This window comes from Dermacentor albipictus, chromosome 2, assembly GCF_038994185.2.
Source record: "Dermacentor albipictus isolate Rhodes 1998 colony chromosome 2, USDA_Dalb.pri_finalv2, whole genome shotgun sequence".
Classification (NCBI taxonomy): Eukaryota; Metazoa; Arthropoda; class Arachnida; order Ixodida; family Ixodidae; genus Dermacentor; species Dermacentor albipictus.
In genome coordinates this window covers 62,718,212-62,862,390 of record NC_091822.1, presented here as the reverse complement: position 1 = coordinate 62,862,390, position 144,179 = coordinate 62,718,212, and the positions used below count along the sequence as shown (strand labels likewise).

Here is a 144,179-nt window from a genome sequence, read left to right as displayed (position 1 = left end):
GTCGCCGCAAACGTCGTTCCCGACACCGACGCCCAGAGTCACACGTCACTAGTCTGTCTCAGCCGACGTCACAGCAACTCTCAGCTCCGTTGCCTCTACGTATTGAGCTGCAGAATGATAAGACGCCGCCTGCTGCAGCGCCACATATTACCACGGTGGTTCAGAAAGATGCGGGTACATTATCCACCTCCTCTGATGTGGAATGGCCTGCTCTGCCATCCAAAGTCGTCGAACCAACGCGTCCATCAATCCGTGCCGGTCCAGTGGAGATTAAGGACAAGCCAGAAGACCAGCAGGTGAACGTTCTTCTGAAACAACTTTTACATTCCATGCGAACGCTGCTTTCAGGCCTCAATACGCCAACAGCAAGGGTTGTTGTTCAGTTTTTGGATGCAATTGAGCCGCTCTTGGCGGCATTGCAGTGATTCACTATGGCGCTACCACACAACCCCTCCTCTGTGTCGATGCACATACGTCGTAGTGTAGTGATGCAGTGGAATGCCCGAGGCCTGCGTGGTCGCCTAAGTGACTTCCGACAGCGCGTCCAGAAATACCGCTTCCCCGTGATTGTTATATGTGAGCCCAACATGCCTTCTGCTTTCCGCCTTTCTGGATATGTATTGCTGTGGTCTCGAGAAGCTGATGAAACCAGCAAGGTATTAGTGTGCATACGCCGAGATATTCCACACTACCGCTTTGTCCTCCAGCACCATAACACGAACCACTACATTTGCTTGACGTTAACGCTTAAAGGGCGGGTCTTCTCTATACTCGGCGGCTACATTCCACCCAGAGATCACATTGATTTCTCGTATCTGTCCTGAGCAATCCAGAGTTGCACAGCTCCCCATATTATTGTGGGCGACTTCAATGCTCATCACCCCCAATGGGGAAGTACAGTAATGAATAACCGAGGCAAAGCCTTGTCCGATTTTATGCACTCACATGATTTCGTCAATATTAATGATGGCTCTCCTACGTTTCTGCGTGGCACGTCCTACAGTAGCTGCTTGGACCTGACGTTTGTTTCCTCACGACTACAGTCTTCTATTAGCTGGTTCAGTGATGTGGAAACACATGGCAGTGATCACATACCAACGTATATCTGCGTCAAGTGGTTCGCACCTACCACTTCGTCTCATGTGTGGTGCACGGACTGGCCCACTTTTAAGACATTCGTGGAGAATTCCTGTGCGAATCTCGAGTCACCAACGCAAATAGAAGACTTGATTACGTCCGCCCTCGGTGAGGCCACGCGGACCATATCTGCACCTTCATCGGGGTCTCCTATCGACGTGGAATTCGAGAGGTTGCGCGCAGTCCGACGGCGCGCTGAAAGGAAATATAGAAGGACGAAATCCACGTACGATCTCGCCCTTTGTCGCCGAGCTCAACGACAAATAAAGCGCCATCTCGAGAAATTAGGAAGGAAGCGCTGGAGAAAGTTCTGCTCATCACTGGATCCTCGCAAGCCGCTGTCACGTATTTGGCATGTAGTCAGGAGCCTACGTTTTCCCCCACAAGAAAGGTACCCTTTCAGTGCTCTGGCCCTTTACCAACGCCGCAATGATGTGGAGGTAGCGGACGACTTCTGCAAAATGATTGTGGGCACAACTCAACAAGCCTCTATCCAATTCGAAGTTTTTGCGCCACCTTCCTCAAGTGACCACTACGACTTGCTCTTTACGATGCCCGAATTAGAGGCTGCTCTTGCGTCGTGTCGGCATTCATCTGCTCCTGGCCCTGACGGGATCTCGTACTCGTCTCTATCTCACCTTGGCAGGGCTGGTCGCACTGCACTGCTCAATTATTACAACGACACATGGGTCTCCGGTATTGTTCCGCAGCAGTGGAAGATAACCCGCCTGGTTGCTCTCTTGAAGCCTGGAAAGACTCCTTATGAGCTTACCTCATACCGCCCAGTTGCATTAGCCAGCTGTGTTGGCAAGGTTATGGAACGAATGGTCCTGGCGAGGCTCGAATGGTTTCTGGAAAGCAATGATCTCTATCCGAACATGATGACCGGTTTTCGGCGGGGTCGTTCTTCAATTGACAGCGTCATTGACCTCGTTACGACACTGGAACATGAAAAACGTCAACGCCGACTCGTCGCCGCTGTTTTCTTAGATATCAAAGGGGCCTACGACAACATCCTTCATGAAGCCATTCTCGATGCCCTAGATGACTTGGGTATTGGCGGCCGGCTCTACCTGTGGATTGTGAGCTACCTCAGCGGCCGTTTCGTTTACATGTCCACGCCTGACGGAGACACTAACCGTCATCAGGTATGCCGTGGAGTTCCTCAGGGAGGAGTTCTCAGCCCAACATTATTTAATGTGGCACTGATTGGCCTGGTGAGCGAGCTTCCACCTCACATCCACATCAGTGCATATGCAGATGACATCTGCATCTGGGCTTCTGGTACAACACGCCCACAACTACGTGCGAAATTACAACGGGCTGTGTCATCTACTTCACGATACATACGGCGTCAGGGTTTGCGCTTAGCTGCCGAAAAATGTGCTGTGGTTGCATTCACGCGCAAATCCGTCTGCCGCTACCCGATCTCCATTAATGGTGTCATAATACCTTATGTCTCCCACCACAGATTCTTGGGCATTATCATCGACCGCGATTTGTCATGGACGAGGCATGTTAATATGTTGAAGCAAAAACTTAATCTGTTTTGCCATGTTCTTCGCTTCGCAACAGGCATGAAATGGGGCCCCACGGAAGGCTCATTACTAAGACTCTATCAGTCTCTTTTCGTGGGCTACATTCGATACAGCCTTCCGATACTCTCAAACTTGAGCATTTCCTGCTTACGGACATTAGAGAGCGTCCAAGCGCAGGCACTCAAAATATGCCTCGGGTTGCCACGGCGTGCATCCAACAAAGGCGCAATTGAGGAAGCCCACGTATGCCCATTACCGATATACCTGTCCCACGAACCACTTCGCGTGTATTTACGCTTACTGACGCGACACCATTGTCATCCATTGACGTCGGTTCTACATGAGCGACCGGACAGCAGTTTCACAAGTGCACTCCGTTGCCATCTACCCCACATAACATCAGGCTATGCCCTTCCATACCACCCCGTCAAACCACCATGGGTGATGGTTCAACCTTCCGTATGCGTACATGTCCCCGGCATACTAAAGAAATCATTGGTTCCCGTAAGTGGACTACAACAACTTGCTCTCGCGTACATCTGGTCAGAATACCAGACATATGTTCATGTGTACACAGACGGCTCCGTTTCACCTAAGGCATCGACAGCAGCTGTGGTGATACCAGCCCAACAGATGACTCGAGGTTTCATACTAGACCATAATTCAACATCAACCGCTGCAGAGCTTGTGGCTATTCGAGAAGCGATTCGCCACTTCTGCGGGGAAAGACCTCAAGAGTGGTGCATTTTCACGGACTCAAAACCCGCGCTGCAAATTTGGGGATGCTTCCTGCGCCACACCGCATATCAGGTTCTGGCCCTGCAGATCACCGAGCTACTTTCATACGCTCAAGAAAAACACCACCGCATAGTGTTCCAATGGATCCCGGGACACTGTGGGCTCAACGGTAATGAGATGGCCGATGCTGCAGCAAGGCGCGCCCTCAGCAATGGCATGCGAACTGTAGTGCCATTCTCTAGACCGGACATCACATGCCTCCTGTCGGAATTAATGAGGAGTGCGGCGAGAACATACTGGGCCCAGCCAGACGCTCGTCACGTCCGCCTTAAAAGCCTGGATCCCGATAGGAAATTTCCTATTCTGCATGGAATTCCACGCCCTCATACATGCCTGATACACAGACTGCGATTAGGCGTCGCCTTCACGCGCAAATATTTGCACATTATTGGACGGATAGACTCCCCGGACTGTTCAGTGTGTGGCGCTGTAGAGACTATAGAACATGTGCTCGTGGTGTGCCCTGAGTATGCGCGAGAAAGACTGACATTGGCAGATACATTGAGACATTTCCACAATGGACCACTGTCGGAGGACCTCTTGCTAGGCGCGTGGCCACAGAGTTGGCAGACGACAGAGACAATGCGTGCACTTTCACGTTTCCTAGGTGACACTGGCCTGGACTCATGCCTGTGATACCAGTTGTGTAATGTGTCATTCACCTCGTTCCTCCCATTATCATCCATCATTGTGACCCCTTTTCTTCCCCTCTTCCCCCTCCCTTACGTAGAGTAGCAGGCCAGATGCTCCATTATCCGGCCGACCTCTCTACATTTTCCAATCATTAAAATACTTCCTACTTCCAGAGTGTGGCGACGCACAACGTTTAGTAAAGAATATCAGCTCAGTTCCCGCAGTACCGATGAAATTGGTGCACTGCCCCTGACAGTACTACGCTTCCCGAAAATGCGGCCAGCGCGCGCCGCCGTAGCAGAAGACGCAGATCACGACACAGCCCCTCAAGCGTGTGCGCCTGCTCGAGCTGCTGCCGCCGCACGACTCCATTGCTTGCCGCATCGCGACGCAATACGTTCCGAGTTTTCCCCTTAGTGTGAAACAAACTGCACACGCTATATTGGCCTTTAAGAAGATCGGTACGCTTGACGATTATTTTTATGGCTGCAATGCGGCGAAAGGGCAGCGTCTGCTTAACCATGTAAGGGACGCTGAGCAGGTAATTGGAAACGACATCGTATGTGCCGCCGGAAAAATCGTCAGCACATACGATGCGGCACATACATACGGCACCTACGAGCTAAAGTCATTTTTGCAGTTTCTCACATTATGTTTGCTACAAATCCGTGTTGTCTCTGATGGCGACAACGGACTTCTATCAACACTGTGCGGAAATAAACAAGATATATCGCTGCATAGCACAAGTACGACATGCGCACACAACTTTAACTAGTACATCCCCTACAATATGGAATAGAGGCAGCAATGTAGACAGCTTGGTCATTTTTTAACAGTACTCAAGAGACGGAAGTTGAAAGTATTATTAATCATTCCTGCTTCAGCAATGCCGACGCGACCAAGACGCGGGTGTGTATCGTCCAGTAACCCGATCGATCGGTGCGGTGGTGAAGCGGGAATGAACTCCGGTCATGTTCAATGCATAATGCACATATTCAATTTCTCGGCACGCGTGAACTTCGGCCACTGCTAGCGCATACAACAGACGTGGTTTCCATTATAAGACAGCGCACACACAAACGAAACACGAGAAAGAAGACAGGACAAGCACTCGTTGAACTTAAAGTTTTTGTATGAATAAAAGGATTATGTACCGAGTAATTATTAATTTCACGTGGGTTAGATATAGAAACCGTCATACACTAAGGAGTGATCAATAAACGATCTCGCTTCGTTTGCCAGATGTTTACTTCGCTCGGCGCACCGCAGTATTCCATGTCTGTCGTCTGCTTCTTTCGTACCATTTTCTTGTGAATCAGCAGAATTTCCCTGGTTGCATCAACCCTTTCGTGTTTACTTTGCTGTCGTGACAGTTAACAACACAATAATAATTTCCGGTCATCCGAAGAGGCGCCGTCGCAAACAAGGGACGTTTCGCGCGCAGCGCGAACTGAACGCGAGCGCGACCGCGAAGGGAAGCGGCGACCGAAACCCACACCCGTTGGAGATGAAATCGCTCCGCCAGGGGAGAAACGAGCGCTGACGTCTAGGATGAAACTTGGCGTGCGGTCGTCTATATAAGCAGCTGCGCTTGCCTCTGCTAGACACTCACGAGGTGAGATGCCTCCTGGAGACAGAGCTGCTCGTTGGAATGAGAAGCGAAGGTTGCGGCGTGCTACAGAGACTGATATTCTAGGTGGCTTTGGCTCAACTCTTGCAAGATGGGCTGGGTGAGAACCGAACCAGGGTCTCCGGAGTGTGAGACGGAGACGCTACCACTGAGCCACGAGTACGATGCTTCAAAGCTTTACAAAAGCGCCTCTAGTGAATGCGGTGTTGCCTCAGAAACGAGCTGTTTCTAAGGCTCAGGCGTGCATCGCTTGCTCAGGCGCACATTTCGTTGCCACGCCGAACGCTGCGTTGCTCGACGCTCACCGCGTCCAATGCGGGGCGCGTAGTCGCTGCGCCGTAGCCCGTTGTCTTACACCCATTGGCGGGTCGACAGGAACGCTATCGCGTTCCACTCTTGAAGGCGAAGCAGAGTAACGCATGAGTTGTTTCTTCGTCTAGCCGAACCAAATATAGCCAAGCAACAGCACTTCACCAGGCTAAACAGTGGTTCAACAACTAAAATAAAGGCTAGTATGCTTCGCATCCAGGGCTTAACCTTAGCTAAGCCACAGCCATTTTTTTCAACACGCCGACACGATAGCGGGTAAAGGAGCGCTTAACAGCTTCGTTGTAAAAGTTAATTATTTCACGTCCGCAAAAGTTCCAGGAAAACTCCTCCGTTGGGCTTCTTTTTCGCGATTTTGCTTCCCCCATCTTATAAATTGTCGGTAAGCTTATCCCCCAAATCTAGCTGCTGGCGGTAAGTACCTTTACAAAGGCTGTCACCACCCTAAAACAGAGCTTGCATGTAGGCTCCCTAGGCATGCGCGGAGGCTAGTGCCATCTGGTAGCGTTGCATGAAACCCATCGGCAAGCACGGCAATACAATCACAGCAGCAGCGCCCGAAACGTCGTGAGAAGAGGCAGGAAAAAGCTTCGCTTTGAAAAATACAGTCCAGGATTCGCAACTCAGCGACTCCCATGACATTGCAACGCACATTGCAACAACTATATGTCACAGCTTTTCGATTGCCTTAGGTCGCACACTGACAGCTGAGCCTGTGCACTACATCGTGAACCCGGAAAAGAAACAGCTCGCTCACATATTCCGAGTCCCAGATCGAAGACTTGCTTCCTCGTCGCCTGGCCCTCTGCTCTGCAATGCGTTCTCTGGTCAACGTCTTGAGACCTCTAATGAAGGACGAGAAGGAAGGCTCGCGCCGGGACCCCGAGTCTTGCGTCGACGACTTTCCTGATTGTCCGCTTCTCGAGGCCGCGTCGATGGGCACCGCCAGAGTGACGGTAGAGCCGGAGCGTGTCCTCGCCTTAACCGTACCAGGCGGTAGCTTTGCACTGCGGACTTCGGCCGTCAGGGTTGCCTCGGCTGCTTCGTTGTTCGATGTGGAAGATGTCGCAGCGGCTGTGATCGACCGAGCGCCGGCAACCGACTCTAGTGCCTGTGTCGGCTGCGAGGTGTGGCGTTCTCCTGGAGGAGGCTGGACTTTGCCGTCGGCGACTGCTCGAGCTTGTGTTGGACGCCCGTCGGTTGTTCCTGGTTCTACCGAAAAAGGTGATTCAGTCGTAGAAAAGATACCCCGTTTGCGCATGCCATGTTCGGTGCTACCGGCCTGTTGTTCCTGAGGTGTGGTGATGTCGGATGGAGTGGGGTGGACGCCATCGTAAAACGACAGACTTCGCTTACTTTTAGGAGGTTCGTTCACAGGAATTTCGGCGACTGATCCGGTGGCGGCGGTCGCGCCTCTTGCTTGAGCTGAATCGAACGGGGCTTCCGCGGTAGCTCTTTGACTGGGATCGCTCGGACGCTGGCGCGTCCCTTCAGGCTCGCCAGAGGAATTGGAGCTCCGAGAAAATTCGCGTCCACTAGAGCTTGCGGAGTTTCTTCGAGGGCGACGCCGCCTCTTGCTCTTATCGGCTTGATGCTCAGAGCTCGGAAGCATCGCTTATTTGCTTGCTGATGTCGCAAATCGCAGAGCCCAGGATGTGCAATCCGAAATGCCGTTACGATACTTCTTCTTCTGGTTTTGTTTGGTTTGGTTTTCCTTGTGCGATGGCGCACACCCACTGTGGGGGATTGGCCAAGATTTGGATGAAATTAGGCTATCTTTATTAAAGAACTGAAAATGGTAAAGCTAACTGGAGGAAATGAACAAAAATAAAATGTTTAAGAGTTCAAGACAATCTCTTTGTAGCAATTATAAAATCCTCCACGGTTGAGCAAATATCCCTGTGGCACTGTCCAAGAGAGGAGGCTCCTAGAGAAAGGATATTTATAATTGAAAAGCTCAAACCAAGCTGTGTAAATCGTGACTCTAGATTTTTTCTTAAAGAAGTGAAACGGCGGCAGAATATGAAAAAATGATCGATTGTTTCATCTTCTCCACAGACTGGGTACAGAGGGGAGGGCACCAGACCAGCCCTGTGACGATAAAAGTTTAATTTTGGTATTCGACAACGTAATTGGGTAAAGATGACTTCAATTTTTCTGGTGTGAAAGGAATTTTTAGGCCAAGGGAATAGGAGGTGTCGATACTCGGAAAAATTTGCTACAGCTAGGTTCAAAAAGTCTTGAGTAATTGTATATCTCCTGAATCTAGTAGTCGTCAGGTAAGCTATTGTAGGAAGTAATGGTAATACAGGGCCACTGAGGGCCGCTCTCGCGAGACTGTCAGCCATTTCGTTCATGACTAATCGTTTATGTCCAGGCACCCAAAGCAATCTAATTAAATTTATGTGGGCAGGTACTAGAAAATGAAATGTACGTAAAAGGTTAGTGACACCATTTGCTGTTAGCGAGGAACATAAGGATAAAGAATCTGTTATAATTACTACCGCCGATGTTGACAAATTTAGTTTGCGTAAGGCTAGGACTACAGCTAGAAATTCAGCCAAAAATACGGAATAAAAGTCCGGAATCCTGATTGCAAATGACCAGTTTAGAGCGGGAGAGAAAATGCCAATTCCAGATTTTTCTTCACACTGTGAGGCGTCTGTCGCGATGACCGTACTTATAGATAAACTCAATAAATGGTCCTGTAATAAGCCGTTTAATATATTATAAGGAAGATGTTTTGCATTATTTGGGTAGATGTCATCATGGGGACTTCTTCTTCTGCTTTAGTTCGAAACAGGCTCGTGGCTCGTGAATTCAGGCGACACTATCGCCGCCTGGAGTCTAACTTTAACTCCACTGATAACCAGAAATGTTCACTTGCTAATATTACATGATCATTTCAATATTATTCACGTATTGTCTAAATTTAGAAACGCAAGGCGAAGTGTGAATATTTCTAGTTGTTTGAAAAGTGAAATGTGTGTTTCCATGGTGGCGCCACGCCAACGCTTCGACGCGAAACACCACATGCCACGGGCTTGCTCGTAGCATGAATGACGCATGGCCTCAAAAGAAATATTGTGATGATTATGTTCCGCTGTTGCGGCACATACCCGTATGTCCGAAGAATGGGGTGACGGAAATGCGCGTAAACTGCATAATTATTAAAAATTGCCAAAAAAATGTGCAACTGAAAAGAAGCAGGAACGAGGAAAATATTGCACAATTAACCCGTTAAAAAAGTCAGTGCTCCAGGTGTCGTAGTAGCAAAAAATGTCCAGGAATTCTGAACATTTCATTTCATTTCTGGAATTCTGGACATTTGTGCGTTCAAGCAGTGTTTTAGTCAGGGATGGGCGGTGAAGTCACAGGACCGGAGGAAATATTTTCGCACCCTCCCGGCAGAGGGCACATTCATTTGAAGAACCGCTAAATTTAAATCGTAGAGCGATTCTTTACAGATGCCGTTGGAACAGCAATGGTAGGGGGAGTGTATGCAGTCTGTCTGCACGCGCCGGTGTTTGAGAGGCAGCCAGGACAGATATATCTATATATATTACGCGTGCGCACGTCTGAAGCGTGTATGTGTATGGTTGTGTATATGTGTGTATATATGTTGTGTGTATGTGCGCACGCGCGAGTGCCTCGGTATTTTGTATTTCCATGTGTGCGAACCACGGTGTGCGTGTGTGCATGCGTGAATGCGCGTGTGCGTGTACACGCGCATTATTGCATGTGCCCGTGCTCTTGCGTGCTTGACGTGTATGCGTGGACGCGTGTCATTGTGTAAGTGTGCGAACGTGTGTGTTCATGCTTCAGCATGCATCATCATCATAATAATCGTCATCATCATCAGCCTAGTTACGCCCACTGCAGAGCAAAGGCCTCTCCCGTACTTCTCCAACTACCCCGGTCATGTACTAATTGTGGCCATGTTGTCCCTGCAAACGTCTTAATGTCATCCGCCCACCTAACTTTCTGCCGCCCCCTGCTATGCTTCCCTTCCATTGGAATCCACTCCGTAACCCTTAGTCACCATCGGTTATCTTCCCTCTTCATTACATGTCCGGCCCATGCCCATTTCTTTTTCTTGATTTCAACAAAGATGTCGTTTACCCGCGTTTGTTGCCTCACCCAATCTGCTCTTTTCTTATCCCTTAACGTTACACCCATCATTCTTCTTTCCATAGCTCGTTGCGTCGTCCTCAATTTCAGCAGAACCCTTTTCACAAGCCTCCAGGTTTTTGCCCCATATGTGAGTACTGGTAACACACAGCTGTTATACACTTTCCTTTTAAGGGATAGTGGCAACCTGCTGTTCATGATTTGAGAATGCCTACCAAACGCACCCCAGCCAATTCTTATTCTTCTGGTTATTTCAGTCTCATGATGCGGATCCGTGGTCACTACCTGCCCTAAGTAGATGTATTCCCTTACCACTTCCAGTACTTCGCTACCTATCGTAAACTGCTGTTTTCTTCCAAAACTGTTAAAGATTAGTTTTCTGCAGATTATTTTTAGAACCACCCTTCTGCTTTGCCTCTCCAGGTCAGTGAGCATGCATTGCAATTGGTCTCCTGAGTTACTAAGCAAGGCAATATCATCAGCGAATCGCAAGTTGCTAAGGTATTCTCCATCAACTTTTATCCCCAATTCTTCCCACTCCAGGCCTCTGAATACCTCCTGTAAACATGCTGTGAATAGCATTCGAGAGATCGTATCTCCCTGTCTGACGCCTTTCTTTATAGGGCTTTTGTTGCTTTCTTTGTGGAGGACTACGGTGGCTGTGGAGCCGCTATAGATATCTTCCAGTATTTTTACATATGGCTCATCTACACCGTGATTCCGTATTGCCTCCATGACTGCTGAGGTTCCGACTGAATCAAACGCTTTCTCGTAATCAATGTAAACTAATATAACGGTTGGTTATATTCCGCACATTTCTCTATCACTTGATTGATAGTGTGACTATGGTCTATTGTTGACTAGCCTTTACGGAATCCTGCCTGGTCCTTTGGTTGACAGAAGTCTAAGGTGTTCCTGATTCTATTTGCGATTACCTTAGTAAATACTTTGTAGGCAACAGATAGTAAGCTGATCGGTCTATAATTTTTCAAGTGTTTGGCGTCCCCTTTATTATGGATAAGGATTATGTTAGCGTTCTTCCAAGATTCCGGTACGCTCGAGGTTATGAGGTATTGCGTGTACAGGGTGGCCAGTTTCTCTAGAACAATCTCACCACCATCCTTCAACAAATCTGCTGTTACCTGGTCCTCCCCAGCTGCCTTCCCCCTTTGCATAGCTCCTAAGGCTTTCTTTACTTCTTCTGGCGTTACCTGTGGGATTTCGAATTCCTCTAGGCTATTCTCTCTTCCACTATCGTCGTGGGTGCCACTGGTACTGTATAAATCTCTATAGAACTCCTCAGCCACTTGAACTATCTCATCCATATTAGTAATGATATTGCCGGCTTTGTCTCTTAACCCATACATCTGATTCTTGCCAATTCCTAGTTTCTTCTTCACTGCTTTTAGGCTTCCTCCGTTCCTGAGAGCATGTTCAATTCTATCCATATTATAGTTCCTGATCTCCGCTGTCTTACGCTTGTTGATTAACTTAGAAAGTTCTGCCAGTTCTATCCTAGCTGTAGTGTTAGAGGCTTTCATACATTGCCGTTTCTTGATCAGATCTTTCGTCTCCTGTGATAGCTTACTGGTTTCCTGTCTAACGGCGTTACCACCGACTTCTATTGCGCACTCCTTAATAATGCCCATGAGATTGTCGTTCATTGCTTCAACACTAAGGTCCTCTTCCTGAGTTAAAGCCGAATACCTGTTCTGTAGCTTGATCCGGAATTCCTCTAGTTTCCCTCTTACCGCTAACTCATTGATTGGCTTCTTGTGTACCAGTTTCTTCCCTTCCCTCCTCAAGTCTAGGCTAATTCGAGTTCTTACAATCCTATGGTCACTGCAGCGTACCTTGCCGAGCACGTTTACATCTTGTATGATGTCAGGGTTCGCGCAGAGTATGAAGTCTATTTCATTCCTAGTCTCACCACTCGGGCTCCTCCACGTCCACTTTCGACTAACCCGCTTGCGGAAAAAGGTATTCATTTTCCGCATATTATTCTGTTCTGCAAACTCTACTAATAATTCTCCACTGCTATTCCTAGAGCCCATGCCATATTCCCCCACTGACTTGTCTCCAGCCTGCTTCTTGCCTACCCTGGCATTGAAGTCGCCCATCAGTATAGTGTATCTTGTTTTGACTTTACCCATCGCCGATTCCACGTCTTCATAAAAGCTTTCGACTTCCTGGTCATCATGACTGCATGTAGCGGCATAGACTTGTACCACCTTCAATTTGTACCTCTTATTAAGTTTCACAACAAGACCTGCCACCCTCTCGTTAATGCTATAGAATTCCTGTATGTTACCAGCTATTTCCTTATTAATCAGGAATCCGACTCCTAGTTCTCGTCTCTCCGCTAAGCCCCGGTAACACAGTACATGCCCGCTTTTTAGCACTGTATATGTTTCTTTTGTCCTCCTAACCTCACTGAGCCCTATTATATCCCATTTACTACCCTCTAATTCCTCCAATACCACTCTTAGACTCGCCTCACTAGATAGCGTTCTAACGTTAAACGTGCCAGATTCAGATTCCAATGGCGGCCTGTCCGGAGCCAGGTATTCTTACCACCCTCTGCAGCGTCACAGATATGACCGCCGCCGTGGTCAGTTGCTTCGCGGCTGTTGGGGACTGAGGGCCGGGGTTTGATTGTTGTATTCATATAGGAGTTTATGGCCAAGTACTACACCAGGGTGGCCAATCCTGCTCTGGTGAGAGTGCGTTACCGGTTCTGGTCACCGGGATCAGGCCGCACTCCAGGACTGTTTGTGCAATTTTCTCAACACACGGTTCTTTTTTTGTATTTTCCGGTGGAGAATTGCGCGGCACCGGGATTTGAATCACGGCCCTCTTGCACGGGAGACGGATACCCTACCGTCCCCGCAGGAGTTAAATTAAAAATTAAATGCGTGCGATCAAATCGGTGCTTGTTTGTGTACGCATGGATTTCTGTGCGTACGCACTGTATGTGTGTGCGTGCGAGGGAGCAAGATAGAGAAAGAGCCCGTGGGTATGTTTCGGCCAAGGTGTAACTCCTCGCCGCTACCGCCAGGTTTGAAACCTTCCGAAGGAAGTGATTTGTTTCTTTGATGTACGAGGAGAATGAACATGGAATTGTCCTTGATGAGAATATAAAAAAGTGGACATTTTCTCGGTCGCTGTTGCATTATTGGAAACGACAGCGCGGCCGCGATTGTTTGTTCTGGGTATTTTGGGGTAGTAAGGGCAAACGGCCGGGGCCAGAGTTTCGCGGTATCAAGGCTTTGAACATCACATCGGTTATCTTTTCTGCCTTGAGCAGAGTGGTGAGGGCGCCCTTTATGTCTCTTTCAAATTACTTTGTCGGGTTACTTGGGAGTTCTGTCAAAATTGGAGTTGGCCAACTGACGGAAACTTTCGTCAATGTAAAGACTCCGGTGAAGTAGCACCACTGCGGTACCTTTATCCGCTGGCTTAATGACAATTGTTTTATCCTCACTCAGAGTTCGCAGCGCCTCCTATTTCTCTCTTGAGTGGTTACTATGGACAGGACGGTGCCTCTGGCATTATTTTATAATTTCTTTTTGAACCATGCAAATATGTATATGGCCTAATACAAAGAGGCTACAAACCTCTTTGGCCTCTGCTTTACATAGATGGCACCTCCAGTCTTCGTGTCTGTCTCCCACTTTCTGGCCTTTCGTGTCTTCTCTCTTCTATTAACTTCCTTTCTCCTTGGCGGCAAGGCTTAACCTTGTTGGCAATCCTGCCTACGGTACACCTTATTTGGTTATAGCGACAGCGTACCTCTTGCGTTATGCAGACTTGCATGGAAGCTCTGCCACGTGGTGGGCGGTCGGCGCTGCTCCCAACTATATTTGTGTTTTCATGGAAACTTCTTTCTCCCCCACTTCCTGATCGCCGTCAGAAACGAGGGCGCACCAACGATGTCAAAGTTTTTTGGCAATCGTACACAGAACTTTCCCCGCTTTCATGCAACCCACTCTGATAAACCTGTGAGGACTGATCTCACCCTTCGTAGTCTTGAAATCTCCGACGGAAGTTGCCGGTCCCGGATACAAAGCATCAAAATTGCTAATGGTGATCTTCTCCTAAAGCTCCGCGTTCAGAAACATCATGAAAAACTGTCTAAACTTGTATCTTTTGGGGGTGTTCCACTAACAGTGACCCCCACCGCATAATGAATACTACCCACAGCTTTGCCTCCGATGCTGATCCGTTAGAATTGTCTGAAGGCGAACTTCTATACGCTTGGAATGATTAGAACATGATCAATGTCAAAATAATTAGGATAAGGCGTGACGGAAAAGAAATTGATACCAAACGCCTAATATTTACAATGGGCTCAATCAACCCACCCGACAGTATCGAGACAGGGTTTGTCAAAATCAGAGTGAGACTGTACATCCCAAATCCTTTTTGACGGTTCAAGTGCCAGTGATTCGGCCACAGTTCACAGAACTGCCGAGGGCGTCAGACTTGCGCGAAATGCAGCGCTAACGAGTACCTCTTTGAATCATGTGAAAGCTTTCTCTACTGTGATGGGGAGCACACTGCATACTCGCGGTCATGTCCGTCTTGGAAGAAAGTAACAATAAGAGTAAAAGAGAATGTCACTCAAGGAGGCACGGAAACGGGTTTGATACCTGCCAAAGGACAACTTTGCCGATGTGACGCGTGAGAGGGCAGCGACACAGCGGCTTCGGGCGGCTGCCTACCCACACGCAGTGAGTAGGCAAAGATGGGCTGGGTGGGAATCAAACCAGGGTCTCCGGAGTGTGGTACGGTGACGCTACCACTGAGCAACGAGTTTTATTTTTTCTTTATTCTACTGAGCCACGAGTTCGATGAATTAAGGAGGGATAAAAGCGCCTCTAGTGAATGCGGTGTTGCCTTAGACACGGTCCGTACAAACTTATGCTGCGGTGTATATAGGTACTTATGAGCATGTAAATTACAGACGTCGCAGTTACACGAGTAGCGAAGTACGTTACCGCTACATTTCTTCTGCCCTCTACGCACACGCAGAGCCATCTTGCGGAAAACACAGAACACGCCCTCCTCGTAATGTGCGGCGCTGCCCCGACACGTGGCGCGCCACTCGCCCGCTTCTCCCTTTCGGGCCGTGCGGAGACCGGTGCGAGGATTCCCCAATGGGGAACCAGCGCTGGAGTATTCACGACGCCTGCAGCGCTGCCCTGGCGGTAAGAACGTGCACAATGCAGCCGCTCCCGCGGACGAAAATTGCTACTGGTAGTGGCGCTGCGTGCCCCTAAAGTCGAAGGAAAAGAAAATGACGCCGACGATATTGTTGCGTATACAAGTGCCACAACTACGTCGGGATGCGGGAAGATATATCCTTCTGCGCCTTTCCATCTGAACCCTAAGAACAAGAACGGAGGCGGCATTGGATCCAAGCAGTCAGGTGAGCGGAGTAAGTTTCCGTTTTGTCACCCTGTCGAGCGGTGTCGGGCTGGTTTCTAAATCGAATTTTGCGTGTGTGCTTGGTTTACTCGATAGTGAAGACGGTTAGCCATGGCAGACAGCACCAAACAGCAGAATCTGCAGTCGGCATTTTGTCGGAAACAAAATGAGCAATAGCATGCACCATCCGGCATATGTACCAACTATTTTTCCTTCGCAATACCACCGCCAAGCCCCTTCCAACGCCACCGCACCAAGCGAACTATACGAAAGGTAAATATTATCCACTCATTGCCAAGAATTATGTGGTAGGGAACCTGCCTTGTGATACGAGTTGTGTGCGCATGCTGCCGGCGCACGCGCGACTAAGCCGCCTGTGTGTTTTTGAAATGCGCATGCAGATGAGGACTCGGCGCTGAGATGCATCCTGTAAATTTATGTAATTAGTGGTAAATGTAGCCAGCGTTGTTACGGATCCAGCAGCGGAGCACTCAAACCTTTGCTAGCGCGAGTCAGCTGATGCGATAAAGCCTTCTTCTCCATTGACTGCTGTGGAGAAGTAACAGCAGAATTTTTGTCTAACCAGAGAAATATGGAATGTCTTCAGGCCTACTAATGCTTCAGAAACCACAGCGCAGCACGACCGGAGGCATAGCTGCTAGATTTGCGAGGCAGGTTGCCATGCAAACATGGCAATGGACCACGGCACAACCGTTACAGAAACACACATGCTCGTCGCGACACACTGTGAAAAATAAATACAGCTTAAAAAGCTTCTTTCGTCATTTCTTCACTTGATGGCGCTAGCTTCTTTACGAAAACTGTCCACTTGAAGCGGCGCGAAAACGGAAACATACGAACTATCATACGGCCGCGCACGTGTGTGTCGTCTGGTCGAGAGGCTGGAATATGCCGCGTTTCGTCGCCAGGGTGGCGTGCAACGCACTCTTTTCGACGCGCCGCCTATCCAGCGGCACAACCACGGCACAACCGTTACAGAAACACACGTGCTCGTCGCGACACACTGTGAAAAATATATACAGCTTAAAAAGCCTCTTTCGTCATTTCTTAACTTGATGACGCTAGCTTCTTTACGAAAACTGTCCACTTGAAGCGGCGCGAAAACGGAAACATACGTACTATCATACGGCCGCGCACGTGTGTGTCGTCTGGTCGAGAGGCTGCAATATGCCGCGTTTCGTCGCCAGGGTGGCGTGCAACGCACTCTTTTCGACGCGCCGCCTATCCAGCGCTGGTTCCCCATACTCTTGGGTTTGATACGTTTTCTCGCTCTCTCTCCTTCTAACTTCCAGCATGCATCACTCGAGCCTCCTGTTTAGGCGACGCGGCTCCCCCTTCCGCTAGCAGCGCGATTCCTAGGTGCAGCGTCCGATGCGGGACGCCTCTGACGTGATCGCTGCGCCGTAGCGCGTCTGATGAGAAATGGTGCCCTGCAATGTGTGCCGAGCTGCTTCCGAGGAGTCATGCGTCTGCGTGGTGCTCCCAAGCGAGACAGAGGACAATCCCATCGATGCGTCAGCCCCATGATCGCGTCCGCCTTCATGGCGCGTCGCGGCCCAGCTCTCCGTGGCGATCACGACGTTTGGCTCGCGTAGATCGTTTCTCCCTCCGAGACACCGAGTTCTTTGGTACATTCCGCTTGCTCAGGCGCACGTTTGGTTTCCGCGCCGAACGCTGCGTGTGACTCAAGAGCATGCCGATTGAATGAGCGGGTGGTGCTAACGGGGCCATCGAAGCGACCTCCAAGTTTTTAATAAGTTGTTCAGGCTATGTATCATTTATATACGCCCGAGCCATCATCTCCAAAAGACAGTGTTTGATAATCTCATCGATCAGCCTCCCGAGCCTTATACTCGTGGGAGATTTTAACGCTCATAACACGTTGTGGGGAGACTCACGATACGACGCGAGAGGTCGACTCATTGAAAATGACCTTTTAACCTTGGGTGCGTGCCTCTTTAATAAGAAAGAACCAACGTATTATAATCCACATTATAACTCCTACTCGTCAATAGACCTGGCGATCGGCTCAGCTCCTAGCTTCCCTGATTTAAAATGGTGCGTAATTAAAAATCCATTCGCAAGTGGTCACTTAACAGTAACGCTGAACTTCGTAAACAGACATGACTTCCCTCCACACTTCCCTCATTGGAAAGTGGCCTCAGCTGACTGGGAACGCTTTTGGGAATCCACCCGCATATCACGGGATTTTATAGATAATCTTAGTATAGACCCTGCTGTTTCATACTTTGCTGCTTTTATCACTGACGCCGCTGAAAAGTTCGTTCCTCAAACAAGACGCACTTCATTCAAAACATGTGTCCCCTGGTCCCCTGGTGGAATGACGATTGTAGAAAGGCAGAGAAAAGAGAAAATAAACCTTGGGGCAAACTACATGAAAGAGGTACTGCGGAAAATCTAATAGAATTTAAACAGCTTAAATCACAGGGAAGAAGGACGCGACGACAGGCAAAAGAGGACAAGCTGGCAGAGGTTTCTCTCAGGTGTAGAGTCATATACTCAAGAAGCTAAAATATCGCACAGGCTGAAAAGTATAAACACACAAGAAATTCATCTGTTGCCCCTGGTTAACGATAAAGCGAACCGCTTGGAAAATAAAGCTGGCGCTCTTGGCGAACACTTTCAGTGCGTTTACAGTTTATCATTATACCAAGGCATTCCTTAAACACAAACAAGTCGCAGAACACAAGGCTTTCGACTGTAAATGGAGACAGAACTAACCCTTTAACGCGCATTTTAACATTGCCGAGTTGAGAGCCTCCCTGACTACATGTCAGAGCTCTGCACCTGGGCCTGATGCCATCATGCACGACATGACTAAACGCCTCCCCAGTGATACTCAAATTACTCAGCTAGCACTTTTAAATGCTATATAGGCGGCGGGGTACCTCCCTACCGCATGGAAAGAAGCCCTTGTCATTCCGATTCCGAAACATCGCAAAAACCCCACATTAGTAACAGGTTACCGCCCAAGTGCCCTCACAAGTTGTGTATGCAATCTTTTTGAAGAAATGATAAACCGTCGACTTTTACAGTTCCAAGAATTAAATAGATTCTTGATCCATATGAGTGCGGTTTTAGAGTAGGACGATCTAGAAGCGACCATCTAATTCACATCAACGCGAACATTTGCGAAGCCTTCGTGCATAAACAATCCTTCTTATCCGTGTTTCTAGACATGGAAAAGACGTACGATACAACTTCGTGCTTCAGAATCCTGCGCGACCTATCGTCGCTGGACATCCGCGGCACTGTGTTAAACATTATAGAGAGCTACCTACATGACCGTACATTCCGGGTGAAAATAGGTAATGCACAGTCGCTTGCATTTATACAGGAAACTGGGGTACCCCGTGGAGGTGTACTGAGTTGCACGCTCTTTGTCATTAAAACGAACAAGCTTTGTAAAGCTTCGCCAGCAGCTATTTTTTTTCTGTCTACATAGACGACATAGAAGTAGGTTTCAAATCCTGCAACATAACAGTCTGCGAGAGACAAGCGCAACAGTTCATGAACAAATTTCTAATAGGGCAGACGAAAACGGGTTCAAATGGAGCCCCAACAAAGGTTCTTGCGTTCATTACACCAGGTAGAAAGAGCGTGCTGCAGATCCCGCTGCCGCATTATATGGACAAAAAATACCTGTGAACAAAGAACACAAATTCCTAGGTGGTATACTTGACTGTAGGTTTACATTCATTCCGCACATAAAATATCTTGAAGAAAAATGTCTAAAAACAATTAACCTAAAATCCTATCCCACACAACATGGGGTAGCGACAGAAAGTGCTTATTGAATCTTTAGAGGAGCTTTATTTGATGAGGATTAGACTACGCTTCCATGGTATATCACACTGCCGATACGAGGGCGCTAAAGATGCTCGATTCAGCCCACCATCTGGGTATCCGTCTGGCCAGTGGCGCATTTACAACAAGATCTGTCAAAAGCCAATATGTAGAGTCAGATGTATGGTCAATCCATTTTCAGGAACATACATAAGCTTCGCCTATTTTCGCGAAGTGCGCTCGTATAAAGAACATCCGTGTTTCCCAATGGTTAATGATTTGACGTGTGGAACACTTTTTCGTAATAGACCCTCTATGAGACTAGCTTTGTCACTGCGTGTAAGAGACCTTAGCGAAGAAATGGATGTCGCAATTCTCGAACATCGCCTAATGCATCCAGCTAAGCTACTATCGCCCTGAGAGTGGCAGGTGATAGAATGTGATGCATTCTTTGTAGAAGCCACAAAGCACGTTCCTGACCCCGGAATGGTCATGCATTTCTGTGAACTTCAATCGAAGTACAGCTGCTCTGAATTCTACACAGAGGCCTCAAAATCACATTCTGCCGTATCTCATGCAGCTGTTGGTCCCTCTTTTTCTAAATATGTCGTATTGAACCTGCTAGCAAATATCTTCACTGCAGAACCCTATGCTCTACTTTCTGCAGTAAAACATATACAAAAACGTAAACTTGAGGGAGCAATATTATTCAGAGACTCGTTAAGTCTTGTAAAAGCGTTCATTTATTTGCAAAAGCCTACAAATCCTGCCTTCATTCAGCTTTACTCACTCTTATGCAACATTTATTTGTCACATAGACAAAGGCTTGTAACATATAATACGCTGGATACCTGGCCTTAGAGGCATCGAGGGTAATGAACTGGATCACAAAGTGGCCGCATTGTTCACATCACTAGCTATTATTCCTACAGCTGCTGTCCCTGTCAGAGATCTGAAACCTTTTTTCCGAAAGAAACTGCGAAACTACTGGCAACGCATGTGGTACGCAGAAATAAATAATAAACTGCACGTTATAAAGCCACGGTTAGGTTCACCACATTTATCCAATTCTGGCTTTTGTTTCACTTGTAGGCCCTTCAGTGCCACGCCTGAGGCTAAATATTTATTCACGAAGAGATGCCATTAGAATTTATTTTCAAGTGTTTTCTTAACATATTCTGTGTATATAACGCGTTTATTCGCAGCTCTATTATCTGAAAAGAATAAACGCCGCTCTCAAGTCATGTTTTCTTGCAGGAAACTACACAGAACATGTATGAGTGAATAATCAATGGCTCCCGTTTTGATTCGAATAATTTAGGGCAGGAGACTATACGCATAGCGTGACGGTTCGCGCGCTCACAAACAACGAGCTGCGAATACATCACTGCTCCGCAAATATGTAAAAAAATGAACTACATACACTTTATGAGCGTACCCAAAGGCCTACCAAATCGAAAGTGAGATAGGCCTTTGATAGATAGATATCTGTCTATCTATGATAGATATACAATCAGTGCTGCTGTACACACAATTATCGGATAATATCTACAGCTGGCATAATGATTCTCTGCCGTTGTGTACAATGCCACCGCGCTGATTTTTGCTACCACGTCACTTGACAAGCTATATTCATCAAAATTTTTTGTGCCTCCGAAGCAACTGTAGGAAATTAAAAGGAACAAGAAATTGCCACGTCGATACTGACGGCTTCTTCAACAAAATATATAATTTTGGCGCTTTTTCTGCAGCAATACGCTTAGGCTTACTATATTGTCTGTTGTTACCATCTAGCAAACCACACTACCATACAGTGACTTGGAGAATTGGCAGTGCTCTGGTTGAGCCATTAGATACAAAAGTTACACTGGTAAAGGATACCTTAAACAAAAGGCACACGTTAGTAAGCTAAGGTCATCTTCAGACTGAAGACCCCAAATTTACGACGACGACAGCTAAAAGCTTTTTGGATGTCGATCTTATTAACAAAATACTGGATAAAGCAATACACATGCACACAAGGGAATACCACAACCGCCCCGCAAAAGGTTTCACCAGAGTACGGTCGTTAAAGGGACACTAAAGGTTACTATTAAGTCAACGTGGACTGTTGAAATACCATCACAGAAACCTCGAAACGCTTGTTTCGAGCCAAGGAGAGATTTATTTTAAGAAAAAATGCGTTCTGAAGTGTCCGCGTACCTCTAGCGCAGTTCAAATCAGCCGCCCTCCGATCAAGGAGTACTGACATCATGGTCTCTTAGTGACGTTGCGCCATCGGTGAGTAGAACGGCGTCCGCAGACGGCGCTACGGCTTTTCTGCGCAAAACGCAAACGCGCGGCCAGAAACAGAGCCAAGACAGAGCCGACAGCAGAGCGAAAGCGGGAGTATGGAGGCTAGCGGAAGGAGAAACGAATCACGTCCCACATTACGTCCCACGGCACACGGAGAGTCCGTTTTCGTTAAACTATAGGCTGCGGCGAGCTCGCAGCGTGGTCGGCGTGGTCTGTGAGAAGTGACGAGCCTTTTCGCACTCGCAACAGGGCATAAAAAAATCGACGCAAAACTCGGCCTAGAAACGTGCTTCGCCAGAGCCAAGCTGGCATGACCCAGATGCCGTTTCCCGCACCGCCACCAGGCGCCGCTACTATACCTCAAGCTCCAGCGCAAGACGCCCATAACGCCTAGACGCCTATGACGCAAAACATCGACGAGACGCTCGCACACATTATCTGTGTCTGCCCGCGATACAGTGCTGAGAGACAAGTGATGTGCAGAGTACTGGACCAGTTGGACAATCGTCCACTTTCAGAACTAAAAGCTTTAGGCCAATGCTCCGAACGAACATCCGCGTTGAAGGCCTTACTCGCGCTAGTAAGGTTCTTGCGGTCCACGGGGCTTCACGACAGACTCTATGAATGCCGCCCTCTACCATTCTATAGTGTACGCGCTTTGTTCGTGCTTGTCTCCCTTTCTTTCTATCTCTCCCTTCTACTCTGTTTCTCTTTTTATGCCTCTTAACCCTTCCCCCTGCGCACGGTAGCCAACCGGAACTATCTCTGGTTAACCTCCCTGCCTTTCTCTGCATTATTTTCTCTCTCTCTCTCTCCCTATGACGCAAACTTCGACGCTCGTCGCAATGGACCCTGACACCGACAGATTGGCTCGCGATGGTGGGCTCAACTTCAGCGATTTGAGCATCGACGAGCGCGACCTGCTGCTGAGAGCTCGCACTGCCGGCGTCGTTGCGTACTACGACGGCGGCCTCGACACCGGCTCTCCGGAGCGGGAAAGCAACGAGGGCTGCCCACGACATCACATGGACGTGGCATTCTCGCTGCTCGTTCCAAATGAAAGTTTCGCGAGCCAGCAGAACCCTCACAGCACGACACGATAACGAAAGTACTGAAACTCCAAAGCGTGCGCAGCGCAGAGTCGAACGCGCAGAGTCGAGCGAAAACGAAACCTTTCGAACACCCATATTACTGAAGGGTAAAGTCAAAATGTTATTTTTTCTTAGAATCGAATAGACGTAGAGACATAGACTAGCAGCATTTTTGCCCGTCATATAATCGAATGAAATGATATTTTTAATACGAGTAGTTGAGTATTAGTAACACAAATTATGAGGAGTCCTTTCGTCATCGGGCTAGTACCGGAATGTCGCTGGGGGGTCTCAAATCGTGTCATGCATTTACCTCAATTTCTCGGTTACTAAAGCTCTGTTCGCGATTAAATTGACGCCTTAGACGTTCTGGAACATTGCTCTACCACTTTAACTTGAGTTTCTGGTAACCTTTAGTGTCCCTCTAAGGACATTACTTTAGGCAAAATATAAAAACAGACTTGTTATAGAAAACATGAAAAACATATTTCAGTGCGTCACGTTTTGATAAACAAAATACAATGCTACAGAAGAACAAAGCAGAATACAGTCTTCCGCACTAGGCAAACATATCTGTGACGTAGATGAAGGCCTCGCAGCTCGTACGTAGTGCAAAACTTTTCCGTGCACATAAATTGCAACATGCATCAGAAGATTGAACACACCTCAATCAAATCGAACACTTGCAACGAACGGAGCAATATAGAATAGCAATTGATACAGATAACGTAACATAAATATTTTAGCGTACTTCTAAGCTTACAAGCAACCACTTTGGCGAACAAAAAAGCACTATATTACGGAAGAGTAACCCCTAACATATGGCAAGGCCGAGTGATAAAAATCTGTTTGCGAACTTGAGAAGGTCAAGACAATTATACCAGATGAGTACAATATATACAGCAACATAAACAGGAAGCTTACAATCCGCACTATTATCATTTTCAACAAACATAGGAATGACACAGCTTCGAAATGCTTAAATACGAAGCATCAGAGGCAGTACGAGAATGCAGAAAGCTATGGCAGTACGTGAAGACAATCAGTGCTACTGTACACAAAATTATTGGATAATATCTACAGCTGGCATAATGATTCTCCGCCGTTGTGTACGATGCCAGCGTGCTGATTTTTGCTACCACGTCACTTGGCAAGCTATATCCATGAAATTCTTTTTCGTGCCTCCGAAGCCAGTCGCGCACGCTTTGTAGTGCGTTTAGTGTATAATTGTGCGAGTATTACGACGCTGCAGCTTCGCAATGCTCATGTCGCTAAAACATATTTTACTACTGCGTTTAAGAGAGGCAACAGCAGCACTCTCATGGCGAGCGTGACCAGCTAAGCGAAGGTGTTTTCAACCTGCGCGTCCCTGTAGGGACCGACTTCTGACCAGAAAGCATCGAGTTTATTCATCCACTGCAGTTGCACCTTTTACATCAACAGTTTATGAAAACTTTACGCCCGTACATTCCGGAATTGACATCCATGCGCTCTGTAGACTCAGCGGCCTCCGCGATATGCCGCGGCGAGCCCGTTCGCCATCAAAACGCCCGTGAATCTTTGTGCTCGGATGGAGATCTGTGCATTATGTGACTCCCGGTGCATGGGCGTTGCCGAGAAATCCAGCCCGACCTCGCAATGTTCGCGGTGAAATGTCTTTTCGAGCGTGAACAAGACATTCTAGACAAAATTCACAATGATTTCCGGCACCAGGGATTGCTTTGGTGGGTGGTGCATGGACAGCACGAAAAAATTTCGGGGGGGGGGGGTGCGGGGCGGGGCGCAGAGGGCTTCCCCCCCCCCCGGCTACGCCCCTGTTACACAGTACATAAACAGGAACAGTGCATCTGACTAGAAGTTGAATAGGTAGAAAATTTTATACTCGGCTTTACCTAGAGCTGAGATACAGGCTGCCGTAAACGATCAGGAGATGGAACCAACCTCATTCATTGTTTCTGAGAGCACGCTCTATTTCTCAAATGAAACTGATGTCTTACAAAGAATATTTAACATTTCGCATAATTAAACCTAACCAATCAACTAAACGAGCTTCAAGAAAATCTGAATTCCTGCAAACAATGACAAAAAATGTGCCGCGGTCTCGTTTGTCTAAAGTGTAACTTTGGGTATTTTATGCAACACACACACACACACATACAAATATATATATATATATATATATATAGACACATATATATATATGTGTGTGTGTGTATGTGTGTGTGTGTTTGTGTGTGTGTGTGGGTGTGTGTGTGTGTGGTTGTGTGTGTGTCTGCAAGCCGAGCGGCGAAGCCTGTTTAAGGGTAAGGGCAGGCACGACGGATACGAGAGAGTGTCGCAATGTTTTCCAAAGAAAGCAGTTGTGCTACTAGTTAACGTTATAGTTCTACAGATCGCTCTTTGAGGTGCTATATTAGAAAATGACACCACGTTTTCGGCCTCGCCTAGAGATGCACACTGCTTTTACAGAGCCCGAGCAGAAGTTTATAAATAGGATACCTACAGCTCGGCGTTCAACTAGATTCGAGCAATGCACAAAGTTAGAGAGGAACCGCTGCCACAAACATATTACTCACTCTTTTTAAGAACCACTGGAAAACCTGTCTCTCTGCTCAATCTGAACTTACCCTCTATAATTGACCTTTTCATGCTCCCGTCCTTACCACGTAGTAATAAAGAAGGGTACAAAGAATGACAAAAATCTACGACAGAACTCATCTTACGATTACTGTCGACGGTTATGCGACTAGTATTCGAGCAAAGTACCGATGAAGTATTCGTCTGGTCAGTTTTCTTTAATATGTGTCAAGGTCATGCTCAGAGTTTCGTTCGCCTATACTCGACATATCCCGGTATGCGCTCGCGCGCCTAGGTCGGCCATTAGCATGGCGGCCTGACGACGACTCTATCACGCCGGTGCAGTGAAGATGATGAAATGACGATGAAGGACTGACGTCGACGGAACGACAAAAGCGGTATAAAGACCATTGCATGACAACAGTGAGCTGTCGATTCTTAAATCATGAAGCTTGTAGAACGACGACATCGTAACAACAGTATGCCAACAGATGCAGGAGCGTCTGTCCGACGATGACGCAATGAAAAAGATGTCATGACTATGGTGGCATAATCATGATTGACTGACGGCAGTGTAGCGAAATGAGGCAGCTGCTAACACTCGGACGCATCAGCTCAGCAGGCAGACCGCGACAAAAGGGGGCCGAGCTCCGGCAGAGGCAAGTGCAGATCGGTAGGCATGACGACGACGCAAAGTGGTATTCGAAAAACTAGGATTATTAACTCGGTAATAGTTTAATGTTATAGTGTATGCATATGGCAGACAAACAATGTCATACCGGTCGTCAACGGCCTGCCTTACCGGCATGGTCTCCCGTGCTAATGTGGCGCCGCGGTCCGCTGTCTCCTTGCTCAACCGGTAAATGCTGAGACCTCTGCTGAAATCGGTGTTTGCAGTGTCCAAGGCAAGCGGACCGTTGGAAGACACAAGCATATCCATGAATCGCCTGCTCACACCAACCAGGCATGAAAACATGATCCAATAAGGGCCAGAGTTTAAGCGACCACACATGGCTTCGAAAATACGCAGGGGAAAATGCGCAACCGAAATTAATCGTGACTGATGGGCAGAGCCCAGCGTGAACCGACCACTAGACGTGCGCACACTCGTTCGCATCCGTTTTGGGATCTGCTCAAGGTCGGGTGCATGCGGAGGAATTTCTTGTACGGTGCGCACACAAAGTGACTGTCAGTTAACGCTGTGTCGGCCGGGCGAGACTACATTCCCGAGGTGCTGTCGGCGTCATTGCCACGCAATGACTCCAGTCGGCCCGGGCGCTCGTTTTTGTATTTGCACTTCTCGGATAGCCCTCTTTGCCCGGCTCATCCGCATCCAAGACCCAACAGTCACAAAAACAAAAGAGAGAGCCACGGCATGCTTTCTTCGTGAACCTCCTCCCCACCTCTCCCCATGAGGAAGCGTCCCACTCGTGGTTACACACAACTTCGAATGTTAGAACAAAAAGAGCACTCATAAATATGGGTATGTGAGGGCTTCATGTAAGAAAAATAAATTAGGTGCAAAACAAAAATGTTAAATGAAATAAAAGTATAACAGTAGAAAGCATGTTTAAACAAAACAGCGACAAAGATTCAGAGCAATCACGAACCATATGGAAATTAAACAGTAAACTAAATTCATTTGCACTTTAATACAGATCAGTGTCTCTGTCGTAAGTAGCGACGCTATATACTGAGAAAGTACTCGATGGGATATGTCCTCCAGTCGAAGCAAGCTTTCGTCCCGTTCGAGCTTTCGGCTTTGCGCACTGAATCACGCGTCTCAAACTCACAGAAACGATTACACGTGGCAAGCCTCCCGTCAGCACGCGGACCGCACTTGCGCGCATCACGACGACTATCGCGCTCTTGTTTCTTTTTTTTTGCTATTCGTCAACAGACTAGTCGTGCGGGAAAGTGTCAAATTTTTTTCGGTTTGGTTCACTAGATTCGGATCAGGTTGCAGTCGGTGGGTTACTTTCCTGACGTTTTTGATTCCCTGCTGCGAACATAGCCCTTTATTAACATGAAGTATGGGCTGAATCTAGAATGCCACAAAGCGGGCGACAATGGCTAGCTTTCCTGTTGCAAGCTCTGGATTGTGGCAGCCAGACCAGGAGAGCAAGCGCTTTTTATCATGCGAGAACATCTTTGGCCAAGGACAACGGCGGCGAAATATCCCCCATGTGCGCTTGACGTCGTGGTTGGCAGCCGTAGTGTCGACATGACACTGCTTTAAAATCTCGGACTTCAAGGACTCACGGACAACGAGTTCCGTACAACCTTGCGGAAAGCCTTTCGCCCTCCTGTGTAAAACACCATCGAATAACCGAAAGCTCTATGGCGTCCTTTTAACTTTTTCTGAAATTTGTGTGTACATACAAAACGAGGTCACACCGTGGTCGGCGGCCTGCTTGACTGGCATGATTTGCTGTGCTGAGGTGGCACCGATGGCTGCTGTCTCCTTGCTCTCCTTGAAAAGACTGGGACAGTCTCCATAAATTGCTTGGTGCAGCATCCAAAGGACACGCGGACCGCTGGGACAAACAGGCCTCTTCATTAATCGACTACTCAGAACACTCAGGCAAGCCGACGTGATCCAATAGGCGCCAGAGTTTAAGCGCCCAGGCATCGTCTCGAAAAGACGCAGTGAACAAATCAATCAAAACTAAATCAATCAGAACTAACATTACTGATGGATAGAAACGAGCGTGAACCGATCGCCACACGTACACACGCTCGTCCCCACCAGTTTCCTGGTCCCTCAAGTTTGCTGCGGGGATAAGAATTCCCTGGATGTCACGCACTCATAGTGACTGTCCGTTAGCACTGCTTCGGTAGGCCGAGAGCATATGCCCGAGGCGCCATCGCGTTCATTCGCACGCAAAGGCTCCAGTCGCCAGCGCCGCTCCTCTTCGCGTTTCCACGTTTCCGACACAGCTCTCGGCCCGGATCCTTCGCTTCAATAGAGAGCCAATAGCCACAAAAAGAAGAAAAGAAGCACGCCCCGTATACTTTCTTCGGGGCAAAACATGAGTGCTGCAGAATGACAAGGAAGAAATGACGTTGATGGATCGACGAAGGCGATTTGACAACTAGGGCATGACCATAGTAAAATGAAGTTACTGAAGCGATGACGATGGTAAAAGGCTGTGTAACGATGACTGTGTGACGACCATGGCTAATAACGACACGACCAAACTGAGATGTTGAAGTTAGAATTACCATGGTGAAACGATCACGACTGTTTAACAACGGCGCACTGACGACGCTGACATGAGAAATGTGTGAACACAATGAGATGACGACGGGCCTACGCTAATGACACTGCGACAACAAACTGTATGAAACCTGTATGCGACAAAGATGCCACGATGATGACGTGAGGACGATCTGATAACGGACGCGGGATAGTGACTGCCTTACGAGGGATGCCTGAGTCACTGTCTGAAGATGACCACGTGGCAATAGCGGCGTAAACGCCATTGATTCACGACAGTATGACTACAATAGAATGACAAAGGAAGTTCGCCGTCAGTGGAATGATGGAGGCGTTATGACGAGTACGGCATGATGACAATGGGAGGACTTTACTGAAGCGATTACGATGGCAAAGCGACCGCGTGACGACGACTGCAGGACAATGGCATGACGACGACCACGTGACGACGATGACGTGACGATGACGTCATGACGCCTGCATGATGAGAGTTAGATGAGTAAACTGAAATGACGACAATGGAACGACCTTCACGGCATCACGGCGGCGCTGTGACAGCGAGTGCACGCCGACTGTATGGCGACGATGGCGTGAAAACGACGTCATGACAGGGGCCGGCTGACAAAGCAGGACTGACCGCAATGTAACGACCTCGATGGCATCACAACCACGAGCACATACTTAGACATAGAAGTTTTGACGAGAGCGGCATCACGAGAGTCAGATCACGAATGTGGAATGACGACGATAGACCGATCACGATGGAGATAGAGATATATACAGATAGGCTGAAAACGACTGAAGTAGGAAAAAAAAGCTAATCGCAATAGTAAATATAATAAGGTGCGCCAAACGTTGTGCTTTTCAATTGGTTTTACTCCCTTTCCACCTTATTTACCATCAACACCATCGGTAAATGGCATGAAGGCATCAAACTATCCTCAGCTTTGAAATTTGGTCTTCACTCGGGCATGAAATGCACTTCAATGTTAAACGCGATAACTCGGCGCAGAAGGTGTGACCAGGACGGTATGAGAAGAGTAACGCCACTAAGCTTGAACTAAGGCGATGGAGCGACCACGATGGCATTAACCACCAGCATTTACCTAGCGGTTCAAGCAGGTAGGCAACACAGTGCACTGGGTCGACGAAACAGGATAGATAGATAGATAGATAGATAGATAGATAGATAGATAGATAGATAGATAGATAGATAGATAGATAGATAGATAGATAGATAGATAGATAGATAGATAGATAGATAGGCTAACACGAAAAAAGTAGGCAAAGAAAGCTATTCACGTTAAAAAGTATTACGTGCGGTAAACGGTGCGCTTTTCACGTGGTTTCACTGACTTGCCACCTTGCTGACCATCAACGCGCGCAGTTACTAGCATGAATGTAAAAAATCATCCTCAGCTTTCAAATTTATTCATGACTCGTGCGCGAACTCTACATCAATGTGCAACGCGCTAAGTTTGTTTTCATATGCCTCGAGAACCCCTAATGAGCGCTGCGAGAGCCCCAATGGAGCTGCAAGAGAATGCGACAAAAACAAGGTTTTATTCACGGAACTCTGTGTGTGGCAGTTACTAGAGAAATGATACGAATAATTTGGCTCGGGAAGCAGTTCAATCAAACCTGTCAAATATCAGCCTGTTTCAAGCCTTTCGAAAGTGTGCACCAGGTTCCCTTCAGCCAAATGCAGAATATTCAATGGTGCAGGGCAGACGGGCATAGAAAACACACGCTACGCAGCCGCCAATTACAAAGAAAATCTTTATGAATTAAAAAAAATCTCTTTTAAACGCAGCCAAGAAATACATTGGACATTGCCTTCGAAAACACGTTGATTAATCCGCCTTCGCAAACACAAATTAAACAAAAGTGCAAACAGCCCGCAAACGCGGCAGATGACGTCAATGTTTTTCGACGTCTGACACACCCAGATGGGGACACTGTTGCTAACTAAACGTAAACTTTTTAAATACAAAAGAAGTCAGAGAGCTGAAGAACGGGGAATAAGAAGGAAGCAAAAACAAACAAACGCGACCGCCATGAAACGTCCAAATAAAACGCGTAACTATCTTAGAGTGCGTCGTACGCCAGAACAAGGCACGCAGACGAAGTGCCAGTTGTACTGCTGACGCCCTCATGCAAAGATTGCCATTGCTTTGGAAAAGACGGCGAGCACACTTTAAGGCATTGCAAGGTCCCGGCAAAAGGTATATCGTCTCACACTGATAAGCATATTCTGTACGTTCACACTTGTGGCGTGGTAAGCATCGCGCGTGGTCTGGGTCCTTTCCAGTCCGCACTCATCGGGTGAAGAATGTGCACTTCTTCTTGGGATTCATTTTTGTTCCGTAGGGGCATTGAAAAGCCTGCGCGAATGCCTCCGAATTGCTCACAGCCTTGTTGCAGTCCACCGTGTGCGGACCCACGGCTCCGCGAAGGCTGCACGTCATGTAGCACAAAGTCATGAAGAACACCTGATCGCCCGAGAGATTCCGGGAAATACCCTGCGGACTGTCGTCGTTGCTTTCGCTGATGGAACGCCTGTACGCTGCGTAGGCCACTTCGAGCGCGGGAATCTCGGGAAAGATGCTGGTCCTGGAGCCTGGTCGGGTCTGATAGGTGGGGGAGTCGACCACGGGAGCCTCGTCTGCAGTCGCCAGGCAGCCGTTCCGTTCTTCGAAGGCTCGAGAAGCGGCGCTGTAAAGAAGAGTACTGTAATCTTTGATAGTTATAACAAAACGGAGGTGCGGCGTTCATAGAGCACTAAGTAAAACAGGACATTTCAGATTGCCATTGTGATTAATAATTAAGCATTTTCGCATCCGTTTAGCGGAAAATTTTCTCGTATAAAACATCCACTTTTGAAAATTGTGGACGCAGCTATGCGCTTTCATATAACTTCTACAAAGTGAATTTCGTATAGTGTTTGCGTGGCTTCACTCTGTAAACATTTCCCATCTATTTCAAAATGCAGTCGTACGTACTTGAGAGCATATCGCGATATAAAGTTCTTCAGTCATATATCAGTTCAGAAACTAACTTTTCCAGTTCGATTATCAATATAGGCGAACATCCGTCTATTATTACAGGCAAAAGGAACTCCTTACTCATTCTGGAAATTTCTTCGCACAATTACCTACAAAGGCTAGCTTATTTCAAACAATCGTGTTATAGCCAACGATGGCGCATCACCATAAGCTGAAACTTGGCGAAGTAGCAAAAATAATGGGTTGATTATGTCTATCATATTAGGAAAGTAGTCTATCTGTGTTGTTCTGGAATACCCTGCCTTGTAGAAGTGAAAATCATCACATTCGCAAAACTAGGCTAAAGACACTTACTGGGATAAAAAGGAGTCGCCGAAAGTGCCGTTTGGATGCCACCGGAGTCCCTGTTTGTCCATGGATGCGACGAGATTCACCGCCATGGAGAATCCGAGCCCTCCGTAGAACATAGCTTTGGTCCCGTCCGAGTAGTACAGGGGCGGAGTAATGGCACCCACAGCTACTTTCACTGCGCCACTTGCAGCATCGTAGAAGAGATACGGCAGTTCGTAGTTGAACACGTAGCTCAATACGTCGATATTGGCACTCGCATGGTACGTATCAGCGGCAGACCGACTCGATTGGATCCAATATTCCGCAAACGGCAATTCGGCGCTCGGAAAAGCCGCGTACATGCGGTCGAGTGCCTCGTTCTCCAGGAAATTCTCTGGGGGCCACAGCTGCAGGCTTGTCGAAGCCAGCTTCACGGCGGCAAGTTGTCGGTTCTCGGCATCCAGCCAGTCTGTGGCGTTGACCAAAGCGCTGGCAGTTGCAACGAGGTGTTCGAAGTTTGCTGAGATGACGGCCCGTTCCTGTCTTGAGAAGCGCGACACAGAGGCGAGAGCAACCACAAGGAGTCGGTAGGCGGTCTCGACAAAACGTTCGCAGAAGTATGGCCGGTAACGTATGACGCCTTGGTCGTACCGGTACTTCAGCAGCTGCAAATCCACTGCCGGTGCCAGGAGCTGCACGCAAGACCACGCAATCAGGGACAGCAGCTGGGTGTCCGTGTACGAGGCCATCACGGCCGCCATGGTCTGGAAGAAGTTTTTGTCGGCTATGAGAACCTGGTCGTTGGATTCCATCTCAGGCTGAAGCTCTAATTGCTTTAATGCCCGTAGCCACTCCTTCGAGTCCAGAGGCGGAGTGTAGAATTTAATCTTTTCGATTGGCACCAGTAGTTGTTGGACTCCAAGTGGACGCATGGCGAATAGAAGTCTTCTAAAGACGTCCCCTTCCAACAGCATGGTTGTCTCTATGAGCGTCTGGTTTATGGTCGCGTCCTTGTCATACCTTCCCTTGAGGATGTAGAAGAACGCAGCCCAGTACTTGGCGTATCCGCCGGTATTTTTGATCGTGAGATGATGCTGGTACATTAGCGGTACAAGTGGGCCTGGATCTAAAGTCAAACGCCAATTCGGTGCGGGTCCCAAGCGCAGTAGTCTCAGTTGAAAGAAGAGTGAAACCTGCCACTTAAACGCGAGCGTTATCAGCACATCGAGGGCAGTGGTGTCACTTGGCTCTGGCTCTTCCGGCCACGACAGTCTACACTCCTTCAGAAACTTCCAGAAGATATCCACGTTCGAGCCGTACTGTTTACTGTCGCCCATGCATGTGGCGTACATGACTAGCGGCTTGTGGCCAACCCGAATTATCTTGGCGCCTTCTCTAAGAATATTTCCGAACAGTGGGAACCAAGATTTCCGTACGTCATCCATGGCTGAGTTAGAGTGCTCAAGGTACCCCTTTGGTGGGGACCAAGCGGAACAGACGTAAGCCCCGAAGTTTTGGCAGGGATCGAGGCTGCTGTTTAGTTTATCGGTAAGGCGCCAGGCGTGATCGAGGCAATCTTTGGTCCTGCAGTACGGCTTTGTCGGAGCAGTTTCCTGCTCTCGTCTGAACAAGATGACGACGGCGGCTGTCACGGTTGTCACTATGAAAATTAAGATGGCCATGAGGAGGATTTGCCGCTTTGTGATAGGTATCCCTGCTACTCTGACCACTATCCGTGAACCGCGCTGCCCCTGTAAAATGAAGCACGAAAGAAATATATCACTCAATCCTGATACCAAAATTACATGCTAAGAAACAGTGAGGGCGCGTGCATCTTACCAGAAAGAAGGCACATGCGCTTGTCAATTAATTTTTTGCTTTCTTTACGTGAATATCCCGACACCTGCCGTTCGGGCATGAACGTCATTAGAGAAGCATTGATAATGACGCAGGCCATTTGTTGTTCTCACCTTTCATTATGTAGATTTGGGTCCTTTTGCTGAGCAACCATAGCCTGTGTTATATTGTAAAATACGCTGGCGAGGTTACCCAGGAAAAGCGGGCTCATGCGTTGACACTACTTGGTATATTTAGCTCGCTATTCGGTTCCCCTATGACAGAATTCCGCGCCGCTATGGCGAAGGGACTTGTCATGGAATGATCTATAGGCCAGAATTTCAGTGCTAGAATGCGGCAGCGGTATCCTTCCAGCGATTTCTGGAACGAGCCAGCGAACGTAGCCATAGCGCTCAGCCTCTTGTCGTATGCTTACAGCCAGTGTTTGCTCGACTCAACAGTCGCGTCAGCAAACCGGCAGTACCTGTGCTGTTCGCGGTGACATAATGAAGACTGGGGTCGAGATTAAGGTGCAGTAGCCCCAACGCTCTGGTTTTTTTACGGCGAGCCTCGCTGCCCTCCAACTGAAAGGAGCAGTCGGTATACTAGTCCTCGGAATTATGACACCGGCTGCTGAAGTTTCACAGTGTGGAGCGCAGTCCGAATAAAATTAGGCTGTCTGGCGATTTCCATGCTTAAACATTTTAAAACATTTTCGGCCGTCATTCCGTACATACGTGCCTTAAAGAAAAAACATCGATGGATCCCATGCACTGTGGTAATCGATATAAGCAAAGCTTTGTATGCGGTTTATTTATTTATTTATTTACTTATTTATTTATTTATTCATATATTTATTTCATTACCCTCGGGCCACGAAGGCATTACACGGCATCGCTTTGATTGAAAATAATTAGCGGTGACGTTGGCGGCGAGCGCGTAAGTTCTTCAGTGTTGAGACCAATACCAGAGTGGGGAGTTGATGTTGCACGTCACCCTCCTTGCGCCGCTGCTGTTTGTCTGAGTATTCCACAGAATACACAACGAGACGTGTTTGCTTGATACGTTGTTGCGCGTGATTGTATATAATGCCTTAGAGGACTGATCATTATCATTGCTTCACATGGCACATCGCATCGTGGCAGAAATGTTAAATGGTATTATAGAGCTGCGCGTAATTCAAATAATATAATTGCATGTATGCATTGTATACATAGATTCGGCGTCTGCACCACGTTTCGCTGCGTAGCGAAGGCGCTCCTGATATGCGCGACCATTCTTTCGGGCCTGGGTGTCCTCGACGCTGAGTGCATGCTTTGCAGCCATTTTGCTGGCGCGTGTTAACCTGCTCCTTCTGCATTCCTGACGAGCATGCTGTCGAGACGCTTAAGACGCCAGCTCCGAGGGCTGTCTTCAGGTTATGGTCGATTGTAATGTTTACACTATCAGAGCACAGCACGTGACCTCCACTGCTCAGCGCCTGCATTTCTGTCCTACAGGAAAGCAAGCACAGCAGGTGCCATACGCACAAACTGTTCAACGCAGTCGCAGCGGTACCAGTCGGGATTCGCGGAGGCGAGCGCCATCTTGTAGTGTTGCAAAAAACCCAGCAGAACACGGCAAGACCATCACAGCACGCCCGGAAAATCGCGAGAAGAGGCAAAGAAAGGTTCGCTTTCAAAAGAGAAAAAAAATGAACGTGACGGTGAGACAAGGCCACGGGTAATGTAGGGAGCTGTAGCAATACCGACATACTTCGTTGATTCTTAACGTCTGCGTCACCTCCGCCGCGGGTCGGCCTGGCATTGCCCTATTGTCAGGCTTCTTTTTTTCTACATGCGGACTCGATAGTGGGGAAAGTAGCCCTTAACAGTTTCGCTGTAAAGTTAATTAATTCGCGCCCCCAAATGCTGCAGAAATCGTCGTCTGTTGGCTTCTTTTTCGCCATTTTGCTTCCTACATCCTATAAATTGTCGGAAAGCGTAACCCCCTAATCTAGCAGGTGGCGGTAGGTACCTTTCCAAAGGCTGTCACCACACTAAAACAGAGCTCGCATGTAGGCTCCCTAGCCATGCACGGAGGCTAGTGCCATCTGGAAGCGTTGTAAAAAACCCAGCGGCTCGCTCGGCAAGACGATCACAGCAACAGTGCCCGAAAAGTCATGAGAAGGGGCAGAAAAAAGCTTCGCTTTGAAAAATACAGGCCTGGATTCGCAACTCAGTGACTCCCATGATATGTCGCACATTGCAACCACTATATCTTACACCTTTTCGATTGCCAGAGGTCGCACACTGACAGCTCACCCTGTGCCGTACGGCGTGATCGCGGAAAAGAAACGGCTCGCTCACGTGTTCCGAGTCCCAGATCGAAGACTTGCTTCCTCGTCGCCTGGCCCGCTGCTCTGCAATGCGTTCTGCGCTCAACGTCTTGAGACCTTGAATGAAGGACGAGAACGAAGGCTCGCGCTGAGACCCCGAGTCTTGCGTCGACAACTTTCCCGAGTGTCCGCTTCGCAAGGCCGCGTCGATGGGTACCGCCAGAGTGACGGTAGAGCCGGAGCGTGTCCTCGCCTTAACCGTACCAGGCGTTAGCTTTGAACTGCGGACTTCGGCCGTCAGGGTTGCCTCGGCTGCTTCCTTGTTCGATGTGGAAGATGTCACATGGGCTGTGATCGACCGAGCGCCAGCAGCAGACTCTAGTGCCGGTGTCGGCTGTGAGGTGTGGCGTTCTCCTGGAGGAGGCTGGACTTCGCCTTCGGCGACTGCTTGAGCTTGTTCTAGACGCCCGTCGGTGGCTCCTGGTTCTACCGAAAAAGGTGATTCAGTCGTACAATCGATGCCCCGTTTGCGCATGCCATGTTCGGTGCTACCGGTCTGTTGTTCCTGAGGTCTGGTGATGTCGGGTGTAGTGGCTTGGACGCCATCGTAAAACGACAGACTTCGCTTACTTTTAGGAGGTTCGTTCACAGGTATTTCGGCGACTGATCCGGTGGTGGTGGTAGCGCCTTTTGCTTGACCTGAATCGAACGGGGCGTCCGCGTTAGCCCTTTGACTGGAATCGTACGGACACTGGCGCGTCTCTTCAAGCTCGCCAGAGGAATTGGAGCTCCGAGAAAATTCGCGTCCTCTAGAGCTTGCGGAGTTACTTCGAGGGCGACGCCGCCTCTTGCTCTTATCAACTTGATGCTGAGAGCTCGGAAGCATCGCTCAGTTGCTTGCTGTGGTCGCAAATCGCAGGGCCCAGGATATGCAATCGGAAATGCCGTTACCCTTCTTCTTCTTCTCCTATAGTTCGAAAGAGGCTCGTGGCTCGTGAATCCAGGTGACGCTAGCGCCGCCTGGATTCTAATGGTAACTCCACTGATAACAAAAAATGTTCACTTACTGATATTAGATGATCCTTTCAATATTATTCCCTTATTGTCTAAATTTAGAAACGCAAGACGATGCCTGAATATTTTTAGTTGTTTGAAAAGTGAAATGTGTGTTTCCATGGTGGCGCCACGCCAACGCTTGGACGCGAAACACACCACATACCACGGGCTTGCTCGCAGCATGAATGACGCATTGCCTGAACAGAAATATTGTGATGATTATCTTCCGCTGCTGCGGCACATACCCGTATGTCCTTAGAATGGGGTGACGGAAAGGCGCATAAACTCAATAATTATTAAAAATTGTCAAAAGAAATGTGCAACCGAAAAGAAACAGGAACGAGGAATATATTGCACAATTACCCCGTTAAAAAAGTCAGTGCTCCAGGTGTCGTAGTGGCGAACAATGTCCAGGAATTCTGGACATTTCTCTACGCAACTTCGCTGCAATGAGCATGTGTAACTGAATGGGCAAAATTATAAGAAAATTTATATTTCAAAATATCGCCCGACCATCGAAAAGTTTCAACCTACTATTTCGAGAGGGTAGTTCTTTCTAGCATCAGTGGCGCGTTCAAGCAGTGTTTTAGTCAGGGATGGGAGGTGAAGTCACAGGACCGGAGAAAAGATTTTCGCACCCTCTCGGCAGAGGGCACATTCATTTGAAGAACCGCTAAATTTAAATCATAGAGCGATTCATTACAGATGCCGTTGGAACAGCAATGGTAGGGGGAGTGTATGCAGTCTGTCTGCACGCGCCGGTGTTTGAGAGGTAGCGAGGACAGATATATGAATCTATATATATATTATGCGAGCGCACGTCTGAAGCGTGCATGTGTATGGTGGTGTATATGTGCGTGTATATGTTGTGTGTATGTGCGCGCGCTCGAGTGCCTCGGTATTTTGTATTTCCATGTGGGCGAACCACGGTATGCGTGTGTGCATGCGTGAATGCGCGTTTGCGTGTACACGCGCATTATTGCAAGTGCCCGTGCCCTTGCGTGCTTCAGGTGCATGCGTGCACGCGTGTCAATGTGTAAGTGTGCGAACCTGTGTGTTCGTGCTTTAGCATGCATGCGTGCGATCAAATCGGTGCTTGTTTGTGTGCGCATAGATTTCTGTGCGTACGCACTGTATGTGTGTGCGTGCGAGGGAGAAAGATAGAGAAAGAACGAGCCCTCGGGTATGTTTCGGCCAAGGTGTAACTCCTCGCCGGTACCGCCAGGTTTGAAACTTCCCGAAGGAAGTGATTTGTTTCTTTGATGTACGAGGAGAATGAACATGGAATGTCCTTGATGAGAATGCCAATAAAACTGGATATTTTCTCGGTCGCTGTTCCATTGTTGGAAACGACAGGGCGGCCGCGATTGTTTGTTTTGGGTATTTGGGATGGTAAGTGCAAACGGCCGAGGCTAGAGTTTCACGGTATCAAGGCTTTGAACGTCGCATCGGTTATCTTCTCTGCCTTGAGCAGAGGGGTGAGGGCGTCCTTTACGTCTCTTTCAAATTACTTTGTAGGGTTTCTTGGGAGTTCTGTGTCGAAACTGGAGTTGGCCAACTGACGGAATTTTTCGTTTATGTAAAGAATCCGGTCAAGTAGCACCACTGCGGCACCTTTATCCGCTGCCTCAATGACAATTGTTTTATCCTGACTCAGAGTTCGCAGCGCCTCGTATTTCTCTCGTGAGTGGTTACTGTGGACAGGACGGTGCCTCTGGCATTATTTTATAATTTCTTTTTGCCCCACGCAAATGTATATGGCCAAGTATTTCTCGCGTACCTCAGCAAGTGTCCATGATTCATCGGAGAGCCCAGGCACCAGAGGGGCGTCTGCGCAAGCAGGCGCTTGGTGTGCTGCAACACCACGCACCAGAACACATTTGGGTTGGACCCACCCGCGTGTAGCCGTGCGCGGCTTAGCCGTGCCTGCGGAAAAGGAGATCCTGGTGGTTGAGCCGAGGCTGGGCGTTGGAACTTTTAAGGGCCCCGGCAGAGGCAACAAACGTCTTAGGCCTCTTCTTTACATAGATGGCACCTCCAGTCTTCGTGTCTGTCTCCCACTTTCCGGCCTTTCGTGTCTCGTTCTCTTTTCCATTTACTTCCTTTCTCCTTGGCGGCAAGGCTTATCCTTGTTGGCAATCCCGCCTAGGGTACGCCATGTTTGGTTATAGCGACAGCGTACCTCTGGCGTTATGCTGACTTGCATGGAAGCTCTGTCGCGTCTAAACGTTGGGCTGCGTAGTTGGCAGTCGGCGCTGCTGCCAAATATTTATGTGTTTTCATGAAAACTTCTTTCTCCCCCAGTTCCTGCTCGTCCTGAGAAACGAGGGCGCACCAAAGATGTCAAAGTTTTTTGGCAATCGTACACAGAACTTTCCCCGCTTTCATGTAATACACTCTGACAAGCCTGAGAAGACCGTAAGAATAATCTTACACTTCGTAGTCTTGAAATCTCCGACGGAATTTTCCGGTCCGGGATAAAAAGCATCAAAATTGCTAATGGTGATCTTCTCCTAGAGCTCCGCGATCAGAAACAACACGAAAAACTGTCCAAACTTGGTATCTTTTGGGGGTGTTCCACTAACAGTGACCCCCCACCGCACAATGACTACTACCCACGGCGTTGCCTCTGATGCTCATCTGTTAGAATTGTCTGAAGGCGAACTTCTATACGGTTGGAATGATTAGAACGTGATCAATGTCAAAATAATTAGCACAAGGCGTGACGGAAATGAAATTTATACCAAGAGCATAATATTTACATTTGACAAAATCAACCTACCCGACACTATCGAGACAGGGTTTGTGAAAATCAGAGTGAGACGGGGAATCCCAAATCCTTTTTGACGGTTCAAGTGCCAGCGATTCGGCCACAGTTCACAGAACTGCCGAGGGCGTCAGACTTGTACGAAATGCTGCGCTAACGAGCACCTCTCCTAATCATGTGAAAGCTTTCACTACTGTGTGACTGTGGTTGGGAGCACGCTGCATACTCGCGGTGATGTCCATCTTCGAAGAAAGTAACAATCATAGTAAAAGAGAATATATCATTCAAGGAGGCATGCACGCGGGTTTGATACCTGCCAAGAAACACCTTTGCCGATGTGACGCGTGAGGGGGCAGCGACACAACGGCTTGAGGCGGCTGCCGACCCACAAACACTGAGTAGGCAAAGATGGCCTGAGTTGGAATCGAACCAGGGTCTCCGGAGTGTGAGACGGAGATGCTACCACTGAGCCACGAGTTTTTTAGAGCGCAGCTCTTTGGCGTCCGTTCCTGGGTTTCGCGTCGTCGTCGGCGTTGTCGTCGGCCTCGTAACCAGCTCCGCCCCCCTTCCATCCCCCCAGCGCTAGCAGCGACCGACTGATATCGCTGGATGCCGCTGACGCCGCTAGAGAGTCAAGATAACGTGACTGCATAGAACACCGTCGCCGCCATGCAGAAAGAGGAGGAAAGGGTCCCCCCCTCCCTGTTCTTGTGTGGCGGATAGGGTGTTCTTCAGTTGCCGACGCGCCGGTTATTTCACGTAGGCCCCGGCACGTCGACGAATACGTGACCACCTTCCCACGGCTAGACCTGGTTCTTAGCGCTGCGGAAGCGAGGGTATCATATTGTTTGTGTCGGCATCGGCGGCGTTGTCCCTGAAACCAACTCCGCAGCTGGGGTTGACTCACTATCAGCGTCAGCGGCATCAGTCAGTCGCTGCTATCTCTTCCCTCCTCCCTTTATCGTGTTGTCCGCTTGCTGCGCGCGCTTCTGCCCCCATCGTTTGCCGCTGGGTGTACACGCCGCCCCCCTCCCCCCTCTTCCTGCGAGTCTCCGGTTGTCAAAGCGCCGGCTCGAACTTAATTCCTTTCTTCGCTCCTCCTCCAATGCAACCCCTGTGCGGTGGCAATCAGAGAGCCAGATCGGTGGCGGCGGATCTGCATATGTGCACCGCCCGAGCCGAAATTGCCGCTGCCGTTCGCCCTCCGACCGTTCAAGACAACCGGCTTACCGGCTCATCGGCTGGTACAGCCATGTATTCTCCGACCACAAAGCTTCCTTCATGACTGTCAAGAACTGTTAGTGGAGTCTTTGTTAAAGGAATACGTGTGAAAAAAAAAATTCTGTGATAGCGCATATATGTGTTGCTCGCTTTCTTTGCCTCAATCTATCGAAAAGGTGAAACAGCTTATTTGCTGCGCTCAAATTTCGCATTAGGAAGTAACGTAATTGTCGGTAATTTTTTTTACTTTATTCCACTGAGCCACGAGTTCGCTGAATTAAAGCGGGATAAAAGCGCCTCTAGTGAATGCGGTGTTGCCTTAGAAACTGTCCGCAGAAACTTATACTGCGGTGTATATCGGTAATTATGAGCATGTAAATTACAGAAGTCGCAGTTACACGAGTAGCGAAGTACGTTTCCGCTACATTTCTTCTGCGCTCTGCTCACACGCAGAGCCATCTTGCGGAAAACACAGAAGACGCCCTCCTCGCAATGTGTGGCGCTGCCCCGACACGTGGCGCGCCACTCGCCCGCTTCTCCCTTTCGGGCCGTGCGGAGACCGGGGCGAGGATTCCCCAATACCCTTGCGTTTGATAAGTTTTCTCGCTCTCTCTCCTTCTAACTTCCAGCATGCATCACTCGAACCCTCCTGTTTAGGCGACGCGGCTCCTCTTTCCGCTCTCAGCGCGATTCCTATGTGCAGCGTCCGATGCGGGACGCCTCTGACGTGATCGCTGCGCCGTAGCGCGTCTGATGAGAAAGCGTCGCCTGCGATGTTTGCCGAGCTGCTTCCGAGGAGTCATGCGTCGGCGTGGTGCTCCTAAGCGAGATAGAGGACGATCCCATCGAGGCGTCAGCCCCATGATCGCGTCCGCCTTCATGGCGCGTCGCGCTCCAGCTCTCCGTGCCGATCACGTTTGGCTCGCGTAGATCGTTTCTCGCTCCGAGACACCGAGATCTCTTGGTACGTTCCGCTTGCTTAGGCGCACGTTTCGTTGCCGCGCCGAACGCTGCGTGTGACTCAAGAGCATGCCGAGCGAATGAGCGGGCGGTGCTAACGGGGTCATCCAAGCGTCCTCCAAGTTTTTAATAAGTTGGTCAGTGTAGGCATCATTTATATGCCCCCGAGCCATCATCTCGAAAAGGCAGTCTCTTATAATCTCATTGATCAGCTCCCCGAGCCTTATACTCGTGGGAGATTTTAACGCTCATAACACGTTGCGGGGAGACTCACGATACGAGGCGAGAGGTCGACTCATTGAAAATCACCTTTTAACCTTGGGTGCGTGTCTCTTTAATAAGAAAGAACCAACGTATTATAATCCACATCATAACTCCTACTCGTCAATAGACCTGCCGATCGGCTCAGCTCCTAGCTTCCCTGATTTAAAATGGTGTGTAGTTAAAAATCCATTCGCAAGTTATCACTTCCCAGTAACGCTGAACTTCGTAAACAAAGATGACTTCCCTCCACACTTCCCTTGTTGCAAACTGGCCTCAGCTGACTGGGAACGCTTTTGGGAATCCACCCCCATATAACGGGATTTTATAGATAATTTTAGTATAGATCCTGCCGTTTAATACTTCGCCGCTTTTATCATTGACTCCGCTGAAAAGTTCGTTCCTCAAGCAAGAAACACTTGATTCAAAACTCGGGTCCCCTGGTGGAATGACGATTGTAGAAAGGCAGGGAAGAAAGAAAATAAAGCTGAAAGTGGTACAGCGCAAAAACTAATAGAATTTAAACAGTTTAAATCACAGGGAACAAGTACGCGACGACAGGTAAAGAGGACGAGCTGGCAGAGGTTTCTCTCAGGTGTAATTCGTATACTCAAGAAGCTAAAGTATGGGACAGGCTGAAAAGTGTAAAGAGACAAGAAATTCATCCGTTGCCCCTAGTGAACCATAAAGTGAACCGCTTGGAAAATAGAGCTGGTGCTCTTGGCGAACACTTTCCGTGCGTGTCCAGTTGATCATTATACGAAGGCATTCCTGAAACACAAAACATCGCAGAACGCAAAGCTTTCGACCGTAAATGGAGACAGAACTAACCCTTTAACCCGCATTTTAACATTGCTGAGTTGAGAGCCTCCCTGACTCTATGTCAGAGCTCTGCACCTGGACCTGATAGCAGCATGTACGACATAATTAAACGCCTCCCCAGTGATACTCAAATTACTGTGCTAGCACTTTTTATGCTATATCGGCGGCAGGGTACCTTCCTAACCTATGGAAAGAAGCCCCTGTCATTCCGATTCCGAAATATGGCAAATACCCTACATTAGTAACATGTTACCGCCCAATTGCCCTCACAAGTTGTATATGCAAGCTTTTTGAAGAAATGATAAACCGTCGGCTTTTACAGTTCCATGAAATAAATAAATTTCTTGATCCATATGAGTACGGTTTTAGAGTACGACGATGTAGAAGCGACCATGTAGTTCGCCTCGACGCGAACATTTGCGAAGCCTTCGTGCATAAACAATCCTTCTTATCCGTGTTTCTAGACATGGAAAAGGCGTAGCATACAACTTGGTGCTTTTGAATCCTGCGCGACCTATGTTCGCTGGACATCTCAAACATTATAGAGAGCTACCTACAAGACCGTACATTCCGGTTGAAAATAGGTAATGCATAGTCGCGTGAATATATATACAGGAAACTGGGGTAGCCCGGGGAGGCGTACTGAGTTGCACGGTCCTTGTCGTTAAAATGAACACGCTTCTTAAAGCATTGCCAGCATCTATTTCTTTCCCGTCTACATAGACGACATAGAAGTAGGTTTCAATTCCTGCAACATAACAGTCTGCGAGAGACAAATGCGACGGTGCTTGAACAAAGTTTCTAATAGGGCAGACGAAAACGGGCTCAAATGGAGCCCCAACAAAATTTCTTTCGTTCAGTTCACCAGGAAGAAAGGGCCTGCTGCAGATCCCGCTGCCGAAATATATGGACAAGAAATGCCTGTGAACAAAGAACACAAATTCCTAGGTGTTATACTTGACAGGTAGGTTTACTTTCATTCCGCACATAAGATATCTTGAAGAAAAATGTCTACAAACAAGTAACCTAAAATCATATCCCACACAACATGGGGTAGCGACAGAAAGTGTTTATTGAATCTTTGGAGGAGCTTCATTTGATGAGGATTAGACTACGGTGCCGTGGTATATCACACTGCCGCCATGAGCGCGCTAAAGATGCTAGATACAGCCCACCATCTGGGTATCCGTCTGGCCAGTGGGGCATTTAGAACAAGACCTGTCGAAAGCCAGTATGTGAAGTCAGATGTATGGTCAATCCATTTTCATAAAGATACATAAGCTTCACCTATTTTCGCGAAGTGCGCTCTTATAAGAAACATCCGTATTTCACAGTAGTTAATGATTTGAGGCGTGGAACACTTTTTCGTAATAGACCCTCTATGAGACTGCCTTTGTCACTGCGTGTAAGAGACCGTAGCGAAGAAATGGATGTCGCAATTCTTGAACATCGCTTAATGCCTCCAGCTAAGCTACTACCGCCCTGAGAGTGGCAGGTCATAGAATGTGATGTATTCTTAGTAGAAGTCGCAAAGCATGCTCCTGACCCTGAACTGCGTATGCATTTCCGTGAACTTCAATCGAAGTACTGCTGCTCCTAATTCTACACAGACGCCTCAAAATCACATTCTGGTGTATCTTATGCAGCTGTTGGTCCCTGTTTTTCTAAATATGTCGTATTGAACCCGCTAGCAAATATTTTCACTGCAGAAGCCTATGCAGTACTGTCTGCAGTAAAACGTATAATGAAATTACAACTTGAGAGAGGAATAATATTCACAGACTCGTTAAGCCTTGTAAAAGCGTTTATTTCTTTACAAAAGCCTACAAGTCCTGCTTTCATTTAGCTTTACTCACTCTTATACAACATTTATTTGCCACATAGACATGTAATATGCTGGGTAGCTGGCCATAGAGGCATCGAGGGTAATGAACTAGCTGACAAAATGGCCGCATAGTTCACATCACTAGCTAATTTTCTATAGCTGCTGTCCCTGTCACAGATCCGAAGCCTTTTTTACGAAAGAATCTACGAAACCACTGGCAACACATGTGGGACGCAGCAATAAATAATGAACTGCACGTTATAAAGCCACGGTTAGGTTTTTGGCCCTCCGTAACAAAATCACGGCAAACAGATGTCCTATTCTGTGGTCTCAGTATAGGACACACATTTGGACGCATAGTTTTCTACTTACTGGAAATGAACCTCCAAGCTGTGGCGGATGCGAAGAGAGACCGACCGTCCTCTACGTTCTACTGGAGTGTCGGGAAGCCAAAGTTGACAGAAACATACATTTTAACGCGATAGCGTTAAGGAGCTCGTGTCGCAGAAAAGCCGGTGTCGTCGGCGTCGGTGTTTGCGGCGTTGACCGTGAGCGATAAATCACGGCAGGCGCTTCATAAATAAAAAGCAACTTCCAAGATTGGCCCGGTGGGAATCGAACCAGGGTCTCCGGAGTGTGAGACGGAGACGCTACCACTCAGCCACGAGTTCGATGCTTCCAAGCGGTGCAAACGCGCCTCTAGTGAATGCGGTGTTGCCTTCGAAACGAGCCGTGCAAAGTTATACTGCGGTGTATATCGGTAATTATGAACATGTAACGTACAGAAGTCACAATTACACGAGTTGCGAAGTGCGTTTCCGCTGCATTTCTTCTGCGCTTTCCGCACACGCAGAGCCATCTTGCGGCAAACACAGAAGACCCCCTCCTCTCAATGTACGGCGCTGCCCCGACAGGAGGCGCGCCGCGCGCGCATTGGGACCGCTGCCAGGCGCGTCGCGGGACTCCCTCTCCCCTGACGACGCTTCGCCGTGCTCCCGGTCCTTTCTTTAGATTACTATCTATCTCTCTGCCCGTGCCGATCGCGACGTTCGGCTGGCGTAGATCGTTTCCCCTCCGAGACACCGAGTTCTTTGGTTCGTTCCGTTCGCTCAGGCGCACGTTTCGTTGCCGCGCCGAACGCTGCGTTGCTCGACGCTCACCGCGTGATAGGTGGGCGCTAAGTCCGATGCGGGGCGCATCGTAAGTGATCGCTGTGCCGTAGCGCATTGTCTTATACCCCTTGGCGGGTCGACGGGAACGCTGTCGCGTCCCACTCTTGAAGGCGAAGCTTAAGCGTCCTCCAATTTTTTCTCTGGCATATCGCTATTGTATCCCAATTCACGCGGCAATGTTTAGTGGTAAAGAACCGCTTTTTACCAGCAATGAAGTCCTAGGTGTCTTGGACGATGTCCTGCATGTTATTACTCCCATACATTCGTAGCGGTACCTCTCTTCAGAGGATGCCGCTGCGATAGCACTATTGTATAACACATGCTTCCAGGCCCTTGTGTCTCAAGGGCTCTAGCCAATTTATCATCTGAACAAGGAACCCGTAAGCGGTTCTGAAACATCAGATTATTCATTGCGCTACCTTTGTGCTTGTTATCGGCCTCCGCTTTCTGCCATCACGTTCTGTGATGAACTCCATGATAGTCTGAACAAAGTTGTGTCTCGATACCCGAAAGCGCCAATATTTCTCATCGGTGACTTCAATTTTCCAAGTATCCAGTGGACCGATTTTAACCCCATTGTAACTACTAATTCATCCGAGTGTACAGCTTTCATTGACCTCTGCTCTACATTTATTCTTTTCCAGCTTGTACAAGAACCAACTCGCGTTACCCCTTCGTGTGCAAATGTACTCGATCTTGTACTCACCAACTGCCCCGATTCGGTCTCTTCCCTAACGCTACCGCCAGGTCTAAGTGATCACCTTACAATCCATTTTACTACGCCATCGCGCTCGCGCCGCACATCGAAACATTCGAAAATAATCCGCGATTACGGGAGAGCAGACTTTCAAGCCATTAATACTGCTTTGGAAAAATTCGTCGACGATTTCTTCCCACAGTTCTGGGAACGCACAGTGCAAGAGAACTGGCGGTTATTTCAAATGCAAGTCAAAGCACTGATCGATAAATATATTTCACTACGAAGAATATCTAGCAAGAGGCGTTCGCCGTGGTTCAACTTATCGTTAAAACGCTTACTAAACAGGAAAAAGCGCATGTTCCGCCGCTGCAAGAAAGTTATGACTGACAGATCAAGGTTGGCTTATCAATCTACCGCTGCGGAATATAAACGTGCTCTCATCGGTGCTAAAAACAATTATTTTTATTCAACCCTTCCCTCTTCACTTACTTCAAATCCACGCGAATTTTGTAATGTTATCGGCATGCGCGAATCCGAAGAAGTTCGCTTGAAGAACGATCGAGGATTCTTTGTATCAAATAAACAGTGCTGTACCTTACTCAATGACACATTTTCATCATCTTTTTCGCATGTTGCACCAATAACCGTTCCTATTATTTCTGCACCTGACTTCTTTCAAATGGACCCCATCCATATCGATTGGGTAGGCATTTGTAAACTCATAAGTTGCTAAACTCTCATCGTCAGCTGGCACCGATGGTATTAACTACAAGTTTCTGAAAAACAGCCAGACTTATTCATCCATTATACTGTCGTATGACTTTTCTCAGTCATTGCAGAGCGCCACGTTGCCGGACGACTGGAAGGTGGGAAAGGTGGTTCCGGTGCTTAAATCTGGTGATGTCCATAGCCCCACAGCAAAAGGCCTATCTCACTAACATCAATTCCATGCAAACTTCTTGAACATATAATATATTCTAACCTAATGTCGCATCTAGAATCGAACTGTTTCTTCACACCTAATCAGCATGGTTTTCGCAAACACCACTCCTGTGAAACTCAACTGGTCGCGTTTACTAATGACTTGTTTTCCATTTTGGACTGTTCATGTCTTGTGGATTGCATTTTTTTAGATTTCGCGAAAGCATTTGATACTGTATCTCTTCAACTACTATTCCTCAAGCTTAGTAAACTAAACCTAGATACTAATCTGATGAAGTGGATCCAGTGTTTTTTGCAGGGCCGTACCCAGTACGTTTCAATTAATGACTGACTAACCTGCATGCCCCGTAACATCCGGAGTGCCCCAAGGCTCCGTACTAGGTCCTCTGCTTTTTCTAATTTATATTAACGACCGTCCTGATTCCATTGACTCACAAATTAGACTCTATGCTGATGATTGCGTAATATATAGACAAATATCTAAACCTTCTGATGCAGCCATTCTTCAATCTGATCTCGATAACATCTCCACTTGGTGTCACACCTGGTCTATGAAACTAAATATTGGTAAGTGCAAAGCAATGAGAATAACGCGCACGCCCAACCAGTCTTCATGCACCTACATCCTTAATAACTCTTTTTAACTTCAGTCTCTGATTATAAGTATTCTGGCGTATACATTACTGCCAACCTATCATGGAAAAATCACGTTGAACATATCACTAATAATGCTAACCGCACTCTTGGTTTCCTTCGCCGTAATTTTTCCCTGGCTCCTGTGTCCCTAAAACTACTTCTATATAATACTCTTGTGCGCCCGAAACTAGAATATGCTTCTTCCGTTTGGGATCCTCACACCAAATCACTCATACAAGCCCCCAAATCCATCCAAAATCGTTCTGTTCGTTTTATACTCTCTAACTATTCTCATTCACCCAGTGTAACGCTAATGAAGAAAACATTAGATCTTCCTGACCTTTCCTTACGCCGCCGTATTTCTCGATTATGCCTCTTTCACAAAATATATTTCACCTCTGACACTCTTAAGCAATCACTCTTTACTACTCCTACTTACCTTTCATTCCGCATGGACCACCGGTTCAAAGTTGGCGTGCCAAGCTGCAGGACTAATCTTTATTTTGATTCGGTTGTTCCGAAGACAAGCGCGGACTGGAACCACCTTCCTGCTTCCGTCGTGTCCATCGCAGTCCATCGCATTCAAGTCTGCTGTATACGATCACCTTCATTAAGCTTCCTGCTAAAGAAAAATGTATTCGTGTATAGCCATTTGCATATTTGTATACCCACTCCTCTCTGTAACGCCGGACGGCCCTGAGAGTAAATAAATGAAATGAAATGAAATGAAACATGGGTCGCGCAGGATTCAAAAGCACCAAGTTGTATCCTACGCCTTTTCCATGTCTAGAAACACGGATAAGAAGGATTGTTTATGCACGAAGGCTTCGCAAATGTTCGCGTCGATGCGAACTATATGGTCGCTTCTTGATCGTCGTACTCTAAAACCGCACTCATATGGATCAAGATGTTTATTTAATTCATGGAACTGTAAAAGCCGACGGTTTATCATTTCTTCAAAAAGCTTGCAAATACAACTTGTGAGGGCAATTGGGCGGTAACTTGTTACTAATGTAGGGTCTTTGCCATGTTTCGGAATCAGAATGAGAGGGGCTTCTTTCCATGCAGTAGGGAAGTACCCCGCCGCCGATATAGCATAAAAAGTGCTAGCAGAGTAATTTGAGCATCACTGGGGAGACGTTTAATCATGTCGTACATGATGCTATCAGGTCCAGGTGCAGTGCTCTGACATGGAGTCAGGGAGGCTCTCAACTCGGCAATGTTAAAATGCGCGTTAAAGGGTTAGTTCTGCCTCCATTTACGGTCGAAAGCCTTGCGTTCCGCTACTTCTTTGTGTTTCAGTAATGCCTTGGTATAATGACCAACTGGACACGCACTGAAAGTGTTCGCCAAGAGCGCCAGCTCTATTTTCCTAGCGGTTCGGTTTATCGTTCACTAGGGGCAACGGATGAATTTCTTGTCTCTTAATACTTTTCAGCCTGTCCCATACTTTAGCTTCTTGAGTATACGACTTTACACCTGAGAGAAACCTCTGCCAGCTCGTCCTCTTTACCTGTCGTCGCGTCCTTGTTCCCTGTGATTTAAACTGTTTTTCCGCTGTACCACTTTCATGTAGTTTGCCCCAAGCTTTATTTTCTCTCTTCCCTGCCTTTCTACAGCCGTCATTCCACCAGGGGACCCGTCTTTTGAATCAAGGGTTTCTTGTTTGAGGAACGAACTTTTCAGCGGAGTCAATGATAAAAGCGGCAAAGTATTAAACAGCAGGATCTATACTAAAATTATCTATAATATCCCGTTATATGCGTGTGGATAACCAAAAGCGTTCCCAGTCAGCTCAGGCCAGTTTCCAACGAGGGAAGGGTTGAGGGAAGTCATGTTTGTTTACGAAGTTCAGCGTTACTGAGAAGGGATCACTTTCGAATGGATTTTTAATTCTACACCATTTCAAATCAGGGAAGCTAGGAGCTGAGCCGATTGCCAGGTCTATTGAATAGTATGAGTTATGATGGGGATGATAATACGTTGGTTCTTTCTTATTAAAGAGACACGCACCCAAGGTTAAAAGGTGATTTTCAATGAGTCGACCTCTCGCGTCGTATCATGAGTCTCCCCACAACGTGTTATGAGCGTTAAAATCTCCCACGAGTATAAGGCTCGGGGAGCTGGTCAATGAGATTATAAAAGACTGTCTTATCGAGATGATGGCTCGGGGGCATATAAATGATACGTACACTGACCAACTTATTAAAAACTTGGAGGACGCTTGGATGACCCCGTTAGCACCGCCCGCTCATTCGCTCAGCATGCTCTTGAGTCACACGCAGCGTTCGGCGCGGCAACGAAACGTGCGCCTGAGCTAGCGGAACGTGCCAAAGAACTCGGTGTCTCGGAGCGAGAAACGATCTACGCGAGCCAAACTTCGTGATCGGCACTTAGAACTGGGCCGCGACGCGCCATGAAGGCGGACGCGATCATGGGGCTGACGCCTCGATGGGATCGTCCTCTATCTCGCTTATTAGCACCACGCAGACGCATGACTCCTCGGAAGCAGCTCGGCAAACATCGCAGGCGACGCTTTCTCATCAGACGCGCTACGGCGCAGCGATCACGTCAGAGGCGTCCCGCATCGGACGCTGCACCTAGGAACCGCGCTGAGAGCGGAAAGAGGAGCCGCGTCGCCTAAACAGGAGGGTTCGAGTGATGCATGCTGGAAGTTAGAAGGAGAGAGAGCGAGAAAACTTATCAAACGCAAGGGTATTGGGGAATCCTCGCCCCGGTCTCCGCACGGCCCGAAAGGGAGAAGGGGGCGAGTGGCGCGCCACGTGTCGGGGCAGCGCCGCACATTGCGAGGAGGGCGTCTTCTGTGTTTTCCGCAAGATGGCTCTGCGTGTGAGCAGAGCGCAGAAGAAATGTAGCGGAAACGTACTTCGCTATTCGTGTAACTGCGACTTCTGTAATTTACATGCTCATAATTACCGATATACACCGCGGTATAAGTTTCTACGGACCGTTTCTAAAGCAACACCGCGTTCACTAGAGGCGCTTTTATCCCGCTTTAATTCATCGAACTCGTGGCTCAGTGGAATAAAGGAAAAGAAAACTCGTGGCTGAGTGGTAGCATATCCGTCTCACACTCCGGAGACCCTGGTTCGATTCCAACTCAGGCCATCTTTGCCTACTCACTGCGTGTGGGTCGGCAGCCGCCTGAAGCCGTTCTGTCGCTGCCTCCTCACGCGTCACATCGGCGAAGGTGTTCTTTGGCAGGTATCAAACCCGCTTGCATGCCTCCTCTGATTGTTACCTTCTTCCAAGATGAACATGACCGCGAGTATGCAGCGTGCTCCCCATCACAGTCACACAGTGGAGAAAGCTTTCACATGATTAGGAGAGGTGCTCGTTAGTGCAGCATTTCGTACAAGTCTTACGCACTCGGCCGTTCGGTGTGAACTGTGGCGAAATCGCTGGCACACGAACCGTCAAAAAGGATTTGGGATTCCCCGTCTCACTCTGATTTTCACAAACCCTGTCTCGATAGTGTCGGGTAAGTTGATTAAGCCAAATGTAAATATTATGCGCTTGGAATCAGTTTCGTTTCCGTCACGCCTTATCCTAATTATTTTGACATTGATCACGTTCTAATCATTCAAACTGTATAGGAGTTCGCCTTCAGACAATTCTAACAGATCAGCATCGGAGGCAACGTCGTGGGTAGTATCCATTGTGCGGTGGGGGGCCACTGTTAGTGGAACACCTCCAAAAGATACAAGTTTGGACAGTTTTTCATGTTGTTTCTGATCGCGGAGCTCTAGGAGAAGATCACCATTAGAAATTTTGATGCTTTGTATCCCGGACCGGAAACTTCCGTCAGAGATTTCAAGACTGCGAAGTGTGAGATTATTCATACCTTCTTCTCAGGCTTATCAGAGTGCATTACATGAAAGCGGGGAAGTTCTGTGTACGATTGCAAAAACACATTTACATCTTTGGTGCGCCCTCATTTCTGAGAGCGATCAGGAACCTGGGGAGAAAGAAGTTTTCATGAAAACACATAAATGTTTGCCAGCAGCGCCGACTGCCAACCACGCAACCCAACGGGGAGACGCGGCAGAGCTTCCATGCAAATCTGCATAACGCCAGAGGTATGCTGTCGCTATAACCAAATATGGTGTACCCTAGGGAGGATTGCCAACAAGGTTAAGCCTTGCCGCCAAGGAAAAAGGAACTAAATGGAAAAGGGAAGAAGACACGTAAGGCCAGAAAGTGGGAGACAGACACGAAGACTGGAGGTGCCATCTATGTAAACAAGAGGCCTAAGACGTTTGTTGCCTCTGCCGGGGCACTTAAAGGTCCAAACGCACAGCATCGTCCCAACCACCAGAATCCCCGCTTTCTCCAGGCACGGCTAAGCCGCGCACGGCTACACGCGGGTGGGTCCAACCCTCATGTGTTCTGGTGCGTGATGTCGCAGCACACGAAGCGCCTGCTTGCGCAGACGACCCTGCGTTGCCTGGGCTCTCCGAAGAATCATGGACACTTGGTGAGGTCCGCGACAATTACTTGGCCATATACATTTGCATGGTCCAAAAATAAATTATAAAATTATGCCAGAGTCACCGTCCTGCCTACAGTAACAACTCAAGAGAGAAATAGGAGGCGCTGCGATCTTAGACTGTGGATAAAACAATTGTCATTAAGCCAGCGGATAAAGGTGGCGCAGTGGTGCTACTTGACCGGAGTCTTTACATAACCGAAATTTTCCGTCAGTTGGCCAACTCCAGTTTTGACACAGAACTCCCAAGAAACCCTACAAAGTAATTTGAATGAGACGTAAAGGACGCCCTCACCCCTCTGCTCAAGGCAGAAAGATAACCCATGCGACGACACCGCGAAGCTCTGGCCCCGGCCGTTTGCACTTACTACCCCAAATACCCAAAACAAACAATTGCGGCCGCCCTGTCGTTTCCAACAATGGAACAGCGACGGAGAAAATATCCAGTTTTATTGACATTCTCATCAAGGACATTGCATGTTCATTCTCGTCGTATATAAAAGAAACAAATCACTTCCTTAGGGAGGTTCCAAACCTTGCGGTACCGGCGAGGAGTTACACCTTGGCCGAAACATACGCACGAGTTCTTTCTCTATCTTTCTCCCTCGCACGCACACACATACAGTGCGTACGCACAGAAATCCATGCGCACACAAACAAGCACCGATTTGATCGCACGCGTGCATGCTCAAGCACGAACACACAGGTTCGCACACTTACACATTGACACGCGTCCACGCATGCACCTGAAGCACGCAAGAGCACGGGCACATGCAATAATGCGCGTGTACACGCAAACGCGCATTCACGCATGCACACACGCATACCGTGGTTCTCCCACATGGAAATATAAAATACCGAGGCACCCGAGCGCGCGCACATACACACAACATATACACACACATATACACCACCATACACATGCACGCTTCAGACGTACGTGCGCACGCATAATATATATACATAGATATATCTCTCCTGGCTGCCTCTCAAACAACGGCGCTTTGAGACAGACTGCATACACTCCCCCTGCCATTGCTGTTCCAACGGCATCTGTAATGAATCGCTCTACGATTTAAATTTAGCGCTTCTTCAAATAAATGTGCCCCTTGCCGGGAAGGTGCGAAAATCTTTGCTCCGGTCCTGTGACTTCACCTCCCATCCCTGACTAAAACACTGCTTGAACGCGCCACTGATGCTAGAAAGAACTACCCGCTCGAAATAGTAGGTTGAAACATTTTGATGGTCGGCCGATATTTTGAAATATAAATTTTCTTATAATTTTCCCCATTAAGTTACACATGCTCATTGCGCGATCTTGCGAAGAGAATGTCCAGAATTCCTGGACATTGTTCGCGACTACGACGCTTGGAGCACTGAGGTTTTTAACGGGTTAATTGTGCGATATATTCCTCGTTCCTGCTTCTTTTCGGTTGCACATTTCTTTGGCAATTTTCAATAATTATTCAGTTTACGCGCCTTTCCATCGCCCCATTCTAAGGATATACGGGTATGTGCCGCAACAGCGGTACATAATCAGCACAATATTTCTTTTCAGGCCATGCGTCATTCAAGCTACGAGGAAGCCCGTGGCATTTGTGTGTTTCGCGTCCAAGCGTTGGCGTGGCGCCACCATGGAAACACACACTTCACTTTTCAAACAACTAGAACTATTCACACTTCGCCTTGCGTTTCTAAATTTAGACAGTAACTGAATATTATTGAAATGATAATCTAATATTAGTTAAGTGAACATTTTTGGTTATCAGTGGAGTTAAGGTTAGAATCCAGGCGGCACTAGCGTCGCCTGCGAGAACCGGCCCCATTGGTTCTTCGGGAATGTCACGAGATTTTTTCGAACTACACCAGAAGAAGAAGAAGCCGGGTAAGGGCATTTCGGATTGCACATCGAAACTTGCCAATGCCAATGATAAGGAAATCGCTTCAGCCATTTGCTCAATTCTAGAGGATTCCCGGAAGGAAGCTGAATTTGTCATCCCTTCGGCTAAAGGCACCGCTTGTCGTTGGTGGAATAATGAGTGTACGCGGGACTATAGAAAAAGAAAGGCCGCTTGGAAAACGCTTCTGCATAATCAGTGCCCGACCAATTGGAAAAATTATCAGTTTTATTCTGGTGTATTTAAGCGTACTGTTAATCGAGCCAAAGAGGAATACGATATTAGACATTACGATTATCTATCTAATTAAAAAAATAAGCGTGCTTTATTTTCATTCCTTCGAGCTAGAAAGGTGCTACCAACACCCTTAACATTAGATTCAATTGTTTTGACCCCGCAGGAACTGAGCGCCTCCCTAGAAGGGATTGCCGAAGGCTTAGAAAATCGATTTACGGCCAGGCTTCCGGCAATTCATTCTACATTAGGTCCTTGTGATGACTTTACTCCAATTTCCTTAGCTGAACTAAATGAGACTTCACTATGTTTACCGAATTCAGCCCCTGGCCCTGATGGCGTCACAAATGCAATGTTAAAAATACTGTTACAGGAATCGCCTAGCGTTCTTTTAGACCTGGTGAATTATTCAATTAAATATGCATGGATTCCGTTGCACTGGAAGCTTGCCAAGGTAATATTGATGCTTAAGAAACAAGAAGGAAGGTATGTATTAGAGAACATTAGGCCCATTGCGCTTACATCAAACGTAGTAAAATTCATTGAGAGGCTCCTTCACCGTCGCATCATGAAATTTGTTAATGATAATTCCCTTCTTAGTCCCTGTCAGATTGGTTTCAGGGCCGGCTGCTCCATCTGGCATGCCCACGTCGACTTAGAAAGCCGAATACAACCCGCTCGACGTCATAGGCAATACGCTGCCTTAGTGACGCTCGATATCGCTAAAGCATACGACACTGTGGAGCACACAATATTGATCAATCGGTTAACTTCCTGTGGTGTTCCTGGGTATATAGTAGCGTGGATTCGGTCATTCTTAGGTGAAAGAGAATTCTATTGCTACGCAAGCGGCGTTTCTTCTTCTAGACACAAACAAACGAGAGGCGTACCGCAAGGCTCAGTTCTTTCCCCGGTACTTTTTAATATTCTCATGAGCACATTACCTTGTCATCAAGAAATAACTACTTATGTTTATGCAGACGATATTGCGTTTTTTGCATCTGCAAACGACATCCACACGCTATACCAGCGGCTGCAAACTTACCTTTATGATCTGGAGAGGTGGTTAGATACTAGTCATTTCACCCTCAATCAGGGGCGTAGCCAGGGGGGGGGGGCTTATGGGGCTTCAGCCCCCCCCCCCCGAAATTTTTTCGTGCTGTGCATGCACCGCCGACCAAAGCAACCCCCGGCGCCGGAAATCATTCTGGATTTTGTCTAGAATGTATTTTTCACGCTCGAAAAGACATTTCACCGCGAACATTGCGAACTCAGGCTGTATTTCGCGGTAACGTCCATACATCTGGAGTCACATAATACAAGGAGCCCCCTCCGAGCACAAAGGGCGTTTTGATAGCGAGCGGGCTCGTCGCGGCATATTGCGGAGGCCGCGTAATCTATGGAGCGCATGGATGTCAATTCCGAAACTATATGGGTATAAATCTCATAAACTTTTGATGTGAAAGGTGCATTGACATTTCCAAAGTCGGGCTTTAAATTTTCAATTGCGGAACCTTGTGGGTTTAATGTTGTTATAAACATTTGGCACCAAATGTTCATTGATTTTTCTAAAATCTTAGATCGGAACATACAACGACACAAGCCAAATCAACACACTATCAGACAAGTTGACAAAGCACGCAGCGAAGTCCCATGAGACGAAACGTTGTGGCGGTTCCTCTTTGCCGTCATGTCATATAAAAAAATCAAAATTTTTTTTCACCTACGTCAAAACATCCATGTCAAGATACTAAAGCCAGCCAAGGTAACTATGTTCTTATTTATTTTTTCTACTTTGACTTTTATTTGCAAGGACACATTGAGCCTCTTCAATTTTTTTTTGTTCTCGCTACCCTGCCCGCGGGCTGCCAGAGCCAGCGAGAGCGCATGCCTTTTCCTGGTGTTGCCCGTACCACCGCGCGGCGCACTTCGGTGCGCGTTCGGTTTTCTCTGGCCGAGTGGATTTTCGCCTTCGAGAGTTTTGGACGCTTTGTGGCTAGCAGACTAGAAAAAAAAAAAACAATGGTCGCTCGCCGCTCACCGCCATCACTGTGGGGACTCGACGGATTGCAACGCGTTCGCCTGAGCACAACCTCTCCGGAATATTTTGTCTCGCCGGTGTAGGATACAGAGCAGCAAGCGTACGGTTCTTTGTGGGCCAAGCGTCTCACGTTTTCTTCGACATTCTTTCGGTAGCCGCATTAGGTGCCCAAAGTAGGCATTAGATTGTGGCCAACATGCTTTCCTTTGCGTTTGTTCATTTCGGTTGCCCCGCCTCTCAAAAGTAAGAAAAAATACATTGTTGCGACGCAGCAAATTTCTGCATGGTAAAAGTTCGATTTTGTTGCTTCTTTTACGGGAAGTAATGGGCCACGGGACGCTTGAGTTGCCGGATACTCTTATGATATTACTGCGATAGCGATTATATGGACACTCCAAGCGCATTTCTGCCATCGCCGTCGCCCGTGTGTTTCGTATAAAGTCCAAGGGTGATAACACCGTGACCGCGCGCCGCACGGTGTATGTGCGAGGAGAAAAGCGGGAGCAAGCGCGCCGCCTTCCGGCGCGCGCTATACATCGGGGGAAGTGGAAGGAGGGTGGGCGGGCCTTAGGGTTCTGTGATCTGTGAATCCGTGATTGCGCAACATGTTTATTTGCCTTGTTTGACACATTACAACAGTGGCTTTTTCTTAGGTGCGTAGATTTATTGGACACTTATATATATATTTAAATACCTTGTTGCGAGGTTTTTTGTATACGTGCATGAGCTTTGTTTCCAGTGACACTTCGTTGCCCTTTATCAAGCTGTATCTTCGCATTTGTATATTCCATTATATCTTTACATTTCTAATGTACGAGGAGGCTTCAAATGAAAGTGAGCCAACCCACACCATGCAATAATGGTTCGAATCATTATTTGCGAAGTATGCGCGTAGCACACAACCATCTACCATTTACAAAAGTGACATGCAGGTGTGAGGATAAATGTTCTTTAATACTCTCATATACTGGGTTGAACATGGCTGCGTGACGTAATGTACGCTCCAGAAGTTGAGCAGCGTGGTGTTGTGAGGTTTCTCACTGCTGAAGGTATTTCGTAAAAAGAAATTAGTTGCCGTAGGGCTGCCGTGTACGTTGAACATCGGATTTCATTGGCCACTGTGAAGCGTTGGAGCGAACGGTACAAAGAAGGACGTGAAAGTTGCAAAGATGATCCAAGACCGGGCCAAAGTCACCGTGCAATCACCCCCAATACAACTGCAAAGGTTGATGGGCTGATTAGACAAGAACGGAGGATAAGGATTGATGAACTGGCAGAGCGTGCGAACATCAACCACGCTTTTGGTCCCACCATAATTCATGAACATCTCGGGTATCGGTTCTTGTGTGCGCAATGGATGCCCAAGATGTTGAACCTCCGCCAGAAGACGGAGAATTTCGGCACTGCCTTGACTAATCTGATCTGGCATGACAATGAGGATGACGCCTTCTTGTCTGCAATAGTGATCGGGGACGAACCATTGTGCCACTACTACGAGCCTGAAACACGACGGCAAAGTTTACAGTGGAAACATTCGAATTCACCACCCCCAAAGAAAGCAAAGGCCGTCATTTCCGCCGGAAAGGTGTTGTTGACTTTTTTAGATCGTCAAGGGGCATTACTGATAGAATTCGCCGAATATTGTGAAACGCCGGATCGGTTGCGTGTCGCAATGAAGAACAAACGACGTGGAAAATTGACGAATGGGTCTTCTTGCTCCACGACAATGCCCGTCCCCACGTCGCTGATGTGGTGAAAACAAAACTGGCAAAGTTCAAGTGGGAAACGCTTCAACATCCGCCATACAGCTCAGACCTGTCGCCTTGCCACTTCCACATTTTGGGGCAACTGAAAAAACAGCTCAAGGGAACCTGATTCGTGTCGGACGATGACGTGCAAGAGTCAGTTGCATACTTTTTGAAGCAGCAACCCAATGAGTTTTATGAGACGGGAATCACGCGACTCGTTATTCAATAGGACAAATGTCTAATGGGTCATGCAGACTAATCTTAAATAAAGTAACCCGTTTGTCATATGTTCGCATTGGCTTACTTTCGTTTGACTGACCCTCGTATATCTTGAAAAACTTCTGCTTTTTATACGTGTTCTCTGTTGCGACTATAATTTCGGTGCAATTATTCACGATACACGACCGGTGACATCTGCTCCTGCGTAATATATTGGAGCAAAGGACAGCGTTATTGAGATATTTCATTGGCCGTTGCATATGTACAAGAATGTAAAAAAGGTTCTTGAATGACAAGGTTTCATTAAGATATTTGTCAACTTGTTCATTTCATGGCCTTTACATTTTTCATATCAGGGGCATGCACTGCTTTGCTGGTTTCGAACTGATATACTCGTAGTTCTAAAGCTCGTGGGATATTTTCTTTACTTATTAAATAGACAAACAAATATCTCAAAAATATATCAGCACCCTTGGCAATCACAATGCAGTATGTATTTGATCCATGAATTCATGTATTTGATCCCTCGACAAATTGTTTAAGAGGAAGCTCTAGCTCGGGCGCTGTTCCGATGCGGTCTATTCACATACATGTAAAGCGCAGAAACGCTTTTCTGAGATAACCTCTGGATCGCTTTTAATAAAATGTGTGGCATTTGAGAGAGCAAATTAAATTCTAGTGTCTGTTGGAAACTGAATTTCAATTTAGGGTCTGAATTTCGTTTAAAATATTATGAAAATTTTGAAATTTCGAAAAAATTGACGCACGACGTTTACATATTAATTGCTCTGCATCAAGAACAGATATTGCGGTTCTGTAAACGGCATCTGTTAAGACACTCAAAGCGGACAAATTTGATTTGTCAATTGGTATCTTAGTGAATTTGTTACGTTGTGTACAAGGATTCTGCAAAAACCGTATTTCCATAATATTAATTTTTTTAGAATAATGTATAACAAAAGAATTTTTTTCCGCTATAGATATACTATCAGATGCAATTCACAGAATTTTGATATCATTTTTCGTTATTAAGTTACAGTTTTAAACTTCATAGTTTGGCATTCTGAAAATTTGCGAGTTGTGCGAATTTTTAATAAGGAAGTGACTGCTTAAATAAATAATCCAGAACGAAAAATCACTAGAATTAACGTTTTTCTTATAATTGCAAGAAACCTCGTCAAATTTAATGCAGTGGTTGCCGAGAAAAACGAATTCTCCTTCTACATGTATTTAGATACGAACACACGAGCTAAAGCTTCCTCTTAAGGAGGAGGCCGAGCTGGAAAGTGAGCCCCCCCCGAACGAAATTTCTGGCTACGCCACTGCCCTCAATGCCAGCAAATGTGCTGTTCTCGTATTTCCGATAGGTGACATAGTGCACATTTCATTGTCTTGCCACCTTCAAGACATACCACAGGTGGAATCTGTTAAATACCTTGGAATTATTTATAATGCCTCTCTCAACTGGCGCTCACACATAGATCATTTGACTGGGAAAGGTACTCGTGCAATTGGCATATTGCGTAGGCTGAGCAGTCGTCGAATAGGATTGAGAAGAGATACACTCCTAATGATATATCGTATGTACGTTCGCCCTGTATTAGAATTTGGTTGCGTGCTCTTCTCTGGAGCTCCAGCCTACATGTCCCGTCCTCTAATCCTCTTAGAAAGAGAAGCATTACGTCTGTGTTTAGGTCTTCCTAAATTTGTTGCAAATTCTATTCTTTATCTAGAATCCCGTGTTCCGCCACTTCCGTGCAGGTTCCGGCTTTTGACGGTGCAGACGTTCTTAAGGATTTACGAATCACCACTGCGTCATCCCCAAATAATCTTTATTTCACAACCTGCGTTGTTTTTCGGTGTCATCTGGCCGCGACTACATAATCCGCAAATTATATTTGTGCAAAAATTACTTGACTCATTGGGCGTGCGCATATGCGATGTTCTTCCTATTACCGACAGAGCTGTTGCCACGGATATTCAATTTGATGACATCTTTCCTAATAATGCAAAATTCCTTCCACACCATATTCTAGACGGTATATTGCAAGATCATCTGAAAAACCTTCAAACAAACGTTGTAATTGCTACAGATGCTTCACAATGTGAAGAAAAGTCAGGTGTAGGAATTTTTTCCCCGATTCTCGATTGGACATTTTCTCTTCGGCTGCCAGATTTCATACCGATTTTTTTAGCCGAATTCATGGCCGTGGTGCTGGCATTACGCAAATTAGGACCATCAATTACGTCAGCCGTGATAGTCACTGATTCTTTATCACTGTGCTCATCCCTTACTGCTTCTAGTGATTCTCGCGTGATGAGGACATTTCAATCATTGGTACCTGCTTACTTGAGAAGCGTGCGTTTGATTTGGGTGCCTGGCCATAAAGGACTAATCATTAATGAAATTGCAGACTCTCTAGCCAAAGCATCGCTAAGTGGCCCGATTCTTCCTTGCTGCCCTTTGACTGCTTATGTTACTGCAGCTAGATTTCGCAGGAGTATCATTATACAGTCAGTATCAGGCTCCGCAATTACTAACTCTGTGGATTACGGACATCTCCTGCACCCTTGGAACAGAGATTTTTGCCGAACACGGAAAATTGAAGTGTCTATCACGAAGCTGCGCTGCCGTATACCTGCATTGAACTTCTACCTCCACAGGTCTGGTCTGGTCCCTTCACCATTATGCTCATTCTGTGGCGAAGCGGAGACAATCGACCATTTCTTGTTGTCTTGCAGACGGTTTTCTATTATAAGAAAACGACTACTCGAAATCCCGCTTCGCTCTATTGGTTTAACTTTATCAGTGCCTGTGATCCTGTCTTTTGGAGCCTCCATTGTTGGGTTCAGCAACAGAAATGTTTGCTTGGCGATCCAAAATTACCTCATTGAAACCAATCGATTTCCATGTTAGATTGATCGTTCTCCCTCCCAACAATAGCTTTTTTTTATTTCTTATCTTTTATTGATTATTATTGTTATTATTATTATTATCTTATACCCGGTTTTCATCTGATTATTTCCTTTTTTCTCCAAACACAAAACGTTTACTTTTAAACTCACACGCCCAAATTGTTAACTCCCTTGTTATCATTATTATTTTAGGCACCTAATTAAACCGCCCGATTCTTGGCCAATCCCCCACTGTGGGTATGTGCCACGGCCACTAAGGACAACAACAACAACAACAACAACACATCCTGGGCTCTGCGATTTGCGACCACAGCAAGCAAACAAGAGATGCTTCCGAGCTTTCAGCATCAAGACGATAAGAGCAAGAGGCGGCCTCGTGCTCGAACAAGCTCCGCGAGCTCCAATGGACGCGCATCTTCTCTGAGATCCATTTCCACTGGCAAGCTTGAAGGGACCCGGCACTTTCCGAGCAATCCCAATCAAAGAGCTCCCGCGGACGCCCCGTTGGATTCAGCTCTACTGAGAGGCGCGACCAGCGCCACCGGGTCGGTCGCTGAAATTCCCGCAAACGAACCTCCTAAAAGTAAGCGAAGACTGTCGTTTTACGACGCCGTCCAGCCCACTACACCCAACATCACCGCACCTCAGGAACAACAGGACGGTAGCACCGAACATGGCACGTGCAAATGGGGCATCGCCTCTACGACGGAAGCGCCTTTTTCAGTAGAACCAGTAACCACCGATGGGCGTCCAACAAAAGCTCGAGCAGTCGCCGAAGCGGAGGACAAGCCTCCTCCAAGAGAACGCCAAACCTCGCAGCCGACACAGGCACTAGAGTCTGTTGCCGGTGCTCGGTCGATCAAAGCCGCTGCGACATCTTCCACATCGAACAACGAAGCAGCCGAGACAACGCTGACGGCCGAAGTCCGCAGTGCAAAGCTACCGCCTGGTACGGTTAAGGCGAGGACACGCTCCGGCTCTACCGTCACTCTGGCGGTGCCCATCGACGCGGCCTCGAGAAGCGGACACTCAGTAAAGTCGTCGACGCAAGACTCGGGGTCCCAGCGCGAGCATTCGTTCTCGTCCTTCATTAGAGGTCTCAAGACGTTGAGCAGAGAACGCATTGCAGAGCAGCGGGCCAGGCGACGAGGAAGGAAGTCTTCGATCTGGGACTCGGAACACGTGAGCGAGCTGTTTCTTTTCCGCTTCCACGCTGTAGTGCGCAGGCTCAGCTTTCAGTGTGTGACCTCTGGCAATCGAAAAGGTGTCAGATATAGTCGTTGCAATGTGCGACATATCATGTGAGTCGCTGAGTTGCCAATCCTGGGCTGTATTTTTCAAAGCGAAGCTTTTTTTCTGCCTCTTCTCACGAATTTTCGGGCGCTGCTGCTGTGATCTCCTTGCCGCGCGTGCCGCTGGGTTTCTTGCAACGCTACCAGATGGCACTAGCCTCCGTGCATGAGCATCTTTGGTTATCAAGTACAATGAGTGGGAAAGAAACTTGGCTGGGCGTTACGTATTTGTGGACCGGAAAAAATTGCACAGAGAAGAATGAAGAGTTAGTGGAATGCATAGGCGCTGATATTAAGGGTTTCGGGAGTGGTGCTGAAATTGTCCTATTAGGTGACATGAATGCCCACATACAGGATTTAGATGGCTATAACGACAATAACGGGAAGTCAATGCTGGACCATTGTGAGCAAAATAACCTCGTGATTCAGAATACAGGGCCTAAGTGTGAAGGACAGATCACGTGGGAAGTGGGAAACCGGCAATCGACCATTGATAACTGTCTGATGACCGAAGGAATTCATGATAAGTTGAGAGAAATGGTCATCGATGAGGAAGGGTCTAACAGCATAGGGAGTGACCATAAACGCATCATATTTAAAATGGGATATGTAGTTGGGAAACAGAGCAAGGAGAGCAAGATGGCCAGTCCAAATTCGAACGCTGAACAAATAGCAAATATAGTCACTAGAGTTGAGGAAGAACTTGGCAAATGGCCAAGTAAAGAGTGGGAATATGGTGCGCTTATAAGTGTAATAAAGACAGAAATACGGAAAGAGAACCAACATGTTCGTTGGAAAGGAAAAAAGAAACCGAAAAGCTGGTGGAACAAGGAGATACGAGAAGCGATCGCCGAACGACAGAAAGCATCTCGAGAGCACACGCAGGCAAAGAAGGCGCAGTTGCCACAGCATGAAGTAACTAGTAAATGGGAAATATACCGGGAGAAAAAGTCAATGGATCAAATACTGGTGCAAGCAAAACTAAAAGGTGAAAGTGAACGTTCGTTGTCAGAAATACGTGAGAAACAGAAGGCCGCACCTAGAATATTTTGGAACCACATAAATTTATTAGGCAGGAAGTCAACAACAATACAACAACATATCCTAGACGAAGATGAAAACAGACTCGAAGGAGAAGCGGCAATAAATTACATCCGAAAAGCAACAGCCGAATCTTTCCAGGGCAATGACGAGGTTATACTTGTTGAAAAAAAGAGCATAAAATAGACCCGAGGAGAAAAGCAGCTGGTGCTAACAAATTTAAACTGGAAGAAAGCGGAAGAGAAAATTCCTAAGCGTACAGCCACAGGGCTAGACGAGGTTCCCATTAGGCTGATAAATGAACTAGGACCAAAAAGTAAGGAAGCTCTGGTGAAAGCAGTGGAAAGAACTTTAAAAGATAGACGAATACCAGAAAGTTGGCGACAAAGTAGAATGAATTTGATTTATAAAGGAAAGGGGGAGAAAGACAGAATTCACTCGTATAGACCATTGGCCATTACATCGGTAATATACACGCTAGCAATGCAGGCAATAAATTAAAGCTTCAAGCATGGACAGAGAATAATGGCATTTTGGGAGAGCTTCAGAATGGCTTCAGAATAGGTAGGCGTTTGGATGACAACTTGTTTGTTCTTACTCAGTGTATTGAAGTATCAAAAGCAGAAAGCAGACCGTTGTATGTGGCCTTTTTAGACACAACAGGAGCCTACGACAACGTGGACCGCAACATATTGTGGGATATCCTGGAAGGGTAAGGCTTAGGTAACGATTGTATACAGCTTTGGAGAGAAATTTACCTAGAAAATACCGTTTGCGTTGAATGGGAAGGGATGAGGAGCGAGGAGAAAGTTCATATCAACAAGGGACTGAGGCAGGGGTGCCCTTTATCCCCGCTGTTGTTTATGATGTTCATGGTGAGGATGGAGAGCGCGGCTAGAAGGAAGTAATATCGGGTTTAATCTCTCATACAAACACGCGGGTACACTAATAGAGCAGCAACTCCCAGGTTTATTTTATGCGGACGACATTGTGTTGCTAGCTAACAAGCAAAGTGATTTGCAACGTCTGGCTAATATCTGTGGACAGGAAGGCAACGATTTAGGTTTGAAGTTTAGTGTTAGAAAATCAGGTGTTATGGTATTCAATGAAAACAGTGAACAGACAGTGGAGATACAGGGCCAAGAAATATCACGGGTAACTGAATATAAATACCTTGGTATATGGATAAACGAAGGCAATGGATATATGGAAACACAGGAAAAAACCATAACAGTAAAGGGGAAGAGAAATGCAGCCATAATGAAGCACAGAGCGCTATGGGGATACAATAGGTACGAGGTCTAATACGAGGTCAATAGGTAATAGGTACGAGGTATGTGGAAAGGTGTAATGGTTCCAGGACTTACTTTTGGAAATGCGGTTGTTTGCTGTAAATCAGGGGTACAATCAGAACTCGACGGGAACCAAAGGTCAGTGGGTCGCTTCGCAATGGGCGCTCACGGGAAGACTACAAATGAAGCTGTGCAGGGTGATATGGGCTGGACTAGTTTTGAAGTGAGGGAAGCTCGCAGTAAAATTGAGTATTAAGAACGGCTGAGGAATATGGAAGAAAGTAAATGGACTGGAAGAGTGCTGAGGTATCTGTACAGGAAAAACATTGATTCACAGTGAAGAAAATAACTAGGAAGCTTACCAGCAAGTATGCGGCCTGTAGGGTGGACAACACAACAACAAAGGTCACGCGGAAAGTCAGAGAAGCTGAATTAATCTCATGGGCGGCGGCAATGGAAAAGAAACCTGCCATGAGTAACTACTTAAGAGGAAAAAACGAAATCAGGAAAGAAACCATTTATGATAACTCAAATGGAAGCTCATTGCTTTTCGAAGCGAAATCAGGATGCCTTAGAAAACGCATCTATAAAGCGAGATATAAGAAGGAAGAAGAAGCATGTGCTTGCTGTGGTAAAGCTAGGGAAACTACGGAGCATGTTTTATTAGAATGCGAAGACGTCTACCCAGCGGTCGATTTAGGCACCACTGGCCTCCTTGAAGCCCTTGGGTTCAGAGGGAGCAGTGGTAAAGCAAACATGTCCGCAATAGACATTAGTAAGAGGCGTCTGGAGGATTAGTGGAAGAAAAGTAGGGAAACGACAAAAGACGGAGACGTACAAAAGCACAGTTCGCAATAGGGTATCAGAAAATTTGGGCGTGGTAGTTCATAGTGTTTTTTGTGTGTCTTTTTTCATTGTTTAACCTAGGTAGAATATTAAGCAGTATAGTAGCAAGAGCTTGGTGGCGCAACCCACCGCCCCTTTCCAAAGGGGACGCTCATAACATCCATCAATCTATCCAGCCTAGGGAGCCTACATGCGAGCTCTGTTTCAGGGCGGTGACAGCCTTTGTAAAGGTGCTTACCGCCACCAGCTAGATTAGGGGGTTAAACTTACCGACAAGTTATAAGATGTGGGACGCAAAATCGCGAAAAAGAAGCCCAACGGAGGACGTTTCCTGCAAACTTTGGGGACGTGAATGAATTGACTTTTACAGTGAAGCTGTTTAGGGCTACTTTCCCCACTACCGTGTCCCCGCGTAGAAAAGAAAAGAGCCCCACAATAGTGCAATGCCGGGCCGACCCGCGGCGGAGGTGCGCACACGTTAATAATCAACGAAGTATGTCGGTATTGCTACAGCTCCCTACATCACCCGATGCCTTGTCTCGCCGTCACGTTCATTTTTTTTCTTTGTAAAGCCAAGATTTCTTTCCCTGTTCTCGCGGTTTTCCGGGCGTTCCTGTGATGGTCTTGCCGTCTTCTGCTGGGTTTCTTGCAACACTATGAGATGGCGCTCGCCTCCGCCGATCCCGACTGGCACAGCTGTGACAGTGTTGAACAGCTTGTGCGTATGGCACCTGCTGTACTTGCTTTTCTGTATGACAGAAATACAGGCGCTGAGCAGTGGAGGTCGCGTGCTGTGCTCTTATAGTGTAAACATTACGATCGTCCATAACCTGAAGAGAACCCTCTGAGCTGGCGTCTTAAGCGTCTCAACAGCATACTCGCCAGGAATGCAGAAGGAGCAGGTAAACACGCGCCAGCAAAATGGCTGCAAAGCATGGACTCAGTGTCGAGGACACCCAGGCCCGAAAGAATGGTCGCGCGTATCAGGAGCGTCTTCGCTACGCAGCGAAACGCGGTGCAGACGCAGAATCTATGTATACAATGCATACATGCAATTGTATTATTTTAACTACGCGCAGCTCTATAATACCATTTAACACTTCTGCCACGATGCGATGTGCCGCGTGAAGCATTGATAATGATCAGGCCTCTCATGCACGTGTTTGCGTATCAAGCAAACACGTCTCCCTTTGTATTTTGTGGAAAACGCAGACAAACAGCAGCGCCGAACGCAGGGTGACGTGCGACATCAACTCCCCACTCCGGTATTGGTCTAAACACTGAAGAACTTACGCACTCGCCGCCAACATCACCGCTAATTATCGTTAATCAAAGCAATGCCGTGTAATGCCCTCGGGCCCTGAGGGTAAATAAATAAATAAATAAATAAATAAATCAGTAAGCCGCATACAAAGCCTTGCTTATACCGATTAACACAGTCCACGGGATCCGTCGATGTTTATTCTTTGAGGCACCTATGTACCGAAGGACCACTGAAAATGTTTTCGAGCACTGAAATCGCTAGACAGCCTAATTTTATTCGGACTTGGCTCCACACTGTGGAACTTCAGCGGTCGGTGTCATAATTGGGAGGACTAGTATACCGACTGCTCCTTTCAGTTGGAGGGCAGCGGGGCTCGCAGTAACAAAATGTGTTTTTTTTCTCAATCCGGTGCCTCATAAATACCTCCGATCGAGGATGGTTGTGTGAAAAGCACCACAGCGCGTGCGACGCACTACCTGGCAGTGCACGAAGTTGGGAGTGCATAATCAAGCATGTCGTGCATGTGGTGCATGTCGTGCACCTCAATCTTGACCCCAGTCTCCATTATGCCACCGCGAACAGCACAGCTACTGCTGGTTTGCTGACGCGACAGTTGAGTCGAGCAAACAATGGCTGCAAGCATACGACAAGGAGAGGCTCAGCGCTATGGTTGCGTTCGCTGGCTCGTTCCAGAAATCGCTGTCAAGATACCGCTGCCGCGTGCAAGCACTGTAATTCTGGCCTATACATCCTTGCACGACAAGCCTCTTCACCATAGCGGCACGCAATTCTGTCACAGGGGAGACGAATAGCGAGCTATAAATACCAAGTAGTGTCAACGCATAAGCCCGGTTTTCATGGGTAACCTCGCCAGCGTATTTTATTATATAACACATGCTATGGTTCCTTAGTAAAAGCACGCAAATCTACATAATGAAAACTGAGAACGCCCTCTGGCCTGCGTCATTATCAATGTTTCTCGGATTTCCTTCATGCCCTAACGGCCGGTGTAGGAATATTCACGTAAAGAAAGCAAACAATAAATTGAAAAGCGCATGTGCCTTCTTTCTGGTAACATACACGCGCCCTCAGTTTTTCTCAGCACGTAATTTTGGTATCAGGATTGAGTGAGATATTTCTTCCGTGCTTGATTTTACAGGGGCAGCGCGGTTCAAGGATAGTGGTCAGAGTAGCAGGGATCACCATCACAAAGCAGCAAATCCTCCTCATGGCCATCTTAATTTTCATAGTGACAACCGTGACAACCGCCATCGTCATCCTGTACAGACGAGAGCAAGAAACTGCTCCGACAAAGCCGTACTGCAAGACCAAAGATTGCCTCGATCACGCCTGGCGCCTTTCCGATAAACTAAATAGCAGCCTCGATCCCTGCCAAAACTTCGGGGCTTACGTCTGTTCCGCTTGGTCCCCACCAAAGGGCTACCTTGAGCACTCTAACTCAGCAATGGATGACGTACGGAAATCTTGGTTCCCACTATTGGAAAATATTCTTAGAGAAGGCGCCAAGATAATTCGGGTTGGCCACAAGCCTCTACTCATGTACGCCACATGCATGGGCGACAGTAAACAGTACGGCTCGAACGTGGATATCTTCTGGAAGTTCCTAAAGGAGTGCAGACTTTCGTGGCCGGAAGAGCCAGAGTCAAGTGACACCAGCGCCCTCGATGTACTGATAACGCTCGCGTTCAAGTGGCAGGTTTTACTTTTCTTTCAATTGAGACTACTGCGCTTGAGACCCGCACAGAATTGGCGTTTGACTTTAGATCCAGGCCCACTTATACCGCTAATGTACCAGCATCATCTCACGATCAAAAATACCGGCGGATACGCCAAGTACTGGGCAGCGTTCTTCTACAACCTCAAGGCAAGCTATGACAAGGACGCGACGATAAACCAGACGCTCATACAGACAACGATGATGTTGGAAGGGGACGTCTTTAGAAGACTCCTATTCGCCATGCGTCCACTTGTAGTCCAACAACTACTGGTGCCAATCGCCAAGATTAGATTCTACACTCCGCATCTGGACTCGAAGCAGTGGCTACGGGCATTGAAGCAGTTGGAGCTTCAGCCTGAGATAGAATCCAACGACCAGGTTCTCATAGCCGACAAAAACTTCTTCCAGACCATGGCGGCCGTGATGGCCTCGTACACGGACACCCAGCTGCTGTCCCTTATTGCGTGGTCTTGCGTGCAGCTCCTGGCACCGGCAGTGGATTTGCAGCTGCTGAAGTACCGGTACGACCAAGGCATCATACTTTACCGGCCATACTTCTGCGAACGTTTTGTCGAGACCGCCTACCGACTCCTCGTGGTTGCTCTGACCTCTGTGTCGCGTTTCTCAAGACAGGAACGCACCGTCATCTCTGCAAACTTCGACCACCTGGTTGCAATCGCCAGCGCTTTGGTCAACGCCACAGACTGGCTGGATGCTGAGAACCGACAACTTGCCTCTATGAAGCTGGCTTCGACGCGCATGCAGCTGTGGCCCCCAGAGCATTTCCTGAAGAACGAGGCACTCGACCGCATGTACGCGGCTTTTCCCAGCGCCGAATTGCCGTTTGCAGAATATTGGATGCAATCGAGTCGGTCTGCCGCTGATACGTACCATGCGAGTGCCAATATCGACGTCTTGAGCTACGCGGTGAACTACGAACTGCCGTACCTCTTATACGATGCAGCGAGTGGCGCAGTGAAGGTAGCTGTGGGTGCCATTACTCCGCCCCTGTACTACTCTGAAGGGACCAAAGCTATGTTCTACGGAGGACTCGGATTCTCCATGGCGGTGAATCTCGTCGCATCCATGGACAAACAGGGACTGCGGTGGCATCCAAACGGCATTTTCGGCGACTCCTTTTTGTCCCAGTAAGGTTCTTTAGCCTAGTTTTGCGAATGTGATGATTTTCGCTTTTACATGGCAGGTTATTCCAGAACAACACAGACAGACTACTTTCCTAATATGATAGACATAATCAGCCCATTATTTTTGCTACTTTGCCAGGTTACAGCATAAGGTGACGCGCCATCGATGGCCATGAAACGGTTGTTTGAACTAAGCTAGCCTTGGTAGGTAATTCTGCGAAGAAATTTCTAGAATGAGTAAGGACATATTTTTGCCTGTAATAATAGACGGATGTTCGCGTATATTGATAATCGAAGTGGAAGAGGTAGTTTCTGAACTGATATATGACTGAATAACTTTATATCGCGATATGCTCTCAAGTACGCACGACTGCATTTTGAAATATTTGGGAAATGTTTACAGAGTGAAGCCACCTAAACATTATACGAACTTCACATTGTAGAAGTTAGCTGAAAGCGCATCGCTGCGTCCACAATATTCAAAACTGCAAGTTTTCTACCAGAATTTTTTCCGCCAGACGGATACGAAAATGCTTACTTAATAATGACAATGGCAATCTAAATTGTCCTATCTTACATAGTGCGCTACGAACGCCGCACCTCCGTGTTGTTGTAACTATCAAAGATTACCGTACTCTTCTTTACAGCGCTGCTTTTCGAGCGTTCCAAGACCGGGACGGCTGCCTGGCGACTGCAGAGGAGGCTGCCGTCGTTGACTACCCCACCTATCAGACCCGACCAGGCTCCAGGACCAGCATCTTCCCCGAGATTCCCGCGCTCGAAGTGGCCTACGCAGCGTACAGGCGTTCCATCAGCGAAAGCCACGACGACAGTCCGCAGGGTATTTCCCGGAATCTCTCAGGCGATCAGGTTTTCTCCATGACTATGTGCTACATGACGTGCAGCCTTCCCGGAGGCGTGGGTCCGCACACGTTTGACTGCAGTAAGGCTGTGAGCAATTCGGATGCATTCGCGCAGGCTTTTCAATGCCCGTACGGATCAAAAATGAATCCCAAGAAGAAGTGCACATTCTTCACCCGATAAGTGGGGGCTGGAAAGGACCCAAATCACGCGCGATGTTTACCACGCCAGAAGTCTGAACATACCACATATGTTTATCAGTGTCAGACAATATACCTCTTCTGTGGACCTTGCAATGCCTTAAAATGTGCTCGCCCTCTTTTGCAAAGCGATGGCGCTCTTTGCATGAGGGCGTCAGCAGTGCAACTGGCACTTCGTCTACGTTCCTTGTTCTGGCGTACGACGCACTCTAAAATACTGACGCGTTTTGTTTCGACGTTTCATGGCGGGCGCGCGATACAAGACGCCCCTTTTGTAAGTTTTTCGCGTTTTTTTTGTTTTTGCTTTTTTCTTATTGCCCCTTCTTCAGCTCTCTGACTTATTTTGTATTTAAAAATTTTACTTTGAGTCAGCAACAATGTGCCCATCTTTGTGTCTCAGGCGTCGAAAAACATTCACGTCACATACCGCGTTTGCGGGCTGTGTGCACTTTTGTTTAATTTTTGTTTGCGAAGCCGTATTCATGAACGTGTTTTCGAAGACAATGTCCAATGTATTTCTTGGCTGTGCTTAAATGGAAAGTTTTTTATTTCATCAAGATTTTCTTTGTAACTCGCGGCTGCCTAACGTGTTTTCTATGCCCGTCTGCCCTGCACCATTGAATATTCTGCAGTTGGCTAAAGGGCACCTGGTGCACACTTAGAGAAGGCTTGAAAGAAGCTAATATATGACAGGTTTGAACTGCTTCCCGAGCCGAATTATTCGTATCATTTCTCTAGTAACTGCCACACACAGAATTCAGTGAATAAAACCTTATTTTTGGCGAATTCTCTGGCAGCTCGACTGCGGTTCTCGCAGCGCTCGTTAACGGTTCTCGAGACGAATGAAAACCAACTGCACAAAAAGCGCGGCGTTCTGTCGTCGTACCAACTTATCCAATGTATTAAACGTTCGATTGTTAGCACGTTGCACATTTATGTAGAGTTCGTGCCCGAGTGATGAATAAATTTCAAAGCTGAGGATTATTTCTTACATTCATGCCAGTTACTGCCCGTGTTGATGGACAGCATGTTGGAAAGTGAGTGAAACCAAGTGAAAACCGCACCGTTTACAGCACGTTATATTTGTTAATGTGATAAGCTTTCTTTCCCTACTTTGGTCGTGTTAGCCTATCTATCTATCTATCTATCTATCTATCTATCTATCTATCTATCTATCTATCTATCTATCTATCTATCTATCTATCTATCTATCTATCTATCTATCTATCTATCTATCTATCTATCTATCTATCTATCTATCTATCTATCTATCTATCTATCTATCTATCTATCCTCTTTCGTCGACCCAGTGCCCTATGTTGCCTACCTGCTTGAACCCCTAGGTAAATGCTGGTGGTTTATGCCATCGTGGTCGGTCCATCGTCTTATATCAAGCTTAGTGGCCTGACTCTTCTCATACCGTCGTCGTCACACCTTCTGCGCCGAGTTATCGCGTTTAACATTGAAGTGGATTTTGATGCCGGGTGAAGGCCCAATTGAAAAGCACAACGTTTGGTGCACCTTATTCTATTTATCATTGCGATTAGCTTTCTTTGCCTGCTTCAGTCGTTTTGAGCCTATCTATATATCTATCTATCTCTGTCGTTATCGGTTTATCGTCGTCATTCCACATTCAAGTGTGTGCTCGTGGTTGTGATGTCGTCGAGGTCGTTACATTGCGGTCAGTCCTGCTTTGTCAGCCGGCCCCTGTCATGCCGTCATTTTCACGATATCGTCGTCATACAGTCGGCGTGCATTCGCTGTCACAGTGCCGCCGTGATGCCGTAAACTTCGTTCCACTGTCGTCATTGCAGTTTAGTCATCTAACTCTCATCATGCAGGCGTCATGATGTCGTCGTCACGTGGTCGCTTTGCCATCGTAATCGCTTCCGTAAAGTCCTCCCATTGTCATCATGCCGTACTCGTCATAACGCCTCCATCATTCCACTGACGTCGATCTATCTCTCTCATTCTAGTGCAGTCACACTGTCGTGAATCAATCGCGATTACGCCGCCATTGCCACGTAGTCATCTTCAGACAGTCACTCAGGCATCCCTCCTAAGGCAGTCGCTATCCCGCGTCCGTTAGCAGATCGTCGTCACGTCATCATCGTGGCGTCTACGTCGTCATACAGGTTTCATACAGTTTGTTGTTGCGCCGTCATCAGCATAGGCCCGTCGTCATCCCGTTGTATTCACACCTTTCTCATCTCATCGTCGTCAGTGCGCCGTTGTTATACAGTCGTTATCGTATCACCACGTTAAATCTAATTTTGACATCCCAGTTTGGTCATGTCGTCGTTATTAGCCATCGTCGTCACACAGTCATCGTCACGCAGCCTTTTACCATCGTCATGGTTTCAGCAACTACATTTACTATGGTCATGCCGTAGTAGTCAAATCGCCTTCGTCGATCCATCGGCGTCATTTCTTCCTTGTTTCATTTCTTCCGAAGAAATATACGGGGTGTGCTTTTTTTTCTTTTTTGTGGCTATTGGCTCTCTATCGAAGCGAAGAAACCGGGCCGAGAGCTGTGTCGGTGACGTGGAAACCCGAAGACGAGCGGCGCTGGCGGCTGACCGCGATGTCACCTCGGGCATATGCTCTCGGCCTGTCGAAGCAGTCCTAACTGACAGTCACTATGAGTGCGTGACGTCGAGGGAATTATTATGCCCGCACAGCAAATTTGAGGGATCAGGAAACTGGTGGGGACGAGCGTGTGTACGTGTGGTCGTGTTAATTCTGATTTATTTAGTTTTGATTTATTTGTACACTGCGTCTTTTCGAGACCATGTCAGGACGCTTAAACTCTGGCGCCTATTGGATCACGTCGGCTTGCCTGATTGTTCTGCGTAGTCGATTAATGAAGAGGCCTGTTTCTCTCAGCGGTCCGCGTGTCCTTTGGATGCCTCACAAAGCAAATTAAGGAGAAGATCCCAGTCTTTTCAGGGTGAGCAAGGATACAGCAGCCATCGGTTCCACCTCACCATAGGAAACCATGCCAGTCAAGCAGGCCGCCGACCGCGGTATGACCTCGATTTGTATGTAAATACACATTTCAGAAAATGTTATAAGGACGTCATGGAGCTTTCGGTTATTCGATGGTGTTTTGAACAGGAGGGCGAAAGGCTTTCCGGACGGTTGTACGGAACACGTTGTCCCGGAGTGTTTGAAGTCCGAGCTTTTAAAGCAGTGTCATTTCGACACTATGGCGGGCAACCAAGACGTCACGCGCACATTGGGGACAGTTCGGGGCCGTTGTCGTTGGCCAAAGATGTTCTCGCATGATAAAAAGCGCTTGCTCTCCTGCTCTGACTGCCACAATCGAGAGCTTGTAATTGGAAAGCTAGCCAGTGTCACACGCTTTGTGGCATTCTAGATTGAGCCCATACCAGGGGGGGGGGGGGGGCACACTCCGTATAAATCCCATTGGCCGTCTTCGAGCAGACGCTCTTTCGACGCTAGCGCCAAGGTCCCCTTCAGTTACGGCCCTAACCAATGGGCGACGCAGTAAGCAAAATGGCGGCGCACATGATTGTTTACGTTGTCATGGCAACAGCAACAGCAGCCGCGCGGCACCTGCTCTCCTAAACGTTCTTCTTTCCTTTTTGTTTTTATTATGCCGACCCGCTCCTTTCCCTTTCCCCCATGCCGCGCGCGCCGCTCACTGTTTTTTTTTCTTTTTACCCGTAAGCGGCGCGTTTTTTCTTCTTTTTTATAGCCCGCTTGTTTTACCGTTTTACCGTTTTTACCGTGCGCCACGCGTCTGCTCGCAAGCAATGCGCGCGCTACGACGCGCATTGGCATTGCTTGCGAGGTGGCGCGTGGTGCGCCGTGGGCTATGCGTTGGCACGCACGCAGTCTTGCCCATACTTATATTATACCAGCATGTGCTGGGAAATAAAAAAAATTCTACTTCCAACACAACAGATGTTTAGTCTCGCTTTATTGACTTCCTTTCCGAAAAGAGATTTTTCTTACAACGTGGTAATACACGCTCAAAAAATGAGCAAAAGTGAGAGGTGCATGACATACACCAGAGTACTAAAGACAAAAGTTCACAGATGGTGAAATAACAAAAGAAAGTGCTAGAAAACGCGAAGGCCATTTCATGTACACACATATAAAAACAAGATTTTTATATAACGTCTTCAAGACCTAAATGTAGACGAGCTCCTGATATGTGCACCAAGATATTGCACAAAATTAGACGGCGTGTATGACATAGTCATGACAACTATAAAACGGGAAAACTCACTGGTAATGGTAAAAACAATGACACGCAAAATACCTAAAAGATAGAATAAAATGCTAACATTGTTTGACTGAGAGCCATACCAAAAGAAAGCTTACTTATAAATCTGCACGAAAGTATATGAAATGCTTGACATGTTCATTACTGCTGAACAAATGGAAAAAACATGGCAGAAAAAAATAACATTGTACTAAAAACTGAAACACACATTATCACATTATTTTGCACTTGGCCACAACTTGTGTAACGGTGCCAAGGGGAACAGGAGGTAGTCGGCTTTTGCAGCAGCACATAGAAAAATTCGCAGAAAGGCTTATTCCTCAATCAATATAAAGATTTTTTATTTTTGAAACTTTTTTCATGCCCCATCGTCCCTGAAGTTAACGCTTTACAAAACCTTGGTACTTTCGAAATTAGAGTACGCATGCGCCATATGGGATCCTACTCAGACTACACTCATTCAAACTGTTGAAGCCATCCAGAATCGCGGCGCACGTATCATCTTCTCGAATTATTCACGTCATTCCAGTGTCACATCAATGAAGAAAACCCCAAACTTGCCTGACCTTTCGTTGCGTCGAAAGTCATCTCGCCTTAGCCTTTTTCATAAAATATATTATAATAACAACGAGATGAAGGACGTTTTGTTTCATCCACCTCATATCTTCAAGGACTGATCATCGCTTCAAGGTGGGGCTACCTTCGTGTCGCACAAAATTGTGTAATGACTATTTTGTTCCTAGAACAAGTGTCGCACGGAACCACCTTCCCTCCATAAACGCAAGCATAGCTGATGACCACAAGTTCAAGATCGCTTTACAAGTGGTCTTGTAATATTTTTGTTTGTTTGCTGCACGCCTTGCCATTTCTTCTCCACTCCTTTCTATAGTGTCTTTGGGCCCTAAAAGTATTTTAAATAAAAAAAATATAAAAAATAGATGCTGTTCTAAGTTGGGCTCCTGAGCGCGCGATGAGTTGCTTTACCGCTTAGCGTTTGAAAAAAATTGCGAAAGTATGCGCAACTGCGCTCCCTTCGGAAGCATCTACCACAACACTAGAGTTTGAGACCGAATAGGGCTGGCTCGGAGTAGCCGAGATTGCAAAGAGCCACCCGGCCGTGCCTGTGGGGCGTGTTTTGAAGAAGAAGTAAACTTTCAGGGCTAATAGGATTTATGCCTTGCGGTAGCGTGAAAGATGAACAAGAAAACCGAGGCGAGTAGCGCATTACAGTCTGTCAAACGCGAAAAAAGAAACGGTCAACCAAGTGTCCACGCAAAGGAACAGAAGGACGACGTAATTTCGTGTGACACAGGTTATACGAAATAAAGACAAAATGTGTCAATAGCGAGTACGAAAAAATTCAGCTACAATTGCGATACTCCCTAACGCTAAATTTGAGCGGTGCTCTATACGTGCTTTCATTCCGCGATATACTGGTTGGCGCGGACTATATGTCTCCTGCGGCACGTTGCAAATGGAGCGAAATGTGGCGCGACTGCCTCACTAATCGCAGAATTGCGAGAGGCAGCGTCTGGGTGACGCGAGGGCGCGATTGACAGCAGCCGCCGCACACAGACCTCCCAGAAGACGCCTGCTAATCTCGTGCCATCTTGTAGTGATCATCGGCGCAGAGCACACCTTATGCGGCACTACGCTTTTTTTCTCTCACTTTCGCCATACTCTTCTCCTCCGCTATTCGTCTTAAAGTTCCGCTGCACCCGCCTTCTCCGCTTTCCTCCTCGCGCTCTATTCGCTTTCGCCATCTTTTATCCGCCGCTGCATTCGTTCTTTCATCCTTCTATGTGCTTGTTCCCTCGGTTACGCTGATGCTCCCCGCAGGAACGGGCCCCTAAGCGCTGCCCTCTAAGAGAAAGTGAAAGAAAAAGATCATAGGCATATAACGAACACCTAAATCAAATTTATTATGGGGTTTTATACGCCAAAAACAAGATTTGATTATAAGCCACGCGGTAGTGGGGGACGCCGGATTAATTGTGACCACCGGGGCATACTTAACGTGCCTAAAATGTGAAGGACGCAGCCTTTCAGGCATATAAATCAAATGACTTGCTTCCTTTCTTCCTTTATTATGGCGCGAGCCCACTACAGGTAATTGACCAAGTAGTCGGAAGTTAAATGGGTGGGAGGGGGGAGAGAAAACTTGGGGATGAAGTACACGTGAGGCAACACTTGAAGTTATACAATGAATTAAGCTAGGCATACTTGGGTTAAGGGCATTTCTTTCAGTTGTAGACGTGTGCTTTTCGAAAGGAAAGCAAACTAGAAGGTTATCAGTTTTAATAATTTTAAATAGGAATTTTGTAAACTAATGCATAAGAAATCAACACCCTCGATGTAGGTATGTCGACGTTGCTTTCTTTAAGACGATTCGGTGATCCTTTACTTTTTTACTTTGCTGCCGACTAGAAATAAAATCTAATAAAGGAAGCAGATTTGCCATTTTGCACAAATGCATCTTTGAAAAGACCACTCAAACCATGAAACATTAGGAGTTCTAAATTCCCTTTGACTAATGGAACAAAACCTTGGGCAAGTATGCGTCTTCGATAGAGATCGTATTAAAGGGAATTAATCATTGTTATAATGAAAACAAAACTTCCTTTGTTAACAGCCTGGTTTTACTGTGGTTCCGAAATTATATAGCGCTGAAATCAGTGAGAAATGGCCAGCGAGGTCTCGCGCCATTTGCTCTCGCCACGAGGTAGCACTAGAAGAAGACGAGGCTTCCAGGGCTCGCACCCCAATTTCCTCGGTTTTACTGGATTGAAACGTCTCTGGAGTTCGCCGCGAAGGAACAAGCGATATGGTTCCAAACAATGATGCTCCCGACGAGAAGAGAAGCAAGAAGCGACGTCGCTCTCGCAAACATAGCGTCAGTTCCAGTGGAAGTGTGTCGTCACGCAGCTCGTCGGCCTCGAGCAAGTCCGAAGCAACACGCAGGCGTCCCAGCCATACCGGTGTAGAAAAAGATCCGAAAGGCTCCGCGATTGCCGCGCTGGAATCGAACTTGCCGGTAGCCACGACCACCGCCCTTCAGCTGGACGAAGTAAATCCCCCACGCGACAAGAGCCCTCTCAAACGGAGGCTGTCTTTCACCGCCGATTTCCAGCGCAAGTCCTCGGACCCCAGCGAGCCTCAGCAGCAACTCGCTACCGCCGACTTTGGTCCGGTAGAACCTGTCGTTGCTACTCCCACTGCTCCGACGACGGAGAAGCCTGGAGAGAGCAACCGGCTCCCAGAGCAGAAGGACCAACAGGCGCCCCAACCAGAATGTGAAACCACCCTGCCAGCTCAGTCTCCGGATTGCGCCGTCAGCGGTGCGAATACACTCCAGACGCTGTCCGCGACCTCGATCCAGGAAAGGGCCGAGTCCTCTCCGAAGCTCTCGGAAGGACAGCCGGAGCCACGAGATGGACGCAAAGTGAGCCAGTCAAGTCGCAAAGCGAGTTTATCTCACCAGCACGCTTCGTTCTCCTCTGTCCTTCAAGAACTTAACACCATCAACAAAGAACACCTCGAAGGCCAGCGAATCAAGTCAGAAGCTCGGAGGACCTCGTACTATGATTTCGATCACGTGAGTTTCATACTACTTGTCACCTTTGCACTCTCCTACCTCCCTTCGTGCCGTTCCTCACAGTTTTGTGTCCAACATTTCCGAAGACAATAGTGTATTGATAAAGAGACGAGAGCAGTTTTGCGTAGGCCTTGCCGGTTCAAATGCGTGTGAATAAGCGAATCATTTTTCTCGTTTTGACGATGCGGTCAGCATAGTCGCCGACAGGCGAACAAGAAAGAGCGGCGCGACCCGAGAACAGACACGCACGCAGGGAGGAAGCAGGAATGAAGAATGGCATTTAATGAAGTGTTGCCTTGCTGAATCAGATGGGAATGGCATCTGTGGTATTCCTTCAATTAAGTGCCTTTCTAATGGTTAGGTAGTGGCCCCGGCGCAGGACTCGCCTCCAGCGGAGAACGCTCTTTCGGGGTCGTGGTATTTGTTTCAACAGTAAATACGGTTTCTATAAAGGTAGCCTCGGTATGTCCGCGCGAACGCTTGCAGTTGTGCTGCTTCCAACTTCTGTCAATGCCCAGTGATTTCGCGTGAGGTTGATTGTCACTTTTTTCTAACGATTCCGTTTTGTCCTCGGTGACCAACGTTCGCAGACCGAGTTCGTCCATCCCGTCGTTTCCATCAGTTGGTCGGTGGCAATGTTATTTTTGAAGTTCACGGTGAGTCACGGTCTTGCTGATCTGGTAATAGTACGTGCTTTCCATTTCTCCCTTGACAGCAGTCGCAACTGATCTTCCTCTAGACGAGCTCATTGCGATTACATTGAAGCAGTCCAGCTTGTCTGATCGTTCGTGTCGATTGCTGTGGTGGTTGGGGTGAAGGTAAGGGACTTAGCTGATTCTTGTCTAGCCAGCCTTCTGCGCGGAGTCGGTTGTGTTCACCTTGTTTATGATGTTCCACTCCTAACAAGCAGTCACAGCCTATCAAAATGGTGGTGTTGCGGTTGTCTTCGTCGCAACAGGTGCTATGAACGTTGATGGAATTACGTTGCATTGCACCATTAGTCATCTTGTTAGGACAGGGAATCTGCTGGCTGCAGATCAGAATAACTTCCAGGGCTTCTTATAGCATAGTGGTGGCATTATTTTCACCATGAAAGAGTTAACTATATCTCATAGCCTTATGCGTCTCCCTGCTTTCAGTACTCTTGGCAGGCTGAACGTAGTTGGGCCCTTTGATCGTAGGTATATATATATATATATATATATATATATATATATATATATATATATATATATATATATATATATATATATATATATATATATATATATATATATATATATATGTATGTATATGTACACACATAACGGTAAACTGCGTTTCGTACCTTTCTTTCCTATAACGCTGGACCCCTGATATTCCCGGTCACACAAGCGGCACGTGCCTTATCAGCGTCGCATAGCGTTCTTGACGAGAAAATAGCAAGCGCGCACATTTCAAGAAAAGAAACGACAGCAAGACAGATGACGATTCTTGTTGTTACAAAAATAGGCCCTTCGCCGATGTCGGCGATGGGTAATTATTAAGGTACAATGACTACACCTGACGACGTAAACAGTGGTTGCAAGTAGCAGGTCTCTTGCGTGCATTCGCCTCGTGCCCCACTGACGAGGATCTTAGGCCTCGTCGCTCCGTCTCTTTAGCTTGACCCCCTTACAACATTGCATTTGCTCAGGTTGTGGCATCAATACCGATATTCAATATCTAAGCAGTGTGCGTCTCATACAGCCATTTTAAATGACTATTTTCTCTGTGCGCGTAGATGGTGGAAGCAATACACACACGGTGTCCACAAATGATCCCACAAGTAACGAAGTAAATTCGACATCAAAGCAACCAAATTTCCAAAAAATATTCCGAAGGTTTTTATGAGCAGTACAAAAAGATTTTAAAATGTAGCTAGTTTGAAAGAAAAAAGAAACGTTCACAAAAGTATTCGTTCCCTTGCATTCTAGAAGCTCGCCGTTGCATTGTTGCAAGAATAACTCGCATGAACAATTTCTTGGAGAGGAGGTAAATTTCCACCAGAATGGGCATGCTAATCAAAACAGTTACATTTTTCCTCATTCGATTGCAAACTTAATTAAGGGCATTCAAAATGTTAAGTGTAATCTGCCATCTTTGCAGCAACGCGCTAGGCGACATCTTGTCTAAGACGCGGCAAAATGAAACTGCTCGCTCGACAGCCTAATTTCACGCATAGCTACTTCTTTCAGCCTTGTTCTGTGGTGTCCTCTTCCTGTGGTTCGCCATCCGCCGTGGTTGCTCAGTGGCTATGGTGTTGGGCTGCTTAGCACGAGGTCGCGGGATGGTATCCCGGCCACGGCGGCCGCATTTCGATGGGGGCGAAATGCGAAAACACCCGTGTGCTTAGATTTAGGTGCACGTTAAAGAACCCCAGGTGGTCAAAATTTCTGGAGTCCTCCACTACGGCGTGCCTCATAATCAGATAGTGATTTTGGCACGTAAAACCCCAAATATTATTATTATTATTCCTGTGGTCCGCTGTTGCGTGCGAAGCAACAGGGTTATGGTAACGCACGCAAGAAGCCAGGCTTGCTTTTTTTTTGTTAGTACTGACGGGAGGAGGGCAATTGAAAGGATAAAATCATCGCATCAAACATAATCCGCATGCTGATCAGTGGCCTACGCTCACGCCATTTTCCATTTTGTCCCAGCGTGCCCATTTGTTTAAAACGCCATGTATAAAAGACCATTATAACCCCTCTCCCCCCCCCCCCCACTGGAACAGTTTTTTTTATCTGTGCCTTTTCTTTTATCCCCATCAGCTTCCCTCAAAATTAACGCTGAAAGGCAACGCACACTTTTTATGCCAAACAGTGCTGTTCTACATACAACGCACGTAGTGCTATTAAAGTGTTTGGAGCATTTTAGCTGTTCAAAAAAAAATTGCTAAAACACTGAAAAACTGCTCACGGGTTAGCGCTGCACATTTTGCTTTGAATATTTTCCACACAAAAGTAAAATCAAGGTAACTTATGGGAAGAGAGCGCGTCTTTTACGAAATTTGTAATTTTTACTTGTACCAAAAAAACAGAAGGAAATCGCATTGACATATTAACACGAGTGCGCAGGGGTGTCATTTATTGAAGCCATTTATTCACTGAAAGAATCTGGGCAGCTCAGCATAGTCCATCAAATCATGTTTGGTCACGCTAGAGACAAAAAAGGAAGAGCGGGTATCACGTTCGGTGCACATGGCCTAAACTATCTTCCCAGCTGCTCACCGACGGCGTAGATCTACAAGGATCGCGCGCTCTATTCTCAAGCCGTCGCATTTTCAACCACTCAGCACGCTGATGAATCGCATGTGTGTTCCTTTTCCGTATTTCAATTTGGCATTTTATTAGTGCTCGTCTCTTCCTTTTTCACCTCTGGTACCGAGCCGCTGCTCTGCATAGTTTTGCTAACCGCGTGTTTCCAGGCTTTCTCATGTTATTGCGCTGTGCTTGAAGCCAGAGTGGCTGTAAGCAGCTGAATCTGCAATACTTGCGAACGCCTGCAGCACAAAAGCAGTGTAACGGAAGGCGAGTGGGAGAGAACCCGCGCAAAGTCATTTCTCCCGAAGCACTGACACATGAGAAAAAACCGTGCGCGGAACAAGTTAACTCTCGACGCTCAACTTGCTGATCACACTTGTCCTGCATTTTCACGGCATCACGCATGTGCGACCTCACTCACGCAGTTTCGGGTCAGAGCATCTAGAGTTCATGCATGGAGCTTTGTGCATGAAGTTTTATAAGCTCCGAACAACAGCACTATACTCCTGGAGCTTCGATTTTTCACGCGAGACGCGTTTTGTTGCCGACGCAAAATATCTGGTGGCTTGGAATGCAATGCAATGTTATTATAGGCGCGACTGCGGGGAGGGGGTGGGGCTCCAGAGCCCGAGCCCTCTCCGACGTTTCCCCGTGGACGAAGGCGCAGAGCCTCCCCCTCCCCCCCCCTTCCCCGGTGATGCCGACACCTGCCCCACGCCCCCATGAAGTGTCATGACAGGCGTTCTGTTACCCACATCATTTGACGTTTCTTTTGAGTTGCCTTTTGAGTTTTCACTTAATGTTTTATTCCGTTTAAAAACCTACTGCATCATTGTCGGTTCGGACGTTCACAGGCTTTAAATCATATTTTCGCTTTAATTCTGCGAATCCTACCAATACGATGACAAGCGCGTTAGAAGCACCAGCGGCGCCTACCGCATCCGTGCTTTATAAGTTCAAATAGTTTTTTTCTTAATTGAGAGTGTGAGCACCATGTGCAAACACCATATCTTTAAATACATACAAAGGAAAAAGTTTGTTATATTAATTCAAGAAAAGCTGTAGCCACCTAACAATTATTTCTAATGGCATGGATAGTCTATGCATAGACAACAAATCTGTTGCCTTTTGCTTACCTCGCGTCAAATTATTTTGTACTCTTTTTCTCATCCTGAAAGAAACCTGCAGATTTCAGTGACCCCTTCACCAGAGCATTTTATCAATGCCGTGTGAAATGCACTTGAATGATACGTGCCTCAGTATTGCTTTTCCTTCCATAGACAATGCTAATCACTCGTTAAATAAATATACATCAAATAATTTACATTTATGAAAGATGGAAACATCGCCACTTTCATGAAAAGGTCATAAATACATATATAATTCCATCCGAAACCCAAATGAGGCCTAACCGGATCCACTGCGCAGCAGCGCTGATACCCGGACTCGCAGGAAAAAAAAAAGAGAGAGAGACTGCAGTTTCGCCGCGAAGGCGACGTAGTAGTGATAGCGAAGTATAAAACAATTACCGGAAGGAAAATTACTACCGTGTAAATCCGTGTAAGGGCCGCACCCATGTAAGAGCCCCAGCACCAACTGGACCTTCAATTTATTATATATATATATATATATATATATATATATATATATATGCTTGTTTAATCCAACCGAGCAGCAATCGCGTTCGGTGCGCTGGTTCCGCTCACGCTCAAGATCGTATTTTCGCCCACATTGCACTTACGGGCGTCGCTACTAGATGGCGAGAGAAGGCGATCACGGAAGTGCATGGCGAATTTCATGCATGTAGTTAGAAAAATTAGATCACATGGCCGGTCCCATGTAAGGCTCGTCAAAATCGCGACAGAATACTGCAGTCCTTGCACGAGCCTGTCTATACGTTAATTCTATCGGCCATATAAATTGTAGGTAGCATTCATTTATTAATTAAAATAACAAGCCTAGCGTAATGCACGCACTAATTAAACCTGTAAATATCGCACTGGATGAACGCGTGCACTGTCACAACGCCGGCATTATGAAGAAGGCCGCCAGCGGGGGCGAAAGCTTCGTGCAGCCGCGCGATTCACCTCGCGACTCCGCAGATTAGATTGATGATCATCATCTGTCTACCTTTGTGTCCACTACAACACGGCCTCTATCAACGATATCTCCAATTACCACTTTCTCTTGGACTACGCAATCTGCAACACTGGGGGCGCAATAAGACAGCCCGGCAAGGAAGAGAGCGCGCATAAAGTTGGCAGCCATTCCTGCTTGGCCTGAACCACTGCACCCGCCAATGATTACCGACAATTAGACACGACAACCGGGCTGCGTAAGCGTTTGCCGCGCACAGTCATTCGCAGCTACGCCTCTCCTTCCCAAACGCTGGTTTGATCACGTGACCTCCAACAAAGCCAAACATTCAGTGCGTGGGAAGATAATGCCCATCAAGCCGCCATCCTGTTCAGCTCAGTATTACGTGCTTATTTCGGCACCCGCAGTCGCTCATTCAAATGGCTTTTGTACTTTATAAGGTGTAGGGACGTCGACAGATAAAACGAGAAATATAAAACACGCGTCCAGCTCGCTTCTACCGCGGCTGCGGACGACGCAGTATCCACCTTGGTATCCACCCGCTAAAAACACGCGTGAGCGCCAACGACAGAGCCAACTGTGGGCATGTCGCTGGTCGGTACTTGACCATTACCCGTCTGACGTTGAGAAGGAAGCGTATTTGCCATCGCATATCGACACCAACGGAAGCTTAACACGAGGCGCGTGGGGAGACAGCGCACGCGGAAGTGCCACCCATCTCGGATTGCAAGCTTCAACGCGGCGAAGAAAACAAAGAGCGCGGCCCGCCTATGTAGCCCTCCTCAGACGCACGAACAGCCAAGCGCGGTCACTAAACACTAGAAGACGCGCGCTCTTACTGACTGATTGGGCATTACCGATTAATTTGGACAATCGTTCGCTCTCGTTTTAATGGAGCGATGCGGCTTCATGAAAGTTGCGTGGCGTTAAGCATTGATAAAAGAAACAAGTTGGGAGCTATCGTATAGATCTGACCCGTTCTGTACCAGAGCTCCCGTTTTGCAGAGCGCTTCTTCTACAGCAAGGTGTTCATGAGGTATGCAGTTGGCAAAAGTTATCAGGCACTAATACAAGGCAAGGTCGGAGTGAGTAGAGCTTCAGGCAATAGAGGCAAGCTTCAAGTAAACCATCTCGCTTATAAAAACGCAAAAAGTAAATGCACAGGAATATAAATGGGGTACATAACAGCGAAAGCAAGGTGAGGCCTTCTGCGTATGGAAAAAACGCTTCGTTGCGCTATTTAAAGGTATATATCTTATGCTGTACATTTCCCTTATGAATTTTATTCATCATATATGCTTTATTAGCTGCTCAATAAAGTTTATCAGCTGCTCAATAACGTAGTCCACGCTATTCCTACTTGCATTCGTGTCCTTCCGCACTTCTCGGATCTCGCTGTTTCAGCATTTACTCAGTGATGTGCTAATATGCTTGTTTATTCGTGTGCCTGATAATCTATTATCCAATAATCCTTTTTTCCTCCACCGGGAAATAAATTAAGCCATTTGCATAAGGCATGCTCTAATTAACATTTGCGTTGCGGAGTTGCATTGATTTGTGCTAGTAATTGTAGTTATAACTTGTGTCCAAAAATTCTTGTATAATGTGTAAGTATTATAAATGTTGCAGTTTATCTGCTCATATGAACTTCCGACAGGAATATATTTCTTGATTGCATCGATGTGTATTAACACTTTTAGAAGACTTTACATGGCTTTTACCATTGACGTCTACCTGTGCGACCTAATACGCGCAAAATACATATATATGCATTCCTTATTAAGTGAATTCACTTGTCGTTTGCCTCATCCGGGAGACTCAGGCTGTGAAGTTAAACTGCCTCCTTCAATGAGGTCGCGTAACTACTCAGTAAGGCAGGAACTTGAATGACTAATACTTCGACGTCACACGAACTTTCTTCAAGTGCGAACGTGATGAAAGGCTTTGTGTGTGTATAGTATATATATCTATATATATATATATATATATATATATATATATATATATATATGCACAAGGGGGAGCGGAGGGTCCGAAAAGGGGGTCGGGCCCGGGCTCCGACCTCCCCCTGCCCCCCTGGACAAATGAAAGCTTTCCTTGTATAGTTGTCACACGGGCATTAGTCAGAAATTCGGGAGCGTAGGGACGATTCTTCCGAGTACTTAGCTAATTGTTAACACCGCACGTCACCGTGAAAAGAGACTCGACGAAAGCTTTGGTTGCAAAGCACCACGCCACCCAAGGCAGTCTGGACGAATATGTAGGGCTGAAAGAAGAGCGGCCGTGGCTTTGTTGATAGGTGGGGGCACATGGAAGTTCTCTTTCCCCGATTGGCTGGACGACGAAGGCGACTGATACATTTTACAGTTCTGAACAGCCACACCGCGACGATCGCCGATCCGCGCAACGTAAGGGCGATTCGTAAATACGTCACAGAGAAGATGGTGGGCGTCGCCACTGTAGATAGATCACTCTGTATTTTGAACATCATCTTTAGCCGAAATCTGCTTAAATGCCTCTTGATTTTTATATTTTCTTGCAGGCTCCACGCAGCTCTCAGATTGTCCTAACTGCAACAGGTGTGTCAATCAAGGTGCAGCACCTCACCCTTATGATCGTCCTGATGCTGATCGTGAGGGCCGTGACAATCGTCATTGTGTTTCTGTTCGCACGAGGCGCCAAATCACCACCATCGCCACCGTTCTGCAAGACTGAGGACTGCCTCGTCCACTCGTGGCGCCTCTCTAATGGACTAAACCGCGACCTCGATCCATGCCACAACTTTAGCGCCTACGTCTGCTCCGCTTGGTCGCCTCCGAAAGGCTACCTAGAGTACACGAGCTCGGCCATGGATGACGTAAGGAAATCGTGGTTTCCGCATTTCTACAGCGTACTCAGCGAAGGGACGAAAACCATTAGTGTGGGCCACAAACCAATGGCCATGTACGAGTCCTGCATGGGCAACCGATCACGGTACGGCGCGAACTTGGACATCTTCTGGAAGTTCCTCAACGAATGTAGACTGTCCTGGCCAGAGAAACCCACGCCAAATGACACCAGCGCCCTCGATGTAGTGATGACGCTAGCATTCAAGTGGCAGGTCCCGTTATTCTTCCAAGTGCGCGCTATGCGCTTCTCCTCACCGAATTGGCGTTTCATATTGGAGCCCTGTTCCCTCATACCAATTTTGTATAAGCAGCATCTCACAGTCAAAAGCACCGGCGGATACGCGAAATACTGGGCCACGTTTTTCTACATCCTTAACCGAAACTACACTAAGTATGGGGTCGACACGAAGTTTATCAAAAGGGCTATGGTTATGGAAGGTGACGTCTTCAGAAAACTGCTGAACGCAAGGCGTCTTCAGGTAAGCGAACCAGCTCTGGTGCGAATCGCTCGAATAGGACTTCTCACTCCGCCGCTGGCCTCCAAGCTGTGGCTACGTGCCTTCAGGCAGACCGAGCTTGAGCCTGAAGTGAAGCCCAACGACCAGGTTTTCATAAGCGACGTAGAGTTCTTCCGGACTATGGCGACCGTGATGTCATCGTACAGAAGAACCGAGCTGCTGTCCCTGATCGCCTGGTCTTGCGTGCAGCTGTTTGCTCCGGCAGCGGATATCCAGCTGCTTGAGAATCGGTACGACCAGGGCATCACCACATATCGGCCGTACTTCTGCGAGCGATTCGTCGAGGCCGCCTATCGGCTCCTGGTGATTGCGCTCAGCTCCGTGTCGCGCTTCACGCCAGCACAGCGCGCCGCCGTCAAAGCCGGCTTCGACAGCTTGGTGTCAGCGGCTGCGGAGGCGGCCAACGCAACGCAATGGCTGGACGTTGAGAGCCGGAAGCTCGCGGTCGAGAAGCTGCGTTCGACGCGACTAAAGCTGTGGCCCCCCGAGCGCTTCCTCGAAAACGACGTGCTCGAGCGCATGTACAGCGATTTTCCCAGCACTGAACTTTCGTTTGCCGAGTACTGGGTGAAGACGAGCCGCTGCGCTGCTAAGATGCATGACCCGCACGCTGACATCGACGTCTTCAGCTTCGCGGTCAGCTACGCACTGCCGTACGTGCTCTATGACCCCTCCAGCGGCGACGTCAAGGTGGCCGTGGGCGCCATTACTCCGCCCCTGTACTACCCTGGCGGGACCGAGGCCATGTTCTACGGGGGTCTGGGCTTTTCCATGGCACTCAATCTGGTCGCGTCCGTAGACAGGCAGGGACTGCGGTGGCACCCGAACGGCACATTCGGGTACTTCTTTTTGTCCGGGTAAGCTTCCCGTTATTGATGCGGAAATAGGTATTCTGGTATTCCTTTTCTTTATTCGTGTTAGGCCTAAAGAACACCTTGCATGTTTAGGGATTGAGGCGTTGAGTCATTAATTAGGTTAAAAACCCCATGGCAGCACTAGAACTATAAGAGACGTCGTTCAGGAGCGCTTCGGATCGACTTTGAGCTCCTGGGTTTCTTTAATGGGCGCGTAAAGATGCAGGGTTTCATTTTAAAAGCACTCCATCTTTTTAAATTTCAGATAGGCAAACAGCACAAATGTAACCCATAATCGGAAATACTCAATGAGGCGTTAATTACTTCTAAGGGAAATCAATACATCTGATTGTACAATTAACGTAGCTACGATAATTACCTTTTATTTATAATAATCAGAACATATTGTAGTCCGCGATATCGCAAGGCATGTGCACTTTAACGAATTCTCAGTACTAAGCCAGTTTCTACACATTAATTTTCAAGGTTTCCAACTAGATGCATTGGCGTTCCATTTACTTCTGTGCTTCAAAAACAGCAATGCCTTAAAAAATTAGGGAGCAGCAACAGTGAATGCTTACCGTAAGTTTGACGGTGCATATATCGGAACCTGTGCCACCCTCAAAATTCCTTTTATGTCAGCATGCCTTGCATATGCAGTGTGTCCCAGATAACTTGAGCCAAGAATTTAAAACTGAAAGGCACGTTGGAAGCGAATTTAAACGAACGCATACTATTCGGAATTGCCTATAGTAACTCAGGCAATTTTGTTGTTTGCCCTAGAACTGACTAGCTAATTACTTTGATTAGCCAACTGTTTAGTTATTGGCGGAGAACCCGAAGTATGATACCTAGATTTGTAGAGCACATTCAGAAACTACCGATCGAGTTGTTTTCTTTAGGATACGTCTCCCGTAGTCCTTGCTTCCGGGTTGCAAAGAAAGCCTGCGAAATAGGGAAAAACCTACGTGACGGAGCACTTGCGCTGTGGTATCTCGCTGCTCTCAAGCGTGCGTTCCGCGAACAAGGTCGGCTCCCGTCGGATGACGGCGAAAATGCATGCTGCTTGCCGAGCGCTGCCGACGAGATAAAGGAACGCCCTGCCGCTTCCTCGTCGTCAGTCACGATGCAGCTGACCTCGTTCACCGATCGCAGTCTCGAGAGCAGCACAATACCAGTGAGCAAACGCTCCGTCACGTGCTTTTTATTATATCTCGCGGGCTTTCTTTGCAACCCGGAAAAAAGGACTACGTGAGACGTATCGAAAAGGAAACAACTCGATCTGCGGTTTCTGAAGGTGCTCACCAAGTCCTCGACCAATAATTAATAACTTGGCTAATTAAACTTTATCAATTAGTGTCTTATGGGGAAAAGAAAAATATTGTCTGAGTAACTATGGTCTATTGCGAATAGTATGCGTTCGGTTACATTCGCTTCCGACGCGCCTTTCATCTTTAAATTCGTGGTTCAAATTACGTGGGACACACTTCATACACTCACTACGTACAATGCGTAGATTTCAATATGTGCCGTCAAGAAATTAATCAGAACGGTAATTAGCGTAATTACGGTAATTCTTCAAGTAATCGTTTTGATTTGCCGTAGGAGTAATTTACCGCCTCATCTTGTGATTTAGGTCAAAGGTTATTATACAGTCATGTTTTCGGAGGTTTTAAATGCCGAAACCAGCATCTGAATATAAGGCACGCCATAGTGTGGGACTCTGCAATAATATTTACCAGGTGTGCCTTTTTAACGTGCGCCAACGGTGGGAACACGGGTATTTTTGCAAGTCGTCCCCATCAATATGTGGCAGCCACGGCTGGGATTCCATCCTTATGCTTAGCCGCGTAACGCAAAAGTTGGTAAGCAATTATAGCAGGTAGTAATGATCAGAATTGTGCTGTCAGCCACAGGCAACATGTTAAAATTGGCTGCAATTACAAGAAAAAAGCGCGTTGTATATGTGGCGTTCTTGTTTGTTTTTGTTTTTAGCACCATACAGTTTTTTTTTTTTTATTCACCCGTGAGAGATAGCGAAATTGTATTCCTTGAGCTGGATTACTCCAAGAGGCCACTTTTCTCGCACGAGAAATCGAAGTGCATAATAGTTTAATCGACAGAAAATGAATAGGTAGCTTTTAGAATATTTAATCTAATACACATATTGCAAATTAGGAGGTAGTGAAAAGTAGCGAAATTCTCAAATTGTAGTCGGTGGGTTCGCAAGTCATCCCCACACTTTAAGCAAATGTTGACCATGGCGCCGTAATATGCGCCGCCACACTTGAGATAAAATTTATCGTTCCGCTTCTATTTTTAATAAAACGACGTTTTATACTTTGAAGCACAAACGTAACTGCGACGCGAATGTATTTTATCGCCAACTTCGGGATTTAAGTACTCAAAACTCGTATCACCCTGAAAATTCAGGCCAAGATGGTCTGAACCGGCTACAGATTAAATGGGAAGACGTACCATCTTGGTCTGAATTTTCAGCGTGATACGAGTTTTGAGCACCGGCTACAGTTCGTAAATTTCGGCAAGTGTTGTAAAACCTAAGTATTTATGAGAAACCCGATCAGTGAAATTTGTTTGATTAGTCGATCGTGCAATGCGATTTCTCGTGCAAGCAATGTCAACTTCTTTGAGTAATCCAGCTCAATGACTACAATTATGCTTTCTACCCCAGGTGAATTTTAACAATATAATTCTGCATAATCTTGAGAAAAACACACCCGGTATAAATGTGCGAGAGCGTTTTTGCGTTTCGTTTACAGCAAAATGCCGCAGCCGTGCCCGATAACCATACGCGTGACCTCCTCCTTAGCTGCAGAACGCCCTATAACCACTACAACACACGCCGTTAACGCCAAAGTATTATTATTTTTTTTCTGCCATGATGTATCGTTTCAATGTCTTCAACCACCTGCAGCTCTTCCGCGAAGGCCTTCGAGGAGAGAGACAGCTGCCTACCAGCGCTTGGCGGCCACGCCGCCAGTGGCGGAGACAACACCCACAGCATAACCGGCGCGAGGGCCAGCATCTTTCCCGAGATCCCCGCTCTCGAGGTTGCCTACGCGGCGTACCGTCGTGCAGTCAGCGACAGGGGAGACGAAGCTCTTCAGGGAATCGTGGGGGGCTTTTCGGGAGACCATGACGCTGTGCTACATGACTTGTACGCGACCCGATGCCGTGGGTCCGCACACAGTGGACTGCAACAAGGCGGTGCGCAGTTCGGAGGCCTTCGCCCGGGCATTTTATTGCCCGCCCGAGTCTCAGATGAACCCCAACATGAAGTGCAAATTCTTTGGGTGAGAGTCGGGTACTTCCAATGGACTGCGATACGGCGTTCACCTGACATCGAACGACACACCTTCATATGGCGCGTACACATACAGTTTTGTGCGCAACATCGAAAGCGATCTCGTCGCCAGCCATGTACTACCTAGGCACTGTTTTATTTCGTGTCTGGACAGACATTATAAATCACGGGCTCTCTCTCTCTCTCTCTCTGAGGATTTAAAAGTAAATACTTATTATGTATTGGTTGTAAAACTTCGTTGCGCTCTAAATTCAGTGTGAAGATCTTAATGAATTAAATTTAGACAAGACGGGCGCCACCTGACCTTAGCTTTAATTTTCTATATGCAAGTCGCGAGATGGAACGCTGAAGCACTTTATGAATACTTAAGATGTCTATAACGCGATGTGGCTGTGATTGCTCGGAATTTACAACGTTGTCACCTCCTTTTCCCTTCTTCGCCTTTTTTTTTTCTTTGTAAAAGCTAGCTGTTCCTGCATCCTTTACTGTACAATATATATCGCTGATGACACGGCTTCTCGTATGGCGCAAATTAAGTAATTATGCACATGTTGCTTCTTCATAGCTAAAGCTTCCCGAGGACTGCATACCTGCCCATGCAGAAATGAACTCTGCGGTGAAAGCGTTAATAAAGGAAACGAATAGGTGTGGAAAGTGCTCTGCGCTAATTATCCTCTTGGCTTAGTTATTCTGTTGCTCACAATACAGAAAATAGAACAAAATGCTCCCTGCAAGTGACTGCCACTTGTGCATTTCCCAGTGCTTCCATTCGAGAGTTACCACATTCTGATTCACTCATTCAGTGGCTACTATAAGACATTTTTTTTTACATTTACCACATTGATTAGTGGTTGATGTGGTTTGACCTACCAAGTTAACACGGGCCCGCCGAATGGAAACGCCGAGCTATTCCTATTGCTTGACTGTGGGTATGACGCTGTTGAATTGACGCCACGTAATGACTCCCAATTTCTCTGCTCTAAACTTGAGGCCTAGGTTTGTCGCTGCATTGCCAGAGATATTCGAAAGTGCCGAAGCTACGAGTGGCGCAGCTGTGTAGAAAATGAGACGCGGAAGATCGAGTGGGCGACGACAGCGATAACAATCCGATTAGTTCCGGGAACCTTGCTGCTAATTGGATAGTTTCGGGTTAGAAAAGTCCTCGCGTAGTGTGACATGCGTCCGAGCGCATTTTTTTTTTCTAGACGTTAGCCGTGCATGTATTCTCTGCGCTTGTGCTGCGATTGCGGTTGTGTGTCCATCAAGTATTCATTGCCGTGGAATGTGGATTACATTCATGCCAGGATATGCCTAATAAGTGTTGCGTGTCCAATTGCTGGAGCAATTAGAAATAGGGACCGAAAAATCAGGCGTTCATGTTTCCGCAAGATCAATGACAGAATATTGGGTGCCAATGCTAAGGCAATGAAGAGAAAAGCTGGAATTCAGTGGAATAAGGCAGCTGTTTCTTTGTAAATAGTTGCATGAACATTTTGTATCTCCATTGCTAAACTCATTTTAGGAGTTGTAAATATGTGGACTCGAAAGCGAAATTATTCGTTTAGAGCATAATCTAGACTGGAATAAATATATGTGTCCCGAATGTGAAGAAGGGCACACCAGTGAAGTTGTCATGAGATATGTGTTATGGTGCAGTGGAAACATTTTGTTGAAGAACGTTTGTGGTCACATGAACGGTAAACTCTTTGACACCGACAATAAATCAAGGCAGAGAAGCTATGCTGGCCTCGCGGATCGCACTTGACGGGATCAAAGCGTCCGCTGTCCAGCTAGATAACGGGTCGAACGCAGTTGAACATTTCAAACAAACTTTAATTACACTGAGAAGGTCAAAAAAGCAAGTTAAAAATACACAAAACGTTCAGTTTTAGCCCCGTAAAAAAGTGGTCCGCTCTCTAGGGCCGGTGGGGCGAGTCTGCCCGTCCCGCGCTTTTCCAACCGCGGTTTCCATCCCCGTCGCCGCCCCCAGGCTCGGGAAACAACACACGACACCCCGAAGCGTCGTCACTGGGTCACTTCCAGGAACCCAACGGAGGGAGCGGGGTCCTTTCTCTCGCGCACAGCTCGGAGTCCGCGGGGGGCCAGTGAAAGAGAAAGCCATAAAAGTAAGGAAGGCTCGCTTCCCTCTTGAAAGAAAAGTCTGGCCGTGCATTCGCGATGCGCACAGAACACACCCCGTCTGGTGTCTTTTGTTGTTAAGACGCCACCACTATATCACGGTCACAGCAAACGCACAACTTCTGTTGTTGGTCCGAAGAATGTTTTCACAACCCCGTCTTCGGCTGTTTTCAGCTCGACCTTGCGCACCCTTGCATCTGCGCTGGGCAGGCTTCGTGTAATCACTCCGACGGGCCAGTCGTTACGGGTTGCTTCTTTATCCCTGAGTAGAACGACGTCGCCTTCTTTGAGGTCGGGTTTTGCTGCTTGCCATTTTCGGCGTTGTTGCAAGGTAGTGACATACGTTGTGCGCCAGCGCTTCCAGAACTCGTCAGCCAGGTTTTGCACGAGACGCCAATGCCGTTTGTAGAGGTTGCTTGTGTCTAACTGCCCAGTTGTTACAGATGCGCTTCCGTGTTTTTGGGTTAAGAGCGTCGCCGGAGTTAGGATTGTGGGATCTTCGGGGTCAGACGTAGTAGGAGTTATGGGCCTAGCATTAATGATGGCCGCAACCTCTGCCAAAAAGGTTGCAAGAATGTCATGCGTGAGTCGTTGATGACGTGACTGCATGAGCATTGAGTCAAGAATTCGGCGTGCAATGCCGATCATCCGCTCCCACGCACCGCCCATATGGGACGCGTGCGGTGGATTGAATATCCATTTGCAGCCGTTTCCACTGAGGAACTTGCCTATTTGTGAGCGATGAATGCCCTCTGCGCTGATTCCAAGTTCTCTGCAAGCTCCGATAAAATTGGTCACGCAGTCAGAGCGTATTAGCTTGACGGGCCCTCGCACTGCTAGGAACCTTCGGAAGGCATTAATGAAACTCGACGTATCCATTGATTCGATCAGCTCAATGTGCACTGCGCGAATGCTTAAGCAAGTGAACATGACTGCCCAGCGCTTGCTGTTTGCAACACCACCTCTCGTTCGGCGAGAGGCAATCATCCAGGGACCGAAAACATCGATTCCAACATTCGTGAAAGGAGGATCTGTGCTGATTCGGTCTGCCGGAAGGTCAGCCATCTTCTGGTCGTGAAAGCGCCCTCGCATCTTCTTGCATGAAATGCATGCTTGCAGCACGGATGAGATGCACCTTTTACCTCCGACGATCCAATACCCAGCAGCTCTTACGGCTCCTTCTGTGAAGTGTCGGCCCTGGTGTTGCAGGCATTCATGGTGGTGGCGCACGAGAAGGTTCGCCACATGGTGCCGACCCGGCAATAATAGAGGGTGTTTCTCATCGTCTGGAAGGTCGCTTCTGTTCAAGCGGCCGCCGACGCGGATCAAGCCGTTGGCGTCTAAGAATGGGTCAAGCCTTCGAAGCGAGCTTGTCTTGTGAACCTGCTCTCCTTTCTGGATACAGCATATCTCTTCATAAAATGCGTCCTGCTGTACTGCGCGAATGATGACGAACCTGGATTTGGAGAGCGCCTCAACGGGAGCTACCTCTCCCTGTGATGCGTTCTTTGCGTGATGGGCAACCTGGATCAGACTTGCTACAGCACGAGTGAGAGATTTCCAGTTCGAGAGCCTATGAAAGCGTTCAGCTCCAAGTCGCTGTCGTCTGTTCACCTCCGTCGCCAGAGTGCAGACTTCAGGGCGTATTTCTTTGTCTTCATCAGGATTTAAGAGGATGATGCTCGACGACCGTGCTTCCTCTTCTCGTCGTGAGAGAAAATCAGGTCCGGACAACCAGTTCGTGCTCTTAAGCTGTGCTACTGGAATCGCTCTAGTGGCGTGGTCTGCTGGATTTTCGTCTGTGTGAATGTATTTCCATTGTTCAGGTTGCATGCTGCTACGTATCCGCTGCACCCTGTTGGCCACATACACGTAGGACCTTCTTGCTTCGTTGTATATGTAACCCAAGACCACTTTGCTATCCGTGTAGAACGTGACCGAGTTCGGCTGGAAGTCCAATTCTCGTAGTATAGAATCGGTCATCTCTACAGCAAGCACTGCTGCACACAACTCAAGCCTTGGGATGGTGTGTTCTGGTTGTGGAGCAAGCTTGGCCTTTCCCATGACAAATCCGACGTGTCTGTTTCCTTGCTTGTCAGTCTCGCGTAGGTATGCCACAGCTGCGACGGCCCTTGTGGACGCGTCTAAAAATACATGAATGTCCCTGCTTTCGGCTTCAAGCGTCGAGACTGGCGCATACGTTCTTCGCACGTGAAGGTGCTGTAGTGTCTGGAGAGAGTTCTTCCACTCGTCCCATCTCTGCTTTTTCTCGTCCGAAAGCGGTGTGTCCCAGTCATAACCCTTCGTCACGAGGTCACGGAGAAGGTACTTGCCTTGAACCGTTATTGGAGCCACAAACCCTAGTGGATCGTAAAGGCTGTTGACGGTCGACAGCACTCCTCGCCGCGTATATGGCCTGTCCTGACGAGGAGCGCTGAAGACGAAGCTGTCGTCGCCTATGTCCCACAGTAGACCGAGACTTCTTTGCGTAAACGACGCGTCTGTGCCGAAGTCGAGGTTCTTTAGTCCCTTGGCGTGGTCCTCTCGAGGAAATGCATTCAGCACATTCTGCCTATTCGAAGCTATCTTGTGCAGCCTTATGTTAGCTGTTGCAAGCATTTTCTGCGTTCTTTGCAGGAGACTAATGGCTTCTTCTTCGCTCGGAAGAGACTTAAGCCCATCATCGACGTAGAAATCTCTTTCAACGAACTTCCTGGCATCTTCACCAAATCGTGGGGCAGCTTGTTGGGCAGTCCGTCGAAGGCCATACGTTGAAACAGCTAGCGATGGGCTTTTGCCGAAAACGTGAACCTTCATTCGGCACTCTATGATTTCTCTAACGAGAAACTGGACGCCCTAGGCATTCATAACACCATAGACGAGCTTATTGAAGCGCACCGTATTAGCCAATACGAACGACTTGCCAATTCCACCACGGGCAGGCACATTCTAGGCACCCTAGGCATAACCTACACCACCCAATTCGGACCAAAAGTACCCATCCCTCCAAACATTCGTGATCAGCTAGTTATCCCGCCCATACCTCGTAATATGCACCCTGAACACAATCCGGAGCGACGTGCAGAAAGAGCTAAACAACTACAAAAGCGCTACGACCAAGCCGCTGACGTAACCTACGTGGACGCAGCAGACTTCCCCAACCAAAACGCCATGGCGGTAGTCGCAGTCGCGGGTTCGCAGTACACCTCTCCGCGGCCGCATCAATATTCGCCACGCAACCCGAAGTAGGCGAAGAAACGGCCATCGCTTTAGCCTACGCGGCTACCAATGCACACTGCATCATCAGCGACTCCAAAACGGCCATTCGTAACTACGCAAGAGGACTGATAGCACCCCAAGCGCAAAAGATTCTCTCTGGCACTCCTCTCTCAAGGCAACGCCGCGTGCAGATCATCTGGGCCCCTGGTCACTCGGGTCTGGCTGGAAACGAAGCCGCCCACGATGCCGCCCCAGCTCTCGCACACCGGGCGCATCATCCTTCTCCTGCGTCTTCCGATCCCGACCAGCCCTCTGTTCTGCATCGCGGTCACGCGCGGGACCGAATGGTCACGTTCAGAGAAATTCTACTGCACTACCGCAGAGAGCGGTTACGCTACCCCCCAGCACACAAAACACTAAGTCTCAATCCACCACTTGGCGACTCCTTCAGACACGAACTTTTCCGAACCCCGTGCTTTACAACCACATGTACCCCGATGCATACTCACCACTCTGCAAAGCGTGCAAAGCCCGCGCCGACCTCAATCATATTATTTGGCAATGCCCCAAAGCCTCACCCACCAACACCTCCCGCACTAACACACGCATCATTAGTACGGCCGAGCAGTGGGAGGCATTGCTGCTCAGCTTGGACCCAGAGGAGCAGCTCTGGGCCGTCCGGATGGCCGAAGACGCCGCCAGGAAGCAAGAACTGGCCGCCGTCTGAGGAAGGGGGGGATTGGGGGTTAGCCTCCCGACCCCCGCCACCCCTTAACCCCATCAAGGACACAATAAAGTTTTATCTCTCTCTCTGGAGATATCGTTGCCCTTAAACCAGAGGAACCTCAGGTAGTTCTGATGGTCCTCGCGAACCATGAAACTGTAGAACATTTGCTGGACGTCCGTTGTAACCGCAATTGGTTCTTGCCGGAAGCGTATCAAAATCCCCACAAGGTTATTCGGTAGGTCAGGGCCGGTCAGGAGAACGTTGTTCAGAGATACCCCTTCATACTGAGCGCTGGAGTCAAATACGACACGGATTTGATCAGGCTTCTGGGGGTGGTAAACGCCGAATATGGGCAGATACCAACATTCTTCGTCCACGTGAAGTGGTGGAGCTTCCTCCGCATGACCCTTGATGAAGAGCTCGTTCATGAAGTTCACGAAACATTCCCTTGTTTCAGGATTTTTTCGCAGGGTACGCCGTAGCGAGAGCAGACGGGACAGAGCTTGTTTTCTGTTGTTTGGAAGCCGACTTCTTGGTGTGCGAAAGGGGAGAGGGGCGACCCAATTGTTTAATTTGTCTTGGGTGAATTCACTATTCATTATCTTGAGGAATGTCTTGTCTTCCATGGAGAGAGCACGCTGGTTGTCAAGTTCTGTTGTCTCGAAAAGATTCGGGGCCAGGTTGTCATCCAATGTTGCTGCCAATCGTAAATCTTTTGAGACCTTATCCGCAGAGTAGAGAATCGGCGCCTCCCTAACAAAGAAATGTCTTGGGCATGGCTCAAAAAGAGATGGTCGCCCACTGTCCAGCACATGGGTCTTGAACACGTTGACGCTGCCCGTTTTCCGCGTTCGACCAACGCAAACGTCACCGACAATGACCCATCCCAGGTCGAGCTTCTGAGCATACGGCGCGTCGTGGGGTCCGTTGATTGTCTGACGAACCTTGTGAGCTCTTAGGATGTCCCGGCCAAGGAGAAGCAGTATTCCAGCCTCCTCAAGAGGCGGAATGTCATTTGCTACTGACTTCAAGTGCGGGTAGTGCCTTGCAGCCTCAGGTGTCGGAATTTCCTCTCTGTTTTCTGGAATTGCCTTGCACTCGAGGAGAGGTGGAAGAGGAAACTTGACTTCGCCTGACATGCTCTGCACGAAAAAACCATGAGCGACTCTTCCAACCACTTCAGTACTGCCGGAGCAAGTGCGGAGCGTGTATTGCGTAGGGGTCCCCTTCACTCCGAAATCGTTGAGAATTCTGGCCTAACCAACGAGCGATTACTCTGGTCGTCAAGAATCGCGTACGCTCTGACTGTTTTCTCAGGCTGAGTCTCATGGGTCACCTCTACGAGGCAGATTTTAGCACACGACTTTGTGCTGTTGTCAGCGTTTGCCACTTCAGTACGCCTAGATGTGACTCTTCTTTCTGAGTCATCTGTGGTACTGTCGTCAGACCCATTAGCTCTTGACGGCTCTGAGGTTGGCGGTGCTGGGTGAAGCGCTGTAGCGTGGTCGGCGCTGTCGCATATGAGGCATATCACAACTGCCTGACATTGCCACTGCATGTGGTTCTTGGATGAGCAGCATCGTAGGCAGATCCCTTGCTTCTTTATGAAAGATTGCCGCTCTTCCAAGGTTTTCTCACTGAAGGAGCGACACCTTTCCAAAGGGTGAGGTTTCTTGTGATATGGACACCACCTTTTCAAGTCCTTCGATTCCGGTTGCCGTTCGTTAGCAGTGGCATCTTGATTAATTTTGGCAGAAGCAGGATCCACTTCTGTTTTTCTCGCTGACACAGACGATCTTTGCCGCGTGGTCTTGGTAGCATTGTCTTGCTTCCACTGATTGAATACAGACGGCGCATTTTGTGCATGCAAGATGAAACTCGGGTCGTTCCTCATGCTGGCCTGATCTCTAACAAATTTGCAAAAGAAAGAAAAGGGTGGAAATGCAGTGTCATGATCTTTTTTGTATTTAGACCCCACCGACATCCAATTTTCTTGAAGTCCAGATGGCAACTTCGAGACAATTTTGTTGACCACTCTTGCGGTATCCAAATAGCCAAGACCGGCGAGATACGGGTCAGTTTTCGCAGCCTCGAGTTTAGCAGGAGGTCGCCAAGTTCCTGGAGTCTGGTATTTTCCCGGTAAGCTATCTTCGGGAAGTCTTCCAGCCGCTTCAGTAGTGCATCCTCAATTGCCTCAGGGCGCCCGAAGACGTCGTCGAGCCGTTTCCACACAACGTTCAAGCCCGTTGAAAAGTCATCCACGTGCACCGATTTCAACCTCCGAGCCTGATTTGACGATTCAGGGCCGTGCCATTTGATGAGAAGGTCCAGCTCTTCCTGGGCCGAAAGACCTAGATCTCTGACGACACCTTTGAACGATGATTTCCAAGCGCGAAAGTTCTCAGGTCGATCATCAAACTTGATAAGACCGCTTGAAACAAGGTCTTTGCGGCACAGGAATTTGAGGACATCGGCTAGCTCTGAGCTTGAACTGTTGTGTGCCGGGGCGTGCACAAGCGGCTGCGGTTCAACTCGTAAGTCCATAGGACGACTCGTAGCTCCAGCATGCTTATAACTTGGGTTGTTAGGTGCAGCATGGTAGTCAGGTGGGCGTTCATCAGCTCGCAGACACATCGAATTATTCGCAGCTGTGTTGGCCCTCGGTGACGTGTGAGCATTGTTTATGTCGTCGCTAGAGTTGGTGGCAGCCACCTCAGTAAACACGAGCGCAGAGTTGCGTAGGGCTTGCTGCTCATCGATATAACTCCTAGTCTGCAGCGTTCGGTCCACAGGAGGGAGCGTGCGCATGCGCTCCCCGCCATCCTGCTCCACGGCTGCCTCGAGCGCATTCGCCTGTGCGTTTGCAGCTGCCGCTTCTTTTTCATGCTGCAAAATATCCAATTCAGCCTCAATCCTTGCCTTCTCAATACGCATCGCGGCCTCTCTGCGACCAAACCCTGCTCTGGACCGGATGGCTTCAGCTTGTGCGCGTGCTTGTACGGCGGCTAGGCTGATTGTTGACGAACCCGATCGTCGTGACTTCGAAGAAACGCTTGAGTGGGCCGATAGAGAGTGCTGCGACATTACCTCTTGTAAGCGGTCGCGTTCTCGTTCTGAAGCCTCGCGTAATTTGTCGCTCACGGTCACATAACGATCTGCGTCAATTGCTTTCAGAAGTTCTAGTTCCTGCTGGGTTTCAGATCTGCTCGTTTTGGCGAGGAAGGTAGAGTATCTGGCGACGACGTGCTCGTAGCGCTCATAGCTTGCGCGAAGTTGCGTTGCGGCGTTGTTAACGTCTTCCTCTTTTGCACATGACACTTTGAAAATAGCTGTCTCCACGTTCTTCCAGGCAGCGTCAATTCTCCGGCAGTGCTCTTCGCGGCTCGTTTCATACGTTTCTTTAGCTTTCATGGAAAACGTAGTTGCTCTTTGGGATCGAATGTTTGCCGTAGAAGCTTCATGCTCTCCTGTCATAACTTGAGACGTTTCAGGCGTCAGCTTGTCCTGATCCATTTTGGCGTGCGTGCTTCACGACGTATCTCACTCAAAGCGGACGTATCTGGTAAAGCCTGCTAAGCTGCGCGATGAAATTTGAAACGAGCCCACTTTGTCATTGCCCTGTGTGCCGTCAGCTGCTCAACTTGTAGGCGATGCCGTGTCCTTGCAGTAGGCGGATGTCGTGGTCAAACCGGAGGTCTTGCCGTGTGACGTATTACACTGCAGCGGACGTTTAGTTGGCGGCCGATGGCAGTCGACTTCACTTTTTTACTATGCTGGCCTCGTGGATCGCACTTGACGGGATCAAAGCGTCCGCTGTCCAGCTAGATAACGGGTCGAACGCAGTTGAACATTTCAAACAAACTTTAATTACACTGAGAAGGTCAAAAAAGCAAGTTAAAAATACACAAAACGTTCAGTTTTAGCCCCGTAAAAAAGTGGTCCGCTCTCTAGGGCCGGTGGGGCGAGTCTGCCCGTCCCGCGCTTTTCCAACCGCGGTTTCCATCCCCGTCGCCGCCCCCAGGCTCGGGAAACAACACACGACTACCCGAAGCGTCGTCACTGGGTCACTTCCAGGAACCGAACGGAGGGAGCGGGGTCCTTTCTCTCGCGCACAGCTCGGAGTCCGCGGGGGGCCAGTGAAAGAGAAAGCCATAAAAGTAAGGAAGGCTCGCTTCCCTCTTGAAAGAAAAGTCTGGCCGTGCATTCGCGATGCGCACAGAACAGAAGCTACTCTGAAAAAGAGGGCAGCACTGTGACTTTTCAATATAACCCACGCTCCCTGTCATCATTTACCCGAAATTTGTTCTCATTCCTAAGGTTGAACCGTTTCATTATTTATGGACGGGCTTTTTAATAATGCAGCGCGTAAATAGTATTGCATTAAAAAATAATGTTGGAACACCCTCTGTTCTCTGCCGGCTATCTGCTCAACTATGTCTAAAAAACCAATAAGTGCGTTCTGGTTAACGTTGCCAATAAGGGCGCGATCCCTTCATCCAACCCGTATCCCCGTACACGCCGCCGGCCTCTTCTCCGTGACGTCACTCGTCGAGCGCTCAGGCTTTCTCTTGTCTAGGCGTTGGAGTGGGGCGCTGCCGCCGATAACCGTCGCGAGTGGAAAGGGGGAGGCGCATAGGAACCAGTAGGAACGACAGAACATGTGAATGTACGCGGAATGGCGCCGGCGCATACCTCCATCCCCACACACTTGTCTGTTCACTGTTTTCATTGAATAGCATGAAACCTGACTTTGGACACTAAATGTTAATCCTAAATTTTCACCTTCTTGTTCAGACATATCAGCCAGACGTTGCATATCACTTTGCTTGCTAGCAAAGTTTCTACTATGGTGCCCGCCTGCTTGTGTGAGAGGCTAAACCCAGCATCACTTACTTCTAGCGCCCTTTCCATCAATATCAATTACACCATGAAGAGCGGCTGGGATACTGGTCACCCATGTCTCAGTCTCTTGGTGATATTAACTTTCTCTACGCTCATCGCCCCTTCCCATTCAACGCAAACGGTACTTGACCCGCCAATGATCCGCGCCATATGCCGAGAGACACGTAACCTACGACAGAAAAAATCGTGGGCACGGCAGCCTCGTTCAGACACCTTATCTGTTCTTCCACCGTGGTACGGGCCCCGCTTCGGCTCTTCCGCTGACTCCATATGTCGGACCTGTGGCATCGAGGAGGACTACTTGGAACACCTAGTCCTCCAGGGCGCCAGTTTGTCCCGACGACAAACCGAGAGCACTACACTTGCGCGAGCATTTGGGTTCCGAAGCGAAAACGGAGTGCGCGAACCGGCTGTGGTGTTGTCTAACGCAATGTGTGTAACGAAGGCCAGGCTGGCACAGTGGTGGCGTATGAATTGGCAACGGCTCAGATTGGCCAACTCTGAGAGGAAGAGATGAAATTCAGTGTCTACAAGTCAATGTCTGTGCACCAGATCGGGCTGTGTGTACAAAGGAACGGGGCGCGGGACTCCTCCCCTCTTAAATTTTCCCTCTTTTTTATCGCCATGTATATGTTTATCCGGCAAGGGCAATTTAAAGCAGCCCGCCCGTTATAAAAGGATCAGCCACATATCGTTTTCATGATCACTGCTAGCAGACAGCACTACTATCACTATGGAAACAAAAACTCATATTCCTGAATGTTTATAGCCCCCCTAGGGATAAACGCCTGGCAGCAGCTACACTAGTAGGCAAAGCATATAAAGCTGCAAAGCATGCACAATTCGTGCTGCTGGGAGATTTTAACGCGCACCATTCAGCCAGGGGCTATCAAAAATGTCAAAAGAAGGGCACTAAACTCTGGGAGACCGCTCATGACCGTGGTTTTACTCTTCTTGTTGACCCTGAAAGACCAAACCGCATAGGCAACAGCGTGAGTCAAAACACCTCGCCTGATTTGACCTTCACTAGGAACATAGACAATGCCATCTGCGAGAATACCGAACTAAACGTTGGTAGCGACCATTACATTCTCTGCATTACGGTACCATCCAGAGGCTACAAGCGAAATAAGCTGAAAATTAAGCACACTAATTGGGACGCTTTCCGGTATGTTCGCAATGGACGCGAACCCGCAACCATTACAAACATTAAAGAGTGGATATCCACACTTCCCAAAGACGCCGCAAACTAAACCAAGAGGTAGACCAGGAGAAGGACGGCCCGGCTCCTGATGCTAAACTGGTCCACCTGTGGTCTGCGCAACAGAGCTCGCAGAAGCGCTGGGTCGCCAAGAAACACAACCATTGCCTACGCAGACGCATCGCGCAACTCTAGCGGGATATCGAAAGATACTCACAACAGCTCAGTCAGGAACGCTGGCACCAGCTATGCGACCGCCTTAACGGCCAGCTAGGGCGCAAAAACAGCTGGTGTCTGCTTAAGCACCTACTTGACCCCAGTCAGACTAAAACAGCATCACAAAAGAACCTTCAGAGGATCATACACTCTTTTCCGGGAGATAAAGATGCCCTTTTTCAAGCTCTTATAAAGCGCTACTTTAATACAAGCACCAATATTCCTCTACCCGTAGCTTATACCGGAAAAGAAAACAGGGAATTAGACCGCGAAATTATGGAATCTGAAGTACGTGCTGTCCTAAACAACCTCAACACTACAGCGGCGGCTGGCGAGGACCGCATTACTAATAAAATGCTACGGAACGTAGACGATCAGTCGGTTACCGAAATCAGCAATTTTTTCAACATCCACTGGAAAGAGGGAAATATACTCACCAGCTGGAAACATGCAAACGTAATTTTCATACCCAAACAAGCCAAGAAGCTGGAGCTAGAGAATCTCCGCCCTATCTCCTTAACCTCTTGCCTGGGGAAGATTATGGAAAACGTAATTCCTAACAGGCTAAACGAGTATACTGAAAGCAATGGGCTGCTGCCCCATACGTTGATAGGCTTCAGATCAAATGTGTCAATTCAAGACATTATGTGGCAAATTCAGCAAGATATCCTACACCCGGGCCCTATAAGAGCCACCCGTACAATTCTAGGGCGGGACGTGAGTAAAGAGTTTGACAATGTGTCACATGCTTCAAAACTCACAAATCTAGCCCAAATGAATGTCGCGAAGCGCACTTATTGCTTTACTACAAGCTTTCTCAAGGACCGCACTGCAGAAATACATTTTGGGGACATTAAAGCGGACAGTTTCGATTAGGTACAAGGGGCACCCCTCAGGGTGTGGTCCTCTCCCCCTTCCTTTTTAATATGACTAGGCGAAACCTGCCTCCATTACTGGAAAGGATCCCGCATATCAAACACTCCATTTATGCCGATGATATCACCATCTGGACCAATAGCGGTTCCGATGGAGAAATCACGGAAGCATTACAAGCGGCCGCGGATACTGTCGAAAAATTTGTGCGACGGAATGGTCTATCGTGCTCGCCGACAAAATCGGAGCTTCTCCTCATCGAGATAAATCAACCAAACACGCCACCGAAAGGGACGCCACCTCACCTATACGAATCAGTATGGAAGACGGCCCAGTTCCGCCCGTACTGACTATAAGAGTTCTGGGCATGCTAATTCAACATAAGACACATAATTCTGAGGCGATTGCCCGAGTACAGACGACAGCCTGTCAAATATGTGGCCTAATCAGACCAGTAGCCACACGACACCGCGGTATGAAGGAGGCTGATATCTGCCATCTGACGCAGGCTTTCCTCATCAGTCGAACTGTGTGTTCTTTCCCTTACTACCACCTAAGCCTTTCTGACAAGGAAAAGGTTAACAACGTCATTCGCACAGTTTATAAAGCCGCTCTTGGTCTCCCGAGCTACGCGAACACTGAACGATTATTTGAGCTAGGTATATACAATACCCTAGACGAACTCGTGGAGGCCCATAAAACAGCCCAACGTGAACGACTCTCCAGCACCGCAACTGGCAGGGTCATTCTAAGTAAACTCGGCCTGAATCCCGTTATGAATTCAGCAGGAAGAACAACATTACTCAGTGCGGTCAAACGCCGTTTGGTTATAAAACCGTTACCGAAGAACATGCTCCCTGGGAAACACGACAAGAGGCGGTCTGCCAGAGCCAAGGCCCTTCAAGAAAGGTACAAAACCAACCAGCACACGGCTTATGTCGATGCAGCAAAGTAAAATCACCAAACTTACGTAGTGAGCGTTGCGACCGGAGAGGGAAGTATCCTCAACGCCAAGACCATAGAAACAGTGTCCACCATGGAAGCGGAGGAGACTGCCATTGCTTTGGACATCATGAATCCCTCCATGCAAACTATCATAAGCGACTCAAAAAGGGCAATAGTCAACTTTTCGAGAGGCAGCAGAGGCGTCTGTGCAGCGCGAGTCCTACCATCATCATCATCATCATCATCATCAGCCTGGTTACGCCCACTGCAGGGCAAAGGCCTCTCCCATACTTCTCCAACAACCCCGGTCATGTACTAATTGAGGCCATGCCGTGCCTGCAAACTTCTTAATCTCATCCGCCCACCTAACTTTCTGCCACACCCTGCTACGCTTCCCTTCCCTTGGGATCCAGTCCGCAACCCTTAATGACCATCGGTTATCTTCCCTCCTCATTACATCTCCTACCCATGCCCATTTCTTTTTCTTGATTTCAACTAAGATGTCATTAACTCGCGTTTGTTCCCTCACCCAATCTGCTCTTTTCTTATCCCTTAACGTTACACCTATCATTCTTCTTTCCATAGCTCGTTGCGTCGTCCTCAATTTGAGTAGAACCCTTTTTCGTAAGCCTCCAGGTTTCTGCCCCGTACGTGAGTACTGGTAAGATACACCCATTATATACTTTTCTCTTGAGGGATAATGGCAACCTGCTTTTCATGATCTGAGAATGCCTGCCAAATGGACCCCAGCCCATTCTTATTCTTCTGATTAATTCCGTCTCATGATCCGGATCCGCCGTCACTACCTGCCCCAAGTAGATGTATTCCCGTACGCCTTCCAGTGCCTCGCTGCCTATTGTAAATTGCTGTTCTCTTCCGAGACTGTTAAGCATTACCTTAGTTTTCTGCAGATCAATTTTTAGACCCACTCTTCTGCTTTGCCTCTCCAGGTCAGTGAGCATGCATTGCAATTGGTCCCCTGAGTTACTAAGTAAGGCAATATCATCAGCGAATCGCAAGTTACTAAGGTATTCTCCATTAACTTTTATCCCCAATTCTTCCCAATCCAGGTATCTAAATACCTCCTGTAAACACGCTGTGAATAGCATTGGAGATATCGTATCTCCCTGCCTGACGCCTTTCTTTATTGGGATTTTGTTGCTTGCTTTATGGAGGAGTACGGTGGCTGTGGAGCCGCTATAGATATCTTTCAGTATTTTTACATACGGTTCGTCTACACCCTGATTCCGTAATGCCTCCATGACTGCTGAGGTTTCGACAGAATCGAACGCTTTTTCGTAATCAATGAAAGCTATATATAAGGGTTGGTTATATTCCGCACATTTCTCTATCACCTGACTGATAGTGTGAATATGATCTATTGTTGAGTAGCCTTTACGGAATCCTGCCTGGTCCTTTGCTTGACAGAAGTCTAAGGTGCTCCTGATTCTATTTGCGATTACCTTAGTAAATAGTTTGTGCGCAACAGACAGTAAGCTGATCGGCCTATAATTTTTCAAGTCTTTGGCGTCCCCTTTCTTATGGATTAGGATTATGTTAGCGTTCTTCCAAGATTCCGGTACACTCGAGGTCATGAGGCATTGCGTATACAAGGTGGCCAGTTTCTCTAGAACAATCTGTCCTACGATTCCTGGACTTTACGAGTCCTACGCGACTTTACAAATGAAAATACTGTAGAACTCGTGTGGGTCCCTGCTCATTCGGGGAATCAAGGGAATGAGGAGGCGCACTGGGTAGCCCGAGGTCAAATCAACCGGGAGGTGTGCCCCTCAGACTCGGATGCAATGGATGAGGCAGCGACGACATACAACGAGATACCAAACTACTACAAGCAAAAAAGGCAAATCTACCCGCCTCCAAACGCAAGCCTCACGCGAGCGCAAGCCTCAATCCTGCGTCGAATCCAAGCTAACTCGTTCCCGAGCCCACATTGGCTGGCCATTAATACCAACGGACAATGGAACCCAATATGTCAAAATTACACAGATCAAACATTGGTTACCCAAAATCACATTCTTTGGGGGTGCGAGGGCTTACCCCCTCCCAGGTCGCTCCTGGCAGCTCCCTCACAACTGACGTGGGAGGAGCTGCTCAGAACGCCGGATGAAAAACGACAAAAAGCACTCGTTGCCTGGGCCGAAAGAGTCGCTCCTCGCGAGGGACCATCCTAGGACTCGGGCCTGCCAGATAACTGAGCAGAATCTCAATAAAGTTGTTACCACCACCTTGCCCTTCCACTCTGTGTAGGATGACGAGCGAAGCTGTGTATGTGGAGCCCTTAATGGCGAACTGCATCTCCGCCACGGGTAGGGCCGGTACCGCACTATCTTCGGGATCGGCCCATGTATGGGGAGTGCTTAACGCATCCTTCATCTCCGCCGCGGATAGGCCACTATCGCACTATCATCGAGGTCGGCCCACGTATGGGCAGTGCCTAACGCCTGTGTCGCCTCCGCCGCGGATAGGCCACTATTGCACTTCCTTCGGGATCGGTCCACGTATGGGGAGTTCTTAACGCCTGCGTCAACTCCGCCTCGGATAGGGCCAGTATTGCTTTATCTTCGGGATGGGCCCACGTATGGGGAGTGCTTGACACCTGCTTCACCACCGCCGCGGGTCAGGCCGATATTTCGCAATCTCCGTGATCAGCCCACATACGATGAGCTTTTTGCTTACGACACGAAAATTTCCTTGGGTGGTAGAGGTATACAGATTCGCTGTAATAAAACCATGGATATTTACAATGGGAAGGAAGAAATGAGCAGGAAAAATCTGTAAAACACAAAGGCAGTGCATTGCTGTTTCAGCCTCGAGCTGGTTGCCTAGCTAAGGATAAACACATACTGTAGCAAATATTCCCAAGAAGATGAGACATGTGCCTGCTGTAGCGGCAGCATACATATGCAAAATTCCGGATACCACTGAGCATATCCTAGTTGAATCCGAAGGAATTCACCGAGTGAGACCCGTAGGTAATGAACCTTTTCCAGAAGCGCTTGGACTTAAAATGGACGGAAGTATCAAGCCGTCAGTAATCGAGATAAGTACGTTACGTGTACATTATTGGTGAAAAAAAGGAGGGAAGAGATTGATACGAACGGATCAGCTTGTGAGCCATTCCACTCTGTGATGCTGGATTACCAACGAAGCTGTTTAGCACACGACACAGAGGGAACACGGAATTTTGAACAAAGGTATGAACTCATTTACTCTGCTTTTTTGTGCACATTGGCATGGACGACGGGACCGCCACTACGGGAGAGCGGAAGGAAAGTAGATACGCAAGCGCTTGGAACGCCTACAAAGAGAGGACGAGGCGAACGTAGACATGGCCGACGCGTGTCACACTGTAGTATCTGTTCTTACCGGATTAATATCCGATACCGGCTCTATTGGGACCCAAGATATTTATTGGGACCCAAGAACTTATTTGTGCAACTTGGCGGAGCGCTTGAAGCTTGTTTCACCTCCTCCGCTGTCGACCAGTTATTTCACTACCACAGCGATAAGCCCACGTTTTTTGCCCACGCAGAACAAAACTGCAAGGAAGCCTAGCCATAAACAGCTTCGCTGTAAAATGCTACAATGAAAACATCTCCAGCATACCTGAATAATTCGCGCAGGCTAGGTGGATATTTGTTATTGGCCCGCTTCAAAGGGGAAGCCAATAAATAATTCAGTCAATAAATCAATCAGTCTTTATTTTCATTCTGTCAATGATACAGAAAGAAGGACTGTGACAAAAAGCTGTTTTTCAGAACAGCTTGACTAGGCCACAGCCCCATGGAAAAATTTCGGAGCGGTAACAGCGCTGCCGTAAAATAAATAAAAAATAGAAACTTAACAGACAGCGCAGTAGTATAGGGCAAACACTAAGTAAAGGAAATGCTAAGGTAATAGAGAAGGCAGTTTTTACAGTCGTCAAAAAATAAATACAAAACAGTTTCTTAGAAAAATGAATATCTGAAATGCTATCAAATACAAATGTCTAGACTAAATACACTGAATGTACAGGAAAAAAACAATATAGAAATCAATTTGTTACAAAGAGTTACATACAACCAGATGAAACAATTCGATACGGTATGGATTTGATAAACGAGACAAAGTTTGTGGTATAACCAGTGTTAAGTAGTAGAAATACCAGAGCCATACACCACTGTGTATAACTTTCGGATATCCTGATATGAACAATCATATAAGTCAAAATTTTAAGGTCATAGTGATTGAGGAGGCACGGAAGCGTGTAAGACAAGTGCTCTTTTTCGGAGTTTAATCGTGCTGTGTCTACTTCACAATTTTCTCCATGATAATTTAAATGCCTAATTCTTAAATTGGCCAGAACACGCAAATTTGTTATGTTCTTACAAGTGTCTAATTTGAAATTTCTGCTTAACGTTTAATTGTATATCTGGTGTATTTTAACTATTCCTTAAGTGTAGAATAAAACATTAGTAGATGCGGCAAAAGGTGCATTGAAAATATGCCTAATACATTTTTTCTGAACCAAGTATATTTGATTAAGATTTGTGACCGTCGTTGTACCCCATACTAGTTGGCAATAATTTAAAGGAGAGCTAAAGAGCGAATGATAGAGCAGAAGCTTGATTCCTTTCGGAAGTAAGTATCGAAGCCGACCAATTACACCTGTCAGCTGAGGTAATTTTTGCAGAAGATGTCTTACGTGGTAATCCCAATTCATATTCGTGTAAAAAAATATGCCCAGACATTTAAAATGGTCAACTATTTCAATAGTGTGAGTACTCAGTACTATGTCTTCATGAGGTGGTGTAATTTTATTTTTTGGTCGGAATATAACAGTTTTTGTTTTATTTTCGTTAATACGCATAGCATTTGCCGCTGACCATCTCTCTAGCGTTTTCATTGTGTGATTACAAGTTCTGATAAGCTCATGAATATCATGCCCTGAAAAAAGCATGCTGGTATCATCAGCATATATTATGTATTTCGCCTCGCAATCAATAATTACAATGTCATTAAGATAGATAATAAATAATAGTGGGGCTAGAATACTGCACCGTGGCACTCCACACAGCAAAGGTTTCACTCGGGAAATAGAGTCGCATATCTGAACGACCTGCTGTCTGTTCGATAAGTAAGAGTCAATAAGCGTTAGAGCTTGTCCACGAATACCCTAGCAATGCAATTTCTTTAACAATATTTTATGGTTTACTAAATCAAAGGCCTTTGAAAAATCAATAAAAATACCGTAAATGAGCGCCTTATTTTCAAATTGTTTAGGAATATACTCTTTTTGCTCCGGGAGTGCCAGTTCAACTGATTTATTTTTCCGAAAGGCAAATTGATTAGGTGTAAATAAATTATATTTATCAATGAAACTTGAAAATCGACTGTGCAGAATTTTTTCGAATGCCTTTGAGAACACAGGCAATATAGACACGGGTCTATAATTGCCAAGGTTATTTCAGTCACCTTTTTTGTGAAGCACGTTCACTTTTGCTATACGCACATTTAAAGGAAAGACAGAGTTAGTTAAACAAACCTGAAAGATATCGGCTAAAATCTGCGCGATAACATCAGACACGTCTTTGACAGGACGTATTTGAATTCAGTCTATATCACAACTGGCGCTATTTTTTATACTTTTTATTATTGATAAAACTTCGTGAGCGGTGGCAGGACACAAGTACAATGACTGAGCGTTGTGAGTACTTACGTAGTCGCACGCATCAGCCGGGGTTCCGGTCGTTATCATACCAGTGAAAAAATTATTAAATGCGTCAGCCAATGCATCATCATCATCACTGGGATTTGAAACAGTCATACATGCATCAACTTATTACTGCAGCAGCCTTGTATGTTCAGAAGTGGCAGAAAAGGTCAAATTATGGATCGTTAACGAAAGTTGCACTCACTACTGTGAAACCCACCCATCGTTCTGCTTTGCAAGGGGAAAAAGCTGTTTTCACAACTCACTCGTCATGGGAGGGACTTGTGCGCCGCCAACTTCAGCAACGTCACACATCACATGCGTGACAGCTTTTCTTTTCTTTTCGTCTATTTGGCTTTACATCAGTGTTTCCCGGGCGCGTGTTCCCACGCTGGCTCGTTTGCTTTGCTCCATGCGCGTTCTGTTTGTTTATTAACTTAGTGCAAATGACGCTGGCGTGTCAAGAATGAGCTATACTCTTGATCTTCAGGCACCAATCCTAACAAAGCACTTGCACGACTAATAACAGGACGATGACATTTGGTCCGTCTGCTTAAAATCGGAAGACGAGCTGAAACAGCGAGAACGAACACAGGCTGCGGCCAACGTGCAATTCGCGCTTCGTTCGTCACAAAGGCAGGCGAGTGCCCTAATCAGTGAGGGCGATTCATACCGCTGCCAAAGGGGCACTTTAGTTCGCGAATTACATTGATCTACATAGGTATAAATTCTGAACTAGTGCTACTAAACGGCAATTTTTGAATCGCAATTGAGTTTGTCTGTCCTTAACCCAGATAGGATATAAATGTTTGATTCGGTCTAACCTCAATCGCTAATGAAAGTAGAGTAGAGTAGTTTAAAGGTTGAACGTTCGCACTACTTGCACATGGCTGGCTGTGCCGGCTTGTGTGGGTGGTGGAAATAATTAAGGCATAGGTAGTGCTAATGATACCGCATCGAGCGGTTTATATTTGTTCGCTTATCGCTCATAATTTTCGTGCTACAAAAACGAAAAAAAAATCTGATTCTTATCTAAATCAAATTAATGTGCGCTTCTCTCTTGACAGGTAAGTCAACGACATAATCAAATATTTAACTTTTTGTAACGATGCAGCTGGGTCAACTTCGGAAAATCAATTCCTGGAACAGAGATAAGCCGACTCCGAAAGAACAAGAACCAGTCCTTGGATGGCACATTGAGTACACTTTACAACGCACAGGATAATCAAACTTTGCACGCGTAATGCGAAGGTTGTGGGATCGTTCCCCACCTGGGGCAAATTGTTTTTTCATCTGCTTTCACTTCCATGAATTTATCGTTTCGTTATTTCATTCATTAAGCACAAGTAATTTCCCGTATGTTGTACTTGGTGTCCGTGTTTCCTGGCTTCTTATGATACGACTAATTTCGCAATTATAGCTTACAGCTAGCACTACGCTAGCGCAAACTGGATGGGTCACTTGTCTTTTGATACACTTGCCTGGGTAAATGGCTTTAGCTTTCTTAAGTTCGCACGGGTCAATGCGTGAGGGGTTAGGTCAGAACAGCGTTGCACTGTTTGCCTTAAGCTGACCTAGGTTTGCATATGCAGCTGTGTTACAGCTAATTAAGCCTCAAGGTCAACTGTAGAGCAGCTTTCAGCTAGTGTCAAAGAATCAGGGGCACACATAGAAGGTTAGTGGGAGATACATTTCTCATGCAACCTGAAATGTTTGTTGTAAAGGTGGTTGACAGCTGCTAGGATGTCTACGCACATCTTGGTAGTGATAACGAGTCGGTAGCTGCGTACAACAATGCCGTCTTTCGTGTGTAATGAGGATATCTACAGGGGCTTGTTTTCACGGCATATCTTATTTTGTTGTAGCGCAAGCTGAACAAGGACAACAGAAAGCGCTGTGTGTGTCAGATGTGCCTTTCTGTTGTCCTTGTTCAGCTTTCGCTACAACAAAATAAGATGTTCCGTGTATAGTTCATCCCGTAAATCCAAGTAGCTGCGTAACTTCCGAATGACGTCAGCTTCCTGTCGCGCCAACTTGTGCTTGTATGACAGCGAAGCTGTCTATGGCTACCCTCCGGAAAATCGTGGCGCGAATTGTAAAGTCCTTGCGGCAAAGCCAATTCTCTTGCGAATGCTCTATAGCTTTCAATCTAATCTAGGTACTTGGGAAAAATAATTATACTGAAATTTGCCGCTAAGACGACTCCATCAATACGCCAAGTTTGATTTAACAGTCAAAATTAGTTCGTTCGCATTGAAGTTGTAAACGATACAGAATTCCCGCCTGCTGTCAATGCATGGGCATCTACGGAGGGAGTATGGTGACAGAAAGCGGCCGCAATTCTTGTTTCAAGAAAACTCTCTGGACACGAATTATATTACGCGTGCCCGCGTAGATGACGCCAACATTAGGCCGAGTTTCATTAACTTTTCACATTGTATAGTTCGCAGTGAAGCAGCAAACATTGTGGAATTTCCATCTGGTGTCATTACATGGGCTTCTAAGGAAAGGAAACGGACAACCCCATATTTGTCTGCTAGAATAAAGCTCTAGTCCTTCGAAGATTCATTCAGCTAATTAACTCGAAAAAATGCTCATTTGCTACTTAGAGAAAACGTGTTTTGTTTTGTGCAATTTTTCGAACTGTGCCCCGGTCAACGCACATCGTCGCTTGCGTCGAGGCTCTGTTTAACGGACCCCTGCGCATAAACGACGCTCCGTCGCAGTTGTGTCAACAACACCTGCGTCTTAATAGGGGCGTCGTATGAACCCTTCGGTGGAAGCTGTGTGTATGTATGACGAAGTGCGCGACGTAGTGCGCGCCTGATATGGCGACCAAGGAGAAGTTTTGTACCATTTCGCTCCACCGCTGGCTATGGGAAGGCCACGCGTGATAAAAGAAAGCGCAACTAAATAGCAAGAGACAAGACAACAAATGATTATGTACTTATTTGTATTTCACGTAAATGACATGCACACAAATAGATGTACAGTTACATACTAACAAAACTCTGTACCGATATAACTGACACCACCATAGCAGCGGCGCTGGTGGACAGCCATCACAGGAAGGAATGGCTCCTCAACTTTATTGGCGATGTTGCTGCATGGCCGGTTGTTCGGTTTCTTGCAAAGCTTGATTCAGGCGCTTGCCTGAAAGCAGAAGATTCGCCAAGGTATTGTAGACTTTCTCTGCGGATTCACTGAACATTGGTAAACTCGGAAAACGGTGTAGCAAGTCTCAAATAAAATGGTCTTTTACTGACCTGTATTTCACTCCTAGGCGATACCTTTGCAGTTTGAGGCTCATGCGATGAATTCAAAGTGGGTGCTGACACAATGGTTCATTCAAAATTATCTCGAGTGGTTTGTGATCAGATTCCACTACGACCTCCGGCTTCCAAAACCAGTAGTGCTGGAATTTCTCGTAACCATGTAGGACCGTTAGCATTTTTATATTTGTGCATAAATATGTTGTGTTTTCGAGAGAGACCACGAAGAGTGCGCTAGTAGCTGAACGTTTCTAATGATCAAAGCGCCGAGTCCATTTGACAGGCGTCTACGGATAGCGTGATAGGCTAGTCTTTCTGGCAGTGAGCCTGAACTGGAGCTTTTGCCAAGGTCTCAAGAAAAGCTTTGAAAATAGTCTGGTATTAGTCTTCGCAGACCTTCGCGACATCCTCTTTTCTAAAAAGTTCGCGGAATGCAGCTGTGATCGCCGACAAATGTGGAATGACCTGTTATCATCATCATCAGCCTGGTTACGCCCATTGCAGAGCAAAGGCTTCTCCCATACATCTCCAACTACCCCGGTCATGAGAAAAATGCGGCCATGTCATCCCGACGAACTTATTCGTGTCATCCGCCCACCCTAACTTTCTGCCGCCCCTTCATACGCTTCCCTTCCCTTGGAATCCAGTCCGTAACCCTTATTAACCATCAGTTATCTTATGTCCTCCTTACATGTCCAGCCCATGCCCATTTCTCTTTCTTGATTTCAAATATGATGTCATTAACTCGCGTTCGTTCCCTCACCCAATCTGCTCTTTTTTTATCCCTTAACGTTCCTCCATCATTCTTCTTTCCATAGCTCATTGCGCAGTCCTCAATTTAGGTAGAACCCTTTTCGTATGCCTCCAGGTTTCTGCCCCGTACGTGAGTCCTGTAAGACACAGGTGTTATACACATTTCTCTTGAGGGATAATGGCAACCTGCTGTATTCCCTTACCACTTCCAGTGCCTATTTACCTATCGTAAACTGCTGTTCTCTTCCGAGACTGTTAAACATTACTTTAGTTTTCTTCAGAATAATTTTTAGACCCACCCTTCTGCTTTGCCCATCCAGGTCAGTGAGCATGGACTGCAATTTGTCCCCTGAGTTACTAAGCAAGGCAATATCATCAGCGAATCGCAAGTTACTCAGTTAGTCTCAGTTATCTCTTATTCCAAATTCTTCCCAATCCAGGTCTCTGAATACCTCCTGTAAACTCGCTGTGAATAGCATTAGAGAGCTCGTCTCTCCCTGCCTGACGCCTTTCGTTATTGGGATTTTGTTGCGTTCTTTATGGAAGACTACGGTGGCTGTGGAGCCGCTATAGATTGGCTTCAGTATTTTTACGCACGGCTCGACTACACCTTCATTGCGCAATGCCTCCATGACTGCTGAGCTTTCGACTGAATTAAAGGCTTTCTCGTAATCAATAATATATATATATATATATATATATATATATATATATATATATATATATATATATATATATATATATATATATATATGTATATATATATATATATATATATATATATATATATATGTGTGTATATAAGGGTTGGATATATTCCGCACATTTCCCTGTCACCGGTTTGATGGTTATCATGATTGATTGATATCACGTCAAATTTCATTTGTGACAGCACGTACACAATACATTTCTCCTGTAAATTTAAGCTGTTTGAAACAAATTCACCTGAAACGCCGAAAAGTTTTATATCTTGAGAACTTGCCGAATGGGTAACGGCGGGTAACGGCAAGAGAGAGAGAGCAGGCAGTCTGGACCAGAACACGGACAGTCGCGACGGAATTCGCCCTTGTGAAAGCTACGTGTTTATGCAGAAATAGAAATGCAAATCGTTGGATATTGTGAACGACGTGGTGTGGCATCTTCAGCAACAAATGTGGAGGAACTTTAGTAAGATACAAGCCTGTGACTGCTCTTTGGGATCGGATGTATTTCGTCATTCAGCGGCGGACAGCTTGTGTTCACGAAACATCTGCGGCGAGACTGTACGTATTCGTTGTGTGCGCTTTGCACATAAAACATAAAGTCATGTTTTGCACCTGAATATCTTCTGAAACACTATTCACGTGTATTTTAGATCATGCAAACATCGATGCTGTTATAATAAAGCTCTTTATTTGCAGCAAGTTGGTGTGATCAGTGTCGTGATTTCACTCCGCCTATGCAGCAGTGCCAACCTTCAAGGGTAAATGTGCACGCTAATTCTGAGCCATAAATAAGAATATATAAATATATATATCCAACGCAAGCCAGCACCGCAACAGCGCTAGCAGAAGAGGACGACGCCGGCGTCAGTCGTCTGTTGCACGGTACTCCTCGCATGCTTCATTCCGCTTTCTACACACATTTCACTTTCCCAAGTATAAGTTATTGAGATGTCGCATGTGGTTTCTAAATTTATATTATGAGTGAATAACATTGAAAACATCATCTAGTTTTAGTAAGTGGTCATTTTTCTGGTATCAGTGGAATTGTCATTAGAATCCAGGCGGCGCTAGCGTGACCTGCGAGAACCAGCCCCATTGGCCCTATGCGAATGTCACGGGCTTGTTACGAGCTATAGCAGAAGAAGAAGAAGGGTAACGGCATTTCCGATTGCATATCCTGGGCCCTTCGATTTACGACCACAGCAAGCAACTGAGCGATGCTTCCGAGCTCTCAGCATCAAGCCGATAAGAGCAAGAGGCGGCGTCGCCCTCGAAGTAACTCCGCAAGCTCTAGAGGACGCGAATTTTCTCGGAGCTCCAATTCCTCTGGCGAGCTTGAAGGGACGCGCCAGCATCCGAGCGTTCCCAGTCAAAGGGCTACCGCAGACGCCCCGTTCGATTCAGCTCAAGGAACAGGCGCGACCGCCACCACCGGATCAGACGCCGAAGCTCCTGTGAACGAACCTCCTAAATGTAAGCGAAGTCTGTCGTTTTACGACGTCGTCCAGCCCACTCCATCCGACATCACCACACCTCAGGAACAACAGACCGGTAGCACCGAACATGGCATGCGCAAACGGGGCATGGCTTCTACGACTGAATCACCTTTTTCGGTAGAACCAGGAGCCGCCGACGGGCGACCAAAACAAGCTCGACCAGTCGCCGAAGGCGAAGTCCAGCCTCCTCCAGGACAACGCCACACCTCGCAGCCGACACCGGCACTAGAGTCTGCTGCTAGCTCTCGGTCGATCACAGAACATGTGACATCTTCCACATCGAACAAGGAAGCAGCCCAGACAACCCTGACGGGCGAAGTCCGCAGTGCAAAGCTACCGCCTGGTACGGTTAAGGCGAGGACACGCTCCGGCTCTACCGTCACTCTGGCGGTGCCCATCGACGCGGCCTCGCGAAGCGGACACTCGGGAAAATCGTCGACGCAAGACTCGGGGTCCCAGCGCGAGCCTTCGTTCTCGTCCTTCATTCAAGGTCTGAAGACGTTGAGCGCAGAACGCATTGCGGAGCAGCGGGCCAGGCGACGAGGAAGCAAGTCTTCGATCTGGGACTCGGAACACGTGAGCGAGCTGTTTCTTATACAAGTCCACGCCGTACTGAACAGGCTCAGCTGTAAGTGTGTGACCTCTGGCAATCGAAAAGGTGTCAGATATAGTCGTTGCAATGTGCGACATATCATGGGAGGCACTGAGTTGCGAATCCTGGGCTGTATTTTTCAAACCGAAGCATTTCTGCCCCATCTCACGAATTTTCGGGCGCTGCTGCTGTGATCGTCTTGCCGCGCGTACCACTGGGTTTCATGCAACGCTACCAGATGGAACTAGCCTCCGCGCATGCCAACGGAACCTACATGCAAGCTCTGTTTTATGGTGGTGACAGCCTTTGTAAAGGTACTTACCGCCACCAGCTAGACTAGGGGGTTACGCTTTCCGACAACTTATAAGATGTGGGAAGCAAAATGGCAAACGTCCTCAAAGCAAACATTTGGGGACGCGAATTAATTAACTTTTACGGCGAAGCTGTTAAGGGCTACTTTCCCCGCTATCGAGTCCGCGTGTAGAAAGAAAGAAGCCCGACGATAGGGCAATGCCGGGCCGACCCGCGGCGGAGGCGGCGCAGACGTTAAGAATCAACGAAGTATGTCGGTATTGCTACAGCTCCCTACATCATCCGAGGCCTTGTCTCGCCGTCATGTTCATTTTTTTTTTCTTTGGAAAGCGAAGGTTTCTTTCCCTGTTCTAGCGATTTTCCGGGCGTTGCTGGGAAGGTCTTGCCGTGTGTGCCGCTGGGTTTCTTGCAATGCTACCAGATGGCACTAGCCTCCGCGAATCCCGAATGGCACCGCTGCGGCAGCGTTCAACAGTTTGTGCGTATGGCACGAGCCATGCCTGCTTTCCTGTGCGACAGAAATGCAGGCGCTGAGCAGTGGAGGTCGCGTGCTGTGCTCTGATAGTGTAAACATTACAATCATCCATAAACTGAAGACAGTCCTCGGAACTGGCGTCTTAAGCGTCTCGACAGCATGCTCGCCAGGAATGCAGAAGGAGCAGGTAAACACGCGCCAAAAATGGCTGCAAAGCATGCGCTCAGTGTCGAGGACATCAGGAGCGCCTTCGCTGCGCAGCGAAACGTGGTGCAGACGCCGAATCTATGTATACAATGCATACATTCAATTATATTATTTGAATTACGCGCAGCTCTAGAATACCTTTTAATATTTCTGCCACGATGCGATGTGCCATGTGAAGCAGTGATAATGATCAGTCCTCTCAGGCATTATATAAAATGACGCGCAACAACGTATCAAGCAAACACGTCTCCCTGTGTATTCTGTGGAATACTCAGACAAACAGCAGCGGCGCAAGCAGGGTGACATGCAACATCAACTCCCCACTCCGATATTGGTCTAAACACTGAAGAACTTACGCACTCACCTCCAACGTCACCACTAATTATCGTCAATCAAGGCAATGCCGTGTAATGCCCTCGGGCCCCGAGGGCAATGAAATAAATAAATGAATAAATAAATAAGTAAATAGATAAATAAATGAATGAATAAATAAATAAATAAACCGCATGCAAATCTTTGCTTATATCGATTACCACAGTGCACGGGATCCATCGATGTTTTTTCTTTAAGGCACGCATGTGCGGAAGGACGGCCGAAAACGTTTTTGAGCATGGAAATCGCTGGAGAGCCTAATTTTATTCGGACTTCGCTCCACACTGGAATTTCAGCGGCCGGTGTCATAATTGCGAGGACTACTATACCGACTGCTCCTTTAAGGTGGAGGGCTGCGGGGCTCGCAGTAACAAAATGTCGTTTTTTTTTTCTCAATCCGGTGGCTCAAAAATACCTCCGATCGAGGATAGTAGTGTGAAAAGCACCACAGCGGGTGCGACGCACTACCTAGAAGTGCTCGAAGTTGAGAGTGCATAATCAAGCACGTCGTACCAAACCATAACGGCTGAAACCAAAGCATTAGGGCTATTGCACCTAAACCTCGACCCCAGCCTCCATTATGTCACCGCGAACAGCACAGGTACTGCTGGTTTGCTGACGCGACAGCTGAGTCGAGCAAACACTGGCTGTAAGCATACAACAAATAGAGGGTGAGCGCTATGGCTACCGTTCGCTGGCTCGTTTGAGAAATCGCTGGCAAAATATCGCTGCCGCATGCAAGCACTGAAATTCCTGTCTATAGATTCCTTGCTCGAATAGCTCTATCCTCTTCACCATAGCGCACACAGTTCTGTCACAGGGGAGCCTAATAGCGAGCTAAAGATACCAAGTAGTGTCAACGCATAAGCACGGTTTCCAGGGTAACATCGCCAGCGTATTTTACAATATAACTCATGCTATGGTTCCTCAGCAAAAGCATGCAAATCTACATAATGAAAGGTGCGAACAACCACTGGCCTGCGTCATTATCAATGTTTCTCGAATTACGTTCATGCCCGAACGGCAGGTGTAGGAATATTCACGTAAAGAAAGCAAACAATAAATTGAAAAGCGCATGTGCCTTCTTTCTGGTAACGTTAGGACTTGAGACTGACTCCAACCAAATAACTGAGTTTTATTATCCCGACGTTTCGGAGCCCATTCGGCTCCATCTTCACGGGGTTGTTCCTCGGGGGTCTTTGCAAAAGACCCCCGAAGTCTTAAAGTCTTAAAGGCTTAAAGTCTTAAAGCGTCTTTGCAAAAGACGCTTTAAAAGCGGCACACCGCCACCCCCGAAGAACAACCCCCTGAAGAAGGAGCCGAATAGGCTCCGAAACGTCGGGCTAATAGAACTCAGTTATTTGGTTGGAGTCAGTCTCAAGTCCTAATCAATTTCCCAACCAGAAGGGCAATTCTGTCAAAATGTTTAGCGTCAAGTTTCTGGTAACATGCACGCGCCCTCACTTTTTCTCAGCACGTAATTTTGGTATCAGGATTGAGTGAGATATTTCTTTCGTGCTTCATTTTACAGGGGCAGCGCGGTTCACGCATAGTGGTCAGAGTAGCAGGGATACCTATCACAAAGCGGCAAATCCTCCTCATGGCCATCTTAATTTTCGTAGTGACAACCGTGACAGCCGCCGTCGTCATCCTGTTCAGACGAGAGCAAGAAACTGCTCCGACAAAGCCGTACTGCAAGACCAAAGATTGCCTCGATCACGCCTGGCGCCTTTCCGATAAACTAAATAGCAGCCTCGATCCCTGCCAAAACTTCGGGGCTTACGTCTGTTCCGCTTGGTCCCCACCAAAGGGCTACCTTGAGCACTCTAACTCAGCCATGGATGACGTACGGAAATCTTGGTTCCCACTGTTCGGAAATATTCTTAGAGAAGGCGCCAAAACAATTCGAGTTGGCCGCAACCCGCTAGTCATGTACGCAACATGCATGGGCGACAGTAAACAGTACGGCTCGAACGTGGATATCTTCTGGAAATTCCTAAAGGAGTGTAGACTGTCGTGGCCGGAAGAGCCAGAGTCAAGTGACACCAGCGCCCTTGATGTACTGATAACGCTCGCGTTCAAGTGGCAGGTTTAACTCTTCTTTCAATTGAGACTACTGCGCTTGGGACCCGCACCAAATTGGCGTTTGACTTTAGATCCAGGCCCACTTGTACCGCTAATGTACCAGCATCATCTCACGATCAAAAATACCGGCGGATACGACAAGTACTGGGCTGCGTTCTTCTACATCCTCAAGGGAAGGTATGACAAGGACGCGACGATAAACCAGACGCTCATAGAGACAACCATGGTGTTGGAAGGGGACGGCTTTAGAAGACTCCTATTCGCCATGCGTCCACTTGGAGTCCAACAACTACTGGTGCCAATCGCCAAGATTAGACTCTACACTCCGCCTCTGGACTCGAAGCAGTGGCTACGGGCATTGAAGAAATTAGAGCTTCAGCCTGAGATAGAATCCAACGACCAGGTTGTCATAGCCGACAAAAACTTCTTCCAGACCATGGCGGCCGTGATGGCCTCGTACACTGACACCCAGCTGCTGTCCCTGATTGCGTGGTCTTGCGTGCAGCTCCTGGCACCGGCAGTGGATTTGCAGCTGCTGAAGTACCGGTACGACGAAGGTGTCATACTTTACCGGCCATACTTCTGCGAACGTTTTGTCGAGACCGCCTACCGACTCCTGGTGGTTGCCCTCACCTCTGTGTCGCGCTTCTCAAGACAGGAACGCGTCGTCATCTCAGCGAACTTCGACCACCTGGTTGCAACTGCCAGCGCTTTGGTCAACGCCACAGACTGGCTGGATGCCGAGAACCGACAACTGGCCGCTGTGAAGTTGGCTTTGACACGCCTGCAGCTGTGGCCCCCAGAGCATTTCTTGGAGAACGAGGCACTCGACCGCATGTACGCGGCTTTTCCGAGCGCCGAAATGCCGTTTGCAGAATATTGGATCCAATCGACTCGGTCTGTCACTGATACGTACCATGCGAGTGCCGATATCGACGTCTTGAGCTACGCGGTCAACTACGAACTGCCGTACCTCGTATACGATGCTGCAAATGGCGCAGTGAAGGTAGCTGTGGGTGCCATTACTCCGCCCCTGTACTACTCTGACGGGACGAAAGCTATGTTCTACGGAGGACTCGGATTCTCCATGGCGGTAAATCTCGTCGCATCCATGGACAAACAGGGACTGCGGTGGCATCCAAACGGCACTTTCGGCGACGCCTTTTTGTCCCAGTAAGCTACTTTAGCCTAGTTTTGTGAATGTGATGATTTTCGCTTTTACATGGCAGTTTATTCCAGAACAACACAGATAGACTACTTTCGTAATATGATAGACATAATAAAGCCATTATTTTGCTACTTCGCCAAGTTACAGCTTATGGTGATGCGCCATTGTTGGCAATGACACGGTTGTTTAAACTAAGCTAGCCTTTGTAGGTAATTGTGCGAAGAAATTTCTAGAATGAGTAAGGAGATCCTTTTGCCTGTAAAAATAGACAGACGTTCGCGTATTCTGATAATCGAACTGGAAGAGCTAGTTTCTGAACTGATATGTGACTGAAGAACCTTGATATCGCGATATGCTCTCAAGTACGCCCGAATGCATTTTGCAATAGCTGGGAAATGTTTACAGAGTGAAGCCGCCCAAACACTATACGAAATTAGCATTGTAGAAGTTATCTGAAAGCGCATAACTGCGTCCACAATATTCAAAAGTGGATGTTTTCTACCAGAATTTTTTTCCGCTATACGGATGCGAAAGTGCGTACTTAATAATCACAACGGCAAACTAAAATGTCCTGTCTTACTCCGTTCTCCGTACTACGCCGCACCTCCGTTTTGTTATAACTATCAAAGATTACAGTACTCTTCTTTACAGCGCCGCTTCTCGAGCCTTCGACGACCGCAACGGCTGCCTGGCGACGGCAGAGGATGCTCCCGTCGTTGACTCCCCCACCTATCAGACCCGACCCGGTTCCAGTACCAGCATCTTTCCCGAGATTCCCGCGCTCGAAGTGGCCTACGCAGCGTACAGGCCTTCCATCAGCGATAGCGACGACGACAGTCCGCAGGGTGTTTCCCGGAATCTCTCGGGCGATCAGGTGTTCTCCATGACTTTGTGCTACATGACGTGCAGCCTTCCCGGAGCCGTGGGTCCGCACATGGTGGACTGCAACAAAGCTGTGAGCAATTCGGAGGCATTCGCGCAGGCTTTTCAATGCCCGTACGGATCAAAAATGAATCCCAAGAGGAAGTGCACGTTCTTCACAGGATAAGTTGGGGCTGGAAAGGACCCAAATCACGCGCGATGTTTACCTCGCCACAAGTGTGAGCGTACACAATAGGTTTATCAGTGTCAGAAAATATACCCCTTGCCTGGACCTTGCAATGCCTTGAAATTGTGCTCGCCGCATTTTGCAAAGCAATGACGCTCTTTGCATGAGGACGTCAGCAGTGCAACTGGCACTTCGTCTACGTGCCTTGTTCTGGCGTAAGACGGACTCTAGAATACTGACGTGTTTTGTTTGGAAAATTCATGGCGGGCACGCAATACAAAACGCCTCTTTTTTACGTTTTCGGCGCTTTTTTTTTTGCTTTCTTCTTATTGCCCGTTCTTCAGCTCTCTGACTTCCTTGGTATTTAAAAATTTTACTTTTAGCTAGCAACAGTGTGCCCATCTGTGTGTCTCAGACGTCGAAAAACATTCACGTCATCGATCGCGTTTGCGGGCTGTTTGCACTTTTGTTTAATTTTTGTTTGCGAAGCCGTATTCACGAACGTGTTTTCGAAGGCGATGTCCAATGTATTTCTTGGCTGTGCTTAAACGGATTTTTTTTATTTCATCAAGATTTTCTTTGTAATTCGCGGCTGCCTAGCGTGCGTTTTCTAAGCCCGTCTGCCCTGCACCATTGAATATTCTACTGTTGCCTGAAGGGCACCTGGTGCACACTTACGGAAGGCTTGAAACAAGCTAATATTTGGCAGGTTTCAACTGCTTCCCGAGCCAAATAATTCGTATCATTTCTCTAGTAACTGCCACACACAGAGTTCAGTGAATAAAACCTTGTTTATGGCGAATTCTCTGGCAGCTCGACTGCGGTTCTCGCGGTGCTCGTTAGCGTTGCTCGAGACGAATGAAAACCAACTGCACGAAAAGCGTGGCGTTCTGTCATCGTGCCAAGTTATCCAATGTATTAAACGTACGATTGTTAGCACGTTGCACATTGATGTAGAGTTCGCGCCCGAGTGATGAATAAATTTCAAAGCTGCGGATTATTTCTTACATTCATGCCAGTTACTGCTCGTGTTGATGGTCAGCAAACTGGAAAGTTAGTGACGCCACGTGAAAAGCACGCCATTTACCGCATGTTATCATATTTATTAACGCGATGAGGTTTGTTAGCGTACTTTGGTCGTTTAGCCTATCTATCTATCTATCTATCTATCTATCTATCTATCTATCTATCTATCTATCTATCTATCTATCTATCTATCTATCTATCTATCTATCTATCTATCTATCTATCTATCTATCTTTCTTTCTTTCTTTCTTTCGTCGACCCAGCGCCCTATGTTGCCTACCTGCTTGAACCGCAAGGTAAATGCTGGCGGTTTATGCCATCGTGGCCGGTGCATCGTCTTATTTCAAGCTTAGTGGCCTGACTCTTCTCATACCGTCGTCGACACACCTTCTACGCCGAGTTATCGCGTTTAACATTGAAGTTGATTTCATGCCCGAGTGAAGACCAAATTTCAAAGCTGAGGATAATTTGGTGCCTTCATGCCATTTACTGATGGTGTTGATGGTAAATAAGGGGGAAAGAGAGTAAAACCAATTGAAAATCACAACCTTTGGCGCATCTTATTCTATTTATCATTGCCATTAGCTTTCTTTGCATACTGTAGTCGTTTTGAGCTTATCTATATATCTATCTATCTCCGTCGTGATCGGTCTGTCTACGTCATTCCACATTCGCGATCTGACTCTTGTCATGCCACCGCCGTCACCACTTCTATGTCTAAGTGTGTGCTCGTGGTTGTGATGTCGTCGAGGTCGTTACATTGCGGTCAGTCCTGCTTTGTCAGCCGGCCCCTGTCATGCCGTCGTTTTCACGGCATGATCGTCATACAGTCGGCGTGCATTCGCTGTCACAGCCGCCGTGATGCCGTGAAGGTCGTTCCATTGTCGTCGTCATTGCAGTTTAGTCATCTAACTCTCATCATGCAGGCGTCATGACGTCATCGTCACGTCATCGTCATCACGTAGTCGTCTCCATGCCATCGCCCTGCCGTTGCCGTCATGCGGTCGTTTTGCCATCGTAATCGCTTCAGTAAAGTCCTCCCATTGTCATCATGCCGTACTCGTCATAGGGCCTCCATCATTCCACTGACGTCGATCTTTCTTTGTCATTCTATTGTAGTCACACTCTCGTGAATCAATCGCGATTACGCCGCCATTGCCACGTAGTCATTTTCAGACAGTCACTCAGGCATCCCTCGTAAGGCAGTCGCTATCCCGCGTCTGTTATCAAATCGTCGTCACGTCATCATCGTGGCGTCTTCGTCGTCATACAGGTTTTATACAGTTTGTTGTCGCGCCGTCATCCGCGTAGGCCCGTCGTTATCTCATTGTGTTCACACATTTCTCATGTCATCGTTGTCAGTGCGCCGTTGTTAAACAGTGGTGATCGTTTCACCATGGTAATTCTAACTTTGACATCTCAGTTTGGTCATGTCGTCGTGATTAGCCACCGTCGTTACACAGTCATCGTCACGCAGCCTTTTACCCTCGTCATGGCTTCAGTAACTTCATTTACTCTGGTCCTACCGTAGTTGTCAAATCGCCTTCGTCGATCCATCGACGTCATTTCTTCCTTGTCATTCTGCAGCAATTATGTTTTAGCCCAAAGAAAGTACACAGGGTGCGCTTTTTTTTCTTTTTGTGGTTATTGGCTCTCTATCGAAGCGAAGGAACCGGGCCGAGAGCTGTGTCGGTGACGTCGAAACACGAACACGAGCGGCGCTGGCGACTGACCGCGATGTCAACTCGGGCATGTGCTCTCGGCCTGCCGAAGCAGTCGTAACTGACAGTTACTATGAGTGCGTGACGTCGAGGGAATTATTATGCCCGCACAGCAAATTTGAGGGATCAGGAAACTGGTGGGGACGAGCGTGTGTACGTGTGGCGATCGGTTCACGCTCGATTCTGTCCTTCAGTCATGTTAGTTCGGATTGATTTAGTTTTGATTTATTTGTTCACTGCGTCTTTTCGAGACCATGTCTGGGCGCTTAAACTCTGGTGCCTATTGGATCACGTCGGCTTGCCTGATTGTTCTGCGTAGTCGATTGATGAAGAGGTCTGTTTCTCCCAGCGGTCCGCGTGTCCTTTGGATGCTGCACAAAGCAATTTAAGGAGAAGATCCCAGTGTTTTCAGGGTGAGCACGGAGACAGCAGCCATCGGTGCCACCTCACTGTAGGAAACCATGCCAGTCAAGCAATCCGCCGACCACGGTATGACCTCGATTTGTATGTAAATACACATTTCAGAAAAAGTTATAAGGACGTCATGGAGCTTTCGGTTATTCGATGGTGTTTTGCACAGGAGGGCGAAAGGCTTTCCGGAAGGTTGTACGGAACTCGTTGTCCCGGAGTGTTTGAAGTCCGAGCTTTTAAAGCAGTGTCCTTTCGACACTACGGTGGGCAACCACGACGTCAAGCGCACATGGGGGATAGTTCGCCGCCGTTGTCTTTGGCCAAAGATGTTCTCGCATGATAAAAAGCGCTTGCTCTCCTGCTCTGACTGCCACAATGGAGAGCTTGCAACTGGAAAGCTAGCCAGTGTCACACGCTTTTTCGCATTCTAGATTCAGCCCATACTTCATGTAAATAAAGGCCTAGGCGCGCAGCAGGGAATCAAAGACGTCAGGAAAGTAACCCACCGACTCCAACCTGATCCCAATCTAGTGGACCAAACTGAAAACAATGTGACACTTTGAAGCACGACGAGCCTGTTGACGAATATAAAAGAAAAAGAAAGAAAGAGCGCGATAGTCGTCGTGATATTCGCAAGTGCGGACCGCGTGCTGACGGGAGCCTTGCCACGTGTGATCGTGTCTGTGAGTTTGAGACGCGCGATTCAATGCGTCAAGCTGAAAGCTAAACGAGACCAAAGTTTGCTTCGACTGGAGGACATTTCCCAACGAGTACTTTCTCAGTATATAGCGTCGCTGCTTGCGACACAGACACTGATCTGTATTAAAGCGCAAGTGAATTAAGTTTACTGTTTATTTTCCATGTGGTTCGTGATTGCTCTGAATCTTTCTTTTTTAAGATTTGTTTAAACACGCTTTTTACTATTATAAAGATATTTGATTTTTGAAACTTTTTTTGATGCCCCATCGCCCCTGAATTTAACGCGTTACAAAACCTTGGTACCTTCTAAATTAGAGTACGCATGCGCCATATGGGATCCTACTCAGACTACACTCACTCAAACTGTTGAAGCCATTCAGAATCGCGGCGCACGTATAATCTTCTCGAATTATTCACGTCATTCCAGTTTCACATCAATGAAGAAAACCCTAATCTTGCCTGACCTTTCGTTGCGTCGAGAGTCATCTCGCTTAAGCCTTTTTCATAAAATCTATTATAATAACAATGAGACGAAGGACGTCTTGTTTCATCCACCTCATTACATATCTTCAAGGACCGATCATCGCTTCAAGGTGGGGCTACCTACGTGTCGCACAAAATTGTGTAATGACTCTTTTGTTCCTAGAACAAGTGTCGCATGGAACCACCTTCCCTCCACAAACGCAAGCATAGCTGATGACCACAAGTTAAAGATCGCTTTACAAGACGCCTTGCAATATTTTTGTTTGTTTGTTTGTTGCACGCCTTGACATTTCTTCCCTACTCCTTTCTGCAGTGCCTTTGGGCCCTGAAAGTATACTAAATAAAAAAAAAATTAGATGCTGTTCTAAGTTGGGCTCCTGCACGCGCGATGAGTTGCTTTACCGCTTAGCGTTTGAAAAAAATTGCGAAAGTATGCGCAACTCTGCTTCCTTAGGGAGCATCTACCACAACACTAGAGTTTGAGACGGAACAGGGCTGGGTCGGAGTAGCCGAGATTGCAAAGAGCCACCCGGCCGTGCCTCTGGGGCGTGTTTTGAAAAAGAACTAAACTTTCAGGACTAATACGATTTATGCCTTGCGGTAGCGTGAAAGATGAACAAGAAAACCGAGGCGAGTAGCGCATTGCAGACTGTCAAACGCGAAAAAAGAAACCGTCAACCAAGTGTCGACGCAAAGGAACGAAGGACGACGTAATTGCGCGTCACACAGGTTATACGAAATAAAGACAAAATGTGTCAATAGCGAGTACGAAAAAATTCATCTACAATTGCGATACTCCCTAACGCTAAATTTGAGCGGTGCTCTATACGTGCTTTCATTCCCCGATATACTGGTTGGCGCGGACTATATGTCTCCTGCGGCACGTTGCAAATGGAGCGAAATGTGGCGCGGCTGCTTCACTAATCGCAGAATTGCGAGAGGCAGCGTCTGGGTGACGCGAGGGCGCGATTGAGAGCAGCCGCCGCACACAGACCTCCCAGAAGACGCGTGCTACTCTCGTGCCATCTTGTAGTGATCGTCGCCGTAAAGCACGCCTTGTGCGGCACTACGCTTTTTTTCTCGCACTTTCGCCATACTCTTCTCCTCCGCTAGTCGTCTTAAAGTTCCGCTGCACCCGCCTTCTCCGCTTTCGTCCTCGCGCTCTATTCGCTTCCGCCATCTTTTATCCGCCGCTGCGTTCGTCCTTTCATCCTTCTATGTGCTCGTTCGCTCGGTTACGCCGATGCTCCCCTCGGCAACGGGCGCCTAAGTGCTGCACTCTAAGAAAGAATGAAAGAGAAAGATCATAGACATATAACGAACATTTAAATCAATTTAGGTATTGGGTTTTATGTGCCACAAACAAGATTTGATTATGAGGCACGCGGTAGTGGGGGACGCCGGAATAATTGTGACCACCGGGGCATATTTAACGTGCCCAAAGCGTGCAGGACGCAGGCTTTCAGGCATATAAATCAAATGACTTGCTTGCTCTCTTCCTTTATTATGGCGCGAGGCCACTACATCTAATTGACCAAGAAGTCGGCGGTTAAACGGGTGGGGGGGGGAGGAGAAAACTTTGGGATGAAGTATACGTGAGGCAACACTTGAAGTTATACAATGAATTAAGCTAGACATACTTAGGTTAAGGGCATTTCTTTTAGTTGTAGACGTGTGCTTTTTGAAAGGAAATAAAACTAGAAGGTTCTCAATTTTAATTATATTAATAGGAATTTGGTAAACTAATGCATAAGAAATCATCACCCTCGATGTACGTATGTCGACGTTGCTTTCTTTAACGTCGATGATTCGGTGATCCTTTACTTTTTTATTTTGCTGCCGACTAGAAATGAAATCTGATAAAGGAAGCAGATTTGCCATTTTGCACAAATGCATCTTGAAAAGACCACTCAAACCATGAAACTTTAGGAGTTCTAAATTCGCTTAGACTAATGGAACAAAACCTTGGGCAAGTATGCGTCACCGATAAAGATCGTTTTAAGGGGAAAGAAATATTGTTTTAATGAAAATAAAACTTCCTTTGTTAACAGCCTTGTTTCGATGGTGGCTCCGAAATTATATAGCGCTGAAATCAGTGAGAAATGGCCAGCGAGGTCTCGCGACATTTGCTCTCGCCACGAGGGAGCACTAGAAGAAGACGAGGGTTCCAGGGCTCGCACCCCAATTTCCAAACGTATGGGGTCCCCAATTTCAAAATCTATGAAACCAAAATCGAAAAAGAGTCAACCAACTCCTGTGCTTACAGAAAGTATTCTAAAGGCGGCAGTTGCCGCTGCTGTGCGTTCAACACCATTGGACAGTTGAAAGTGCTGCAGTGGAACTGTCGTTCTATATTTTCAGCTTCAACAGATTTATATTGCCTATCTATTCAATTCAATCCAGATATCTTACTTCTTCAAGAAACGTGGCTTTCACCAGAGAAAAATTTTCATTTAAAAGGTTTTCGGTCCTTCCGATTAGATAGAGACTCGCGAGGTGGAGGATTAATGATACTTGTTTCCAGTAAAATTTGTCACAAGGCAAAAATTTCTTTTCAAATCATGGACTGCGGCTGTGAAATTTTGGCCATAGATTTATGTCTCCCAGGATACCATCCATTTTCAATTATAAATGCTTATTTCCCCATCGGTGTGCAATGTACGCGTCAACTTGATAGGGCTGTGGCTGCATGTAGAAAAGAAATTTTGTTTGTAGGGGATTTTAATTCACATCACGTGTCGTGGGGACAAAAAACAGATTTGTGTGGTAAGCGACTTTGGGAGTGGTCTATTGATAGTCACCTTTCATGTCAGAACACAGGACAAGTAACGTTTGTTAGAGGACCCTTCCGTTCAGTGTTAGATTTGACATTTTGTAGCGCTGGCATCAAGGTGTTGTCGTGGGTAGCGGTTGAATCAGCAACCAACAGCGATCATCTTCCTGTGTCATTTGAAATCAATTGTCAAATAACATCTTTAGATTACAAGGCATGCACATTTATGGACCATACGAAATTTAAGACTTTCTTGCGTTCTGCCGTTTCGAAACTTGCCAATGCCAATGATAAGGAAATCGCTTCAACGATTTGCTCAATTCTAGAGGATTCCCGGAAGCAAGCTGAATTTGTCATCCCTTCGGCTAAAGGCACCGCTTGTCGTTGGTGGAATAATGATTGTACGCGGGACTATAGAAAAAGAAAGGCCGCTTGGAAAACACTTCTGCATAATCAGTGCCCGACCAATTGGAAAAATTATCAGTTTTATTCTGGTGTATTTAAGCGTACTGTTAATCGAGCCAAAGAGGAATACGATATTAGACATTACGATTATCTATCTCATTCAAAAAATAAGCGTGCTTTATTTTCATTCCTTCGAGCTAGAAAGGTGCTACCAACACCCTTAACATTAGATTCAATTGTTTTGACCCCGCAGGAACTGAGCGCCTCCCTAGAAGGGATTGCCGAAGGCTTAGAAAATCGATTTACGGCCAGGCTTCCGGCTATTCATTCTACATTAGGTCCTTGGGATGACTTTACTCCAATTTCCTTAGCTGAACTAAATGAGACTTCACTATGTTTACCGAATTCAGCCCCTGGCCCTGATGGCGTCACAAATGCAATGTTAAAAATATTGTTACAGGAATCGCCTAGCGTTCTTTTAGACCTGGTGAATTATTCAATTAAATATGCATGGATTCCGTTGCACTGGAAGCTTGCCAAGGTAATATTGATGCTTAAGAAACAAGAAGGAAGGTATGTATTAGAGAACATTAGGCTCATTGCGCTTACATCAAACGTAGTAAAATTCATTGAGAGGCTCCTTCACCGTCGCATCATGAAATTTCTTAATGATAATTCCCTTCTTAGTCCCTGTCAGATTGGTTTCAGGGCCGGCTGCTCCATCTGGCATGGCCACGTCGACTTAGAAAGCCGAATACAACTCGCTCGACGTCATAGGCAATACGCTGCCTTAGTGACGCTCGATATCGCTAAAGCATACGACACTGTGGAGCACACAATATTGATCAATCGGTTAACTTCCTGTGGTGTTCCTGGGTATATAGTAGCGTGGATTCGGTCATTCTTAGGTGAAGGAGAATTCTATTGCTACGCAAGCGGCGTTTCTTCTTCTAGACACAAACAAACGAGAGGCGTACCGCGATGCTCAGTTCTTTCCCCGGTACTTTTTAATATTCTCATGAGCACATTACCTTGTCATCAAGAAATAACTACTTATGTTTATGCAGACGATATTGCGTTTTTTGCATCTGCAAACGACATCCACACGCTATACCAACGGCTGCAAACTTACCTTTATGATCTGGAGAGGTGGTTAGATACTAGTCACTTCACCCTCAATGCCAGCAAATGTGCTGTTCTCGTATTTCCGATACGTGACATAGTGCACATTTCATTGTCTTACCACCTTCAAGACATACCACAGGTGGAATCTGTTAAATACCTCGGAATTATTTATAATGCCTCTCTCAACTGGCGCTCACACATAGATCATTTGACTGGGAAAGGTACCCGTGCAATTGGCATATTGCGTAGGCTGAGCAGTCGTCGAATAGGATTGAGAAGAGATACACTCCTAATGATATATCGTATGTACGTTCGTCCTGTACACTCTAAGAAAAAAGAGAGTAAAAAGTGAGTCACAGCAACTTGACTCTCTTTTTTCTTACGAAGACCCATTTTCGCGCGGGTAGAGTCACAAAACAAGAGTCAACATTTGTGTGTGGGTCGTTTGACTCTTAATAGGACGCGAAGAGTCGTCGTGCAAGGTCTGATATTCGAGATGAGTCTGGCGAGAAAAAGATTAAAATGCAGGAGAAGAAATACCAGATAACGTCTTCTGTTTTAGGCAGGCCCTCGGGTTCCTAGTCCTGGTTGTAATCAGTTCAGTTCAGTTTTATTCCTTAAAGGCCCCCATTTCAGGGGGTGTTACATAAGGGGTGGGATTACATTTGTAGTGAGGAAAACAAACAACGATGGTGATTTAACATTGAAGGTGATCTGTTACGCGTTCTTGAAAAGCAGGTGTTGAAGCGATGGCGACGATGTCATGGGGTAGGCCGTTCCAGTCCATGGCTGCTCGAAGAAATAACGAAGCTGAAAACGTAGTAGTACGTGATAGTGGGCGGGCAACTTGAAGGGGATGACTGGTGCGGTGAGATATGCGTGATGCGGCGGCGATATACGGTGCTTGATCGAGAGGAGAATAAAATAATTTGTGATAAAAGGTGAGGCTAGCAATGCGACGACGAAAAGAGAGGGGTGACAGTCCGGATGTAGCTTTCAAGGATGAAACACTGACGTCATATGAGTACGAGGAATGAATAAATCGGGCAGCACGATTCTGCACAGCTTCCAATGCGGTGATTAGATATGCTTGATGTGGGCTGCAGATGGGGGATGCATATTCTAATTTGGGTCTTATAAGTGATTTATACGCGAGCAATTTAACATGTGGTGGGGCAAGACGAAGGTGTCGTTTTAGAAAACCGAGTGTTTTGTTTGATGCTGAAATGATGTTACCGACATGTTACCGACATGCGGTGTATCATTATTTCGTCAAGCTTGTCATGTTCTGCAATTACATCGAACTCTAAATATCGATTTTCCTTGAACATGTTTGTTAATATCTCACACGCTTAAGCGATAGCTGGCTTCCTATGCTAAGGAAGACCCGGATTTGTCACAATGGATTCTGACCATAAGTAAATCTAAAAAATATAGCATTGGCTACTAAAGAGAGCACAGCAACGAGATAACAAGTTCAGTAGGCGCACTCAACAGTGTCGATTGTAAATGTAATTGCGCTACGTAAAGTTAAATTTTGAGGATTTAGGTTCCAAAATCAAGATCTTGTTATGAGGCGCACGGTAATGGAAAACTGCAGATTTATTTTCAGCAGCTCGGGTTATTTAACGTGCACGGAATGCACAATATACGCGCGTTTTCGCATTCTGCCCCCATTGGAATGCGACTGCTGCGGTTGTGATTGGACCCGTGACCTCGAGCTCAACAGCGCAACACCAAAGCCACTGGGCTACCGCAGTACGTTGCGTTCCGCGACCAGAAACAAACATTAGCGTACGCAGCACTGCTTTTGAACCCCCCAGAAATTTAAAAACAAAAATATAGCAGTTTCCCCCCAATGCTGCATGAACCACTGCACGAACCAAGGTTCGTAGCTTCATCGCCTGAATAAACTGCAGTAAACAATCGCTTACTCCGTAAATTAGCAAGCACGGGGTCACGCGCGCACGTGCAAACATGAACAGATTTCACTCAATGACCGCGAACACTCGCTTCCACAGCGTCGGCGTGATGAAGGGCGCGAACAGAGCGGACAGAACGCTTCTGCTGCCTCGTCCTTCAAAGCGTCTCCGAAACTTGAAATGGCGATATAGAAGCGCCTTTCCCCTCCCCCCCCCCCCCCCCTCCCCGCTTTGCACCCATCGGAAATTATCTCCAAGACAGAGCGAGAGTGGCGCCAGACCGGGCTATAGCAACGGCCAGAGGAGATGCGTGCTAAACCAGCGCCTACTTTCCCCGGCTTGCGCGCGTTTTATCACGTGACCACCTATAGATACTTGGGGCACCCATCCAGGCACTATACATCTCGGCTCGCCGTCGTATACTTCCTTTAATGCGCACAGCTAACGGAGCAGGATAGGATCTTATCGCACTTTATACGTAAGCTCACGGCAACACCGACAGATATATTTCGGCGGTTGTGTCCATATAATTGCTATCGCAAAATTCGCAATACATAGAAAATTTTACTAAGGACGAACCACGCTGCTTCGCCATGTCGTGATAGAGCGGTGAACGATAGTTCTAGAAAATGTGCTGCTAAATCTCCGCCAAATGACTATACGCTCGCATTTGGTGACAGCGGCACACAGTCGCAAGAACTTGTGGAGGAAATACCGGAGTTCTGGCAGCTTCAGGTGCACTAGATCATTCAGTAACATGGGCAGCTTTGTAGTTCTACCTTACATCAGGGCAAACTGCACTCGACAGAAATCAAGGGCAGCCGCATCGTTATAGCTAAGCAAATTAAGGACAATTACGCCGCGTCTTCACACTTCGAGCACGCTCCGACAGCCCAGCGATAGATATTTAAAACACAACCACACTCGGACGAGAAAATTTTGCTTCTGCCAAGTGAACGTAGCGGGTATTTCAAGACGCGTGTTAAATTCATGGCTGTTTCATTCGTAAACATTACTTAAGTGACATAAAATTATCAGTGAGCAAAACAGTTTTTATTTCAACGCAAGGAAACAAAACCGAAACTAGCGCAACTGTTTTGCCCAGTTGTGCAGATACAAAATGATCCAAAGCCGAAGCCGTCAATAGCATGACGCCATTTTGAACTTGTGCTTCATCACGCGCGACTACGTTGTCGTTGAGTGGTTCTGAAATCGCTGCGTTAAGGGCGACGGCAACCAAGCGTTGTGGCAAGTTACGGTGGGAGCTTCTGTCTGTGCTGTGCGATTGCGACGAGGGGACCGCCGCCAGCAGCAGCGTATCGCCGATTTCGTCTTTGCCGACATCGCCGGACCGTCACAAGCGCCCGAAGCTGCCCGAAGTGCTGCGGTTTGCACTGCATCTTTCATTGTGATATGGGAGATCGCAACGGACAGAGACGACCAGATGCATACGACCGACTACCAGTGGGGAGTGACCTGTGCCATATTTCTCTTAACGTCTCAGGTAAGCATATCAGCTTTTGTTCCGAGTTTACAAACGGCGCGTACTCGGCCCTTCCGGTACGGCTACATTTTGCGCCATGTTTCTCTTGGCAGTTCACAGACGTTTCTTAGGCATGCGTGCGCGTATGTAGGCGGAAATACTACTGGCAGACGGAAGCCTCAGGAGAAACACCGTTCTTAACGACTCTAGTGACGAGTGGCCTGTCGCATCGAAAAATCCGTAGAATATCAAGTACTGCGTAACTTGAAGTGTAGATACAATACTAGCTCCAGTGTGACTTTCGCATGGCGAAGACAGGTAATCGAAAGGGCAGCTTGTGCATTCTGAAGATTTACTAGTGCTTTAGGTATATTGCCGCGAATAATAAAAGCGCTACAACGATGTATGGTAGTGTCAGGCGATGTGGCAGCACAGATATTTTAAGAGCGGTTAAGCGGCTGCATGCACAAGCGAACAGACAGCGCTTTCAAAGCGCTGAAAGAGAACAAATGTTTTGTGCATTTGGCTGTAAGTAGAAAACACATTAGCTCACAATCTGAGCCTATATATAATGTATTATTTTTACGTAATCTTTATTTTCACGGTTGTAAAAAATTTAAAAGCATGAATATGCTGCAACATTTATATAGTAAATCCTACTACGCTTACAAAACCTGGCTGTGTTATGCGGTGAAATTGTACTATTGCTACTGGATTTTTTATATTGAGTCCGGTGGTTTATGAAAAAAAAAAGGTCCTTTTATGTGTAGTTTTATGTTAGTGCGTATATTTGCCCAGCAGAAATGAGTTGATTGCAAAGTTGTACCTTCCAGTGAGCTGCATATGAACCCAAGTTTATCCTGTCTTGGCTATTGTAATGTGCATACAACAATTTTAAGTATATACAGCTGTAGTTGGCTTAGTCGCTGCAACATATTGTGTAAAAGTAGAAGGCCATTTATTATTTTGCTGCTTCCATGCAGAAATACCTTTTTTCTTATAGCAAGAAACGCTGACAGTATTGAATGAAATGAAGTGTGTTGTATTTTTCTACTAACATAATAAAGGAAATTTCGTCTGCCGTGTATCGGAGATTAGTTTACTTTTTTGTACTAAACAATGCATTATGTCCTCGGCTACTGCTGTTGTCCTGTGTATTTTTATAATTTTGAAATGTATTTTATTTTAGGTATTCAAGAAATGGCAACAGCCAGAAGTCACCATCTTACCAGCACGTTATGGGTGAGACAAATCGTAGCAGGCACTTTTGCATATCTCATTAGCATATGATGCTATTTGTTGTAATTTTTGTGTCCACTTTCCTGTCTTTATGCATTGTACTATTATTGTGCAAAGGGTAACAGTTTTACATTGAGACAGAGTAATCACCCAAAGGGGAGACATGGCTGGAGGAGACAACACACACAAGCCTCCTTTGTCCGTATCTTTATGTTGCGCAGTTACTCTGTCGTTATCTACCAACAAACCCAACTTCCTCATCAGCTACATTTACTAATGATCCGTTATTGCAGTTTCATTGACATAACATTGAAAGTACAGAGGTACACAGGAAGACAAGAGACTTGAACTGATGAAGAGCCGTAGAACAAGGACCGCTGGAGCCAATATTTCGACAAAGAGAAGGAGATTTTTCTTCTCAAAACGTTGGCTCCAATGAATTTTCTTGTTCTATCACTATTTACGGTTGAAAGAAAGCATTATTCCTCTTGCTGAAGTATTATGCATTATGGCATAAAAATTAGCAGGGTGAAATATGAGGAATGTCAGAATTCTTGTATATTCCAGTGCTAAAGCGAAAGCCAGGAAAACAAGATGTAGAGAACCACATTGTTATTTTTCATTGCCCAGTTTGGCCAGCTTTATTCCGAGCTTGCACTTTGTTGCATTAACGACCACTGGAATTTGTTAATTGAATTAGCTTGGTGATTCACTTATATTAAGAGATTTTGAACTTGTATTAATGCAGCTTAACATAATGCATGTAAAAATAATTTACAATGACATATTTAGGTGGCAGGCTTGCAGTTGTCTAGCAGATCACTTGATGGTATGAGCTCAGGTTTCAACCGAGCTTCCATGCACAAACCGGTTACACATTTTTTGTTTCATTGTTTGGATTTTCATAAACATAAGTACCGTTTCTTTTTTCTCGGGCTTCTAGTTGTGTCGTAGGACCTAACTGTTTACCTTTATTTGTATTGGTAGCCATGTTACACAGACAGCTCAGTTTTATTGTAAATCATGTCATGGTAGGACTAAGAACATTTGTGCAAATTTGTTGCAGGTACACTCTGGCGGCTCCTACCCCTGTGTCCTCCCACCACCCTGTCCTGACTACGTCCACTAGGTACTTGGGAGCCTTTGGTGGCTTCTGCCACTGCATCCTGCCGCTACCATGTCCCGACTATGTCCACTAGGGAGTTGGCAGCCTTAGTGATGATGCCAGCAGGCTGACAGCCGACAGAAAGATTCAGGTAAATACCTGTAATTAAGCGATGTCTTTTTGAGTGAAATGGCTTGTAGTCACTCAGCAGTGAAAGACGTAACTTCGAAGCAGATTAGACTCTCTGCTATCTGTGCAGGGATGCTCAAGTCCTTGCATTTTGTCTTAGCCGCCAAGAGGCTATGTGTATTAGACGAAATGCGATGCAAATTTTCAAACTGCAAGAGACCACTTGCACAATTTTTTTTTGCTTAACACAAAAACTACTTTGATAAAGCTTTACCAATTTAAAAAGAATACAATGTACTCTCATACATGGTATTTGGCATAAATTTACTAGGGCTGCCTCAATGGTAAGTAGGCCGATAAACGTACATCAAAACTGTCTTCTTTTCCAAGTTCATCCTCCTCTGTGCACTGCTGCATAATGTATCTTTCTGATACCATTCTTGCACACAGCACAAGTCCTAAACACATGGATTGCATAAATTTGCAGCTTTTGCTGTAGGTCACTTTTGTGAAAATAAAGTTAATAAGCCATTTTGTCCATTTTTAATCAGCCATAATAAACTGAGCAGTGGCTAATAAGCAGTCAAGTTTCTGGTGTAAGGCCTCTCTTCGTTGTTAAAAATTTGGCCCTCTTAATGAAAGAACCAAATTTTTGGCTGCCATATTATGATGCATACTTTGCTGCATTACACGAAATTTGACATAATGTTTATGGCAGTAAAAATTTTTTTTGCTTTAAGTATTGCGTGAAATTGAGATTTGTTTTATATTGAAAGGCCCTCAGTTTTCAAGAAGAAATTCCAAGTGGTTGTGTGCCAGGTTGGAACAGCTGGTATGGAATAGCCTACTTACACAAATAGGGAGGGTCATGTACACTTGACTTTATGTTAAGATACTATTATTGATCCACAAAAGACAAATTGATGGATTCCATCCTATAAGCAGCTCTTCACATTCATTTCCACTTTTGCACATTTATATACCTTGAGTCTGGTGACTTGTGTCTGTTTTCATCATCTGCTATGTGCAGATGGTAAACTTCAGATTTGCCCTATGGTACAGAATATTTTGGTGCTAAATATATGAATCTGTGTTTTTCAGGTTGCCTCGAAATTTTACCCAAGCCATGCCGCACACTCGGGCCAGGCCTCTTGCAAGCGACGTATAACCAGGCTCAACGCATCAGGGTCGAGGGAGTCCGGAGATCTAGGCAACCTGCTGTGCAACCTTTGGTGACCCCTCTACATGTGCTACCTCTTTCACAGCTGTGCCTCACCTACCATCTATCCAATCAGCATCACCAGCTGTGTTCACTTATCGAACCATGGATGAATGTTGGGGTGATTTGAACAGACATTCTATTTGTCTCTTCAAATTCTTTGTAAATATTTCTGTTATAATTCATATGTGTCTTTAGTATCTAGTTTTTAATAGTTCCTTTCTCTTAGAATTCTCACCATCAGCCCCTGCTATTCTAATGTATACCTGTCTTTAAGCCCCGTTTCTCATAGTTCTTTCGTACTTGTGGATGTAATTGATAGGTTATTAATTCTTGTTGTATGGAAGGCTAAAATACGAACTTACGGCATTTTTTCTTCCTTTGATAATCTACAGCACTGCAATGTGTTCAAGAAATGTAACATAACACGGGCTCTGGTGTAGGATAAATTTAAGAGCAATATAGAGTACTTATTTCAAGCACCCATTATTTTTTAAAAACTCAAGGATATAGGAGCACAAGAAAGAAACTATTGAACTAGAGGAACATTGGCTCCCCTCATAAGTCTGGTAATAATGTGACTTCTTTCACTGCAAAGATACTGGTACTCGCATACAAGGCTTGAGACATGAAAGCTGATACCCTTGGCATTTCTCAGTGCTTATTTGCCACACTGATGAATGTCAAAGGCAGCATAGGTTTCATGCACACATTGGTTGTATTACACCTTTTGAGTATTGCATTTCTCAAACACGGGTTTGCAGCAGTGCTTTAAATAGCAGATGTATTTCCTAATTTTCAGAATTTGTTAGTGCAAGAGTAACGCTACAGATCATGTAAAAATAATTTTACAGACTATATGTCCATGGATGCATGTTTCTTCTGATGACATAGCAGTGCCATGTGGTCAGGGGATGAATGTCTTTCAGATTTAAATATTGGCTTCCAGGCCTGAATTAGTCTCCTACACTGAGTATTCTAGGTCAAAGCCCAGTTACTAGAGGAAAGTGAATAAAACTAGGAATTATAAACATCAGAAGATCTTGTTCGGGACACTAATGTAACAATCAGCAAGGTTCTTTGTACATTCATTTCCAGATTTGCGAGATTATATTTTGACTGGTTTCATTAATGCGAGAACAAATATTTGTTTATTCTCATGCTAGAGTTGGCTACCCCCATTCGCATACAACCCCTTTACAGGCTAAAAATTAAGTGTATAATAGGCTGGTTTTCGGTATTGCGCCCTCAGTGTTAAGGGATGCAAACAGTGACATACAACAGAATGCAGAAAAATGTCTAAGGAATGCAAGCAGGGCATGGGACTTTTTAGACAGATGCATGCGTGTGCTATTTATAAAACTCCCTATGGTATGCCTCAAGGCATTTTGTAACCCTTTGGTAGAAACACTGACACCCACTTATTAAGGGGAAATGCTCCTCGAAACAACTTTTTTAATTTGTACTAGAAATTTGAATGTACTGCTATTCATAGGGAGTTTTATGTAGATTTGAATTGTCATTGGTTTTTGTGTAGCCGGTGTTTAGTTATGTCCTACATAGTGGCAATATATCTTTATGGGCACTTGTGTGTAAAAGTTTCGCAAATGGTTTCATGCTGTATCTTATTTAGCTAGGTGTATACCGCAAAGTGGCGATACCTATCCAAACAGCTTGTACAATTACTGGAAAAAATATTAGGCCACTTTAAATAATTTTTAGATTGCAATTTCAATTAGATACTGGTATTCTGCTTATCTTGAAGAGTATGTATGCCAAATTTAATTTGTATGGGACAATTATAAAGCACAAGGTTATTCTCATGCTATTGTGAGAAAAAAATTATTGAAGTATTCTCAATAATTTTAGTAGCAGGCCTGCCTGCCTGCCTACTAATCTTGCATACTTCTAGTAACTTTACGTGCTGTTTGAATAGATATCGGCACCTTGCAGTCTACAGGGAGCTGAGTTAGCTGCAGCACACTGCTTTTTTGTGAAAATTTAATACACAAGAAAGTGCCCGCAAATATCACTATGTATTTTGCCGTTGTATAGGACATAACTCAAGAAGCAGCTAAACAACAACTAATGGAATATATGAAATCTGCATGAAGAACTCTACAATTGGCTCTCTTTTGAAACCTCTAGTACAAATAATAAAAATATTTCGAGTAATATTCAATCAGCAAAACGTTCCCCTTGCTACAGTGACCTACATCATAGCGACGCAAAGCTTAAGGCAAGTCCTCTTGTCGAAGCGAATATGGGCTGTCTTCCCAAGGGCTTCTGTTAAAGACGGTGAATTTTCCTGCATTTACCAGAAGTGCAATACTAAAATGTTTGTGAATGTGCAATTGGTATTGGCACACTAACAGAAAAAAAGACAGTTCTGTGAAATGTAGACTTGAGACGTGACTTTGCTGGACATTTAAATTTTGACTCCATATATTTGTGTTTTGTACTGAGTGTTTCAACGGTGACTGCCTCTAATTATTGAACATAACTGCTTCATGACAGTGCGACAATTTTCCCTAACATAAATTTTAGCTGTGGCAGGCATTAGAATTACAGTACTCAATAACGTCTACTTTGTAAGAACTCAGACTAGCACCAGTTCTGATATACATATACCCAAAAAGTAATGATCATCCTACAAGGCTTACAGAAGGCTTTTTGGCAAAGTAATATCCGAAAGAGCAAAGCATGTTCCACCAAGTATGGTGACAAATATTTCAGAGCTGCCAGTCTGAGGACTCCTACAAACTAACAATACCTTCAGCACTGACTAGCTTCAATAATGGGATGTCAGTGTTTTGCTAAAATTAATGAAACTTCAATTATTGTGATCTTGTTTAAGAAGACATTTGTAATTAACATGCAGTTCTAATCTCTGTCACTTTTGTAAATATTTCCCAATTATTTTTTCAGGCTACAATTTTTGGTAATAATGGTATTCATTGCAGAAAGAGCTAGTACATGGCATTTAATAAAGAAGGTACTGGTCATTGTAGATTTTCTGTCTTCAGCATTTGTTCTGTTCCACAGCTGTTTCTTGAAATCTGAAATGATGTACCCACCACTTTGTTAGCGATAAACAGGGAAATCTGTCAGTATGTTTTGTTTAAAATGGAGCTGATCAACCCAATAGTTAGGCTATTTGCTAATTATAAATTACAATGATAATAGTACAGGACCATAAAAACAGACTGATGCTGAATAACAGCTGTGCCCAGCTACATCCACGCAGCTTTGCCACACAATGTGCATGTGTTCAGAAGAGCCAAATGCCCCAGAGAGAAAGCAACAGTAAGTAATTGTTCATCATCTTGTACAAGCAGATTATGCGCTAGATGTAAATTATGCTCAGTAAATACATAAGTCAGTCATGTGAGGTGTCTCACTTTAGGTTGCAAGTTGGAACTTATTGCAATCTTGGTTGTTTTTATTTTGTTTCCTTTGTGAGCATGAGTGACTTAG

General features: G+C 46.9%; 5 protein-coding genes and 1 non-coding gene across 7 annotated transcripts in view; 4 read left to right on the top strand and 2 right to left on the bottom strand.

Annotated features, from left to right (window-relative positions):
* Positions 1 to 7,734, bottom strand: part of LOC135908979 (neprilysin-4-like) — a 17,034-nt gene extending 9,300 nt beyond the window's left edge. The window contains exon 1 of the mRNA XM_065440840.2: positions 6,821 to 7,734. The gene's annotated coding sequence lies outside the window, so the exon portion shown is untranslated. The remainder of the gene's footprint in view (positions 1 to 6,820) is intronic.
* A 22,738-nt stretch (positions 7,735 to 30,472) lies between these two features.
* On the bottom strand, positions 30,473 to 37,076 carry LOC135908980 (endothelin-converting enzyme 1-like). Its single transcript, XM_065440841.2, has 3 exons — positions 36,155 to 37,076; positions 31,995 to 33,721; positions 30,473 to 31,350 (listed from the first exon to the last, which is right to left on the bottom strand). The coding sequence occupies exons 1-3, from the start codon at positions 37,007 to 37,009 to the stop codon at positions 30,954 to 30,956; spliced, it is 2,979 nt and encodes a 992-aa protein (XP_065296913.1). The 5' UTR covers positions 37,010 to 37,076; the 3' UTR covers positions 30,473 to 30,953.
* Positions 37,077 to 62,327: 25,251 nt separating this feature from the next.
* On the top strand, positions 62,328 to 72,593 carry LOC135909032 (endothelin-converting enzyme 1-like). The gene is made up of 3 exons (XM_065440890.2): positions 62,328 to 63,233; positions 68,946 to 70,672; positions 71,317 to 72,593. Exons 1-3 carry the CDS (start codon positions 62,379 to 62,381, stop codon positions 71,711 to 71,713), a joined length of 2,979 nt encoding a protein of 992 aa, XP_065296962.1. The 5' UTR covers positions 62,328 to 62,378; the 3' UTR covers positions 71,714 to 72,593.
* A 6,141-nt stretch (positions 72,594 to 78,734) lies between these two features.
* On the top strand, positions 78,735 to 93,191 carry LOC135909033 (membrane metallo-endopeptidase-like 1). The gene is made up of 3 exons (XM_065440891.1): positions 78,735 to 79,580; positions 87,501 to 89,221; positions 92,154 to 93,191. The coding sequence occupies exons 1-3, from the start codon at positions 78,810 to 78,812 to the stop codon at positions 92,668 to 92,670; spliced, it is 3,009 nt and encodes a 1,002-aa protein (XP_065296963.1). The 5' UTR covers positions 78,735 to 78,809; the 3' UTR covers positions 92,671 to 93,191.
* Positions 93,192 to 110,114: 16,923 nt separating this feature from the next.
* On the top strand, positions 110,115 to 110,301 carry LOC135909067 (U2 spliceosomal RNA). The gene has a single exon (XR_010566554.1). It is a non-coding gene; the product is annotated as a U2 spliceosomal RNA (small nuclear RNA).
* An 8,062-nt stretch (positions 110,302 to 118,363) lies between these two features.
* On the top strand, positions 118,364 to 125,529 carry LOC135908981 (endothelin-converting enzyme 1-like). 2 transcript variants are annotated; one of them, XM_065440842.1, is made up of 3 exons: positions 118,364 to 119,279; positions 122,193 to 123,919; positions 124,566 to 125,529. In XM_065440842.1, the coding sequence occupies exons 2-3, from the start codon at positions 122,841 to 122,843 to the stop codon at positions 124,960 to 124,962; spliced, it is 1,476 nt and encodes a 491-aa protein (XP_065296914.1). In that variant the 5' UTR covers positions 118,364 to 119,279; positions 122,193 to 122,840; the 3' UTR covers positions 124,963 to 125,529. The 2 variants fall into 2 exon arrangements, with proteins under 2 accessions (XP_065296914.1, XP_070389741.1); XM_070533640.1 differs by lacking the exon at positions 118,364 to 119,279 and adding an exon at positions 119,301 to 119,609.
* Positions 125,530 to 144,179: the final 18,650 nt, after the last annotated feature.

What these genes read in the sequence shown, in the direction of transcription:
- LOC135908980 (XM_065440841.2), bottom strand. Translation starts at nt 37,009, where the DNA reads ATGCTTCCGAGCTCTCAGCATCAAGTTGATAAGAGCAAGAGGCGGCGT. An exon ending in CGATCTGGGACTCGGAACAC is followed by an intron (nt 33,722 to 36,154) that starts GTGAGCGAGCCG and finishes TTCATTTTACAG; the next exon opens with GGGCAGCGCGGTTCACGGAT. An exon ending in GGCGACTCCTTTTTATCCCA is followed by an intron (nt 31,351 to 31,994) that starts GTAAGTGTCTTT and finishes TCTTCTTTACAG; the next exon opens with CGCCGCTTCTCGAGCCTTCG.
- LOC135909032 (XM_065440890.2), top strand. Translation starts at nt 62,379, where the DNA reads ATGCTTCCGAGCTTTCAGCATCAAGACGATAAGAGCAAGAGGCGGCCT. An exon ending in CGATCTGGGACTCGGAACAC is followed by an intron (nt 63,234 to 68,945) that starts GTGAGCGAGCTG and finishes TTGATTTTACAG; the next exon opens with GGGCAGCGCGGTTCAAGGAT. An exon ending in GGCGACTCCTTTTTGTCCCA is followed by an intron (nt 70,673 to 71,316) that starts GTAAGGTTCTTT and finishes TCTTCTTTACAG; the next exon opens with CGCTGCTTTTCGAGCGTTCC.
- LOC135909033 (XM_065440891.1), top strand. Translation starts at nt 78,810, where the DNA reads ATGGTTCCAAACAATGATGCTCCCGACGAGAAGAGAAGCAAGAAGCGA. An exon ending in CGTACTATGATTTCGATCAC is followed by an intron (nt 79,581 to 87,500) that starts GTGAGTTTCATA and finishes ATTTTCTTGCAG; the next exon opens with GCTCCACGCAGCTCTCAGAT. An exon ending in GGGTACTTCTTTTTGTCCGG is followed by an intron (nt 89,222 to 92,153) that starts GTAAGCTTCCCG and finishes AACCACCTGCAG; the next exon opens with CTCTTCCGCGAAGGCCTTCG.
- LOC135908981 (XM_065440842.1), top strand. Translation starts at nt 122,841, where the DNA reads ATGTACCAGCATCATCTCACGATCAAAAATACCGGCGGATACGACAAG. An exon ending in GGCGACGCCTTTTTGTCCCA is followed by an intron (nt 123,920 to 124,565) that starts GTAAGCTACTTT and finishes TCTTCTTTACAG; the next exon opens with CGCCGCTTCTCGAGCCTTCG.